Below are 108,568 nucleotides of genomic sequence, written 5' to 3' on the forward strand. Positions count from 1 at the left end.
ATTTTTTTAAATGATACAGCTAAACTGCACCAGGTTACCACTCTTAAATACATCAAGGAATTTTTTTTAATGGAAAAAAAAATAAACAGTTACATTCTAAAACGCTGACCGATTGCGCTGGGGCGTGGGAGATTTTACGCTTATGATTAAGCAAATAAGTTTAAGTGGAAACTTGAACCACCACTTCACTTTGGAAAACTAGCGAAATTTCGAGCACAATTTGACCCAGATTGCCGATTACGCCCAAAGCCGAAACTCTACCCCCACTATCTTGTACAGACAGACAAAACACACTAGTTTATTGGGTCATGTGTATTTCGGGCAGAAAAAGTAAAATATTACAACCACCAGAGATTAGAAAAAGGTGTCTATTTAATTTCGATTGACTAAACACGAATATTCAGGTTCATGTCTCGATTTTCACTTTCATTATAATAAAGCTTTGTGTGTACAAAAATTTTGTGGGCATCATCCACTTCCATCTGAAGACACCGACATAGCCCACGACAAGAAACACATTAGTAACAGTCTGCACAACTGTCGTCGGCGTTTTCGGCTGCTGCTAGTATGTCTTGTAGCAGAGATCGGAGACTGCTCTCAATGTGATCACTGCTACGGTCGAGCTGTTGGTGTTGGAGTTCCAAGTCTAGTGCTATCATAACCTCCATGGTGTCATTCACATTTTGCAAATTTAAGTTATTGTAGGAAAGCCAATGACTAAAACTTTCTCTGTTTGGTTTGTGTCCATCTGATTTGTTGTGGGCTTCTATGTTGTCAGCGCTTGAAGCACTCTCTTTTAGTTTCATTAGTATCTCGCATGCTTTCTGAGCCACTGGTCTATCACAGTCCCACAAAGCATGAAATAAGATATTAAAAACTCCTACATCACAGAGCTTCTGCAGAAAGACCTTCACTTGTGTAGAACGTGTGTTATTTGACAACACAACTGCATACGGACTTGTGGATAAGTTGGATGTTGACTGATCGATGAAAGCTTCTGCCAGTTCCAGGCTATGAACTTTGACCTCCCAATCCAAATCACAGCTTCCTATCTTTAAAATCACAGGGACCAAATTCTCCAATCCACATGAACTGAGCATGTGGCTATTTTTCAGCCAATCAGCAAACACTTTAACCACAGCCCTCCTGGGAAAGCCCTCCGTATCCTGGTTCAAAATGTCCATCAAATAGGAGAGAATATTTCCCTGGAAGGCAAAATATAGAATGTGGGATTATAATTTATTACATTTATTTGTTCTTAAAGTTCCCCGTGCCGAGCATCAACACAATATTTGGATTTGTATAAATGAGAAGTAAACTTCTTCATGCAAACATTTACTACTAACCTAAAAATATTCCAGGATGCAAATATCTAATACAATTGAATTATTATTCATAAGTGACTACAACTTTTTTTATACTTCATTATTCTTTTATGAATTACAACAGCAAATAATACTGCAAAGTAAAACGTATTAGCTCCAACTGTATTTTCTAGAGTATGGGGTAGATATCCCACCTAAAGTGATGGGGCATATTGAGATAGGTTGTACGAAATAAATGACTGAAATATGGAAATATGTCATGGAAAGTAATTCCCATCATTTCTCCTGTGGCATTGCTGGATGCCAGGGTTGCATGTTCATTCCTAGCATCCAGCATTGGTATGGATGGCACAAAAGCCATTTATACTTTAAATACCCCAAAAACCTATGCAACTGAACAAAGTGATCAACTGTATGGGCGCCAAAATTTTTTTTTGAAATTCAAAATCTTCCTCAGCTAATCTCTGGCCCCCAACAACCTGTGGACCCCCTGGTCAAGACCAGAAAGCCCACCAAAAAGTGTCCATGAAAACAGAAAATCAGCTGAGGTAAGGAGCGCATCTGTGTGTTGGGAAGACGTTCCGCCATGCCAAAGATATGCCCCAATTCGGCGAAAGCGGAATAGCTAGGCCCATATATTCAAGTCATAAGTGTGTACAGGTTGTTGGCTAGCAATGCACTCGATATTTCTCCAGTCTAGCACCTTTAAAGCTGTGCATAGTTCAAACAAGAAATTATTGAAGCTCTAAAGTAGCAGCTTTTAAAAGTTTTACAGAACACACACACGACCCAACAGTTACAAGGAGAGTACTGATTTTAAAGCAATTGGTTAAGTTTTTACAATAAAAATGTTGCATAAAACATCGTCATTACACTGAAGGTCAGAAAATAATATACTCAGCATTGATCACAGGAAGGGCAACCTCTTCCAACATAATGCAGCTACAATCTCTGCTGACTGATAATAACCTTTACTTGCTCTGTTTCTTTTATTTAGTTTCAATATGTATGAATGTGTGCTATCTAAAACCACTACTTTCATTTGACATTGCTTAATGTAGTCTGTGTGGCATCTTCACTGAGGAATACAATTCAATTTCTGGAAGACCATGTGGGGATGCATGTGGAATCCTATACAAATATCAATATTTTAATTTCAAAATGTTCAGGTAAGCAAAGCTTTTGATTATAGGTTTTAAAAACAAATAGATTTTAAAATGAGGTTCTGCAAAGGCCTTAACGTCAAGTATTCATTCCACTTAAAAATACAGCATCAATTTTTTTTTAAATCACCTCATGACTGGCCTTCCAAAGGAGCAGTTTGTGCTGTGTTTCTGCAGCTGGATGCCAAAACACATTTGTTTGATCAGCATCAGCTTCCATCAGCACTCCTACCTCAATGGCTCGTTGCTTTCAGGGGGAGAGAGGATGAAGATACCAAGCAAACAATTATAATGTTTCAGCTTCAGAAACAAAGTAAAGTTAGAAACCAGCCCCAAGTGGCAAGTAAAAAACTAATAAATATGGCATGCATTTGTAAGAGAATATTTTTTTAATGCGTCGCTGCAAAAGCAAATTCTAGGCTTCAAGTAATTGCATTTAATGAATAGAATACCCCCTAATATCTACTTCCCAACTTATGTGAACAGTTCTATCAACAGAATTTAAAACTGTTCTCAGAACTAATTTTCCTTAATTACTTGATGGTAGCGATTAACTGCTTTGGAGAGATTCACCATCTTTTATCAGTAGGTGGCGAGTGAACTATTGGAACTGACATCTTAGAACTATCTACTATATTGAAGTCTAGGTGAACTATGCTGTACGAGACTGTATATGATGCAGATCATTCCTGCATTGCCAACATTAAAATTCATTCTAAGGTGGCCTGGTGGTACAGCACATTATTCCACTATACCGTGGAATAAAGTGAAGCAGGTTCATCCCTTCAATTTCTCATGTAGCGAGCTCTCAGTCTCAGTGAGATCAGTAAGAAAAAGCAGAGGCAAATTTCCTTCAGAGCTAGGTTAAAATTGGATTGCAAGCCAATTTCAGTGCTTTGCATATATTCTGGTGGCTACACTAAGCCTGGAACAGTTTCAGCTGCCAGATCCTCTTGATATTGTGGGAGAGAAAGAGCAGCTGAAGTGGAATTGTAGATCTTACAAAAATGAAGGCAGGTATAAAATGCATTAAAAAAAAACTGACCCACCTTCACCCCTGTGACACTCTTCTCATCTGGTAACATTTGCCAGTTGAGAGAGAGGTAGTTCATCTTTCCCAGTGCAGTAACGGCACTTGCTCGAACGTAACTTTCAGGGTCTGAAAGCAGCTCCAAAAGAAGATGAGGAATTCCACAGGAACCAATTAACAGACAGAAACTCTCAATTTCTGAAAGAAATATAGCAAGCCAGCATTGAAATCCAATTACAGTAAATTTGATACAAATGAGCAAATCTTAGAACTGATAACGTAAGTGCTAGTACGAGCAATTATTTTGTTCATTCTGACTTACTACAACTCCTAGCATTTCAGTGTATTCCGTGTTACTTCAGTAACCACTTCAACTTGATAATCAAGAAAGTGGATGAACGAATTCTGTACTGCGCCAAGGTAGCTAATCTCAAATCATCCTTACAGGTTACCGTAAAATGTGAGAAGTCAGGTGACAGATTCCAATTCTGTAAGGATCTCGCCAAGGGGACCTTCTTGGTCATGCAAGTAGCAATCAGTGCATCAATCATCCCCTAGGGCTCGACTGCTATGCTAACTGGCTGCTCTACCATTTATTGGTTGAGCACTATTGTTAGGTTTATATTGCTCCTATCTGAAAATATGCCCCATCAGTGAAACTGCTCATACCTTTAAACTGGAAGCACAGTTGGCCAAGGAACTCAAGCGTGGAGTCCCGAATCTCCCAATGAACATCAAATAGTCGCTTCTTCATTACTGATATGAAGTCTGAGGATATAGTAATAGAGATCAGCATTAATTCCAGACCTATCCGGATATGTATCTAATACAAACCACACCAATTTCAATATAATCCAGCTGGACTTTCTGAAGACTGCAGCAACAGTTCTATACTAAATACGAGGCCATGTTCTCATACCTCCATAAAAAGACTGGGGGGGGTGGGGTGCGGGAAAGAATTAAACTGAAAATATAGGAAACTTTGTTATATCCGGCACCGACAGGACTGAGCTGTTGCCGATCTATCAATACTGCCGGACATACAAAGTTAATGTTGAAGCATACGGAGATTTTCATCTCCGTATCTGACAACAAACACTGTTGCTTAGCAACAGCTTCAAACAGTCGGCCCGTACCTTGGAAGCATCTCTGTAGCTTAGCAACAGCTTCAGAGAGACTTTCCAAAGCCTGACTGTTGGAAAAAAAAGCCACGAGAAGAAAAACAACCTAACAGAACGGCTCCTGATTTCTGCCGGTAGATCGAGGTTTCTGGACATACAACCTCCGGATAAACCAAAGTTTCCTGTACTCGGCTCTATATTAGTATTCACCTTTAATCTTTCAAAAAATATCAAATGTCATATGAACTCTCAATTTTAGATATATTTTATACACATAAAATCCATGTCTATTTTGAACTAACTATGACAATGCTAAGTAATTGAATATTTTTGGTATAAGGTGAACTTAGCACAATTTTTTAAGGGCTGAAGTTAGAATAAAACAATATAGTCTCACTATAAACATTTTTAAAAGTCTCTGATAAAGGGGTCACTTCTGTATTTGGCTAAAGTCTAATCATGCCAGGACAGGTTTGCAGGAGAAAATGCTTATTTGCAGAAAGTCAGAACTGCACTGCCCACGTACTATATACAAGACTGCAAATAGGAATATTTTTTAAGTCAGCACACAAAAATATTCTTATTAATATAAGCAGTTCTACAGTAATGAATTCTTTACATAACTAGTGTCACAAACCAATGCTTCAGGATGCATAAATATATGAAAGTATTGCACCCAACTAGCCCAATATCGAAAGGAACCAACAGCACAATTAAAGAAATCGGGGACGACATTCCTGACCTGTACCCCCAGGAAACACACATTTCTCCAGGCACAAAGGTCAGGAAAGGGGACGTAGAGGTAGACCTGTTTCACCAGGTCTCCACCTCCTTTTACGTTAACCCAGGATTTCTAGGGCTTCCGAATGAGGTGGGGTAGAGGTGGGCCTATGCTAGCAGTAGGTGTAGGCCCAATGCAGGAATGCAAACAAAGTGGTAGGCATTCTGGTCGGCCGCCTCATTTTCCTGGAACTCCGATTGCTGAAGAAACCTGATGCTACGGCCTGTCCACGGATCCTGACTAACTGGAGGATCTATGGAGTTCCAGGGGGCAGATAACAAAAAAAAAACTTAACTGCCTGTTTTCTATGGGACAACCCCCACTGAGCCACTTGGGACTTTCTGGCTGTTGGTCTCCATCAGCAGTCAGAAGGTCCCTTTGGGTGCATTGCGCCTATCCAGTACCGGGACGGTGGGGGGGGGGGGGAGGGGGAGCCCAAGAAAATCAGCCTCACTATCTTCAGTGAAAATTCAAGAACATTTTTTAAGTTATTGTGGTAACAAGTTAATGCTCAAGTCCAATCACAAGGCCCATTATACTGGCTGTACCTTGTATAACCAGAATTTCAAAGAATGATCGGAGTACACTACTCAGCACATTTTGGAAATCCAAAACACAACCTGGAGAGTTATTGAGGCAACGTATTTAAAACAGAACCAGGTGCTGAATAATAAGAAGGCAATTATGAAGTTTGATTAAAAGCTGGTAGTTCTATAGAGATAAATTAAGTCTTTACACAGTTCTGTATTTTAATTATGTTTCATATCAGATGAAATGACCTGAAACAGTGCAGGGTGGCCAAAAAAAAATGTACTTTTTAAAATGTGTAAAATTGGGATGGAAAACTATTTTCTTTGTAAAATGTCAATTCAACACTTGTATGCTGCTTTGAAGTGATGCACTGCAGAGATGCGGAGGCAGGTTCTGCATCCCAACACCCTCCAAAAAACAAATTGGTGATGCAGTTGTATCACACTGCAAATACAATCTGCCACTAATTAGGAGGGAGAGTGGCAGATTGTAAGAGGAATCTGATTTGCTATATGTTTTTCAAATTGTACTTGCATTTGAGAACACTGCACTAGAACTTAGCCCCTTGTGTGTATTATGAAAACTGCAAAGGAAATAAATCTAGTTCACCATACTAAAAGCATAGCCATGTACTCTCATAAGCTTGGTCCTAATGTGTAATGCTAAATATCAAGCTTAAACACCAGTCTCTCTTCTATCCTTAATTTTTTTTTAAACCAATTTTCTCCTCCCCGGTCCTGAAGCTGAATGTTGCTGGGATACCATTCCTCGGGTGGCAGGAGCCCTTCCACACCTTATTCAAGTAGCCATTCTGCACGTGTGTCACCGGTTATTTTGACATCTACAGTCAAGCCTTGTCCTGTCCTCACCCAATGTCCACACAAGCACTTTTTTTTGTAAAAAGGGATCACTGTATAGCTATCAGGAACAAGAACCCTAGTCCCTGGCTCACATCAGTTAATTCAACATAAACTGAGAATCAAATCTTGGACCTTCTGTCTGTACGGCTTAGTACTAAACCAGAATGCGCATTTACCCACTAAGCCACTGGGCGAACCCGTTAGTCCCATTTTACAAACTCAAGGCATTAAACCGGGTACAAAAAAAAATCACTAAGCATGCAGCTGAATAAAATTGAAAGAAATTATATTGTCTTTCTTTTGTATTTTTACTGTAAAAACATTGAAAGATGGGCAAGTATAGGTAATTGATAGGCATATTCAGTAGGCGGTAATGCCATGTGCACTTTGCTTTAATGTATAAATTGAAGTGTACAAATATAGTTAGTATTATAATCATGGTCTACAAATAAGACTCATAAGCTTAGTGTGTGGAAATATATGTTGTAGTTTGCTTTTGATTAAATTGAGAAATAAAGCTTAGGTAGGATTGACAAAAACATTAAATATATATTGTGTAGAATATAGACACACCAGACTCCTACCTCCATGTAAAAACTCTTGCAACTTGGGTTCAAGTACATGAGAGTCTGCTGGTGCAGTACAATGTGACATCCAATGAAGTAAAGCCTGGAGGGATTTCTTCAAAACCTAAATGTTACAAATTTGATTAATTGTCAGAGCCTTTACATATGATATAATCCAAGTGTAAGTGGTACAAATTATACTTTCAGCAGTGCAGTGAATGTGAAGATTTGAACTGAGTCCTGTTAAGTTGCCTTTGCGCTCACACAGCTGCATGCAACTACTGTGGTGCTTTTCCACCATGGAACAGGTGCATAAACAACAGAGAACTACACTGAAATATTACAAACAGGTATATTTTAATACAGAAAAATAGTACTCACAGTGCAGTCTGTATCTGGGTTTCTGATATAATCAAGGAGAATATTCAATGCATTGTCTACTTCCTTGGTCCCCCCTAAAATTAAAATATATATTAATTTCAACAACAATTAAACCAGTCTCAATATTATAGGTGTCAACATTTTTATAATTCAAAGCTATACAGAGGCAAAGTTCAAAAACCCCGAACAGAGGCTGCTATTACCCATGGAAGTTTATCAGGGCAATAGTTAGCGCCCGTGAGGACAGGAGGGAAAAAATTAAATATACTTTTTTAAAATATGAGTGCTACTCACCCCATATGAAACAATAACTTGAGAAAATTTGAGATTTGAATCCATTTAGCTTCCAAGGCAAAATTTTACTTAATCTGGCACTTTAGTTAATGAATCACATTAACTACTGTTAAATTGCACCAGTATAAAAGTCTGAATCACTGAAGGTGTTTACTTATTCAAGGATAAATATTACTGACCTAAACATAAATCCACTTCAATACTTTCATTAATTTTCCTGCGTACTAAGCTACCACTCTGCTATTAAGGCTTCAGTATACAGACATGTGGCAGTCCTTCGTCCCTCAGAGACAAGTGCATTTGTTTTGCTTGGTCGATAGAGCACAGCCCATAGTTTAAGTTCCAGAAGGTGTACTCTGGAAGAAGTATAAGCTACTATAGGTCTTGAACCAGTCAGATATAGTTACATCAGAGACAGAGAATACTTCAATGCTGTATTATTGCTTTGTTTTGTTTCATACCTGCCCACTGAGTGATTGCACCAAGAACATCTATTCCTGCTCTCTGAACTTTGATGCATCCAATCAGATGTCTGCTTATATTGACACCAGCTGAAGTGATGGGAATGGCAGTGCCAATGCACAGCTGTAGGACTGTAAGCACCGAGTTAGTCAAGGCTTGGTATGGCAACTCTATTGTCCGAGAGGGCTGAATAAGACAAAGAAAGTCAACAATTTTAGCTTTATTTTACAAGATGCATGATAAAATTAATTTATATTTGGTCTCAATGTCTTTCCTTTCTTGGAGTGGAACACATTAAATCGCCTCTAGAGGAAAAGGGACACTTTCTGTAGGTTAAGATAACCAATATCCATTGTTCATTAACTGCCCCTAGATATAAAACCAAGGATAGAGTAACATTTCCTTTGACACCCATAACATCTTTTATTTATTTTCCTGTTCACAATTCAGGTTCCAGAGCCGAGAGGACGGCAGTATAATTTCTAATACAGTGCAACTCTTGAGCCTTACCTACTCACCATTTGTAAGAATTCCCAGAGATGTGAAAGTGTCTGACAGAGCAAGTTGATACAAGCTGATTTTCTGGAAAGATGCTGCTCAATATCAGCTCTGTAGTTTGAAGATGCATCCAGCAAGACTGTAGTAAAACATAAGGTACTTTCAGTATTAAAGAGCACAGCTTTGTTTGTGTTAAAACACAGGCAATACTAAAATGCTGTTATCCAATACTGAGAGAATCAATATTGTTTTGAAGTATGCAATAGTGGTTTTACATTACAATCAGTAGGGGCTAACTCAATGTTACATTTGGAAAAGCACAATTTAACAGAGTAACTACAGCACTTAAAATTTAACAAACAGAAAATATCAACTTCCTGTTTGACTGCTTAATCAGGACTCTGACCAGTTCCCTTCTGGATGATGAGAAAATAGATAGAAAGAGAAAAAAAATTCTGCTCATCAAGTCTATCCTTTTCAACTGTCCAAATTCCAGTCATGGACTGTTCACTACTTGTCTAATCTCTTAAAGGAGATTTACAACCACAGGTACAACTTCCAAGAAGTTCACAAATTTTGCCCTGACCCTCAAAAGAAAAGGTAGGAAGAGATGCACACTTTCAATATAAGGTACTTTTCCCCATCAAAGTAAGGTTCAAAATAATCTCCGAGGAGATATTTGTGGTTTTAATATTCTTTACCCTCTTTGAGGATACACATTGGGGGTAATTTTAGCCCCCAGAAAGAAGTGGGTTTGGGTCGGGTGGGTTGTTAAAATTTTTAAAATTTCAAACCCGAACCCAACGGGCTTCAAACCTGCCCACTCCTGGTGATAACAGAGGAGGGATGGGGGCAGGTGACCAATCTGCTCCCAGGAGGCGGGTCAGTCAATGAAAGCATTTGAGGAGACTGCGTGCCTCCATTTTAACTAATTTTTAACTAATGTCGGCCGGGAAACCCTGTCGGGCGGGAAAGCTTGCAGCAGTTAAAAACTGTAGGACACTCGGAAAACCTGTACTTCCAGGTTTCCCATCCATAGCTCCTCCCCCCCACCCCCGCTCCGAGCACGCGACTCTGTAAACAACAGGACCACGGTATCAGGAGTTCCAATAAGCAGTTCTTCAGATGACATCGGTCAGAGATATTCTGTTGAAAATTTTGCAGATCAACCTTCTCTCCAATCTTGCATGTGGATCAGGTGGTGTTTGAGGCAAGAAATTGACATTGAGGATGCCATGATTCCTTTTCTAAACCATTTTTTTAAGCAAAATTGGCAATCAGTTTGCACGGAATATTTCTGCATTCGATATCTGGTAAATGCCAGTCAAGACTACAAAGGACACCAATCTGATTGCAATTGGAACAAGCCCAACGGAACCCAAAATGGTACACCTCTACAACGAGAGAAATGAATTATAGAACTACAAGTATCTTCTATAAGAAGTGTGTGTGTTGGGGGTGGGGGTGTTGGAGAAGAAAGAGGATTACAAATAGCTTCAGCTCATTCATCTCCCATAGTGCTCTATCCTGATCACAGAACTCCTCTTTATATTCACTTTATACATTTTATTACTTAAAAAAATTGGCTTATTTCACTCTATCTCCCAATTATAGATTTAGCTTCCTTATCATTCCCATGTTTCAGTGATCTAAAACTTGGAACCATTTTTCTGTCTTTTACTGGTCTATGTAGCTTACAAATGCTGCTACTAAGATTGTACTTAATAAATACTATTTTCCCCCAGAAAGGTACAATTACAACATTGTCACACTTATATAACTATTAATTAACATAACAGATCATTCTTCCTTCAAAGCATTTCTTTGCCCACATCCTGGTACTTCACAACTCCTGCATAAGTGAGCATGCCTTAAAAATGTTATCCCTTTAAAAAACCACATGGTGCTTCAAGCACCATCACATCTTTCCTCTTTAGGTATTCATTTTAAGATCTACAGAATGAAGGTAAAATTGAGCACAGGCAGTATTAGCTAGGTTACTAGGATTGTTGGATAATTAAATACATGATGTACCTGTATCCCCCTGGGGTTGCACAGATGTCACAGTAATGATGTAATTCAGCGGTTGGAACACTGCTGTTGCAGCCTGCATCCTCAGTGCCTGTGGACTACAAAAAAAGACATATATTCAAAGGAATTGCTGAAACCAACAGATAAAGGCTCCAAATAACTGTTGCCATCCAAGCATATAAAAAGAGACTCCAAATTGTCTAACAATGCCACAGATATACTCAAATTCCATGGAATCTTGAAAAGCTCTTGGTGTTTACTGAACAAACTTCATTCTTCTAAGTGGAATACATCTTTTTTTTATAGAACAACAATAGCCACAACATTGCAGCCCTTTAGGAGGCAATTTCTGTGATTCACACAGCGTCTCAATTTAATGTTGTGCTACTGACCCACGAAATTCCTCTAAAGAACCAATTAAAGGGGGTATTTTCCTGGTGGAATGTTTTTACAACGGGCCGTTGTTTTGGGGGCAGCTTGGGCACAAAAAGATACCCTGATGGTTGGTAGGAGAAAGAAATGTTGTTGTAATTTGGACAAGAATTTCTTCATTGGTGTTCAAATAAATCCTTATTTTTCATCATTACAAAATACAGACCACTTAAGACATTGTGACACCATTGTATGTAAAGTGTAACCTTTATTCAGGCAGGACTCTTTCAATAGCATTTACCCCTCAAACACCATTACTGTCCACATTAGACATACATTTATTAGAGCCATGATCCCTCAAGAGATACCCCAGCACTAGTGCAACAAGGGCAACTAGATGGGCAATAACGGCTGGCCTTGCCAGTGACGCCCACGTCCCATGAATAATAAAAAACACTGCCACAATCTCAATATGACCTTTTATCTTCCAGATACATATACATTTCTTGTGAAGTGATAGTAAATTTTGATTACACATGCTTTTGGAAGAGAGAATACCGTGGTACAGTGGATTTGTTGAGAGATTGCTGAAATAAAAAATCTGGTTTGGTATCTAAATAATAACATCCTCAGTGGAATAAATCCCCTGCAAGGAATGGAAGCAGCCGTCACTTGATAATGAAGCTGGTGTTATTTATTAAGCCTTCTAAAAAAGAATAATTTTATATATAAATAAGGGACTCAATAAATTAACTTAAATTGTTTGCCAGAGGTAATTCAGATTGGCGATATGCTTGAATAGCCTTCATAAAGAGAAAATATTCAATTTATTCTCCCAAGCTGAAATAAAATCCAGGTCCCTAAAGAACAATGTTCAAACATACTGCACCGCTCGTTAATCTTATAAACTCAAGATTATTTCCATAAATCTCTTGTTCAAAATAAATTTAGATTCTCTTTAAATATAGGTTCAGTGTGTGATTTCGGAAAAAACTATATTGATGCAAAGTGGTCTACAGGAACCAAATTTCACATCTATCTATATAATCAAGAGCTTTGCATATAGCATGCATCACAAATTCAATGTATAGTGTGGTATATTAAATATGCCCATACCATAAAAATAAAATCACGTCAGTTTCCTGACCAAATACACACACTGATTCACTCAAATATAGACATGCATGAAAAGCTACCCTTCAGGAAATGTATCAATCATGAATGAGGAACCTGCACAATTCACTCACTCAATTTTTTCCTGAAGGTCCCAATCTGGTTGCAGTAGAGACCGCACAATGAACCAACTACAATTTATTTATTCACACCGGCTTCAACCGCCATCTTGATTTCTGACCCACCTGAATAAATAAATTTAAATTAAATAATTCTGGGGTAAAGAATATTAAACTCACCCATTAGGTCACTGATTACTTATTCAAAATCCCTCCAAAAAGTTTTCCCCAAACATGTCTGCTCTTCTCAGGAAACTGAGACTTGAGCTCAGCTGCATTTCCCAACTTCCATTATGTACCTGGACCTTCACAGAATCCCCACAGTGCAGATAGAGGCCATTTCGGCCCATCGAGCCTGCACCGACACATATCCCACCCTATCCCCGTAACCCCACGTATTTAATCCCCCTAACACTAAGGGTCAATTTATCATAGCCAATCAACCTAACCCGCACATCTTTGGACTGTGGGAGGAAACCGGAGCACCCGGGGGAAACCCACGCAAACACGGGGAGAATGTGCAAACTCCACACAGACAGTCACCCGAGGCCGGATTCGAACCCGGGTCCCTGGCGCTGTGAGGCAACAGTGCTAACCACTATGCCACCGTGCTGCCCTTGCCTGCATAAAGATGCTCAACCGAGAACAGATTCTCAAAATGCACAAGCATCACTCTGTGCATGTCACGCTGATGGATTACAACTCCAAAAATTCAACAGTAGCACTGTGCACGTAACTCTGATGCACCCAAACTCCCAGATGCAGCTTGTATTTGGCATCTTCCACTGAATATTGTACAATACTGGACAGAAAGGATGGAGGCTTACGGACAGGAAGTCATGGCACACTCTACAAATTCTCGGACTCACTGTCGATCATGAAAAAAAATTCTGGTGCTTTTTAAAGAAACAACTCAATTTTCTCTCTCCACAGATGCTGCCTGACCTGCTGAGTATTTCCAGCATTTTTGTGTTTTTAACTCAATTTTCTTTTGGACATATTCCTCCCAGATATAGCCTTCTGATTGGATATCAGATCAAGGAAAAACTTCTCTCAGAACAGCTTCAATTGCATTTTGCCTTGTCTCTGATGTTACTAAATAGGTAAGCCCCTACTACCCTTGAGTACTGTGGCTGAACACCTGATTTTCAGTACTCTGTTCCTTGCCCGCCCCACCCACTTTCTACAACAATTCAGAATGAGACTACAGTGACATCAAGATCGTGCCTTGCACCAGCATCCCTTTTGTCATTTAATCTCTCCTGCCCTCCACCCAATCACAGACTTTCCCTTTTGTTCTTTCCTCTCCTCCCCCCCCTTTCTCCGCCTCTGCACTGGCTTAAAATCTGTTTCATCTCTAACTTTTTCCAGTTCTAATGAAAGGTCATCGACCTGAAATGTTAGCTTTGTTTCTCCATCCACAGATGCTGCCTGACCTGCTGAGCATTTCCAGCATTTTCGGTTTTTACTTCAGATTTCCAGCATCCGCAGTATTTTGCTCTTGTATACATTTCAATCATTTGCACTGAAATCAAAACCTCTGCCCAGAAGCAGTAGAGATTGTAGAAAAGTCCAACTGGTAACACTATATTTTTTCATGACATGCTTAGTGACATTTTACCTCCCTTCTACTGTCCTGGGGACAGTGTTCCTCAGTCAGTATTAATGGTTTTAAGATGAATCCATTATTTATAACCTAATCTTCTGAGTAAAAGAACCATATTAACTCATATATTGGCTGCAGTTTTTTTAAAGCATCAATTTAAGTTGACAATGAACCCCATAAGCAAGTAATTTTTCACCCTGGGTACAGGGCTCAAGATGTGGCCTATACCTGGCAGAAACCTATGCAAGTGTACACATGGTACTTTCACTAACCAAGTACATAACCTATTTCTTCTACAGTAATATATATTTGTAACAGAAATAAATGTTCAGACTTCCATACCAGTTCTGGAGCTTTAGGATCCCTGAAGCTAGTGTCAATGCTTCAGCCTGATTCAGTGAGCTCAATAAGAGACCGAGTAACTCCCAGATCTTAGGCTCCAGTACCTCACATGGAACTATTCTGCAGGATAAAATGAAAACAATCCTTTTTCAATCCGTACAGTTTTTTCAACAACAAAAAAAAAAATCACACATATCGCCAAAAAGTTCTTCCACCAATCATGGTTTCATAGATATTTGTCTCTTCTTCTACTTCCTCCCTTAGTATCTATGCTATTGTCCCTAATCAGGAATGTGGGACCATCCAGGCTGCAGATATTGGCCAGGACACCCAAAGAACTCTCCTGCTCTTCTTCAAAATAATGCCATAGGATCTTTTACATCCACCTGAGAGAGCAGACGGGGCCTCAGTTTAATGTCTCATCCGAAAGACGGCACCTCCGACAGTGCAGCACTCCCTCAGCACTGCACTGGGAGTGTCAGCCTAAATTTTGCGATCAAGTCTCTGGAGTGGGACTTGAATCCACATCCTTCTGACTCAGAGGCGAGAGTGCTACCCACGGAACCAATGCTGTTGATCAATCAAAGTGCCCATTCCAGCTCTATCAACAAGCAGAGAGACTATTACTTGCATTCTCAAACGTACCCACAGCGCATTCCTTTGGGTTAATTTATAAAATACCGTATTTAGAACAGTGGTTGAAGACACTTAACTCTGTGTTGAGTGCTTTTGGTCAACTCTCAACTATTTGGCGAGTGTTTTACTTCTCATGCTCTAGAATTGTAATCTCACACAGGAACACTCAATGTGATGCAAGTACCTCCAAGTGGTATCACAGCATGATATAAGTCACAATATTGCTTCATATTTTGCTGAGGAATACACTTAGAGGGCAAGAGAGTAGAGGGCAGTTTATCTCCTAGAATAAGACAGTCACTTCCACAGCTTTCCCATCTAAAAAATAACCAACTGGAAACATAATAAATTCATCACCCGTTAGTTCTGGTAGATTGCCAGAAAATGCAGGCACTTGAAACTGCCACAGTGGTGTGAAGCAAACCTCTTAATCACAATGTCACCAGATTGATTTTTGATGGCAAATAACATTAAATAGATCTTCCACTCTTACCTGGATACATTCACGAAAAGCTCCGCCAAGGATTGACCAATTCCAGTCAGATCGCCCTTTAAAAGTAACTCTACACTTCCTTCGATCTTAGGCCACAATGATACTATGGCAACTGGATGGCAGCTTCCAGAAACCTTGGATAGTAGTTTCAGAGCCTGTTGGACGTTGGAAGTGAGATCAGACCCCAGGAAATCTTCAATGTGTCCAGTAATTGCACAGACAGAATCTGACCAAGCAGCAGAATGCAAAGCGGTAACTGTACCAACTGTGTCAGTCCATCGGATTTTGCTGCCATTTCCCAAAGTAGCAAGTTCAGAGCGTCGTAAAGAGAAAGACAAAATGTTTGCTAAAAGTTGACTAGCTGTTGAGGCCACAAATATACTTGGATCCTTCTGAAGCCGTATAATCTCATCAATACAGTCTGTTGGCAAAAAAAATTTAACCTTTGGTTGAATTTAAAAACAGGGCATTGTAGCAATTTTTCTGACAAATTAGAAATACAAACAGGATGTTTGTATAAAAATGATCGTACCTTTTAAGACTAAGAACATTTATGAGTAACATCTCACTGGTATTGAAAACTTTTAGCATAAATGGAATGGGTCGGCAAATTTAGTGATGCATTTGCCTAACAGACATGATGGGCCGAATGGCCTCCTTCTGCGCCATAAATTTCTATGATTCTATAACAGTAATGCCATTGGTGGCATTCCCAAATTCAGAAACAGCAATAAAAGCCAACTGAGGTAACCTTACAGCCCTGGCAGGCACCAAGATCAACCTGAAGTGGTGGTTTTGCCCAGTACAGGAAACTTTGTGCTATCCGGCACCCACGGGACCGAGCTGCTGCCGTTGCCTCAAAACTGCCGTACTCTCCAGAGTTAATGTTGAGAGATACGGAGATTCTTATCTCCGTATTTGACAACAAACACTGTTGCTTAGCAACAGCTTCTAAACACTCGGGTGTGGCCTGCAAGCTCTGTAGCTGAAGCTGTTGCTATAGCTACAGACCTTGCATAGCTTGACTGTTCAAACAAAGCAAAAAAAACAAACAAAAAGAATAAAAAACGGCTGCTGATTTTTGCCGGTGGCTCCAGATTGCCGGATAGCTCACCTCCGGATAGCACAAAGTTTCCTGTAATTTGAAGCAGAGGTGCCAACGCCTAGTTGTAGTTAGCCAAGTGTGCTACACACTTGTATAGGGGAGGAATACAATTTCCTGTTGCCATGCTCGATGGACCTTCTCCAACCTTCAAGGAAAATCCTGCAGCCAGAAATAAAAGTTGTAATGTGGCACTTTCACTGTACCGCACATGCACAAGCTTTATTAATCTACTGCCACATGGAATCTGTTCTACAATTTAAATGGGACAAATTCAACAGAACTAAGGCTTTCCGGAAGTACTTTTTAAAAGCAGTTCTGTGAGATAAGCATGACACAGGTCTGATCCAAACTTAAAAAGCTACTGGCAAAAGGACAAATAATTAGCCTTTGCGAACACTTATAGACAACTAATGTAAATCCCCAATACAAGACAAGATAGTTAATAGTTTACAATCTAAGTGACAAACACAGAAGGCTGCAGGTCGGCAGAAATATGCAACGACAGCCTCCTCAATTCGCACATTTACAAAATGGTAGGAGAACACAAGGAATTACTACTCCAAGCATCTTTCCTGTAGTTTTAGAATTTCACTATCATCTATACATTCACCTGAAATTTTTCAGGTATCGCAATAGATACTTACAACAGAAAATGTGTGTATATTTTAACATACTCACTTTCACATAGCAGAAGGCATATTTGCCTACAAAACAGGTTTTTAAGAGAGATTAAGTGATTACCGTATTTACAGAGAAATGGAATCACAGCCTCGTGCTGCAGCATATTTTGGATCCCCAAGAGCCATCCACACCGTACCGTTGCTTCCTCCCATGCTTCTGTCCCAGGGTTTGCAGCATTCCCAAACAGACTGCTCATAATCCCATCATCCTGGAATAACAGCAGCACTGAAACTGTAACATTGCTTTTGACAAGTAAACTACAATCAAAAATCAGTTAATCCATAGACCGCCCAACTGCCCCATTTTCCTTCTGCAAATTAAAAAAAAATGGTTTCACCACATCCACACAACAAGAGAATGTAATTATAATTGAACACTGGTAACACCATGTCACCTTATGGACCCGACTAAATCACTTCCTAATACCTGTAGGCTTTCTGAAAACAAGATCCCTTCCTTCCCCACCACCACAAAAAAACAGCATAGTACAAGACGCTCAAGATGGAGAGAATACCATTCAAATGTGGCTTCCTTTAATTTTATTATGTTAATACAAAGGAGTAGAAAATCTGGTGAACGCAGCACAAAGTAGGTGCTACTTCAGTGAAAACTACCACAACTGTGGCTTTAGTCATGTTAAAAAAAAACGCACACAACAAGCCATTGATGCAAATTACTGCCCGGTTCATGGCATGCTGAATTACCAATCTGCTGTGCCATCATACAGCAACAACGCCAATTTGTATTTATATAGCACCCTTAACTTAGTAAAATGTCCCACGGTGCTTTACAGGAGCGTTATCAAACAAAATTGGACACCAAGCCACATAGGGAGAAATTAGGGCAGGTGACCAAAAGCTTGGTCAAAGAGGTAGGTTTTAAGGAGCGCCTAAAAAGGAGGAAAGAGAAGTAGAGAGGCGGAGAGGTTTAGGGAGGGAATTCCAGAGCTTAGGGCCTTGGCAGCTGAAGGCACGGCTGCCAATGGTGGAGCGATTAAAATCGGGGATGCGCAAGACACCAGAATTGGAGGAGCGCAGAGATCTCGGAGAGCTGTAGGAGATTACAGAGGCAGGGAGGGGCAAGGCCATGGAGGGGTTTGAAAACAAGAATGAGAATTTTAAAATCAAGCGTTTGCTTAACCGGGACAGGGGTGATGGGTGAATGGGACCTGGTGCGAGTTAGGACACGGGCAGTAGAGTTTTTGATGACCTCAAGGGTACACATAATGCACATCAATATAAAAGTTATGAGAGGGTTCATTACACTTCAAAATTTCCAAAGTATAAAAAAAGAAAAAGAAAATGCTGGAAATACACAGCGGGTCTGTCAGTATGTCAAAAGGGGGGGGGGGGGGGGAGTTTAACGTTTAAAATACACACCCTTTGCCAGAATAGGTCTACACCCATAATGTTATTCTGACTTGTCTCTTTTCAGATGCAGATAGATCTGCTGTATCTCTGGCATTTTTCATTTTTATTCTGGATATCCAATATTTTAATTATGGGAACTATGAATCACTACAGCTATAATTTAGCAGTCATATTTGATTATCACAAGTGAGCAATTCTTCACCAAAAAAAATTAAAAGCTTGAAAATTAATTCTTTTCCAATTACTTCTTACCTCCAGCTTATGGAAATACTCTTGTGAGGCGGCAAATAGTCCAGTCAGCCTCATAATGAAGGACAGGATGCTAGGATTCAGGTTCCTCTGCTTGGACACATTTACAATTATATTTGTCAGACATGGATTCTTCTGCAGAATATACAGTTCACTTTCTGAAGGGACCCCAGAAAAGAAAAGCAACAAAAGTGAGTAAAATCTTACACAGATTTAATGTCTCATTTTTAACACTACAGTTAACGGTCTCCCGCTGCTTTTTTTATTTACTGCTTGTGCCAATTTTTCCCCTCCCCTCCTGAAACATAATCAAAGTTACATGCTCTGTTGAAGATTTTGTTCATAGAATAAAACTTATTTTATTGTAGGACAGAGCAATTTCAGATAGTGTTTTTGTTTATGGCACTGACTCCTTGCAAAGGTTCAGTCTCAAGGAGACTGATTGCTCTCTGGCACAGTGCCTAGGTAGTCTTTCTTCATGTTCACAAGACAGTGTCAGCTTGCTATTTAATCACTGGGGCATCTTAGCCAAGACCAATTCTGTGCGCACTCAAGATCCACAATTGCATTTTCCAGCAGGGGATCATTGGATAACGATCAGGAGTCAGAACTCTCACCAGTTTGCTTCTTCCCAACCCATACATGCTGAGGCTAGTTTTAGCACTATCCTCGCTGTGATCAGATGACTCAGCACAGGCTGAGGATCGAGCTCAAGAGGTAGTCTTATGTCTTAGCTACTCTACCTTAAATCAGTTGTGCCAAAAGCGGAATCTGCCATCTGTTTGGTAGTGAGGTGACAGTTTATTATTCTTCTTCTTAGGCAGTCCCTCAGAACCGAGGATGACTTGCTTCCACATTAAAAATGAGTTCTTAGGTGACTGATGAGTCCAATGCGGGACCTACAGTCTCTGTCACAGGTGGGGCAGACGGTGGTTGAAGGGGCGGGTGGGTGGGGTGCTTGGGTTGACGTGCGCTCCTCGCGTTGCCTGCGCTTGGCTTCCGCTTGCTCCCGGCGAAGAGACTCGAGGTGTTCGGCGCCTTCCCGGATGCTTCTCCTCCACTTTGTGCGATCTTGGGCCAGCGATTCCCAGGTGTCGGTGGGGATGTTACACTTTTTCCAAGGAGGCTTTGAGGGTGTCCTTGAAGCGTTTCCTCTGCCCACCTGGGGCTCTCTTGCTGTGCCGGAGCTCAGAGTAGAGCGCTTGTTTTGGGAGTCTCGTATCGGGCATGCGGACAATGTGACCCGTCCATCGGAGCTGATCGAGCGTGGTCAGAGCTTCGATGCTGGGGATGTTGGCTTGAGTGAGAACACTGACGTTGGTGCGCCTATCCTGCCAATGGATTTGCAGGATCTTGCGGAGGCAGCGTTGGTGGTACCTCTCCAGTGCTTTGAGGTGCCTGCTGTACATGGTTCATGTCTCTGAGGCATACAGCCAGGCAGGTATCACTACTGCTCTGTAGACCATGAGCTTAGTGCTGGGTTTGAGGTCCTGGTCTTCAAACACTCTCTTCCTCAGGCACCCAAAGGCTGCACTGGCACACTGAAGGCGGTGTTGGACTTCGTCGTGTGGTGACACAATTTATTACATCATGGCTATTATAACATATTGGGTGCTTGAGGCACATATGTTCCATAGATAACCAAAAATAGTGCAGCCAGGCTCTTAGGGGCAGATGAATGGGAATGTCAGAGGAAACTGTAAATCAAACTTAGATCACATTGCCAGGAGAACAAATATGTTGGTTAGCAAGATTCTTGTTTGTGGCAATAATATCCTGATTACCATTTCAGAATCATATATGTGTTACTTAAAAGTGAACGGGATAAGCAGATCTTAGAAACCATCTTTCACTAAAAATAATCAGATTTTGCACTAATTTGCAATGTTAACCCAGTTCTTAGTAGGAGCATGTCTATCGAAGTGCACAATTTGGAAACCTCACTTTGGAAGATCACAAGGATGGCTGATGTGGGAAATTGGGGAAAAATAAATCACATTGGTGGAGTAGAATGTTAGTACTGAGAAATATTGTTGCAGCAGACTAGATGACAATGTGTTAAAAGTACAAACTGCAACATTCTCCAGTACTAATTCACCTCGATACGTACAAAAAATGCATAAAATTATACAAATCAAATTTATTTCATACCCTATGCACGTTGAGTTAATCAAGTTAAACAAAATGATTGTACAGTTACCGTTTCTTGTTATTGCCTGGAAACAATCAAGCAGCTTCTCCAAACAGGTATCATCAACAACTGACTGCCTGGTGTCTCCTAACACTGCACAAACACGGGGCAGCAGCCCCATATACTCGCTTTCCATTCTCCAACTGTGTGACAAATTCTCTGGGAAAGAAAAACAAAAATGTAAATCTTCGTGCTTTTTTTTTTGATGTTATACAAATATACTGCTGTGTGCCTACCCAGGAATGTTGCTAACAGGGTGTGCACCTTTGAATATGCCACGATTGTTAGCAAGTACCGACTTAGCATATCACACCACAGAAAATGAGTTAACATGCTCCAAAAAGTTCATATTCAAAAACAATTCGCTAAGTACAATTTATTGATATTTAGTTCCATCTTCAAGATAGTAAATTATTTACTTCTTTTGAATGGTACTCATAATTTCTTCATTCATTTTTGCTGAATATCAAAGTAAATACCTATTCCAGACATTCAGTAAGTTAGATTTCAACTTTTGGTACTTTTTAAGTGATACTGTCCAAGTTTTCTTTTCTACCCAGTATCAGTTCTGTAGTGTATGTACTTTGCAGAAGGAACTATATTCTGCAGCCCCTGTATACTGCAGTACCAGCAGTGACCACCCCTGTATATAAGCCTGTGTAGTAACTTTTGCATAGTAGTTCCAGGTTGTCTCCACTCAGTAAAGACCTGTTATAACCAACTCCTGCAGTCCGTGTCTCAATTACACACGGACATAATACTGGCGACGAGCAGATCCGAACTTACCTACAGTCTGCACCACCTCATGGGGATCCATCCCTGAAGCGAAGTTATCAGAGGTCGAGGCCAGAAGGAAGAAAGAAGAAAAAAAAACGAACAGAAGAAACGGGCGTCGACCGTGGGCATCCACCTCTGATTCATCGGAGTTGAAGATTTGCAGGAGAGGCTGTCGAGAGCGGGGCTTGGTTATCCTGTCGATGGTGTTTCAGCTAATCGGGCTGGTGGCAGGTAGTACACTGATCCTTCCTGGGCTGCGGCGGTCTAGAGCTCGATCGGGTGGCTTTTCAACGGGGCCGAGCAGCGTTGTCGGGAAGAGGAGAGAGAGGGTGGAGCACACAGGGCACGGCCGGTGCTACGAAGCCGGGCAGCGTACAGACCCGAGAAGAGGGAGGCAAGTGTCCCGCAGGGTTGCTCCGACGACGGGGAAATAATTTTTTTAAATTAGAAGCACAGAAAGCCGCGAGGAGCTGCAGTTTGCTACGGGAACCGCGGCGTTAGCAGCAGCGCGGGGGGAAGTGCGCGAAGACCATAGGGCGTCACCATCAAGGCATAAAACGCCAGCAACAGCGCTAGCAGCAGCGGAGGAGACAGAAAGCACGGGAGGCGCCATCTTAATCCAGCGGGGAAGGCGGCAAAGCGCGGGAGGCGCCATCTTAGATTTCCAAGATGCCGAAGACTGCCAATATCACTGCCTTCGATAATGCAATAGAAGACTGGACCACGTATGTGGAAAGAGTCGAGGTATATTGCGAGGCAAACGAAGTAGCCGATGAGAAAAAGGCATCGGTACTACGAAACTTAATGGGCGCAAGAACGTAAGGCCTATTGCGGAACCTGATTACTCCAGCCAAACCAAAGGCGAAGAGTTTTAACGAAATTGTTGATATCCTACAGGAACACCTAAATCCTACACTGCTGCTGATAGCAGAGAGATTTAAATTCCACAGGAGAAATCAGCATAAAGATGAGAGCAATGCTGATTACCTTACGGAACTACGCAAGCTATCAAAGCACTGCCAGTTCGGAGCAGGACTGGCAGATACCCTACGGGACAAATTTGTCTGTGGACTCCTGAGTGAAGGAACCCAGAAGAGGTTACTCTCAGAGAAAGAGCTGACGCTAGATAAGGCTTTCGGCGTGGCAGTATCGTACGAAGCAGCAGCAAGGGGAGCTGCGGAAATACAGCAAAAGCCACAGGAATACGGCACCCACAAAATGACACGGGGATTTGAAAAATGTTATCGCTGTGGCAGAACAACCCATGACCAGAAGGACTGCTGGTCCAAGGACAAAATATGCAGGCAATGCGGAAAGATGGGACACACTGCACGAGTTTGCAGGTCTGGGAAGAAGACTAACGACAACAAAAAGGCTACTAAGGAACAGTACAGGAAAGTACAAAAGATGACGGACAGTAGTTCCGAAGACCAGATGAGCGATAGTGAATCCGGGAACAAGAGACTAAGCTGTCTCAAACTTCACAACGTAATCGCAAAAGAGGATCACCGAACCATTTGGGTCACCCTCACGATAGCAGGGTCCCAAGTCAAAATGGCATTGGATACAGGATCAGCTCTGACCGTCATGAATCGACGAGACTACAAGCGGCTATTCTCACACATACCCTTGAAAGAGACATCCATTGTCTTGAAGTCGTATACGGGGCAAAAAGTATACCCCAGAGGAAAAATTAGGGTGCCTGTCGAATACAACGGTAAGGAAATACAGAAATTGTATCTGTACATACTGCAAGATGGTGGACCACCGTTATTGGGACGTGAATGGATCAGAAAGATAAGTTTAGACTGGCACTCCATTCAGGCACTGACGGTGGCTGGTAAAAAGGATGACGACGTCAGTCCTGGACGATTGTCAACAATCTTAGCTAGCGCCAAAGAGGTATTTCAACAAGAACTGGGAACTCTTAAAGGCGTAACCGCCTCAATAAAAATAGAAGAGAATGCAGTTCCCAAGTTTTTCAAAGCAAGACCGGTACCATATGTAATTCGCCCAGCCGTCGAGGCAGAGCTGGAGAATCTGGAGAATGCAGGCGTGTTATCTAAGGTAGACTGGAGCGAGTGGGCGACACCCATCGTTCCTTTCATGAAGAAAACGTTAAACAATAAGTCTGAGGAGCCAAGGAAGGTTCGCATCTGTGGGGACTTCAAGGTGACGGTGAAACCTGTCCTTCACACAGTACAATATCCTCTTCCACGGATAGAAGATATCTTCGCCTCACTATCTGGAGGGAAGCGTTTTACAAAAATTGACCTAGCACAAGCATATTTGCAGATGGAAGTTGAAGAATCCTCTAGGAAGTATCTCACGATAAACACTCACAAAGGTCTTTACCAGTATAATCGGCTGGTATTCGGAGTAGCATCAGCTCCGGCGATATGGCAAAGAGCGATGGAACAAGTCCTGCAAGGGATTCCGGGGACTCCGTTACTTGGACGACATCCTAGTGACAGGTGAAGATGACAATGAACACCTTGCCAACCTAGAGCAGGTGCTCACTAGACTAAGAGAACATGGGCTATGAGCCAATCGCCCCAAGTGCGAGTTTTTAAAGAAACAGATATCGTATTGTGGCCATGTGATTGATGAAGAGGGGTTACATAAGTCCCCTGACAAAATTGAAGTGGTAGTTAAGGCTCCAGCGCCTGAAAATGTGTCGCAACGGAGGTCATTCCTCGGATTGGTGAATTACTACCATAAGTTTTAGCCGAACTTGTCCACAATTCTGCACCCACTGAACGCCCTACTACAAACTGGAGTAGCATGGAAATGGAGCGATGAATGTAAGCGGGCCTTTCAGAAGAGTAAGGACCTAATCACTTCAAGAGAAGTATTGGCTCACTACAACCCATCACTACCGATAAGACTGGCGTGTGATGCGTCCCCCTACGGCATTGGAGCTTTACTGTCACATAAATTCCTTGATGGTTCAGAGAGGCCGATAGCTTTTGCGTCACGCTCGTTAACTTCAGCCGAGCGTAACTATGCCTAGATTGACAGAGAGGCCCTCAGCCTGGTGTGGGGGGTGAAGAAGTTCAATCACTACCTGCACGGTCAGAAATTTACTCTACTAACTGATCATCAACCTCTTGTCTCCATTTTCAACCCTCAGAAGGGCGTACCGATAATGACAGCACAACGGCTACAGAGGTGGTCCCTTTTCCTAGGGGCACACCAATATGACATCGAGTACAAAGGAACTAAACAGCATGGGAATGCTGATGGATTGTCGTGCCTACCGTTGCCGACGGTGGAAGAAGCACCTGCAGTGGATCCAGTGGAGATATTCCACTCGACCATAGTCGAATGTCTCCCTGTGACGAATGCAAACATAAAAAAGGAAACACGAAATGACCCGACACTCTCCTGGGTCTATGATTTAACGGTGAAGGGATGGCCAGCACACGGCGAACCACTGCTGCCAGCATTCTTGCCGAGAAGAGAACAGCTGTCAGTGTGCAAAGGAACCTTGATGTGTGGATCCAGAGTAGTAATTCCACCCAAATTGAAGGATAGAGTGCTCAATGAGCTTCATGAGGGTCATCTGGGAGGGGTAAAAATGAAGAACTTAGCCAGAGCGTTTGTGTGGTGGCCGGGAATCGATAGAGAAATCGAAGAGATGACCAAGAGCTGTACAGGATGCCAGAAGGTCCAAAACGCCCCACCACAAGCCCCTCTACATCCATGGGAGTGGCCCTCATCTCCATGGCAAAGGGTGCACATTGATTTTGCTGGTCCATTTATGGACTCGATGTTTTTAATTGCGGTGGATGCACATTCAAAGTGGCCAGAGGTAATAAAGATGTCCTCAGCCACCACAGAAAAAACTATCACAGCCTTACGAACCATATTCGCCAGAAATGGGCTGCCTGAACAGATTTGCTCCGACAATGGACCACAGTTTGTGTCTGAAGAGTTCCGGAGGTTCTTAAAGAACAATGGTGTTAAGCATTACACATCCGCCCCATATCATCCAGCCACCAATGGATTGGCTGAGAGGTTCGTTCAAACATTCAAGAAGGCTATCAAGGCAATGTGTAATGAAGACCTACCCCTACAACACAAGGTGGATAACTTCTTGTTTGCCTACCGGAATGCGACACATGCGGTTACCAACCAAACTCCAGCCATGATGTTCTTCAATCGAAGACTATGATGCCGCCTGGATTTGGTTAAGCCAAACATCAGAAGAGATGTGGAGAACAGGCAGTTTCAGAATATGAATGAAAGGCCGACCAGGAGTTTTAAGATAGGTCAACCAATTTTGGCCCGGGACTACCGCACAGAGAAATGGCAGCCAGGAACGATCTGCACACGGCAAGGACCTCTAATGTATACCGTGGACGCTGGAGAGAGCATTGTAAGACACCATGCTGACCAGATTCTAGAGTCACTGGAAAACGTCAATTCCACACCACGATCCGATACACCTGGCGATGAAACCGAAGTACCAATTGCATCTACCTCAGAATCGGTGATATTGGAAGCAGACGAACCAAACGACGTTGATCCCGAATCAACTTTGCCAGAAGAACCTGATACCCCAAAGAGGCGTTATCCAGACAGAATCAGGAAGCCTCCTCAAAGACTGAACTTATAATTGCTTAACTTCAACTAATGTATCTAGCAACTGTAATTGTAAATATGTTATTTAATTATTAATCGAATGTTATGTACTGTTTAGCTAAAAGGGGAGGAATTGCAGTGTATGTACTTTGCAGAAGGAACTATATTCTGCAGCCCCTGTATACTGCAGTACCAGTAGTGACCACCCCTGTATATCAGCCTGTGTAGTAACTTTTGCATAGTAGTTCCAGGTTGTCTCCACTCAGTAAAGACCTGTTATAACCAACTCCTGCAGTCCGTGTCTCAATTACACACGGACATAATAAGTTCAACAACTTGTATTCATTGTCATTTACACCTCATCTAGAGTCATCTTTTGTTTCTTAACTTGTCCCATTACCATCTCCTTTTGCCTTGCACCATCATCCCTTTTGTCTTTTAATCTCTCCTGCCTTCCACCCTATCACAGACCTTCCGCTTTGTTTTTTCCTCTCCTCCCTTCCCCTGCCCCACACTTGTTTAAATATCTGTTACTTCTCCAACTTTTTCCAGTTCTGACAAAGGGTCATCTGTTCCTCTCTCCACGATGCTGCCTGACCGGCTGAGTGTTTCCAGTATTTTTTGTTGTGGACTTGTATTCATTATTCAGTTGCAAATAAAATGGATAATATATGCTGAGTACTATTTGTGGAGAACATTTAAGAATCAAATATATCTACAGCCAAATGTAAAACATCTATAAACATTTTGTTTCAATGCAAGACCAAGGCTACTCGTGCCAATTAAATGTGATAAATGCAAGCATTCACTCAGAATTTTCTAGCTGCGTATCAGTTTGGCAGGTAAGATAGGTCTTTTATTTTCATTTCAGGGCATTCAAAATGTGTACAACGTATATAGCACAGACATAATGAAAACACACAGCAATGCATTAAATTAATTTTCCTCGTGTAAACAAAGCATCTCCGTGTACTTTTTTGAGCAACCCATAAACAAATAGACTGTAACTAAACTTAAAACATTAAATGAAACATAACAAATTAAATTAAATAACAACAGAAAATGCTGGAAACACTCAGCAGGCCAGGCAGCATCCATGGAGAGAGAAACAGAGTTCACGTTTCAGGTCGAAGACCTTTCGTCAGAACTATCAAATTTTGCTATCAAATTAAATTAAAATTTGGTTGCTGGGGGTGATGATGCACTCCAGTCCCTGCGGTGCCCACTGTTCGCGGAAGGCCTCGAGCGTGCCGGCGAACACTGCGTGCTCCATCTCCAGGGCCACCCGGGCGCGAACATGGCCGCGGAAGAGAGGCAGGCAGTCGGGCCGAACGACCCCCTTGACCGCCCACTGCCTGGACCAGCTGATGGCCACTTTGGCCAGGCCCAGGAGCAGTCCCACGAGGAGGTCCCCCAACCTGCCCGCTCCCCTCCGCACCAGGTGACCAAAGATCAGGAGCGTGGGACTGAAATGCAGCCAAAAATCAAGGAGCAACCCCTTCAAATAGTGGAAGAGGGGCTGCAACCTCTCGCCTTCGATATATACATAGAACACGGACTCCTGCAGGCCGCAGAAAAGTCCCCAATACATAAAGGGAGGACTCCCGTGTTGAGAAGCATCTCCGTGTACTTCCCAAGTTGAACAGGCAGACAATGAGAAGCAAGAGGGAGGAGACTTTGGAGGAGGGAATGAAGAGACCAAAATCCCGATGAAAGAGATGGGTTTTATGGAGGATCTTGAAGGCAGTGAGGGAGATAGCAAGGTGAATTGCTTTTAGCAGAGAATTCTAGAGGACAGAAATATGAACTTCAAGCCAAAGACAGAGGAACAGACCCCAGCATATCTCTGGAAGATAGGGTAGAATGAGGCCATGCAAAAATTTGAAGAGGATAAACAATACGCTGAGGGTCAGAGAGTTACTGAAGCTTGGCAAGGACGGGGTGATGAATGCATGGAAGAGGACACAGGCCGTAGAGTTCTTCATTAATTCTGACTTAGAAAGGCGAAGGCAGCAAGGTTAGCAAAAAGAACAATGGAGAAGTCAAACCTGTAGGAGATGAAGGCATGGAATAAGGTTTCAGCAGGGATGTGGGTGAGGTGGGGGTGCAAGTTGCCAATATTTTAGAGGTGGTGAATTTAGTTTTGCAATGGGTCAGATGTGGGTTGAGGCTCAGCTAAGGGTCAAATAGAATGTCAAAGTTTTGCAGCACCAGATTTAGCCCAATTGCACAGATGGGGTAAGGTAACTGCAAGACTTCCATTGTTTCAGCGTATCTTTGTTCCAAGTGTGTAAAAATGTTTTTGTTACATATTTAAATGAAACATTATTAAATCATAGAATGAATCATAGAAATTTACAGCACAGAAGGAGGCCATTCGGCCCATCTTGTCCGCGCCGGCTAACAAAGAGCTATCCGCCCTAATCCCACTTTCCAGCACTTGGTCCGTAGCCTTGTAGGTTATGGCACTTCAAGTGCATATCCAAGTGATGAGGGTCTCTGCCTCTACCACCCTTTCAGGCGGTGAGTTCCAGACCTCCATCACCCTCTGGGTGAAAACATTTTTCCTCAAATCCCCTCTAAACTTCCGACCAATTACTTTAAATCTATGCCCCCTGGTTATTGACCCTTCTGCTCAGGGAAATAGATCCTTCCTATCCACTCTATCTGGGCCCCTCATAAATAAGCCAGAATCTGTAAGACAAGTATTATTCAGTTACCATTTTGCAAAATACAAAAAATCAGCTGCAATCAGTTACAGATAAGATCTAACCAAAAATGTACTATTTTGATGACTGAGGAGTCTGTCCCAATGGGAGAACAACAAGCATGTTAAGGAAAGGCAAGGGCAAAATACTATGGATACTGGAAATCTGAAATAAAAACAGAAAAAGCTGGAAATACTCAGCGGGTCAGGCAGCATCTGTGCAGGGAGAAACAGAGTTAACGTTTCAGGTCGATGACCTTTCATCAGAAGGCTCCAAGAGCTGCCCCAACTTAAAAGCAGGTTTAACGTAGAGAAGATGTTTACACTTGGGGTGGGGGAAAGAGACCATAAATACAAGATAGTCACTAATAAATCCAATAGGGAATTCAGGAGCAAGTTCTTTACCCAGAGAGCAGTTAGAATGTGGAACTCGCTACCACAAGTAGTCGAGGCGAATAACAGATGCATTTAAGGGGAAGCTAGATAAATGCTTGAGGGAGAAAGGAGGATATGCCGATAGGGTGAGATGAAGGAGGCTCCTGTGGAGCAGAAAGACTGACATGGAGCAGCTGGGCCGAATGGCCTACTTCTGTGCTGTACATTCTATCTAACCAAATCAGGCAAAATTAAGCTATATACAGACTTTGTCATGCGGTGCCCAGCAGTCCCACACAAACGCAGAGATCAGAACCGCTGTAATCTGTCAGCAGGCGAGGGAACTTCGAATTGTAAAACCTCCGGCCTTCAACTTTCACCCAGTGTCGCCAAATGACTGGTGCGGCGGCGGCGGGGGGAGGAGGAGGAGGTGGATTTTTTTTAAATTAAAAAACTTTCTCTTTAATTTGGCTGAATTTGTTACTGGTGGCTCAGTAACCGAACACAGTCCACCCCCCCCATGATTCCTTCACTCGCTCTCAGCCCGCGCGGGCTGCGCGCGCCGCCAGTCTTCAGGCCGACAGCCGGGCCTTCCTTCGGACTATACTAAAGATGGCCTCAAGAGATGGGGGGTAGCCAGACAGTTCCAAAACAAACACTTTACCAACGACGTTCATTTTCAGCCACGAATTAGAGTCTGGAGTTTATTTCACAGATTCTGCAACTATAAACGTCCCATAAATCAACAATTGTGATCTCTTTCCCTGGGGACGACTTCAGCCCTCCAAACCCCCCCTCCCTCTCTGCATGTTTGGAAGAGACGAGCCGGCGTGACTGCGAGGAGGGGAGGCGGGTGGTGACGCGCACGTCCTTCCCTCGGCGAGGCCGCTGGTGCGCGCACGTCCTTCCCTCGGCGAGGCTGCTGCGCGCCGTGCCCGCTCCGCTCCACTCGCTCTTTCTTTTTCCGGCCGCCGAGAGAGTGAGAGAATGAAGGAGACGAGCGACGGCGAGGCCCGGGAGGCCGAGGATGAGGTGGCAGAGTTGGAAGAGCCGGAGGAAGGCTTCAGCGACCCTGAAGGCTTCGTGGACGATATCTCCGACGAGGGTAAAAAAAAGGTTTTATTGTTTTGACGCAGAGGAGCAAGAGACGGCGACGACTGAGCACGGAGTCCATGTGCGTTTGGAAGTGCTTGGAGCCTGAGGCCTACCCTGGGCCTGGAGCCGGCTTTAGGACAGGAGGACCACCCTTGATTTTTGCACCACGTTAACTTTGGAGACTAGGCGGCTCCCCCGGGTTATTTGAATCTAGGCCGCGCTTTAGAGCGGCACTTATTAGCTAATACCGAAAATTAGATTTTATTACATATATATATTGTATTGATCCAGAATCAAACATGTTACAGATTAAAATATCTGCGCAGGGCACTGTAAGCTAATGGTGTACGATGCAGTATTGAAGTGCTCAGTGAAGGTAACAATTAGAATTTTTCACTTAACCGAGGGAAGACACTTTTTTTTAATTACTTTTTTAAATATATATAAGCAGTATTTCTCACGAATTTTGTTTCAAATGTGATTTGATTGCATCACACAATGCAAAATTTCAACTCGGTAACATCCACCTAACTTGTTCTAGTAGAAGTGTGTATTCAAGTAACTTTTTGAAGGCAGTGAAGTATACCATCAGTTGTCATTGCAAGCACTACAATGCAGTGTACGTAAATTGCTACGGCACAAGCCATGTTTTAATTAATTTCACTTTAAATGTAATATACTCTTCTATAACCCGTTTTGGGGGGGGAATGGAGCAATGGTATACAGGACCCTTTATAACTGGGATGAATGCGCCGCATCTCCAATGAGGTAAAGGAAAAGGTTGATTTGGTTTTATTGTGGAAAAATTCTGCCATGAAACATTGAAAATGTGATTGTCACGGGCAGCTGTAAGCTGTAGTCTGATTGCAGATGTTACTTTAAAAGTGTAGAAAATCTGAAATCAAACAAAATACTTATCTACAGTAAGTCTGTGATCATGCAAAAAAGATGCATTCATGTTTCAGGTGGTACTAAAAATATTTATATATAGTAAATTGATTAATGATTCTGGATGATGAATGATCTCACCAGAAACATTAATTGGAGGTGAATAGCTGACGTGTATGCTATGGGACAGTGCACAAGTACAAATATTTGTGTAACAAACACATGATACATTTCATTGGTGTTTTTGTACTGTCCCTAGAAAATCTAGCAACTTCTCCAGTTAGCAAGGCATGCTAGAATTCCAAAATTCTATAGATTCTGGAACGGTTCCTGCAGATTGGAGGCTAGCAAATGTAACCCCGCTGTTTAAGAAAGGAGGGAGAGAGAAAACGGGGAACTACAGACCTGTTAGCCTCACATCAATAGTTGGGAAAATGCTGGAATCTATTATAAAGGATGCAATAACTGGGCACTTAGAAACTAATAGTAAGATTGGGCAGAGTCAACATGGATTTATGAAAGGGAAATCCTGTTTGACAAACCTATTGGAGTTCTTTGAGGATAAGAACATAAGAAATAGGAGCAGGAGTAGGCCAATCGGCCCCTCGAGCCTGCTCCGCCATTCAATAAGATCATGGCTGATCTGATCCTAACCGCCAATCCACTATCACAGAACCATCTCCTGAATCTAACAGAATTAGACACACGAAATAGGAGCAGGATCAGGCTACACGGCCCCTGGGCCCGCTCCGCTACCCACAGGGCCATGACCGATCCGAACCTAGACTCATGTCCAAATTCCTGCCCGCTCCCCGTAACCCTTAATTCCCTTTACTTCTAGGAAACTGTCTATTTCTGTTTTAAATTTATGTAATGTAGCTTCTACAGCTTTATGGGGCAGCATATTCCATGGACCTACCACCCTCTGAGTGAAGTAGTTCCTCCTCATCTCAGTTTTGAAAGAGCAGCTCCTTATTCTAAGACTATGCCCCCTAGTTCTAGTCTCACCCATCATCGGGAACATCCTCCCCGCATCCACCCGATCCAACCCCTTCACAATCTTATATGTTTCAATAAGATCGCCTCTCATTCTTCTGAACTCCAATGAGTAGAGTCCCAATCTACTCAACCTCTCCTCATATGTCCATCCCCTCATCCCTGGGATTAACCGAGTGAGCCTTCTTTGTACTGACTCGAGAGCAAGTATGTCCTTTCTTAAGTATGGACACCAAAACTGTATGCAGTATTCCAGGTGCGGTCTCACCAATACCTTGTACAACTGAAGCAATACCTCCCTATTTTTATATTCTATCCCCCTAGCAATGAAAGCCAACATTCCATTGGCCTTCTTAATCACTTGCTGCACCTGCATACTAACCTTTTGAGTTTCGTGCACCAGGACCCCCAGACCCCTTTGTACTTCAGTACTTTCCAGTTTCTTGCCATTAAGATAATAACTTGCTCTACGATTTTTCCTGCCAAAGTGCATAACCTCACACTTTCCAGTATTGTATTCCATCTGCCAAATCTCTGCCCATTTACTTAGCCTGTCTATGTCCCCTTGCAGGTTTTTTATGTCCTCCTCACACTACTTTCCCTCCCATCTTAGTATCATCTGCAAACTTTGATATGTTACACTCGGTCTCCTCCTCCAAATCGTTAATATAGATTGTAAAGAGTTGGGGACCCAGCAATGGAGTAAACAAAGGGGTACCAGTAGATGTGGTGTATTTGGATTTTCAGAAGGCCTTCGATAAGGTCCCACACAAGAGGTTGGTGAACAAAATTAGGGCACATGGAATTGTGGGTAATATACTAGCATGGATTGTGAATTGGTTAACAGACAGAAAACAAAGAGTGGGGATAAACGGGTCTTTTTCAGGATGGCAGGCTGTGAGTAGTAGGGTACCGCAAGGATCGGTGCTTGGGCCCCAGCTATTCACAATCTATATCGATGATTTGGATGAGGTGACTAAATGTAACATTTCCAAATTTGCTGATGATACAAAGCTAGGTGGCAGTGTCAGTTGTGAAGAGGATGTGAAGAGGCTTCAAGGGGATCTCGACAGGCTCAGTGAGTGGGTGAGAACATGGCAGATGGAATATAATGTGGATAAATGTGAAGTTATCCACTTTGGTAGAAAAAACAGAAAGGCAGAGTATTTCCTAAATGGTGAAAGATTGGGGAATGCAGATGCTCAAAGGGACCTGGGTGTCCTTGTACATGAGTCACTGAAAGTGAATGTGCAGGTGCAGCAAGCCATTAGGAAGGCAAATAATATGCTGGCCTTCATTACAAGAAGATTTGAGTACAGGAGTAAAGACGTCTTAATCCAATTATATAGGGCCTTGGTGAGACCACACCTGGCGTACTGTGTACAATTTTGGTCTCCTTACCTAAGGAAGGATATTCTTGCCATAGAGGGAGTGCAACAAAGGTTCACGAGATTGATTCCTGGGGTGGCGGGACTGTCGTATGAGAAGAGATTGAGTAAACTAGGCCTGTATTCTCTTGAATTCAGAAGAATGAGAGGGGATCTCATTGAAGCATACAAAATTATTACAGAGCTTGATAGGGTGGATGCTGGGAGACTGTTTCCCTTGGCTGGGGAGACTAGAACCAGGGGCCACAGCCTCAGGATAAAGGGTAGGCCATTCAGGACTGAGATGAGAAATTTCTTCACACAGAAGGCGGTGAATCTTTGGAATTCTCTACCCCAGAGGGCTGTGGAGGCTCAGTCATTGGGTATATTCAAAACAGAAGTCGATAGATTTCTGACTAGTAAGGGCATCAAGAGATATGGCGATAGGGCCGGTGAATGGAGTTGAGGCAGATGATCAGCCATGATCTCATTGAATGGCGGAGCAGGCTCGAGGGGCCGAATGGCCGACTCCTGCTCCTATTTCTTATGTTCTTAATGTGATGTTGCTGAGGATGGAATATATTCTCACTCGCTGTTTGTTTCCCTTCAGCCACTTTCTGTTTCCTTTCAGTCTGACTTACCAAAGCAGTCTCAGTGCTATAGGCAAAGTCACTAGTGGCATACTTTATGATTGTAACTCTGATGTGTTATCCCTCCTTGTTCTCCTTTACCCCTCTGGTTCACCTCTGTAGGATTGCCGTAGCTTAGTTCCATACCTCCCTGTCGCCATGTAGCAAGCACACCTGCAGCAATGGTTTCTGCTCAACCTCACAGTCACTTTGGGCGTACCCACTTTAGGTCCTGTTTTTTCCTCATTAACATATTGTGCCCTGGTGACATTACCATGGGCGTGGTCAACTTTCACATGTACACGGGCAACATTCAGTACCCTCGACTCCATGGCCACATCTGTATTGTCACATGGCATGTCCAAGATCAATTCATAGGTGACATTTTCCAAATTAATGTTGGGAAGATCCATGCCATTCTGCTTGTCCTCCACTTAGCAAGAACACCCTTTTCCCTGCCGCCACTCCTCTCCCAGCTGCTCGCTTCAGGTGTGTGTCCTTGGTGTCTTGGTTAATCCGGAACTGTGCTTCAAGCCTTTGTCTTGTACATCACAAAGACCACTTCCACATCACCTGCCTTTCCCCTTACCTTGTACCCACCACTGGTGATGCTTATATCCACAATTTCAATTTCTCCACGCTCAACTTCTCCAATATCTCCTCACTGGCTTCCTGAGCTCCATCCACGGAGACTACCCGAGCAGTCTGAACTGGACCCCACCAAGGAGTTAAAGTCTTTTGTAGGGGGCGGAGAAGATTGTCATTTGGGATGGGGGGGGATTCTATTGCTGCTCACGTTTATGTAAAAGAAAGACTTGCATTTCGATAGCACCTTTCACAACCTCAGGTTGTCCCAAAAGCACTTCACAGCCAATGAAGTACCTTTGAAGTGTAGTCACTGTTGTAATGTAGGAAACGCGGCAGTCAGTTTGTGCACAGCAAGCTCCCACAAACAGCAATGTGATAATGACCAGATCATCTGTTTTTTAGTAATGTTGATTGAAGGATAAATATTGGCTCACTCACCAGGGATAACTCCCCTGCTCCTCTTCGAAATAGTGCTGTGGGATCTTTTATGTCCACCTGAGAGGGCAGACGGGGCCTTGGTTTAACGTCTCATCTGAAAGACGGCACCTCCAACAGTGCAGCACTCCCTCAGCACTGCACTGGGGGTGTCAGCTGAGATTTTTGTGCCAGGGACTTGAACCCACAACCTTCAGACTCGGAGGCGCGAGTGTTACCAACTGAGCCACGGCTGGCACGCATACTTTTAAGATTGTTTAATATAACATAAGAACATAAGAAATAGGAGCAGGAGTAGGCCAATCGGCCCCTCGAGCCTGCTCCGCCATTCAATAAGATCATGGCTGATCTGATCCTAACCGCCAATCTACTATCACAGAACCATCTCCTGAATCTAACAGAATTAGACACACGAAATAGCAGCAGGATCAGGCTACACGGCCCCTGGGCCCGCTCCGCTACCCACAGGGCCATGTCCGATCCGAACCTAGACTCATGTCCAAATTCCTGCCCGCTCCCCGTAACCCTTAATTCCCTTTACTTCTAGGAAACTGTCTATTTCTGTTTTAAATTTATGTAATGATGTAGCTTCTACAGCTTTTTGGGGCAGCATATTCCATGGACCTACCACCCTCTGAGTGAAGTAGTTCCTCCTCTTCTCAGTTTTGAAAGAGCAGCCCCTTATTCTAAGACTATGCCCCCTAGTTCTAGTTTCACCCATCATCGGGAACATCCTCCCCGCATCCACCCGATCCAACCCCTTCACAATCTTATATGTTTCAATAAGATCGCCTCTCATTCTTCTGAACTCCAATGAGTAGAGTCCCAATCTACTCAACCTCTCCTCATATGTCCACCCCCTCATCCCCGGGATTAACCGAGTGAACCTTTATACTGACTCGCGAGCAAGTATGTCTTTTAAGTATGGACACCAAAACTGTATGCAGTATTCCAGGTACGGTCTCACCAATACCTTGTACAACTGAAGCAATACCTCCCTATTTTTATATTCTATCCCCCTAGCAATGAAAGCCAACATTCCATTGGCCTTCTTAATCACTTGCTGCACCTGCATACTAACCTTTCGAGTTTCGTGCACCAGGACCCCCAGATCCCTTTGTACTTCAGTACTTTCCAGTTTCTTGCCATTAAGATAATAACTTGATCTACGATTTTCCTACCAAAGTGCATAACCTCACACTTTCCAGTATTGTATTCCATCTGCCAAATCTCTGCCCACTTACTTAGCCTGTCGATGTCGCCTTGCAGGTTTTTTATGTCCTCCTCACTCACTACTTTCCCTCCCATCTTAGTATCATCTGCAAACTTTGATATGTTACACTCAGTCCCCTCCTCCAAATCGTTAATATAGATTGTAAAGAGTTGGGGACCCAGCACTGACCCCTGCGGAACACCACTAGTTACTGATTGCCAGTCTGAGAATGAACCATTTATCCCAACTCTCTGCCTTCTGTTAGATAGCCAATCCTCTATCCATGCCAGAATATTACCCCCAATCCCGTGATTTTTTATCTTAAGCAATAATCTTTTGTGTGGCACCTTGTCAAATGCCTTTTGGAAGTCTAAATACACTACGTCCACTGGTTCCCCTTTATCCACCCTATATGTTACTTCCTCAAAGAACTCCAGCAAATTTGTCAAACATGACTTCCCCTTCATAAAACCATGCTGACTTTGTCCTATTAAATTATGATTATCCAAATGTCCTGTTACTGTCTCCTTAATAATGGACTCCAAAATTTTACCTACCACAGATGTTAGGCTAACCGGTCTATAGTTTCCAGCCTTCTGTCTACTGCCCTTTTTAAATAAGGGTGTTACATTAGCAGTTTTCCAGTCTGCTGGGACCTTTGCTAAGTCCAGGGAGTTTTGGAAAATTATTACCAATGCATCCACAAGCCCTACCGCCGCTTCCCTCAAGACCCTAGGATGTAAGCCATCAGGTCCAGGTGATTTATCCGCCTCGAGTCCCATTATTTTACCGAGCACCACTTCCTTAGTGATTTTGATCATGTTTAGCTCCTCCCCCCCCCATAGCCCCCTGTTTGTCCAGTGTTGGGATATTCTTAGTGTCCTCTACTGTAAAGACTGATGCAAAATATTCATTCAGTGTTGTTGCCATCTCCATATTTCCCACCATTAATTTCCCGGTCCCATCCTCTAAGGGACCAACATTAACTTTAGCCACCCTTTTTCTTTTTATATAACTATAAAAACTCTTACTATCTGTTTTTATATTTTTTGCTAATTTCATAATCGTATCTTCCCTTCCTTAATCAATCTTTTTGTTATTTTTTGCTGTCTTTTAAAGTTTTCCCAATCCTCTATCCTCCCACTAGATTTGGCTACCTTATATGCCCTTGTTTTTAGTCTAATACTATCCTTAATTTCTTTACTTAGCCACGGATGGCTGTCTTTTCTTTTACACCCTTTTCTTCTCAGTGGAATATATATTTTTTGGAAGTTGTAAAATAACTCCTTAAATGTACACCACTGATCATGTATCGTCTTACCCTTTATTCTATTTTCCCAATCCACTCTACTCAATTCCGCTCTCATACCTTCATAGTCTCCTTTATTCAAGCTTAGCACGCTCGTTTGAGATCCAACCTTCTCGCCCTCTAATTGAATATGGAATTCAACCATGTTATGGTCACTCATTCCAAGGGGATCCTTTACTAGGACATTTTTAATTAATCCTGTCTCGTTACACAGGACCAGATCTAAGGTTGTTTGCCCCCTGGTCGGTTCAGTTACATACTGCTCAAGAAACCCATCCCTAATACACTCAATGAACTCATCCTCAAGGCAGCCCTGCCCAATTTGATTTGTCCAATTAATATGATAGTTAAAATCCCCCATAATTATAGATGTTCCCTTATTACAAGCCTCAACTATTTCCTGATTGATACTCCGTCCAACAGAGTTGCCACTGTCTATAGACTACGACCACTAGTGGTTTTTTCCCCTTATTATTCCTTACCTCCACCCAAACATTATCCTGATCTTTTGACCCAATATCATTTCTCTGTATTAAAGTGATTCCTTCCTTTATTAACATAGCCACCCCACCTCCCCTTCCTTCCTGCCTGCCCTTCCTGATCGTTAAATAACCTGGTATGTTTAATTCCCAGGCATTGTCACCCTGCAGCCATGTTTCTGTAATGGCCACAAGATCATACCCATATGTAGTTATTTGTGCCATTAACTCGTCTATTTTGTTACGAATGCTACGTGCATTCAGATAGAGAACTTTCAAATATGTTTTGTGACACTTAGTTCCTGCTTTTGCCCTTTTTATTACTTTACCTTTTACTCCATACCTTCTGCCCCTTCCTGACACGCTCTGGTTTTTAATTTCCCCACTGCTACCTAAGTCTATGACCTTCTCTGTTGTCATTTTTATTATTTGCTCTCTAGGAACCTCCCCCCCACTAATTAGTTTAAAGCCCTCTCTACAGCCCTAGTTATATGATCTGCCAGGACTCTAGTCCCAGCACTGGCCAAGTGAAGCCCGTCCCAACGGAACAGCTCCCTCCTGCCCCAGTACTGGTGCCAGTGTCCCAGGAAGCAAAACCCATTTCTCCCACACCAGTCTTTGAGCCACGCATTTAACTCTCTAATTTTATTTGTCCTAGCCAAATTCGCTCGTGGCTCAGGTAATAATCCAGAGATTATTACCCTTGAGGTTCTGTTTTTTAATTTGACCCCTAGCTGCTCATACTCCTTTAACAGAACCGGCTTCCTAGTCCTATCTACGTTGTTTGTACCAACATGGACCACGACAACTGGATCCACCCCCTCCCACTGCAAGTTTCTTTCCAGCCCAGAGGAGATGTCCTTAACCCTGGCACCGGGTAGGCAACACAGCCTTCGGGACTCTCGCTCTCGGCTGCAGAGAAATCTATCTATCCCCCTAATAATACTATCCCCTACCACTACAACATTTCTATTTACTCCCCCCTCTTGAATGGCCCCCCGTTCCACGGTGCTGTGGCCAGGTTGCTCATCCTCCCTGCAGTCCCTGCTCCTGTCCCCACAGGGAGCAAGAACCTCGAACCTGTTGGACAAGAGCAAGGGCTGCAGCTCCTCCAGCTCTACCTCCTGGATCCCCGTACCTGCCTCACTCGTAGTCACACCGTCCTGTCCCTGACCATGGGCTACATCTGAATTAATTAACTTCATAGGTGTGACCACCTCCTGATACACAGAGTCGAGGTACTTCTCCCCCTCCCTGATGTGTCGCAGTGTCTGAAGCTCAGACTCCAGCTCATCAACACGGAGCTGGAGTTCCTGTAGCAGCAGACACTTGTCACAGACGTAATCACCGTGAGCCTCAATGGGGTTCACCGGCTCCCACATCTCGCAACAGTAACACATCACCTGCTCCATTCTATGTAATTAATTAAATTTTTTATTGTTAGTTATGGACACCCTCTGCCCGATTTTAGATGCTAGTATCCCCTTTAATTAATTGGATTTAAATTAAATCAATCCCTCTAGTTACACCAGTTAAATGGCTTACCAACAGTCACTCTGCACCAGAAAGGCCTTATTAACTGCAACCCACAGAGTTAAAGTTTGAAAAGAGCACCTAACACCCCACTTACCCTAACTCACACTTACCCAAACTCACAGCACGCTTTGATGACTTGCACTCAGTGCTTGCTCAATGCGGGCAGTTGTGCGGTAGTAATGTTCCATAGTCCCTACCATGAGCCATTTTTATTTCCCTCTTACTCAAGGTCACTCACTTTGATGTGTGTATGTTCTGAACACTAGTATGTTCCTATCTAGCTTCCAGTTTATATGGTGCAATGTACAGTGACAGTTTGCTTACTATTGCACCTGTGTCTATTGGATTGGCTAAATTGGCATACATTTCACACTTTGATCTTGACTTTACAACAACTTGTATTTATATAACGCCTTTAACGTAATAACACGTCCCAAGGTGCTGCACAGGAGTATTATAAGACGAAAAACTTGACACCGAGCCACATAAGGAGAAATTAGGGGTGGGGGGGGGGTGTTGTTGTGAGGCTGGAGGAAATTAGAGATGGGAAGGAGCAAGGCCATGGAGGGATTTGAAAACAAGGATGAGAATTTTGAAATCGAGGCGTTGCTTAACCAGGAGCCAATGTAGGTCAGCGAGCACAGGAGTGATGGGTGAAAGGGACTTGGTGCGAGTTAGGACATGGGCAGACAAGTTTTGGATGGCCTCAAGTTTGCGTAGGGTGGAATGTGGGAGGGCAGCCAAGCGTACGTTGGAATAGTCAAGTCTGGAAGTAACAAAAGCATGGAGGAGGGTTTCAGCAGCAGATGAGCTAAGGCAAGGGCGGAGACGGGCGATGTTATGGAGGTGGAAATAGGCGATCATTGTTATTGGAAGCTCATTTCGGGGTCAAATATGACATCAAGGTTGAGAACAGTGTGGTTCAGCCTCAGACAGGTGTTAGGGAGAGAGATGGAGTCAGTGGCTAGGGAACGGAATTTGTGGTAGGGACCAAAAACAGTGGCTTCAGTCTTCCCAATATTTAATTGGAGAAAATTTCTGCTCATCCAGAACTGTATGTCGGACAAGCACAATTTAGAGACTGAAGAGGTAGTGAGGTAGAGCTGGGTGTCGTCAGCGTACATGTGAAAACTGACGCACTATTTTCGGATGATGTCGCCAAGGGGCAACATGTAGCTGAGAAATAGGAGGGGGCCAAGGATAGATCCTTGGGGGACACCAGAGGTAACGATGCAGGAGCGGGAAGAGAAGCCGTTGCAGGTGATTCTCTGCCTATGATGAGACGACGGTAGAGAGGCGTTGAAGGATGGAGTGGTCATCAGGATGAAGGTTGCAGTGTAGTACAGGAAACTTTGGTCTGTCCGGAATGCTTGAGCCACCGGCAAAATTCAGGAGTCGGTTCAGTAAAGTTTTTTTTCTTTTCGTTGCTTTTTTTTCACCAGTCAGGCTCTGCAAGGTCTCGCTGAAGCTGTTGCTTAGCTACAGAGACGTTTGCAAGCTACGGCCAACTGTTTAGAAGCTGTTGCTAAGCAACAGGGTTTGTTGCTAGATACGGAGCTCAAAAGCTCCGTATGTTTTAACATTCGCGCTGGTTTGTCCGGCAGTTTTGATGGGACGGCAACAGCTCGGTCCCGTCGGTGCCGGATATCACAAAGTTTCCTGTAAATTGTAAGGAATAACCAGTTTTGTACTACAACTTGCATTTATATAGTGCTTTTTATATAGTGAAACATCTGACGGTGCTTCACAGGAGACACAACAAATTGACTACTGTATTGCAGAGTGCATTGGAGCACACTGCATTCTGCCAGCATTTTGTCTAGCAGGAAAAAGAAATCAAATGCTGCCACTGGTGACAATAATTGAAGTTTTGTTTTTTTTCCCCTCCTAGAACTGCTGGGTGATATTATAAAGGACCAACCTCTCGAAGCTGATGGCATAGACTCTGTTGTTGTTGTGGACAATGTACCACAAGTTGGACCGGATCGACTGGAGAAACTCCGAAATGTCATCCAGAAGATCTTTTCCAAGTTTGGGAAAATCGCAAATGAGTTTTATCCAGAAGCAGATGGAAAGACAAAAGGGTATGTTTACAGTAAAGATTTGAGGATTTTTTTTTGTTCCTGAGATGTGGGCGTCGCTGGCAAGGCCCGTGTTTATTACCATATTTGGTGTTGAGCTGCCTTCTTGAACTGCTGCAGCCCGTATGGTGAAGGTCTTATTATTGTTTTTCGTAGTGGTTTGGTACAACTGAGTTGCTTACTAGGCCATTTCAGAGTTAAGAGTCAACCACATTGCTGTGGATCTGGAATCACATATAGGCCAGACCAGGTAAGGACAGCAGATTTCCTTCTCGGTTTTTCCGAAAATCCGGTAGTTTCATGATCGCCATTACTAATACAGGAAACTTTCTGGTATCTGGCACTGACGGAACCGAGCTGGCGCCGTTGGATCAAAACTGCCGTATAAACCAGCGCTAATGTTAAAACATAGAGCTTTTCAGCTCCGTTTGAATCAACAAACCCAACAGCTTCAAAACAGTCAGCTGCAGCTGCAAGCGTCTCTAGCTGAAGCTGTTGCTTAGCTACAGACCTTGCAGAGCCTGACTGGGGGGGGGGGGGGGAAAGCAACGAGAAGTAAAAAAAACTTATAGAAAATGGCTCCTGAGTTTTGCCGGTAGATAGAGCTTTCCGGACTAACGAAAGTTTCCTGTACTAGCTTTTTATTCCAGATTTAGTTAGTTAACTAAATTTAAATTCCCCAGCTGTGTGGTGCGTGGGATTTGAATGTCTCCAGATCAGTAGTCCAGGCCTCTGGATTACTAGTCCAGTAACATAACCACTATGCTACCGTACCCCCAGTGTAAATGTAAACTTCTCCATTGTGTCGCAAACCACATTAGCTGCACTTCTGTTCGAGTATGATTGTGTTGAACCAGACCACACTGAATAATAGTAACCAATCTATCTAGAGATTGCATGTAATGGAGCATGTTTTCTCCAAGTAAACTAGATTTGGTAACCTTGTAGAATTTCTTGTTTAACAGTGTCGCAGTGAACCATTACAAAGCCAACCTTTTCTATTGTAACAGTATGATCACACTACAACAACAACTTGCATTTATATAACGCCTTCACAGGAGTGTTGTCAAACAAAATTTGAAACAGGAGTTATTGGGGCAGAAAGAGGTAGGCTTTAAGGAGCATCTTAAAGGAGGAAAGAGAGGTTGAGAGGGAATTGCAGAGCTTGGGGCCTCCATGGTGAAGTGATTAAAATCGGGGGTGCTCAAGAGGCCAGAATTGGAGGAGTGCATATATCTCGGAGGGTTGTTAGGCTGGAGGAGGTTAGAGGTGGGGAGGAGCGAGGCCATGAAGGGATTTGTAAACGAGGATGAAAATTTTAAAATCGAATTAAAATCATCATCGTGCACAGTCACAGAACTGTAGAAGAGTCTTTATAAAGTACTGAGATTATTTGAAATGCAAGCATTCTGTAGCATCTAGCGTCCTTCCTGCAAATATGCCAACACAATGGCTCAGACTAAAAAGGATTTGATGTGCTGTGCAGTGGACCATTATACCATCCTTTTCCATGGGAATTTTGAATGCTTGCCACTGCTCACTGTGCGTTCTTCAATGACGACTGCTTTAGGAACAGAATTCTAAACAAAAATTGAATGGTGTATGAAGAAGGTTTTGAGTCTGACCAGAGTTTTTGGCCTTCAATTTTTTTTAAATTTGCTGACTTGACATTGCAGGCTGTTATCTAACCAAGAAGCAGACATTAAAAGATTTTATACGGAACTGTAATAAATAAAGTTTGTGGCAACACCTTAATATTCACAATTTTGTTTTTAGGTACATTTTCTTGGAATACAGTTCACCAGCTTGTGCTGTCAATGCTGTAAAAAATGCAGATGGATACAAGTTGGACAAACAGCATACATTTCGTGTCAACCTCTTCACTGATTTTGATAAGTAAGTGTCAAATTATGGTGTTTAAGTCAACTTCATTATGTCTGTTGGGAGTAAAAGCACACAAACTTTAAGGTAATATAGATCCCAGGTTGTGATATTTCACATACCAAGGGCTGCCGAGACACACAACCATGTCCTTGCAAGAGGTTGAGGCGAGGGTGGAATAAGTGATAATTACACTGAAGTAAATTTCCCAATATTGCTTAATTGATTTAAAAACAAAGATTGATCCTGCTAGTTGCTAAAACATTGCTTAGCAGTATTAAATATTGTACAAAGTTTCCTTACAACTTGATTCAATTTACTTTGTACTTTTTTGCCAGATACATGAACATCAGTGAGGATTGGGAAATTCCAGCGAAACAGCCATTCAAAGATTTTGTAAGTAATGGTAATATGCTAAATAAACCTCGTATGAACACTGCTTTCCATATTGCTTACTTCAATTTCACAGTCGTCGTAGCATTGACCCAGAAATTCGGGTCGGGGGCTTCCCGTGGGTGCAAGCCCCCGACCTGCACTTGCCTACCGCGCCAGCCGTTGAGCCGTGGGATTCCGATCCTGGGCCTGCTCCAACTGCTGGCGCGCAGTGCTTGCGTATCCCAGGGGCGCAGTTAGTTCGATGGCGTCCCCTGGGATCACGTGGGCCATGGAGAGCCAATGGTAGCAGGGAATGCTTCATTCATAAGTTTGACAGGAAGAGCTGTCAAACCTATAAATACTATAAGCCCCAAAACATCACTAAAACTTCAAATACATTTTTTAAAAACATCACATTTTTAAAATAACTATAAATTACATGAAATAACTATTTTAAACAATAATTTAAATTTTTGAAAAAATTAATTACATTTTCTAACGGGGCTAAAAATAAACTTACCTTTCTTTAAAGTATTTAAAAATAATAAACCTGTGGAAAAAATGTTTTAATTTTAATTAATTCACCATTTACCTTGTTAAAAGTAGGCCTTGCGCCTGCTTTTTAAAACTAACTGCTGGAGACTTGCCCTCCCGGAGAAACCTGCAAAAAAAACGTAAGTTCGATGCGCACGCGCTGCCTCTCTGGCGCACGCGTTCCACCTGTCAACCCCTTCTTTCAGGGGAACGGAAGTGCCGGTTTCCCACGCATGCACGAAACCGGCGCTTTCGTTGGACCTATGCGTGAGTACCCCATACATATTCACTCGTTGGGACCCGAATTTCTGGGCCATTATGTTTGTCTGAAGTTAAGTTTTTCTATCCCAACGTTCAACTTGTTGGCCCTTTCATATCAGGCAATGTAATGTGTCTGGGACTTAATATATAAATTCAGCTACAACCAGACGGATGCAAGTCCCTACTGAAAATTTTACATAATTGGTTTTATGTATATCTTTATGTATTAGAAGCAGGTATACAATCCCCACCACTTACCCGGACAGCCGCCTATATTTGGGCAATTGGTGCTGAGCGTAGGCGTCAATTACAAAGGCGCCGCTTAAACCATATTAAGTGCATCAACTATTTTGGGCAGTTAAAGCAACTGTTCGCACTTCTACAAGTGCCAATACGTACTTCAACCCCGTTCAACTCGCCCAACGGTACAGGCAAAACTGACTCTCTCGCTTTCCCTTTCCCTTCAGTTTGGATCATTACTGGGGCATTTAGAACGGGAAGTACAGAGATGGGGAATGACGATTCCTTCTGTGCTATTTAAGTTTCTTGTTTACACCAGCCACCGCATATAGCGGGCAAATTGTGTTGACGCCAATGTGCCCGCTGTAAGCGGTTGGGACTGTAATAATGGAAATGTTCCCTTTTCAGGTATCCCATTTCAAAATTGACAACCTCTTTACATCTGATCAATCAAGAAAAGGTTCATAACACTTGTGTATGTGATATAGGGGAATCTTCAATACTGGATAGAGGATCCAGATTGTAGAGATCAGTGCAGCGTTATCTACGAGTCTGGAGATAGAACGGCTATTTTGTGGAATGATGTAAAGGAACCTGTCATCATTGAAGAACGTGCAGTGAGTATCCTCTACATTTAACACTTGACTGGAATCTAATGACTGAGATGTCTTGGAGGGATGAACATGTAAAAACCAATTCACTGAGGCATCTAGTTTGTGGTACATTTTTGCTTTAGTACCAATCTCGGTAAAATGGATTGGTTGCTAAGAAGGATGTGAAAACAAATTCCTCGTTGGTTCTTGGTCAAAGCAGCATATAGAGTCATGGAGACTAGAAGGTCCCAGGTTTGTGCTGAGTTGGCTAATCTTGGTCATGGTGACAGTTGGGTTTAGGAAAGGGTAATCTAGCTACAGTCACACCTCAGATCACTATCATTTGGCCCCTCCTAGAGTGTATGCGTGGAAGTTGGGCAAAGACCAGATTGGGCTCAACGGTAATATTGTGAAGTAACCTGCCAGCATTCAACACCTCGGCTCGTACTTGAAGAATAGCCACCTGGGCAAGATAGCTGAAAGTGATGAGGAAGGGGTCAATGTGAGGATGAAGGGAGGAATTTAACCCCAAAAAAGTTAAAAGATGGACGATATTTTCCTTTTGCTGTGCTGTGTTTGTAGTAGAGTAATTTTGAATGGGCCACTCTTGTACTGGATGAACAGGCTCCCTAGGTGGAAGCAGTTAGGATTGATTCATTCAACTGCAAATTGGATAGATTTCTTTCAGAAAGTAACATTTTGGGATACAGCATATGAGTAACTTGAGACATGACATGGTAAGTTGGGAGAACAGGTGACTCTCGACCTATGATTCCCAAAGCGCTCAACCACTGGTTTTCCTCGCCTCATGTCTGGGTCTGTTGTTGACGGATTGATTATCATGATTAGTCAACAACTCCATTATATATTATGTCGTTTGACTACCAGGATGGTAGAAGGCAAATTAGATGTACCTTGGTCTTTTTGTCGAGCAATTCCTGTGTCGCCTTGTATGGGAAATGTTAAATGTTAAAAGTTTATTAATATCCTGTATTATGTCTTTTGCTGTTGCGTGATTGAATAAGTTCTAATATCATGGTTGGTTTGTTGGGAATTATTAACTCTTGTCAAAGCTATTTGGATTTAAAATTGCCTAAAAGAGCAAAACCAAAAAGTGTTGATTTAAGGCTTAACAGAAATAAATGTACAAATGATTCATTGTGGTCCATGTATAATTGGCTCATTGTTAACGACTATAGTAAATGATCCCACAGGTCTTATGTTGATTAAGGGGCCTTTAATCACAGTATTCAGCTCTTGTAGCTATAAATTGTTCTCTGAACCATGTTTTTAGAAAATACCTCCAATTATTTGTTGTAAGTCTTAATCAGAACTTCAACATAGTCCAACAGCAGATCTGAGGGTGCTGGTGCATATCTCCGTACAGTTGATATTTGCTGAGATGATTCAGTCTTGTGGCAGCCATGTTTAATCTTGTTTTTTAACGGGGGGGGGGGGAGAATGGGAGTATTTAGTAGCACTCCTGGGTTGGCAACTCGCTGAGCTGGGGCCAACTAGCCTGAAACTGTTTAGGATTGTAAACATGTTTTGTTCTTTTGACAGCGTTGGACGGAGACATATGTCCGTTGGTCTCCCAAAGGCACTTTCTTAGCGACGTTCCATCAGCGTGGTATTGCTCTTTGGGGTGGGGAGAAGTTCAAGCAGATTCAGCGTTTTAGCCACCAAGGTGTCCAGTTAATCGATTTCTCTCCATGTGAAAGGTATCTACTTTAATTAGATGCTGGGCTAAAAGTCCCCACAATATATTTTCCTTAATCTTGGGACTGCATTTGTACCAAAGTCAAAGTATTCTAGTTTTACCGTATTCTGACGTGTGAAATATTTTACGATAGTCTGTCCAAACAATTTAGATCAGATTACCCATGCTATTTTCCCCCAAGTATAAATATTATATCTGGTTATTTTACTGATGCCTAACGTCTTCACTTTACATGCACAATATGTTGAAATGGTAATTTGTTAAATTTCCATATAAATATTATTAAAGTGTAATCCTAGTTTATGGGGAAGTGGTGGGGACCCATGGAGTAGAATTTAATGCCAGCAACTGGTCATGTAGTCTTTGCGTATGACTGCTGTATATGATACAAGATTCTGGAAGATAATCTCTGTTCTTTTTCTTCGGTCATCAGCGGCGATTCATTCTTTATCAGCAAAAGTTGCAAGCAAAAGCTTTACAACTCTTTGTAGTCTCTCTGAAGTTTTTTTCTGCGGGGAGGGGTGGAGTATGTGCTCTGAGAAATGGTACTGATGCTTCTGGTACCCATTGTCCATCTCAAGCATGTGCAGGTACAGTGTAAGCTCTAGCTCCTCTGCCCAGAAAAATGCTTTTTCAGGAGCACCCCATATGGTCCTAGTTTGTTTGCCGTACCGGGCATCTCTCTGAGCGAGATCTCCAATTTAGTGGCAAATTAGGGCTGGTTTTCATGCTCGTGCTCAATAAGAGCTGGATTGAGGATGCCTAAACCCAGTTCATGTAGGGCCAGTGGACAGCAAACTTCAACCCCACCGTGGGCTGGATGTGAACCCGAGGTTCCATTGGTGAAAGTTCCGTATCAAATTGGCTGCTCTAATCTAGTTACCCTCTTCATTTTCTCCCCTCCCCACCCCCCAAATCTCCTTTCACTAGTTCTATTTTAAAATTTTTGACTTCACTGTCATTGCAGCTTGCTTCTGGCCGTGTGTAATTGTTCCAGTGCTGCTGGTGTTAGCACCAGCAACTTCACAAATTGTGAAAGCAGTTCTCTGTAGTATAGATATGCTGAGGAATGTATATGTCACACTGGCAATTTGTATTTTTTTTTATTACTCCTGCAGATACATGGTGTCATTTAGCCCTTTAATGGACACAAAGGACGATCCTCAAGCCATCATCATTTGGGATGTATTAACGGGCCAGAAGAAGCGAGGGTTTCATTGTGAGAGCTCAGCCCATTGGCCAATATTCAAGTGAGTGTGATCTGAAGAGTTCAGACTAAGAGTTTGCCGCCTTATGCCAAAAGCTGTTTAATGGATATTGAGGAAAGTAAGCTTGTGTATTAGTTTGCTGTTTATACATTAAAAGTCGTGTGTATGTACACCATTCCTGTTTCGTCACCCTTGCATAACTTCTTCCTGTCATGCTATTTCTGCCACACATGCTTGCCACATTTTTGTAACTATACCTATCTATAGGTACTCCTATCTCCTGTCTCCTCTGTTTCATGTGGAGGTAAACTTCCCTAGTTAGCTAGCTGGGTTACCCCGCCCTCCCCCTCGCACCACCTCTCGTTTAAAAGTGTTGTTTGCCATTTTAAATAATTAGAGGCTTTTCCAGTTCACTGCTGGAGAAGCCACTTACATTTTTTAAAAAACCTTTGGGGAGGAAAGAGAAGAATTCTCCTTCGGTGCTTTCCCCCCCCCACCTGCCCTTTGGGCCTGTGCTTTCTGCCACCTTCCCACGCACATTGAGTGCCTATGCAGTTCCTCCACACTTGCCACTGCTGGCCTGCCCCCAACAGAATTCCATCATTATTTTTCTCAATTGCAGCCCACAGCCCTCTTCCCAATACATATACATCCAACAACCCCATTTTCTCATCTTTCCCTCTTCCCAAACCTGGCAGTGACATTCCAGTGCTCCCACACATTAAGACCATCCTCCTAACATTGCCCAACTACATAGTCTTCCTTTCTCTCCATTACCGCTACACAGTACCAACAACCTACTTGCAAACTCAGCACTGTCCTTTGCATCTTGACTCGCTGACCAATGCCATTATACAATATTTCCAATGTAATGCTGATATTTTTTTGCACAAATTTGATGTGGGGAATTTTGTGTTGCTCAGCCCTAGTAGTAGATTTACTATCGAAGACTGTATAGTTTATGGCAACTTGGACTGTAAATATCACTTTAAATGGTTCTTCTTCAATAGATGGAGCCATGATGGGAAGTTTTTTGCACGAATGACACAAGACACACTTAGTATTTATGAAACACCTGTGAGTATTTCTGTTAACTGCTAGACTCTTTAACAGTTTTCTTTAAGTTTTCTGGGAAATAACTCCATAACAAATAAAATGATTCAATATAAAGTGAACAGATTGTCCTAACATTTAACCAAAAAAAATGTTTCTCGACAGTAGAAATGAGGGATTTGAATATAAGCAATCTTGGAAGCATGACCTAGAGTTGGTGTCAAGAAGGTTGTTGTGGAGACCATGGGGAGATATGGGGAAATGGGAGAGATTATGTCCAGACCTGGAATTTCAGCATAAACACGAGAAAACTGACTACCAACATACAGGCAACAACAAAATGTGAAAATATAGTTCATTTTTGGTGGTGTTTGGAAAGGAGAGATGAGAGATCCACGGGACAAATTTTGTAAATTCCCCCAAATATATTAATAGTTTTTTAGAGGAAGGAGATTAATACTTACTTTAAAATCCAGTTGGTGGTTTGGGTAAAAGCTGAAAACAACCATAGTATTGGGTTGTTCTGAATATATATGATGGGAAATTTTTGGCAAACTATTTGGAGAAAAAGTCGGCAGGACCCACAAATTTGTATATAACTCATTTATGGCTGAGGTAAAAGTGACGGCGGGTGGCTTTACTCGGTAAAACCCATGTCCCCACGAGGCTGAGCTGGGCTTTAACAATGTGGTGAATTCGGATCTGATTGTTGGTCTTCGTCAAGCCTGATGGGAGCCACTGTCATTTTCCAAAATAAATTCTACAACGGTTCCCGCGGATTGAAAGGTAGCAAATGTTAACCCCACTATTTAAGAAAGGAGGGAGAGAGAAAATGGGGAACTACAGACCAGTTAGCCTGACATCAGTAGTAGGGAAAATGCTAGAATCTATTATTAAGGACGTGTAAACGGGGCACTTAGAAAATAATAATAGGATTGGGCAGAGTCAACACGGATTTATGAAAGGGAAATCGTAGAGTTTTTTGAGGTTGTAACCAGCAGAATAGATAAGGGGGAACCATTGGATCTGATGTATTTGGATTTTCAGAAGGCATTCGATAAGGTGCCACACAAGAGGTTATTAAACAAAATTAGGGCTCATGGGATTGGGGGTAATATACTAGTGTTTAGAGGGACTTAGGTGTCCTTGTACACGAATCACTGAAAGTTAACATGCAGGTACAGCAAGCAATTAGGAAAGCAAATGGTATGTTGGCCTTTATTACAAGACGATTTGAGTATAAGAGTAAAGACGTCTTACTGCAATTATATAGGGCCCTGGTGAGACCACACCTGGAATATTGTGTACAGTTTTGCTCTCCTTACCTAAGGAAGGATATACTTGCCATAGAGGGAGTGCAACAAAGGTTCACCAGACTGGTTCCTGGGATGGGGGGATTGTCCTAGGAGGAGAGATTGAGTAGACTAGGCCTATATTCTCTAGGGTTTAGAAGAATGAGAGGTGATCTCATTGAAACATACAAACTTCTTACAGGACTTGACAGGGTAGATGCAGGGGAGTATGTTTCCCCTTGCTGGGGAGTCTAGAACCAGGGGTCACAGTCTCAGAATAAGGAGTCGGACATTTAGGACTGAGATGAGGAGAAATGTCTTCACTCAGAGGGTGGTGAATCTTTGGAATTCTCTACCCCAGAGGGCTGTGGAGGCTCAGTTGTTCAGTATATTCAAGACAGAGATCGGTAGATTTTTGAATATTGTGGAGATGAGGTAGATGATCAGCCATGATCTTATTGAATGGTGGAGCAGGCTCGAAGGGCCAAATGGCCTACTCCTGCTCCTATTTCTTATGTCTAAACTCATGAAAATTGGCTATTTGCATGAGGGACTATAGATTACCTGGCATCCATGGAGCTTGAGCAAGAAGGGGAGAAAGTTGGTGGTGGGGTGGGGGGAATGGGGAAACCAAAATAAACACAACCCTGAAAGGGAATGGGTTTAAAAACTGGGAACAATAGATGAGAAGGTGACTGTTTTAATTCACCTGGAGTTTGGGAATTGTGTTTTTTTTTAACTGGGCACTATTGCTTGTATTACACAATGGAGATAACACTACCAAATTATTTTTCATTTCCAGTCCATGGGACTGTTGGATAAGAAGAGTCTGAAGATCTGTGGAATAAAGTGAGTACATGTACTGTAAGTAGGTCAATTGCCAGATTTTATTGATCTAGTAGATACACTTAAAAAGCGACAGTTTTGAACATTCTGTTTCACACGTATTACATTTTTAAATTTCTATCTGTGTTGTGCCACAACTTTCTTGTGTTAAACAGCAAGCATTTCTGCTTCCAGGCCTGCACTAATACCTCTTCCACACTATCTGTTAGTGCAAGCTGGAAAAATCTTATTCTCTTTCTCTCTCTCTCTCTCTCTCGCCTTGCCCCCTCGCCACCCCCCTCTCCTTCCCTGCCTCTTTCTGAACTTGGACCTTTATTGCCCTCCCACCACGATATATCAATTGTTCTGCATACCATACTTTTCAAGTTCACAAAAATGCAAATGTGGCCATTTTTAATTAGATTATCTGTTTTTCACCAGAGATTTCTCGTGGTCTCCGGGTGATAATGTTATTGCATTCTGGGTACCAGAGGATAAAGATATTCCAGCCAGAGTCACACTAATGCAGTTTCCAACGCGGCAAGAAATGAGAGTGCGCAATCTTTTCAATGTGGTGGACTGTAAATTGCACTGGCAGAAAAATGGAGATTATCTGTGTGTGAAAGTGGATAGAACTCTGAAGGGTATACAGGTATGTGCTTGAGTCATGAATAATGGCTGACAAAACAACTGCAAATGCCCAAGAAAGGAAGTGTATGTTAAAGTACTTGTTACAAGGAGTGCAAAAGTTGCACTAGATGAAAGAACATCTAGAGCAAGCTCTGTCTCTAGTTTTTTTTTAATTTATGAAGGATTTTGATGAGTAAATTGGGAAAGACTGTTTCCTGGAGAGTCGGTGACGAGGGGTGATCTATTTTAAATTGTCTTCGCGAGTGAAGTGAGAGGTTAGGAGAAATGACTTTGCGCAGAAGGTTGCTGGAGCTTGGAATGCTTTGCCAGAGGGAATGTTTGAGGCAGAGATCACATTTAAGGGAAAATTGGATAAATATTTGAAGTAGAGGAAGACGCGGAGAGAGTAGCAGAGTGGGATTTTAGTGTCGCATTGCTCTTTCAAAGAGCCAACCATGACCAGATGGGAGGAATAGCCTCCAGTGATGTAAAGTTTCTGCGGTCGAAGTGGGAAAGGATAGCACATAGTATAAATGAAGAGCACTTGTCAAACTGGAATACAGAATGTAATCTTTGAAAGACTAATTTCTGAGTTGTCCCTTTCCTGTTGAAGTACATTCTGCATTCCACAGTTCATAAGTGAGTGTTTTATTTTTACAATATAGTCGATGTTTCCAGTTGATGGTAAACTTGTACCAAATCATTTAGCAGCAACTTCTGCTGATGTGTGGTGTGCCTCTATAGCATCCGAATGTTCTCCGATAGTTCCATTGTAACAGACTAGCCTCAGCTGGTTGGAACTTGCTTTCTAGTTCAAAAATTATTCATTCTGAAACTCATTGTTCACCCATAAAAGTTTACATATAATTGTGGTAGTTTCCCATTCAAAGGGCAGCAGACATGAAGTTTAATTATGTAGGCTTACATTTCCTATGCAGTGATTGATCTTGCCTTGACGCATATACATTTTAAATGTCGAGCTCAAATTTGTATAAACCAGATGCTATTTATGATTTCAACTCTTCGACCCCAGAGATGGTCAGTAATTGCTGTTAACTGTTCTGACCTGAAGTTAATTGCCTGTATAATGTTTAGTAAGCTCTCCCTCTGCAGGGTCTTGTGACCAACTTTGAAATCTTCAGAATGAGGGAAAAACAGGTGCCTGTGGATGTTGTGGAAATGAAAGGTGGGTTGTTGCAAATTGAATATTTGCCTTGTTTATATTCTCAAAGGGGGAGCAAAAGCCCCAAATACGACATTTCTGTGGAATTTCATGTGATATATAGTGAGTTTCTAATTGGGTGTTCTCTCTTACTCAAATTTTACTTGATGGTTTCCAAGGGGAATTGAAATTGTTGCATTTTGATCCGCTATTTGAGAATGAGTTCATGGAATGATACAGCACAGGAGGCCCACCGTGCCTGTGCCGGCTCTTTGAAAGAGCTCTCCAATTAGTTCCACTCTCCTGTTCTTTCCCCAGAGCCCTGCAAATTTTCACCTTTCAAGTACTTATCCAATTCCCTTTGAAAGTTATTGAATCTGCTTCCACCGCCCTTTCAGGCAAAGATGTTGCCTCTGGTTCCTTTGCCAATTACGTTAAATCTTCTGCCACTGGAAACAGTTTCTCCTTATTTACTCTTATCAGAACCCTTATCGATTTTAAACATCTCAATCAAATCTCTTAACCTTCTGTGCTCTATGGAGAACGACCCCAGTTTCTCCTAGTCTCTCCACATTACTGAAGTCTTTCATCCCTGGTGCCATTGTAGTAAATCTTCTCTGCACCCTCTCTAAGGTCTTGACATCCTTCATAAAGTGTGCTGCCCAGACTTGGGCAAAATACTCCAGTTGGGGCCGAACCAGTGTTTTATAGAAGTTTAGTATAACTTCCTTCCTTTTGTACTCTATAAAACCAAGAATCCCAAATGCCTTTTTAACAGCCTTCTCAAATTGTCCTACACCCCCAGGTCTCTCTGTTCCAGCAACCCTTTTAACATTGTACCATTTACTTTATATTGCCTCTACTCAGTCTTCCTACCAAAATGCATCACTTCACAGTTTCCGTGTTAAATTTCATCTGCCGTATGTTTACCCATTTGACCAGTCTGTCTGTGTCCTCCTGGAGGTTGTTACTATCCTCCTCACAGTTAACTGCATTTCCAAGTTTTGTGTCATCTGCAAACTTCGGAATTACGCCCTGTATACCCAAGTCCAGGTCATTGAAGTATATCAAAAAGAGCAGTGGTCCTAATACTGACCCCTGGGAAACACACTGCACACTTCCCTCCAGTCTGAAAAACAACTGCTCACCACTACTCTCCGCTTTCTGTCCCTTAGCCAATTGGGTATCCACGTAGCCACTTCCCCTTTTAATCCCATGAGTTTCAATTTTGCGAACAAGTCTATTATGTGGTACTTTATCACCTGCCTTTTTGAAAGTCCATAATACACATCAACTGCACTACACTCATCAACCTTCTCTGTTACTTCATCAAAGAACTCAATCAAGTTAGTCAAACATGATTTACCTTTAACAAATCTGTGCTGGCTTTCATTTATTAACCCAATATTTTTCCAAGTGCCGATTCATTTTTTTCCCGGATTATTGTCTCAATGTTTCAGCACCCCCGAAGTTAGGCCGACTGGCCTGCAGTTGCTGGGTTTATCCCGCCCTGGTTTTTTTGAACAGTTTTAACTGAATACACTAGTCTCCAGAATGCTTATATTGCACTGCTTCTGAAAGTGTCAATATTGAAAAGTCCTCCTGTTCTCCTTGATTTAACCATTGATGAACTGGATGAGGCAGTGGATCAGAAAGTTGCCCTCTCTTTAATTTCTTGAACCTGGGTTCCAGTATAGCAAAGTCAATTATAGTAAGTCTCTGCCATTTTGATATGTAAAGTGTAAATGCCATTTTAATGTAGGTCTAATGCATATTGTCATGGCATTGTTGGGGATCTCTGCATTTACATATGACTTCACCTACACACTTCATCAGTCGCTGTAACTGGTTGCATTCCCCATGTAGCATGTAGAAGGATTAACGCATCCTTTTCAGATAGTTGTGTAGTTGGAAAAGCCATCGGCACGGAATTTAAAGTTGCACAGTTTTTTTCAGGATAGGGAATTTTTTATTTGTTACAGGTTCGAGATATTGTCTACAATTCAAAGTGAAACTTTGGAAACCAGTAAATAATTAGAAAATGAATATAGTCTACTCTTAATTCAAAGTTGCTTAATTAGTTGTGCAAAAATACCCTGTGCTGTTTCATTAAAATGGCTTATTTCGAACAATTGGATAATTTGAATTTGGGTGGGTGGGTGGAGCAGAAATGTCTATGAATTAACAGAAGTAGGTTGTATACTAATCAAACCCTTGACAAAATCTATTTCAAATTTGTGGGGGGGTGGGGTGGGTGTTTGCTTAGCTTTTGTAAGTGGATGCAAAAATTACATCCTTAGTTATGTTATAAGAATTAAGCAATCTTCAGTGGATCTTATGAGTAAATATTTTGTTTACCAATATGTATTTTTCTTCTGCACTTCCATTAGAGGGTATTATTGCTTTTGCTTGGGAGCCAAATGGAAGTAAATTTGCTGTGTTACACGGAGAAACACCCAGAATATCAGTGTCCTTCTACCATGTGAAGAATAATGGCAAGATTGAGCTCATCAGTAAGTAATTCCCTATTGGATTTATTGATGACTATCTTATATTAATGGCCCCTTGGTCTCCCACAGGTGGAAACATCTTCTCTCCATCTAGCCTATCAAACCCTTTCGTAATCTTAAAAACCTCCATCAGGTCACCGCTCCGCCTTCTCTTTTCCAGAGAAAACCGCACCAACCTGATCAGCCTTCCCTGGTAACTATATCCTCTCAGTTCTGGTGGTATCCTTGTGAATCTTTTTTGCACTTTCTCCACTGCCTCTATATCCTTTTTGTATTATGGAGACCGTAACACTGCACAGTCCTCCCAAGTGTGGCCTAACCACGGTTCGATACAAGTTTAACCTAACTTCTCTGCTTTTGAATTCTATCCCTCTAGAAATTAACCCACCATAGTTCATTGTGAAGTATTTGAGATGTGATAAGGTGCTATGTAAGTGCTGCAAGTCTTTTCAACCAGATATACTCTGGTGCTTATCGAAAATATAAGAGGGTGGGGAAGGGAGTTGCATTCCAACTCTCTCTGGATTACACAAATGGAACTAGAGACAAGTATGCAACTTTTTTTTAACTTTGAAAAAGATTTGCCATTTTAAAGAAACTCCCAACATGTTCTAAATGTCGTATTTAACTTACTGCACTGAAACATCTCCTGGGGAGAGAGAGGGTCATGGGAAGAGATGACCCAAAGTAAATGATAAACATTATAAATTGTATTACATGTTGTCAGATATGATGCAAACCTACTTTCCTGAATCACCTATGCGGGTAAAAATACTGATTTAATGAGGCTGATCTGACGATATGGAATACACAAAAATTAAGATTACTTTAAAAAAACACGTCAGTAACTGGTGGCTGTTTTGGGGGGTTTACCTAGTAGTTACCCTTGCAGAATGGTACAATTCTAAATTTGTTTTACATCCACTCATTAGGTGTAATAAGAACATAAAATTGAGATGTTAAAACAATGTGATCTTAATTTCAGTCTATTCGAACAGTGGAATCTGTTCATGTTTTCTGTTTGTGTAACTAATCATAACTACAGTTCACCTATTAATCCGTATAAATACATTCACCTCTCGGAAACATTGCCGAAGATTGAAATTTGGCCAGTCTTTTTTCTTTGTGTCTGCACACGTGTTGCTTTTCCCGGGGGGGGGGGGGGGGGAAGATAACGTGACTAGTCATAGGGAAAAGAGAAATATGTTGTTTATTTATGCATATAAGATCACTCTCTAGTGGGCTGGTAGCCTGCATATATTGATGTATGGCATCATTTATGTGATCGATTGCTGTTTAATAGCTAATAATCAGTATTCTACCACCTCTGTTAATCTGCTGTGCTAATGCTGGCAGTACAATAAAACTGTTGGAATTTGTTCTTCACTATTACACAATGCTGCCAGTTATGTGTTACCTATCGGTAGGTAGGTAGGTGTTTTAATCATCGCTTATGGAAGAATGAAAGTATGACTTGTCGGGATAATAAACTAATCGTTGCTTCAGTCTGAAAATTAACTAATTTGTTTCCCCATCATCTCTCTTCGCAGAAATGTTCGATAAGCAGCAAGCTAACAGTATCTTTTGGAGTCCACAAGGACAATTTTTGGCACTGGCTGGTCTAAGGAGGTGAGTGATGGTGTAGTAATTAATACAGGGTGTGAGGCATTCAGGTCAGTCTGACGTGCTGTTTTTGGTAATTAGACCTTTCTGGGTGGGTCTTGTCATGGCATTGAAACATCTCCAGGGGAGAGAAGGGGTTATGGGAAGAGATGACCCAAAGTAAATGATAAACATTATAAATTGTATTACATTTTGTCAGATATGATGCAAACCTACTTTCCTGAATCACTATGAGGGTAAAAATACTGATTTAATGAGGCTGATCTGACGATATGGAATACACACAAATTAAGATTACTTTAATTCAGAATTGTTTATTACCTAAAGGATCTTCTGCCATTTTAGCTTTTGTGCACATGAGAAAAACACGTGTCAGTAACTGGTGGCTGTTTTGTGGGGTTTACCTAGTAGTTACCCTCTCAGAATGGTACAATCAGTGGAGAAAACTGCTGGAAGAAGTTTTCCTTTTTTGTTTTGCTACCCCAACAGCCATTGTACAGCAATTCACTTCGTTGTGTACTCCTGTAAAGTGCTCATTTCTGATTTGTACTGTTCACTTACAAAGCATGACGAGATTCACATCCGCAAATTTAAAAAGGTTATGTTTATGAGTACTAATCAACCCAAGTTGACATCTCCTACTTCCTAAAGAAAGAACTTGCATTTATATAGCACCTTTCGCGACCTCAGGATGTCTCAAAACACTTTATAGCCAATGAAGTACTTTTGAAGTGTAGTCACTATTGTAATGTAGGAGAACACTATATATGTAGTTTAAATGTATAATAATGAATAGGGAACACTTGAAAATTCAGTAATGCTGTTTATACTGTTCATAAGCAAACATTTATTATTGTTTTAATGTAATATTCCTCATTTGTAGCATGAATGGTGCTTTGGCATTCTACGACACATCAGATTGCACGCTGATGAATGTAGCTGAGCATTACATGGCTTCTGATGTTGAATGGGACCCAACAGGACGATATGTAGTGACTTCGGTATCATGGTGGAGTCACAAGGTATGGTTAATATACTTGTCTCATAAATGTCAGGATTCTGAATTTCACTTGTGGGCGAGGCTGAACAGAACAGCAAGCCCAGCCTCTTTGAATTTGTATTGGGGCGGGAGTACGCCATCCGCATCCAAATAGACCACGAACTTACCTGATGGTAACCCTCCTTTGCGAACATGCTCTTTGGTCCTGCATACTCAAGGGCAGCTTAATGGCCTATGGATCCCAGGGACGCAGCGTGTGCAGAAGCGTAGCTGGGATCACGTGGGCCTGGTGCTCCAATCACTGGAAGCGCCGAGATTTCTCTCGACAGATATGTGGGAACCAGCATTAGGCCTTTACAGTTAATTGTTCAATGGGATATGATAACTATTACACGGGAATAAAGCTAGTGTGTTAAGTTGGACATGATAACTAATACAAGAAGGAATAAGGCAACAGAGGAAAAAGGAGGGTGCAGACTGGCACCTGACCCGCTGAATCCACTCAGAACGGCATGGTCAATGACAACAGCATCGTACCGTGACTTTAAAAGCTTTATTGTCAGGAAATAAGATATGAATATATAGTTAGGTTTAGCATTTCGTTCTTCATTTGGGAATTGGATTTGTACCGGTTGAATTCAGATTGCCCCACACGAAAAAATCTGGCAAAATGACAGCACCAAGCTTCAACATCAGGATTTCAATAAAATGTGTAGACAAAACAAACTGACAATTTCACTTTTATGTGAGCTAAATACATAGAAACATAGAAGATAGGAGCAGGAGTAGGCCATTCGGCCCCTTGAGCCTGCTCCGCCATTCAGTGCGATCATGGCTGATCATCCAAATTCAGTACCCGGTCCCTGCTTTCTCCCCATACCCCTTGATCCCTTTAGCCTTAAGAAATATATCCAACTCCTTCTTGAATATATTTAATGAACTGGCCTCCACCGCCTTCTGTGGTAGAGAGTTCCACAGGTTCACCACTCTCTGGGTGAAGAAATTCCTCCTCATTTCTGTCCTAAATGGCCTACCCTTTATCCTTAGACTGTGTCCCCTGGTTCTGGACTCCCCGACCATCGGGAACACCCTTCCTGCATCTAGTCTGTCCAGTCCTGTCAGAATTTTATAAGTTTCAATGAGATCACCTCTCATTTTTCTAAACTCCAGCGAGTACAAGTCCAATCGACCCAATCTCTGCTCATACATCATTCCTGCCATCCCAGGTATCAGCCTGGTGAATCTTCGCTGAACTCCTTCCATGGCAAGAACATCCTTCCTCAAATAAGGCGACCAAAACTGCACACAATACTCAAGATGTGGTCTCACCAAGGCCCTGTACAACTGCAGCAAGACATCCTTGTTCCTGTACTCAAATCCTCTCACTATGAAGGCCAACATACCATTTGCCTTCTTAACCGCCTGCTGCACCTGCATGCTTACCTTCAGCGACTGGTGTACAAGGACACCCAGGTCTCGTTGCACTTCCCCCTTCTCCCAATCTATTGCCATTTAGATAATAATCTGCCTTCCTGTTTTTGCCACCAAAGTGGATAACCTCACATTTATCCACGTTATATTGCATCTGCCATGTTTCTGCCCAATCACCCAACATGTCCAAATCATCCTGGAGTTTCTCGACATCCTCCCCACAGCACACACGCCCACCCAGCTTTGTGTCGCCTGCAAATCTGGAGATATTACATCTAGTTCCCTTGTCCAGATCATTTATATATATTATGAATAGCTGGGGTCCAAGGACCGATCCCTGCGGTACCCCACTAGTCACTGCCTGCCGTTTGGAAAAAGACCCATTTATTCCAACTCTTTGCTTTCTGTCTGCCAACCAGTTCTCTATCCAAGTCAATACCTTGCCCCCAATCCCATGTGCCTTAACTTTACACGCTAATCTCTTATGCGGGACCTTATCGAAGGCCTTCTGAAAGTCCAGATACACCACATACACTGGTTCTCCCTTATCTACTTTACCAGTTACATCCTCAAAAAATTCCAGTAGATTAGTCAAGCACGATTTACCTTTTGTGAATCCATGTTGACTTTGCCCGATCCTGTCACTGTTTTCCAAGTGCTCTGCTATTACATCTTTTATAATGGACTCTAGCATTTTCCCCACTACTGCTGTCAGGCTTACCGGTCTGTAATTCCCCGTTTTCTCTCTACCACCTTTTTTGAATAGTGGGGTAACATTAGCTACCCTCCAATCCATGGGTACTGTTCCAGATTCCATCAAATGCTGGCAGATGATCAGCAATGCATCTACTATTTCTAGGGCCACTTCCTTAAGTACCCTAGGATGTAGATTATCAGGCCCTGGGGATTTATCGGCCTTCAATCCCATCAATTTCCCTAACACCATTTCCCTACAAATACTGATTTCTTTCAGTTCCTCCCTTTCATCAGACCCTATGTTCCCCGGCATCTCTGGGAGGTTATTTGTGTCCTCCTTTGTGAAGACAGAACCAAAATATGTATTTAATTGGTCTGCCATTTCTTTGTTCCCCATTATAAATTCCCCTGATTCTGACTGCAAGGGACCTATGCTTGACTTCACCAATCTTTTTCTCTTCACATATCTATAAAAGCTTTTACAGTCAGTTTTTATGTTACCTGCAAGCTTGCTCTCATATTCTATTTTCCCCTTCTTAATTAATCCCTTTGTCCTCCTTTGTTGAATCCTAAACTGCTCCCAATCCTCAGGATTATTGCTTTTTCTGGCCAATTTAAATGTCCTCTCCTTGGATCTTATGCTATCCCTAATTTCCCTTGTTAGCCACAGTTGAGTCACCTTTTTTGTTTTATTTTTATGCCAAACTGGGATAAACAAATTCTGTAGTTCATCCTTACGGTCTTTGAATGTTTGACATTGCCTATCCACCGTCAACCCTTTGAGTGACATTCCCCAATCAATCCTACCCAACTCGCGCCTCAGACCATCGTAGTTTCCTTTATTTAAATTTAGGACCCTAGTCTCTGAGTCAACTACTTCATTCTCCATCTTAATGGAAGAATTCGATCATATTATGTTCGCTCCGAATCAAGGGGCCTCGTACAACAAGATTGCTAATTAATCCTTTCTCGTTATATAATACCAAGTCTAAGATGGCCTGATCTCTGGTTGGTTCCTTGACATACTGGTCCAGGAAACCATCCCGTAAACACTCCAGGAATTCCTCTTCCACAGTATTGTTACTAATTTGGTTAGCCCAATCTATATGTAGAGTAAAGTCACCCGTGATGACTGCTGTGCCCTTATTGCACGCTTCTTTAATTTCCCTTTTAATGCCATCCCCAACCTTCGCCTTACTGTTTGGAGGTCTATATACCACTCCCACTAATGTTTTCTGCCCCTTGGTATTTCTCAATTCTACCCATACAGATTCCACATCATCAGAGCTAATATCCTTCCTTACGATTGTGTTAATCCCTTCTTTAACCAGTAATGCTACCCCACCTCCCTTTCCTTTTTGCCTATCTTCCCTGAATATCGAATACCCCTGGATGTTGAGTGGCCATCCTTGAGCCACGTTTCCGTAATCCCAACCAAATCATATTCGTTTACCTCTATTTGCGCAGCCAATTCATCCACCTTATTACGAATGCTCTTCGCATTAAGACACAAAGCCTTCAGGCTTGTTTTTTTAACGCTCTTAGACCTATTAGAATTATTATTTACTGTGGCCACGTTTGATTTAAACCGTTGATTTCTCTGACTGCCACTTTTGTTTTTCTCCTTCCTATCTTTTGCTTTTATCCTTGTTTCCCTTTCCTCTGTCTCCCTGCTCAGGTTCCCAACCCCCTGCCATTTTAGTTTAAACCCTCCCCCAGAGCACTAGTAAACACTCCCCCTAGGACATCGGTTCCAGCCCTGCCCAGGTGCAAACCGTCCGGTTTGAACTGGTCCCACCTCCCCCAGAACCGGTTCCAATGTCCCAGGAACTTGAATCCCTCCCCGTTGCACCATTCCTCTAGCCATGTATTCATCTGAAATATCCTTCTATTTCTACTCTGGCTAGTACGTGGCACTGGTAGCAATCCTGAGATTACTACCTTTTGAGGTTCTATTTTTTAATTTGCCTCCTTACTCCCTATATTCAGCTTTTAGGACCTCATCCCGGTTTTTACCTATATCATTGGTACCTATATGCACCACGACAACTGGCTGTTCACCCTCCCCTTCCAAGATGTTCTGCAGCCGTTCTGAGACATCCTTGACCCTTGCACCAGGGAGGCAACACACCATCCTGGAGTCTCGTTTGCAGCCGCAGAAACGCCCATCTATTCCCCTTACAATAGAATCCCCTATTACTATAGCTCTACCCCTCTTTTCCTCCCATCCTGTGTAGCAGAGCCACCCCTGGTGCCAGGAAGCTGGCTGCTGCTGCTGTCCTCTGATAAGCCATCCCCCCCCCCCCCCCCCAACAGTACTCAAAGTGGTGTATCTGTTTGAGAGGGGGGTGTCCACAGGGGACCCCTGCACTACCTGCCTGCGCCTAGTACTCTGCCTGTTGGTCACCCCTTCCCTTTCTGCCTGTCCAACCTCTACCTGCGGTGTGTCCAACTCCTTAAACATACTATTCACGACGTCCTGAGCATCGCGAACGCTCCAGTATGCATCCAATCGCAGCTCCAGCGCTGCAATGCGGTCTGTCAGTAGCTGCAGCTGGATGCACTTCCTGCACACGTAGTTGTCGGGGACACAGGAAGTGTCCCTGAGTTCCCACATATCGCAGGAGGAGCATACCACGTGGCCGGGCTGTCCTGCCATGACTTACCCTTTGATTTAATTTCAATTAATTAATCAATCCCACCAATTACACTACAGTTAAATGGTTTACCAACAGTCCCCGCTACACCAGAGAGACCTTAGTAACTATAAACCACAGAGTTAAAGTTTAAAAAGAGAGAAATACTCACCAACCAATCACCTACATGCCTTCTGGTGACGTCACACATCGATTACTTTTTACTTCTCTCCCTCCGAGCTCGGAGACTGTAGATTAGTAAACCTCACCTGAACTCTGGCGCCCTTTTTAAACTGCCGCTTCGCCGAGTCTCCCGCAGGGCCGCCTCTCTCGCCGCTTCTTGTGCTCTGCGACCATGCCGAGCAATGCTTTGGATCTTTTGAGGTGTCCCTTACGCTGACACAAACAGGCCCTGGGCCTGTTTGCATCAGCTGTAAAGTTTTCATTCATACATTGCTGGGCAGTTAGCCCAACTCCGCACCAGCAATTAGGATTTCCAAGGTGTAACTTGACACATTGCCCAAGTTCGGGATTTAGCACTTGCGGCTCATTTCAAAGGTGGCATGATGCCGAGTATGCTGTCATACCCACTGCAAATTCTGGCCCAATAATTTATAACTAGAAGTGTAATAATGTGATTGATACTTGGCATCTGTATTCAAGGATCGCGGTCTGAAGTGGTCGACACTTGTCATTTTCAACAAGGCATCCTGTCTTCTGGGAGGTGATGTAAAAAATACATATTCAAACTGGCACTGGAGTCTCGCTGTACCCACTCCACAAAATAATGGGATACGGGATCCAGAAAGTGAGGAAGTGCAGATGCTTCCCTGTAGAACAGGAGGGAAAGCTGATCTCCCTTGACTATTCTTTCACTTCTTAAAGTGTGCAGCTTGAAAGTTGCAATGGCCGGGGAGCAATTCGCCCACCTGCCCTCACGTAGGGTGCTGCAGGGAGACTGGAGATAATATGTTTGGAACAGTCGGTGTCGAGAAGAGTGTATATTCTACAGCACCTGGGACAAGTGGTGTTTTGGATAAGTTGCCATATGTTTTGCATTGTTAGGTGGATAATGCATACTGGATGTGGACGTTCCAAGGACGTCTCTTACAGAAGAACACCAAGGATCGTTTCTGCCAACTGCTGTGGAGACCCAGACCTGCAACCCTGCTCTCTCAGGACCAGCTGAAGGTGTGTAACCAGCATTCATTTATATAAAAAGAAAATACTGCAGATGCTGGAAATCTGAAATAAAAACAGAAAATGCTGGCGATACTCAGCAGGTCAGGCAGCATCTGTGAAGAGAGAAACAGAGTTAACGTTTCAGGTCGATGACCTTTCGTCCGAACTCATTTATATAAAATCAGTCAAATCTGACCATAGTTGATAAATTTCCTATTTTGCAAACTGAAATGCCTTGAAGTAGTCATGTTTCAGCAGAACCAATGGGGGGGAAGAGAAGAATTAATTTGGACAAACTGATAAAAGGTGCTTCGCACCTAAGAAAATTTGGCTATAAGTCCAGCGAATTTATATAGCTGCTTAATACCTGTAGCACTGTACTAGTCAGGCTCAAACCTGAATACTATAGCAAAAAAAGATAAACTGCAAAGAACACTTCAGATGTCCTATAAGTCCACTAGTTGTCTTTGTGTATTAACTGAGGCACTGACTTAACTCTACATTTGAAGATAATTGTACCTGAACACTTACTTGAACTAGGGTTGCAGCATGCACGTACAACTTGCCCCATTAATATTTCAGTAACACTTTCAAAGCCTTTGTGCTCTCAGCCATCACCAGGGTAAATTCTTGAGACGTCTGTCCCTGTTAGTTACGAGTATATTGGGGGGGGTGGGGGGGGAGATGAGAAAATATTAGATAGGGTGAGCATTGATGATGCAGGGGAAGAAGGCGAAAACAAGATCGGATTGATTCTTAGGAATGTTCATACGGCAACCAAGCAAAACCATGGTTAGCCATGATTCATCAATAGATATACTTAACTTAGCTCCCTCCAACTGTAGCCTGTGTTAATATATTGTATATTTATATACAGCTAGCTTGAAATTTAGATTTTATTGAAGGCCCAAGGATAGTATTTTAATACTCCAAAGATTTTCTACTTTGAAGAATGTTAATACCATGGAAATGCATATGCTCAGGATGGAATTTGGTATACTTGCTGTATATTGTAACATACAATTTGCAGACTGTTAAGCTACATTTTGCATACATGCAGATTTTACTTAGAACCAGGCCATCACCTTTTCTGTGCCATTAGCTTGCTGTTTATAGTAAATTATCAACATAATTATTTCGTCAAACTTTCTCTCCCACTCCTTTCCTGAAGACAACCCATTCTTTCTAACGTGGGATTCCACCACTGTCGGCCACCCTCTGGAATGCCAACTAAGTGGTCATTCTTCATGCATAAGCCTATTGAGTGCTGGCAGGTTACTTAACTAGGGCACCACAACTGGGCTTCTGCCCCCATTCAATTTTTGTTAAATGGTCACAGGCTGGAGATCAGGCATGGGAGCTCAAGCCCAGAACATTGAGGCACTCTGGCTGTGATCTCATTAATTTAACATAGGCCAGGAATTGAGGTTGTGCCCATCTAAATGGCTACGTCCATGTGGTTCAGCTACATGCTGCCTTCGCCAAGTGGGTGCTTAATAAAATATGTTTGTAGTTAAGAATTCCAAGTGTATTACTACTTTTACAATATAGTGTTCAGGTAAGGGTGGATGTTTCGGTGCCTAACAGATGATTTTGTATAGCTGTTAGCAAACTCACCAAATTAAGATTTACACTTTGCATAATTTTCATCTCTCTAATGTATATACATTCTTTTTTCCAGCAAATCAAAAAAGATTATAAGAAATACTCCAAAATCTTTGAACAGAAAGATCGTTTGAGTCAGTCCAAGGCCTCCAAGGTAAGTAGTTAATGTTTTGTAGTAAAACTAAAAAAAATCACTGAAATCTGAAAGTGAAAATGTGGTACCAGCAGGAGACATAAGTTCCAAAGAACTAAATTAATTTCCTAAAAAGGAACTTGTTTCCTAATCATTATTATGGGCAGAATGCCAGTTCAATGTGATATATAGTAGTCTCTTGCCTGGAGCTTTGAAGTGCTGCTTTTGATTTCGATTTAAAGGTTACTGTTGCAATTGCCCTTCCCTCGTACTTTTAATTAGATGTTTACAGCTAGTCTGCATGTGTGTTGTAGCATTAGGTAAATAGGAGTTTTCCATAGACTTCACTTCACTGGTCTGTTTTAACCTCATCCTCTTTCCCCTTGGACAACTTTGGGATTTGCATCCTGGGGGAGCCATGTACAACTAATGCTGCAGTGTCAGTGCACCATTGGTATAGCCTTGACCATAATATCTTGAGTTTTTCATTAAACACAAGCTGTTCTCAGCAACTTTCTACCAAAAAGGGAATTAAGTATTTTGATTAAGAATTGCTTAATTGATTCTCTGCATAATTTTTTTTTTTTTTTTTTTTTTTTTAAGTCTGTGTCTTCTGTTTAGGGATGAATAAAACATCAAAATAGTCAATTGTCTTTAAATGGGGTATTTGACTTTGGGTACTGGTGTAAAACAGACGCTATCGATTCAGCCGCCCGTTACACATCTTCAAATGAACACTGGGCGTGATGTATAATGGGTGGTTGAATCGATGTCGTCCGTTTTACACTCAACCAAAGTCAAAATTACCCCCAATGTATTTTGTTCAAGTGCAAATCCCTGAATATCTGACTGAAAGGTGATAACTGAAAATTTGAAACTTCTGTTCATCCCCATCTGTTTTGTTTTGTCTTTCTTTCAATAAATGTCCCCTTTCATTTACTTCTTCAGATAAATTTCTTGTGTTAAAATAGCACATATGTGTAATAGTACTTTTATTAATTTTTTAAGGAATTGGTAGATAAACGACGCAAGATGATGGAAGAATTCCATAAATATCGTGCGAAGACCGCCCAGATTTACGCAGAGCAGAAGGCCCAGCGCCTGGAGCTCCGAGGAGGTAATAAATGAGTGTTTAGTAGTGAACAGTTTAACCATGCAGGCTCAAGAACTACTTTCATGGGCGTAATGAAATCAAGGTTTCTAAATATTGAAATATTTGGAACCTGGGTCAAACAACCTGTACAGATCTCCTCAGTAGTCTACTTTTCTACTGTGTACACCGAATAAGCCTGGTTAAAAAAGATCCTCTATGTAGTGACAAAACTAGCTCGTGTGACGTGCAGTGTAATTTAGTTTTCCATTGGTCTGTTCTTTCTTAAAACGAGAGCAGTACCCTTTTTAAAATGAGTTTCTTGAAAATCATCCATCCTTTTATTGTAGAATAAAATGAATTGTGTAAATTTCTAATAGAAATTCGTCCTTACTGTATGTAGAAAAACGTTACTTGTGTCTTTAATTCACTCTGTTGGTCTAGCAAGATTACTGGGGTTCAAATTTGGGGTTTTATACTTCATTATAAAAAGACATTTCTCAATGGAAATAAGATAATTACAAATTGGGGGGGAGGGGGCAGGAATGAATCAGGGTCTTGGTTGTGCTGTGGCCGAGGACAACTTGTATCTCTTGGAACAGAGTCCCAGCCCATATTTTATTGATGAGATGAAGGTTACTCCGTTCTGGCTAAGAGTCCTAGATAGCGTGAGCAGCCTTAACCTAGGTCCCCACAGCTGTCTGTAATATGACCACCTCATTTGGGATTGAATAGAAATGCCTCTGGTTCAGTAGGAAATGCTCTTGGGTTATAGCAAAGGTGTATAGGTTGAGCAAAATAGAAGGAGCTTTACAGCAAGTGGCTGTGCCATATTTGACTAGGTAATGCTGAATACGTCATGCAGTGTGTCTAAATGGGGAAATGTTCCATTTCCCAGCAATAGCACATAGATGGAGACAAAACTTTGAATAAAATCTGCTCCTGTATACTAGTGTTCATATATTCCTTTGGGAAAGTGCATGTCCTTGCAATTGAAAATTCCTGCTCATCACCTCACAGGTGTGGACACAGACGAGCTGGACAGTAATGTTGATGATTGGGAGGAAGAGACCGTTGAATTTTTCGTCACAGAAGAAATTTTCCCTGTTGGAGATCAGGAGTAGTCTTATAACATACAGGTAAGCTACTGTATTGTCACAGCAGAGACACTACACTTGCAAAATAAATAAATTACCACAACCAATTAGACCTCGTTAAGCACAGAGTTTGGAGCACCGTTTATTTCGTTTGGGGGAAAATGTGCACTTCAAAGCCTGAAAAATGTTTTGGTTGTAACTTCAAACACTTCTGCTGTACTATATATTCAAATAAAGTTTTATAATTTGCAAAATTTGAACCTGTACATTTCAATAACTTATTGAAAGCAATTGTACTTCGTAACATATTTTCAACATAAATTACAATTAAGAGTGATTTGGTTTTTTTGGTAACGTAAACTAGCTTCTGTGAATTTTCAGCAAGAAAGACTCATTTATATACAGGAAACTTTCGTTTATCCGGAGGTTAAATGTCCGGAAAGCTGTATCTACCGGCAAAATTCAGGAGTCGGTTCAGATCATTTTTCTTTTCTCCAGTCCTGGCTCTGCAAGCGTCTCTGTAGCTAAGCAACAGCTTCAGCTAGACGCTTGCAAGCTGCGCCGACTGTTTTGAAGCTGTTGCTAAGCAACAGGGTTTGTTGCTTCACACGGAGCTCTGAACTCCGTATGTTTTAACATTAGCGCTGGTTTCTACGGCAGTTTTGATCTAACGGCACCAGCTCGGTCCCGTCGGTGCCAGATACCAGAAAGTTTCCTGTAGTGCCTTTCACAACCGTAGAACGTCCCAAAGTGCTTTACAGCCTATGAAATACTTTTAAAGCGGTGACTGTTGTAATGTAGGAAATGCGGCAGCCAATTTGCAAGTACCAGAAACAGCAATGAAATAATGACCAGGTCATCTGTTTTTAGTGATGTTGGTTGAGGGATACATATTAACCAGGGCAACAGGGAGAATCCCCCTGTTCTTCGAAATAGTGCCTCGGGATCTTTTATGTCCACCTGAGGGGGCAGACGGGACCTCTTTAACGTCTTATCCGAAAGACGGCACTTCACTCAGCACTGCATTGGAGTGTCAGTCTGGATTATGTGCTTAAGTCCCTGGAGTGGGACTTGAACCCACAACCTTCTGACTGAGGCGAGAGTGCTACTAACTGAGCCGTGGCTCATTCAAGGTTGGGAGTTTAATCTTGCAGCAATTTACAAACACAAATCCATATTTTGCCACATTGACAGGACTTTAGCATGCCTATACATAGATACAAAACACATTTTTGAACAGAAACAACTTCAGTTTGTCAAAGTTCTATTGCAGATTATTGTAGAAACAATCCATATTTAAATAGGTTTAGTTTATATTTTAAGACTTTTACTGGTGAATTTTAGCAATGTTGCAGTTCTCTCTTTCCCCATGTCATTCTTGGTATGTTGTAATGCTATAATGTAACTTGTAAGTAATTTATCAAACTTCAGTTTCCCCCTGTTTTAAACCATGTAAAGGAATTGGATCGTGGGCATTGGAACCAGAAAGAATTGACCTATAGCCTCTCCTACAGTACATATGGTTTCTGTAGGGTGGCCACAAGTACCAGCCCCTCCTCAAATTTGATCTCTGGATTTAGAATATTTAAAATAGATGTGCAGATTATAACGGTTAGCAAGTAGATGGATTTATTAACTCATAGATTTTTTTATATATGCTTTTGCAAACAGTATTTTTTCTTTCTTCCCAGTGCCATCATATCTTCAGTTGAAGCTGATTTCTCTTGCATCACCTGGAACTTGTCCTCTACATTTTGGAAGTTGAATGCGCTCCACTCTTGCAAAGATCATCACAGTGCCTTTTACTATATCAGTTTCCACAGTGGTGATAAAGACACTGCCTTCACTTTTAATAATTGTGAATACGTTTCACTAATTAGCAGCAGCTCTACAGTTTACTTTGTGCTACTGTCACTAGTCACTGTGGATGCTGTCTGTGGTTTGTGCAAGTATATTATTACTGAGGCACTCGAAGTTTCCTGTAGCCATGGGCTATTTTTCCATCCATGGTAAATTAACACAGCATTTTGTATGGAGGAATATTGAGAGTACAATAAGGGTTAATACATATTTTAGTGTGCAATTACGGCACTACAGTGGACTGTATCCTCCTCCATTCAGGTTATATTTGACGTCTAATGGGATAAAATAAAGCTTAGTAACATTGATTATGTCGTGCCTGTGTATTGATTATTGTTTTAAATACTTCTCTAATCCAAAGAAAACGGGTTGAATACATTGTTGACTTCCATGCATTATCAGCACCATCTCTGGTTTATTACGGTGGTGCGACAAGCCAATTGCAGCAGGACCTGTGACTTTCGGCAGAGTTGTTCTGCATTCTACCAGTCTGCTCAATCTCATCAGGCACAATATTTTCTTTGCATTACACTAAACCTTGGTTTTCATAAATGAAGATGTGTCCATCCATATAAAGAGAGCTGGCAGCCTATCCTATTTATCATTCGGCTGCTAGGAAACTGCTGCTGTGTTTCTAAAATTAGGGGTGTCATAGATGAACATTAAAACCTCACTAGAACAGTGCACTCCTGACTGGGCGGCTTTAACCCAGTTATTAACTGGCATTCAGACTCTTCATTTGTAAATCAGCTAATAAATCCCTTTGGAACAACACTTTTAAATGTGCGGTGAGATTTTATTATATTTTGTAAAAATGGGTCCTGTAGAAATCAGAGGTGACTTTTGAAATCGGAATTTAGTCCGCAACAATGATTTTTAGTTTAATTTATTAAATTGTTCAAACCTTAACTTTGCACCATGTGGTATATTAAGTCACTCTGTTTTGCTTAATTTTTTTTTGTGTAACAGTCTAGTGCTAGTCTTGTCACACAAATCTAATCCGAATGATAAATCACTTTCTATGTAGCCTATATACAAACCAAGCATGCTGTGAATAATGCATACCTTGCGTCGATGCTCCCTTTCAGGCAATCCGGTTCTCAAACTATGTCTGCAAAGGCGTTCATGAAGGAAGGGGGGGGGCAATATATTTGTGTTTCTAGGAGAACACTGGCTGAAGTGACACTTTTAGGATGTTTCGATATTTTCTTTTCCATTCTAAAGATTGACAGTTTTAGTTTTTCACTGTCAACTTTTATCCTTCAAACGAACACGAGTTTTAAGTTTTTTTTTAAAAACTTAGTTGAAAATGGGTGTTTGGTGGGGGTGAGGGGGGAGGAGTTAACATTTTTGTTGGTGTACTGGAGATGGTTAAAAAAAATAAACTAGAGACCGCATTAGACACTGCCAAGCACAAATGAAACCGTTATAGAGATCCAATTCTCGTAAAACCTGCAACAACAAAAAAGTTGGGATAACTGCAGGCATATGAAAGTGTCTCTTGTTTAGAGATTTAAAAACTGATTCGAACTAATGCCAAATTCTCAGAATTTATCAATACAATCAGTAAAAATGAAGATCCCTGTTAAGTGCAATACTGCATGTAGCATAAATAATCATGCTATAGGTCCTGTAAGCTTTCCATGAAGTGGAAGTGTTCCAAAAAGGCTCTGTTCTACTTATTCGCTGTGGTATTAAAGAGGCAACAGCTGCTTATCTTAACCCTACTCCGTGTGGGTTTTTTTTTTTCGGTACCCTATGACAGCAGGATATTTAGTTGGCCAAGCATGTTTCATATGTGTTTAACATCTTACTGTTAAATTGTAGTATGTGTTTCATAACCGTGAGAAATAGCTAACTACATTTGTATTTTGGATTAAAGCTAAATATTTATTTTTCACAAAAAAAACTTGCTGAGATTGTAATGGAAATTATATGGACTGTGTTGCTTGAGATCATTTATGTTCAAATATGGTGTGGTTTAAAGGTGTTATTTTGGGAATCCTAAAATCTTTGAGGATAGCGGTGTAAAGAAAAAAGAAAGATTTGCATTTATATAGCGCCTTTCATGACCTCAGGATGTCTCAAAGCGCTTTACAGCCAATGAAGTACTATTTTGTTGTAACATAGGAAATGCGTCCGCCAATTTGCGCACATCAAGGTCCCACAAACAGCAATGTGATAATGACCAGATAATCTGTTTTGGGTGTTGAGGGATAAATATTGGCCAGGACACTGGGGAGAACTCAATAATGGCTCATTGATTTATTTACCTTCTAGGCTTGAATATGAATCCAGCCTGGACTAATGGGGTGAAAGTCTCTTTTCTACGCTGATTGTAAGGGTTCTACATAAAATGAATTTGGGAGTGCCAACCCAGTTCCTGGTGGGCATGAGTCTACATACAAAACTGCCAATAATTCAGTGCAGATTGGTCTTGCTTAGAGAAGCTGCTCTGAGAAATGGGAACATTGGCACTGGGTACTGCTTTCAGATTTGCAGGAGTTAATGAACATTATTGGGGAAAAGCAATCTCCCATTACTTGGCAGCTAGCAATGTTATGTTTCATCGTGACTGGTTAATACACTGGATGAAAAATGAGTGTCCCCAGCATTGACATCCGTCACCTGGATGAGCACAAAATTCATCTTTTTTTAAAAAGGGCGGCGAGGGAATGAAATGTCACCAGGTTAGATTTTCTATGAATTACATTTCAATGCATTGTATAAAAAAAAAACTTAACCTCCAAAATGGAAAATTTAGAACCACTGCAGTGGAAAACTAAACTCAATGTACAAAATCCTATTTGCTATCCTTCTAATCAAATTTGGTCATTAATACAGTAATGCCCTTTGACCTGCATCATTCTGACATGGTACATTAAAAAAACCATTTTCTTAAACATTGTGTACATATTCCCAAATATGTTAAATGTAAGTCCCCACTAGCAAATTCTATATTTTGAGTATCTAATGGGAAGTGTGCAAATCAGCTTTATCCACTTGAAGCATTAGATTTTTGTCTATGGAGCTGCGATCAGTGTCTCCACTACTGTATTTACTTTTTCTGTATTTGTTGACTTACCAGCACATTATTCCTGTTGCTGTGTATGTGTATTTACCAATAAAAACATTTTCTGCTATAATAGCACTGTTTTTCTTTTGGGTAGGTAGCTGGCGGTTTTCTGAATTAGGACAGGAAGTCCCTGGGAGTCCATCAATATTCGCACTGGGTCCCTTTTAAGGCTTTCGCATTCTTGAAATGTATGCTCGGGCAGGGTACAGATCAGAACCCCAACGTTGTGAAGTAAAGAAGCTGCAGACTTTCTGGCTTTGGTATTCGGTATCTTACAGAAATTTGCAGTGTGCTGCATCTGAAAAGTTGATGTGTGTTAACAAATTTATGAGGTAACTGACTTGGGAAAATCCCTGAAACTTGATATAATTGAGCTGAATTAATATTTGTAATACAGCTATTGACTTGAGCAGTTGCCCTGATTTTATCATGTCAAGTAGATGAATTCAGCTGTCTCTTAGTTTTATATATGTTATAGAAATGTTAAGCATGTGTGAGCCACAACCTTGCCTGTTCTCTGTAGAGCAGAGTGCCAAGAATGCACAAGATTTTTGTGAGAACCTAATCTGGAGTGATCCATCTTGCCTCAACTATTTACAATCTATATTAATGACTTGGATGAAGGGACTAAGTGTACTGTGGCCAAATTTGCTGATACAAAGATAGGTGGGAAAGCAAGTTGTGAAGAGGAGACAAAGAATCTGCAAAGGGATAGAGACAGAATCAGTGAGTGGGCAAACATTTGGCAGATGGAGTATAATGTGGGAAAGTGAGGTTATTCACTGGTAAAAATAAAGCAAATTATTATTTAAATGGAGAGATTTTACAAAATGCTGCCGTACAGAGGGACCTGGGGGTCCTTGTGCATGAAACACAAGAAGTTAGCATGCAGGTACAGCAAGTAATCAGGAAGGCAAATGGAATGTTGGTCTTTATTGCAAGAGGGCTGGAGTATAAAAGCAGGGAAGTCCTGCTACAACTGTTCAGGGTATTGGTGAGACCACACCTGGAGTACTGTGCACTGTTTTGGTCTCCTTATCTGAGAAAGGACATACATGCCTTAGAGGCATGTATTGGTGAGACCACACCTGGAGTACTGCGTACAGTTTTGGCCTCCTTATTTAAGGAGGGATAGACTTGCATTGGAGGCAGTTCAGAGAAGGTTCACGAGGTTGATTCCTGAGATGAAAGGGTTGACTTAAGAAAGGTTGAGATGGTTGGGCCTATACTCATTGGAGTTTAGAAGAACAAGAGGTGATCTTACTGAAACATAAGATACTGAGGGGGCTCGACAAGGTAGATGCAGAGATGATGTTTCCCCTCATGGGGGAATCTAGAACTAGGGGGCATAGTTTCAGAGTAAGGGGTCGCCCATTTAAAACTGATGAGGAATTTCTTCTCAGAGGGTCGTAAATCTGGAATTCTCTGCCCCAGAGAGCTGTGGAGGCTGGGTCATTGAATATATTTAAGGTGGAGATAGACAGATTTTTGAACAATAAGGGAGTGATGGGTTATGGGGAGCGGACAGGGAAATGGAGCTGAGCCCAAGATCAGATCAGCCATGATCTCATTAAATGGCGGAGCAGGCTCGAGGCGCCAAATGGCCTACTCCTTTTTCTTATGTTCTGAGACACAATTGTCATTAGCATCAATTATCGTCCCTCTCCACGGATGCTGCCTAACCTGCCGAGTGTTTCCAGCATTTTCTGTAATTATCATTAGCACATCATCCAGAATAGCCTGGTGCCACTGGTTTGTTTGTCATCATTAAAATAATACAGTATCAGCAAATATATTCAACTAGTCTCAACTCCAGAATCATGTACGGAGGGTAAATTACAGAATTGCCAGTTTTGCATCTAGTCTTTTAGGTTTTCAAATGAAAGCAATATTTGTTTTTCACAGCTATATAAGGGTTTGATCTGATCTGCCTTGTTCTTTTCTAGCTCTCTCCAGCTTTTGACTTGATTGTTCCGTTCTCCCCCACAATTTATCTCTTTGGAAACACAATCTCATAGTTCCACTCAGCTGTCCCAATATGGTGATGGCAATTTCTCCTCTCTTTGCACAGTCACATCTGTCTGGTGTGCTCCATATTTGGTCCTTGCCGTTTTATTATTTACGCGCTACCTTTGACATTGTTAAGAATGAGATCTAGATGTATACTGATGACACTAGATAAATCGATAAACACATGAGTTGAGAGAGTGGGGGAAAATAGATGCCTCAAATGAATGCTAAAGTCTTGGAATTAAATTGGGAGACCTGGGTGTCCTGGCTAGAGGGGGAGGCTATGATATAGGTAGCCCAGGCACCTTGTTCAACTATGACACTGGTTGGATAAATCTACAGGGATGGGGATTATTTTGTAGAGAGAAAAAAGTAACAGGGAAAGGGTTTTAAACATTTACATAAAAAACCTTAATTGGCCTTATCTGGTCTGGATGTGGATAATGTAGAAACTGGATAGGGATGAAAAACATGAAGGAAAGGAAACTACATACGGGATTTTGACGAAGTGTTATACACCTGAAACATTAGCCCTACCTTCCTCTCTCCACAGATGTTGCCTGACCAGCTGAGTGTTTCCAGCATTTTCTGTTTGATTTCCAGCATCTGCTGTATTTTGTTTGCAGTTTGAGTTACCTATGGGTGTCTGCTATTGATCATCAGGCTGGAAGGGAATGGACCAAGAACTCAATAGTCAAAGAGTGAGAATATGTTGCTCTGGGTAAATTTAATTAACCAGGGATAGATTGGAAAACCCATTAAGGGGGCAACAGAAGTGCAAATGTGATTGTTACATGGAACAATTGGCCAAGGAACCCAGGTGAGCATGGGTACTATTGAAATAACAACAGAAAATGCTGGAAAAACTCAGCAGGTCAGGCAACATCCGTGGAGAGAAATTTGAGTTGACGTTTCGGGTTTGACCCTTCAAAACTGGAGAGAAAAGGAACTAGATCGAAGGCAGGGCTGCGATCGGACAAAAGAATAAAAGAACCAAAAGAAGTAAAAGAGATTAGAAGCTAGACGAGATGGTAATAGGCTGGGATTAGGTGTAAAGTGTACTGGCAGGGCAAAAGATAGCTGCCAGGTGTGAGAGAGAAACAAAAGGAAAGGGGGGGGGAGGAAAGGAGTGGAAAAATATAAGTAAAAATGAAATAGGGGCCGAGGTTATGATCTGAAATTGTTGAACTTGATATTGAGACCGGAAGGCTGCAGAGTGCCTAATCGGAAGATGAGGTGCTGTTCCTCGAGTTTACGTTGAGCTTCCGTGGAACAGTACAAGAGGCCAAGGACGGTGAGGTCCGAGTGGGAATGGAGCGGTGAATTGAAATGACAGGTCGATAACCTTTCGTCAGGTCATCGACCTGAAACGTTAACTCTGTTTCTCTCTTCACATGTTGCCTGACCTGCTGAGTATCTCCAGCATTTTCTGTTTTTATTTCAGATTTCCAGCATCTGCAGTATTTTCTTCTTGTAAGGTGATAGTGGGACGGCCTTCATGAATTGCTGCCGTCTGTGTGTGCTGAAGGTGCTCCCAAAATGCAATAGGTAGAACATTCCAGGATTTAGACCACCAGCGATGAAGAAATGGCAATATCTGTCCAAGTCAGGATGGTGTTCTCATGCACCTGTTGCTCTTGTCCTTCTAGGTGGTGGAGGTTGAGAGTTTGGGAGGTCCTACCGAAGAAGGCTTCACCATTGCAACAGTATGTGCTGCAGCCACGGTGGTAGAGGGGGTGCCGATCATGCAGACTGCTTTGTTCTGGATGGTACTTTTGAGTGCTATTGCAGCTGCATCCATCCAGGCAAATGGAGAGTATTCCATCACACTCCTACCTTGTGCCTTGTAGGTGATATAGAGGCTTTGAGGAGTCCGGAGGTGAGCCACTCGGCACAGCGCATCACAGACTGGTCTAGACCTAGAAGCTACAATATGTGGCTGGTTCAGTTGAGTTTCTAGTCAATTATGACCCTCAGGATGTTGGTGATGTGGGGTTTGGCAATGGTAATGCCATTGAAAGTCATGGGGAGGTGATTAAGCTCTCTCTTCATGGAGATGGTCATTACCTGGCATATGCGTAGTGCAAATATTACTTGTCACTTATCGGCCCAAGCCTAGATGTTGTCCAGTATGTATTGCTGCATGTGATGTGGGCTGCTTCATTATATGATGAATTGTGAATGGAGCTGAACACTGCAATCATCAGCAAACAGCCCCTCTTCTGACCTTATGATGGAAGGAAGGTCATTGATGAAGCAGCTGAAGATAGTTAGGCCTAGGGTGCAGACCTGAGGAACTCCTGCAGTGATGTCCTGGGGCTGAAATGATTGGCCTCCAACAACCATATTACTGTGTGACAGGCCTGACTCCAGCCAGTGGAGAGTTTTTCCCCTAATCCCCATTGATTTCAGTTTTACTGGAACTCCTTGGTGCCACACTCTGTTGACTGCTGCCTTAATGTCAAGGGCAGTCACTCTTGCCTCACCTCTGGAGTTAAGCTCTTGTGTCCGAGTTTGGCCGAGGCTGTAATGAAGTCTGGAGTTGAGTGGTCCTAATGGAACCTGAACTGAGCACCGGTGAACAGGTTAATGGTAAGTGCCGCTTGATATCACTGTTGATGATTCCTTCCATAACTTTGCTTACGATTGGGAGTAGGCTGATAGGGTGTTAAGTGGCCAAATTGGATTTGTCCTGCTTTTTTGTGGAGAAGATATACCTGAGCAATTTTCCACAATGTCAGGCAGATGTCCGTGTAGCTGTACTGGAACAGCTTGGTTAGGGGCTAGTTATGGAGCACAGGTCTTCAGCACTACATGATAGCAAAATACTGCGGATGCTGGAAATCCAAAATAACAACAGAAAATGCTGGAAAAACTCAGCAGGCCAGGCAACATCCATGGAGAGAGAAATAGAGTCAACAGGGTAGATTTTCCCGAACCTGTCGGGAAGAAGGCGGGACTTCCCCTTTCGGGTTTTTGACCCGCCTACTTCGACGTCCGGCCAATCCGCGTGATTTGACCTTGTTGAGCCCGCCCAGCGGGCTCAGCAGGCCAATTAAGGGCCACCTGGCAACAGGTGACGTCACAGACTGCAATTTCATCTGTCAAGAGTTCTTGACAGATGAAATATCAGTGTTTCACAGCTGTTTGAAGCTGTGAAACACTGACACTCTGAGTTCTAACATGAGTCCTTCTGCACAGACTCAGTTAGAACTCTCACCGGCACTCAAAGCTGAAGGCTGTCACTTTTGACAGATCGCAGCCGTTCAGCTTTCAGTTCCGGCTGAGTGATGCGCTCCTGATGGCTACAGGAAGAAAGGCTGTTAAGGTAAGTACAGGTAAGTAAAAGTTCTTTACACACTTTAGACACACCAAACACACTTACCTTTGCACTCATGCACCCATCACTCACCTGAGCACCGACATCGCGACCCCTCCAACTCCTTCAACCCGACGGCCCGCCTGCTCTAACCTGGCGTGGTTTGGAGCCGTCAGGAAACCCACACGAAACCCCTCAAAATAGGGATTAGGCTAAAAACTGCCTGTTAACTACCTGTTAACAGGCAGTTAATTGGCACTAATCCCTTCCTGCCTGGTTTCGGTGGGTCCCAGTGCGGGGTGGGTGCCCACCGTCCCTGAAACTTACGTGGGGCGGGGTTTTGGGCAGGATGGTGTCGGGACCCCCAAATTCGGGATTTCCCCCCCCCCCCCCCCCCAACATGCCTGAAACCCCGCCTGACGGCTCCACGAAAATCTAGCCCAACGTTTTAGGTCGAAATCCTTCGTCAGGACTGAAAAAACACAGGAAATGAAACCGATTAAAAGGCCAGTTTGGGGCTGGGAAATGGGGATGAAAGGACAAAAGAGAAGTGAAGAGGCATTAAGAGGTATTCAAAAGAAACGAGATGGTGATAGGACTAGTAAAGAGACAAAAGCTGGCTCTAGATTAGGTGTGAAATGTGCTGGCAGAATGAGAGACAGCTGCCATGTGGGAGAGAAAAAAAGGGGGAAGGGCACAAAACAAAGGTGTGGATAAAAAATATATATAAAAATGTGATAGGGGCCGAGGTTATGATCTGAAATTGTTGAACTCGATATTGAGTCCGGAAGGCTGTAAAGTGCCTAATCGGAAGATGAGGTGCTGTTCCTCGAGCTTACGCTGGGTTTCCATGGAACAATGCGAGAGCCCGAGGACAGTGAGGTCTGAGTGGGAATGGGGCGGTGAATTAAAATGACAGGCGACCGGAAGCTTGGGGTCACCCTTACGGACTGAACGGAGGTGTTCCGCTTCAGCACTACAGCTGGGATGTTGTGATGGCCTGTCGTCTTTGCTGTGTTCAGTGCACTCAACCATTTTTTGATGTTACGTGGAGTGAATTGAATTCATTGAAGACTGGCATCTGTGATGGTGGGGATGTCAGGACGTGTCGAGAAGGATCATCCACTCCGCACTTCTGGCTGAAGATGGTTGCAAATGCCTCAGCCTTGTATTTTTCACTCGTGTTGGGCTCCACCATCATTGAGCATGGGGATGTTCATGGAACCTCCTCCTCCTGATAGTAGATTAATTGACCATCACCATTCATGACTAGATATGGTAGGGCTGCTGGGCGTTGACCTTATCCGTTGGTTGTGGGATCGCTAAATTCTGACTACAACATGCTGCTTCTGCTGTTTTGCATAAGAACATAATGTAAGAATTTGGAGCAGGAGTAGGCCATACGGCCCCTCGAGCCTGCCCCGCCATTCAATAATATCATGGCTGATCTTCAATCTCAACTCCACTTTCCTGCCCAATCTCCATATTCCTTGATTCCCCTAGAGTCCAAGCATGCATGTAGTCCTGTATTATAATTTGATAAAGTTGGCACCTCAGTTTCAGGTACACCCGATGCTGCTCCCGGCCTGCTCTTCTACATTCCTCATTGGACCAAGGTTCATCATCTGGCTTGATGGTAATAGCGGAGTCAGGGTTATGTTAGGCCATGAGGTTAGATTGTGGTGATGTACAATTCTGCTGTCCATGATGGCCCACAGCACCTCATAGATAGCCAGTTTTCAGGTGCTAGATCTGTTCTTAATCTATTACACTTAGCGCGATGATAGTGCCATATGACATGATAGAGTGTGTCCTCAGTGTGAGGATGGAGGTTGGTCTCCACAAGGACTGCAGCAGTCATTCCTACAAATGCTGTCATGGACAGACGCATCTGCAGCAGGCAGATTGGTGAGGATGAGGTAAAGTAGGTTTTTCCCTCCTGTGGTTCTCTCACCAACTCCTGCAAGCCGATTCTGGCAGCTATTCCCTTCAGGTCTTGGCCAGCTCAATCAGTGGTGGTATTACCGAGCCACTCTTGGTGATATAATTTCAGGTCCCCCACCAAGAGTTCATTCTGTGCCCTTGGTATCCCCAGTGCTTCCTTCAAGTGGTGTTCAACATAGAGAAGTATTGATTTGTCTGGATGATAGGTATGATTCTGTCAGTATGACTATGTCAGGCTGTTGCCTGACTAGTCATTGGTACAGCTCGCCCACCTTTGGCACCTGTCCTGAGATGTTAGTGTGGAGGAATTTGCAGAGTCGACACGGCTGAGTGTGCCTTCGTCTTGTACTGATTCAATGCCTAGGCCACAGCTGAGCGGTCAGTTTGGCTTTATTCTCATTATTCTCGGTAATGGTTTGATACAGCAGAGTGGCTTGCTATGACTCTTCAGAGGGCAATTAGGAATCAAGCCCATTATCTTGAGGGAATCATTCATAGATACATAGAGATAGGAACAGGAGTAGGCCATTCGGCCCTTCGAGCCTGCTCCGCCATTCAATGAGATCATGGCTGATCTTCGTCTGAGATCATAGCTGATCTTACCAGTTCAGTACCCCGTCCCCGCCTTTTCTCCGTAACCCTTAATCCCCTTAGCCTTCAGAAATATATCCAATTCTCTCTTGAAAATATTTATTGAATTAGCCTTCACAGCCCTCTGTGGCAGGGAATTCCACAGGCTCACCACTCTTTGAGTGAAGAAATTCTTCCTCATCTCTGTTTTAAATGATTTGCCCGCTATTTTTAGACTGTGGCCCCTGGTTCTGTGCTCCCCGGCCATTGGAAACATTCTCTCTGAATTCAGCCTGTCCAGGCCTGCCATAATTTTATATGTTTCGATGAGATCCCCTCTCAATCTTCTAAACTCCAGTGAGTACAAGCCCAAACTATTTAATCTCTCTTCGTAGGTCATTCCCGCCATTCCAGGTATCAGCCTGGTGAATCGCCGTTGCACTCTTTCCATGGCAAGAACATCCTTCCGCAGATGGGGCGACCAAAACTGTACACAATACTCCAGATGCGGTCTCACCAGCACCTTGTACAGCTGTAGTAAGGTATCCCTATTCCTATACTCGAACCCCCTTGATATGAAGGCCAACATACCATTTGCCTTCTTAATCGCCTGTTGCACCTGCATGCTCTCCTTCAGTGACTGGTGCACAAGAACACCCAGGTCCCTCTGCACTTCCCCATCTCCCAATCTATTGCCATTTAGATAATAATCTACCCTCCTGTTTTTACCCCCAAAGTGGATAACCTCGCATTTATCCACATTATAGTGCATCTGCCACGTATCCGCCCATTCCCCCAACCTGTCCAAATCACACTGTAGCCTCCTGACATCCTCATCAGAGCCCACCCCTCCTCCTAGTTTAGTGTCGTCAGCGAATTTGGAAATATTGCATCCAATTCCCTGATCCAGATCATTTATATATATTGTGAACAGCTGGGGTCCCAGGACAGATCCTTGCGGCACCCCGCTGGTCACTGCCTGCCACTCCGAAAACGAGCCGTTTATTCCAACTCTCTGTTTTCTATCCGCCAGCCAGTTCTCTATCCACGTTAATACTTTGCCCCCAATCCCATGAGCCTTAATTTTGCATGATAATCTTTTGTGTGGAACCTTATCGAAGGCTTTCTGGAAGTCAAGGTACACCACATCCACTGGCTCTCCCCCATCTATTCTACCAGTTACCTCCTCAAAAAATTCCAGCAGATTAGTCAAACACGATTTACCCTTTGTAAATCCATGTTGACTCTGTCCGATCCTTTCCCCATTTGTCAAGTGCTCCGCTATTTTATCCTTAATAATGGACTCTAGCATTTTGCCCACAACCGATGTAAGGCTTACTGGTCTATAATTCCCTGCTTTCTCTCTACCCCCCTTTTTAAATATTGGGGTAACATTAGCTACCCTCCAATCCACGGGTACTGTTCCCGAGTCAATGGAGTTCCGGAAGATGATCCTTAGAGCATCTGCTATCTCCAGGGCCACCTCCTTAAGTACCCTAGGATGTAGTTTATCAGGCCCTGGGGATTTGTCGGCCTTCAGTCCCCTCAACTTACCCAACACCATATCCCTAGAGATACTAATTTCTGTCAGCTCCTCCCTCTCATTAGTCCCTATGTTTGCCGATATTCCTGGGAGGTTATTTGTGTCCTCCTTTGTGAATACAGAACCAAAGTATGAGTTTAATTGGTCTGCCATTTCCTTATTCTCCATTATATATTCTCCCAAATAGGAGTCGTGCCTGAGGATTAGAAAGTAGCTCCCCAACACTAATCTTTAAAAGGGGTCAGAGCAATGTCTCAGGAAAGTACAGGCCAGTGAAGCAAACATCTGTTTTGGTTAAAAGTATTTATAAAGCATCTTAGCAGAGAAGATAATGAAACAGCCAAATTGATATGTTAATAGGGAATAAACATCGATTCATGGGAAGGAAGTCTTGGTTAGCAATTTAAGTCGAGTTCTTTGAGGAAATCATGGACCTTTTGGCAATAGAAATTGTGTGGATGTGTTTAGATTTCAACAGAGTCTTTGGAATTGTGGAATAAAACAAACTTGTGACAATAAGTTGAACCAGACAAAGCAAAGGGTGGCTGTTAATGAGACACCACCATAGGATTACATAGGATATACAGCACAGAAACAGGCCATTCGGCCCAACCAGTCCATGCCAGCGTTTATGCTCCACTCGAGCCTCCTCCCGTCTTTCCTCATCTAAATCTATCAGCATAACCCTCTATTCCCTTCTCCCTCATATGCTTGTCTAGCCTCCCCTTAAATGCATCTATACTATTCGCTTCAACCACTCCCTGTGGTAGCGAGTTCCTCATTCTCACCACCCTCTGGGTAAAGAAGTTTCTTCTGAATTCCCTATTGGATTTCTTGGTGACTATCTTATATTGATGGCCTCTAGTTACGCTCTTCCCCACAAGTGGAAACATTCTCTCTGTATCCACTCTATCAAAACCTTTCATAATTTTAAAGACCTCTATTAGGTCACCCCTCAGCCTGCTTTTTTCAAGAGAAAAGAGACCCAGCCTGTTCATCCCTTACTGATATTTATACCCTTGCATTTCTGGTATCATCCTTCTAAAGCTTCTCTGCACCCTCTCCAGTGCCTCTATATCATTTTTACCAGAACTGTACACAGTACTCTAAGTGTGGTCTAACCAAGGTTCGATATAGGTTTAGCATAACTTCCCTACTTTTCAATTCCTTCTCTCTAGAAATAAACCCTAGTGCTTGGTTTGCTTTTTTTATGGCCTTGCTAACGTGTGTCGCAACCTTTAGTGATTTGTGTATTTGTACTCCGAGATCCCTTTGTTCCTCTACTCCATCTAGACTCGCACCCTCCAAGTAATAAGTGACCTCCCTGTTCTTCCTACCAAAATGTAATACCTCACATTTATCTGTGTTGAACTTCATTTGCCAATTATATGCCCATTCTGCAAGTTTATTAAATGTCCTCCTGTAATTTGTTGCAGTCCTCCTCAGTATTAACTATCCCCCCAATTTGGTGTCATCGGCAAATTTGGAAATTGTGTTTTTGATTCCAAAGTCTAAATCATTAACATAAATTGTGAACAATAGTGGTCCCAGCACTGATCCTTGTGGAACACCACTACCCACCTTCTGCCACTGTGAATAACTACCCTTTACCCCTACTCTCTGCTTTCTGTCTTGAAGCCAGCTAGCAATCCATTCTGCTACTTGTCCCCTGACTCCGCATTCTCTGACCTTGTTCATCAATCTATTATGGGGTACCTTATCGAAAGCCTTTTGCAAATCTAGATAAAGTACATCTACTGCATTACCCTTGTCTAATCTCTCTGTAACCTCTTCAAAAAATTCAATGAGGTTGGTCAAGCAAGACTTTCCCTTTTACAATCCATGCTGACTATTCATTACTATGTTTTGGGTTTCTAGGTGTTCTTCTAGTTTCTCCTTTAGTGGGGATTCCATTATTTTTCCTACCACCAATGTTAAGCTGGCTGGTCTATAATTCCCTGGACATGTTCTATCCCCCTTCTTAAATATCGGTATTACGTTTGTTTCTATTCCATGGTCTTTGGAACTGTGGAATAGAAACAAACTTGTGACAATCAGTTCAACGAGACAAAGCAAAGGGTGGCTGTTAATGAGACTGCACCAATGTGCCAAAGGGTCACTGCTGTGGCCATAACTGTTTTAGTGATATATAAATGATTTGGAACTGGGGACGGGAAACTAAGTTTACAGATGACACTAAATTGGAGGTAGGGTATTCAAATGATATGGGGCAGGCAAACCAATAAGAGGGGCATCTGTATAGGTTGGGAAGTGGGCTGATTAAGGAGAGGGATTTGGAATATTGATGGACAGCCAACTGAAACCTAAAGCACTGTGTGCAGCAGCAGCAGCAGCAGCATGGAGAGCTAACACAGTCTTGAGATGTGTAGCCAAGGAGATGGAGCACATATCCCAGGTGATGACAATGAGTTTGTACAAAGCACTGGTATGGCCACATCTGGTCCATCTACAGTATTGTGTGCATTTCTGGTTGTTGTACTACAGCCTAGATATTCAGACATTTGAAGCAGTTCAGAAAAAAACAAACTAAACTGATGTCTAGTTTAAAGCACCTGAGCCGTGAGGAGAGGTTGAAGGGCCTGGGGTTGTTCACTCTGAAGAAGAGAAAGCTCCAGGCAGATATTATGCAATTATTCAAGAACTTTAAGGAACTAAGTAAGTTGAACCCTGATAATATTTTCAAGGTTTCCACAAACTCTAGAACTCGGGGACACAGGCTCAAACTGAGCAGAGAGTTTAGATTTTATGCAGAGGGTAGTGAATGAAATTGGACTACCCAAGGATACCATGGAGGCAAATTGTGGAAAAATTAAAGGGGAACTTGGCTGGGTCTCTGTTCTCTTGAAAAAAGAAGGCTGGGGGGTGATCTAATAGAGGTCTTTAAAATTATGAAAGGTTTTGCTAGAGTGGATACAGAGAGAATGTTTCCACTTGTGGGGAAGAGCATAACTAGAGGCCATCAATATAAGATAGTCACCAAGAAATCCAATAGGGAATTCAGAAGAAACTTCTTTACCCAGAGTGGTGAGAATATGGAACTCGCTACCACAGGGACTGGTTGAAGCGAATCGTATAGATGCATTTAAGGGGTGGCTAGACAAGCATATGAGGGAGAAGGGAATAGAGGGTTATGCTGATAGATTTAGATGAGGAAAGACGGGAGGAGGCTCGAGTAGAGCATAAACACCGGCATGGACTGGTTGGACCAAATGGCCTGTTTCTGTGCTGTATATCCTATGTAACCCTATGGTGGTGTTTCATTAACAGCCACCCTTTGCTTTGTCTGGTTCAACTTATTGTCACAAGTTTGTTTCTATTCCACAATTCCAAAGACACTGTTGAAATCTAAACACATCCACAAAATTTCTGTTGCCAAAAGGTCCATGATTTCCTCAAAGAACTCGACTTAAATTGCTAACCAAGACTTCCTTCCTATGTTTATTCCCTATTAACATATCAATTTGGGTGATTCATTATCTTCTCTGCTAAGATGCCTTATAATACTTTTAATCAAAACAGATGTTTGCTTCACTGGCCTGTACTTTCCTGAGACATTGCTCTGACCCCTTTTAAAGATTAGTGTTGGGGAGCTACTTTCTAATCCTCAGGCACGACTCCTATTTCGAATGATTCCCTCAAGATATTTGGCAATTGTGAGGTATTAGATTTTGGGCTGCAGTCTTTTCCAGTCCTGTACTTTTACTTTATTGCTACGACACTCAACTCCAAAACTGCTGCTACACTTTCAAAGTGCCAGTCCGACATCTTAGATGAATGATAACTTCCGTAAACCCAATGTTGGCAAATCAGTAATTATTTTAGAATACTGTCAGCACCTTCATGCTCCTGAGCCTTCACTCCATCCACCTACCTAGTCGCTCCCTCAGGCAAAAGCAAGTCGTGCACAACATTAGTGTCCTATTTGACCCCAAGCTGAGCTACTTACCCACATTTGGCCTTTAACCTGTACTACTTTTTTCAGCCTCAGAACATTGCCTATTTATATTCCTATCTCTTCCCCCCCACAGCTGCCAAAACCCTAATCCACTCCTTCATCACTTCAAGGATTAAACTTCTCCAATGCCTTTCCTCCACCCTTCATAAACTTCAGCCAATTCAGAATTCTAACTTCTGACCAAAGTCTCACATACCAATTAGTCATGCTTTTGCCAAGTAAATTGACTTCCAAGTTTTCAAATCCCTCCAGGGTCTTTCTCTCCATCTATGTGAGCAATCTTCTCCAACCATATAACCCTCCACTCCTATAAAAATTGTCTACTGCTTCTGCCACGAGACTATTGGAGATCATTTACAGAGAATTACATATAGAATTACACAGCATTTACAGCACGGAAACAGGCCATTCGGCCCAACTGGTCCATGCTGGTGTTTATGCTCCACATGAGCCTTCTCCCACCCTACTTCATCTCACCCTGCCAGCATATCCTTCTATTCCTTTCTCCCTCATCTACTTATCTAGCTTCCCCTCAAATGCATCTATGCTATTCACCTTAACTACTCCTTGTGGTAGCGAGTTCCACATTTTAACCAGTCTCTGGGTGAAGAAGTTTCTTCTGAATTCCTTATTGGATTTATTAGTAACTATTTTATATTTATGACCCCTAGTTTTGGATTCCCCCCAAAAGTGGAAGCATTTTCTCTACGCCTACCTTATTCATTCACTCACTGCATCCTGTCCTCTGGAATTTTGTCCCAAAACCACTTTGCCCTCCTAGTTCTCTCCCATCCTTCAGAAGCTACCCAAAATCTCATCTCATTGATAGTCCTTTTATCAATCTTGCTCTATTCCACCTTGCTAAACACTCTGAGCGAACTTCAAGGGTTAAGTTACAAGGAGAGATTACACAAATTAGGGTTGTATTCCCTAGAATTTAGAAGGTTAAGGGGTGATCTGATCGCAGTTTTCAGGATATTAAGGGGAACAGATAGGGTAGATAGAGAGAAACTATTTCCGCTGGTTGGGGATTCTAGGACTAGGAGCTATCGTCTAAAAATTAGAGCCAGACCTTTCAGGAGTGAAATTAGGAAACACTTCTACACACAAAGGGTGGTAGAAGTTTGGAACTCTCTTCCACAAACGGCAATTGATGCTAGATCAATTGTTAATTTTAAATCTGAGATTGATAGCTTTTTGTTAACCAAAGGTATTAAGGGATGTGGACCAAAGGCGGGTATAACGAGTTAGGTCGCAGATCAGCCATGATCTCATTGAATGACGGAACAGGCTCGAGGGGCTGAATGGCCTCCTCCTGTTCCTATGAGCATTCTTTTAACTGAAGATTCTTTATAAGTGTAAGTTGTGGCCCCTCCTTCATTGTAAACATTGATTGATGGATATTTGTACCCTGGGTTGCTATTGCTACGGCTGTTACTACCTTTCAGTAATTATTTCCCGGGCTTTAATGTCGCTTTAAATCGATTGATGCTGCTGATTCTATTTTTTTTTAAATAGGTTTTTGCATTGGTGTTTGAAGAGTTGCAGCTCGGGTTATTGTGCTGACGCCGCCGTGCTGTTTGGGGACGTATCAGCGTCGCTCGAAGGATCCCTGGTAACACGAATCCTGCCGCCCGCAGCAGGAACATCAAACAAATGATATGTAACTGGGGCAAAGCATTTCCGCCTTCACTGTAAAAACCCACAGCCAGAAGCGGACAGTCCGAGAATTCAAGTCCTGGGCGTAAGGAATGGAAGCTATCAGCTGGATGTAGTGGGGGGGGAAACCAATCTCCACAGTCATGAAGGAGCTGGGAGGAGAGTCCAGGATTTATCATCAGCTCACGGTGAGCACTATCTTGTGGGACTAAAGTTACACATTCGTGCTTGTTAATAAGTTTTTTCTCGCTACATATAGTCAGGACAAACTGCCTCAATTGCAAGTGGGAAGCTCGCCTGAGTGAGATTGCATTGAGCTACCTGGGTCCAACATGTTGGGACATTCCTGCCAAACTAAATAAGCCTGAAGCAAAACTTGGGATTAGAGTCAGAGCCAAGGTTAAATTGAACTGCTTCGTGTTAAGAAGGGAATGGAAGGTTAGTAGAATCAGTAGAACAGGTAGAGATCATGTGTGAAACATGATCTCCAAACTGCTGGGACCATGGCAATGACATGCCAACAAAGGCAGCTGAGCTGGCATAAATAATATAGGATGTAAGGTTAGACAGGTGCCCTGCAGTTTTACTTGATTTTCCTTTGCAGGACCCTTTCTTATGAGATTTAACTGGTGTTGCTGGCATCTGTGATAAAGTGGATTGGATGCAGCTCAGCCATGCAGACTGTGAAGGTCACAGGTTCAAACCCTCAACTGCAGAGGTAGCTGAGCTCAACTGGGACAGAGTGGAGGTGCTGTGGTTTGCCACAGAGTCTTTGGGTGAGGCTGGGGGAAGGGGGCATCAAGCCAGAGTCCCTGCTCCTACAATCCAGCAGCCTCTGCTGGAAGTGTACATGTAAACATCAGGCAAAGAGCAGGTTGGGACTCTGCTGTGAGGGACCCTCTTGTCAAATAGCCAACTGACACCATTGAGGCTCTCTCGCATGAATAATGGTATCGATGAGTGATTGGTGCACCTGAAAGAGTCTCTGCCTTTTAGGAGGGGAGAGAATTGTTGAAGAAAACAAAGGCAAAAGAACGGATTGTACATGGAAAGAACAGTCTTGACAGCCTGATTGGCTTTTACTTTTTCTTGTTCATTCTGTTGTGTGCTTCCAGAGTTGCTGTGGGAAATATGACTTGTATCTTTTTGTATATCAGTAATTGTTCTTGAAATATTTTTCTGCTCACAGCAGCCACCAGGGTAGGTTACCAATCAGGAGTGAGAATAAGGCACAGGTATCAATTGTACGGTGCCCACAGCTGCCTTGGCTGAGGTCATCTAACTCAGGATAGACCAGAATATTAGATAAGGTCTTCCTGGTCTGTGTCAACTGGCACTGCCTCGGGCAGTGCACTAACTCACTGAGCCTTTGGGGAGCCTTGATCATTTTTATTATGATCAGGTATTTCTATTTCCACTAGTAATTGAAAACCTTTTCGACAGCTTTGTTGGACCATTTGCTTTTAAGAAAAGTAACCTGTGGAACTATTGGGTGTAAGTAAGAGATGACTTCTGTTTCTTAGACATAGCTTCCACCAACCCACTACCCAGGTTGCTAAGATGACTTAGTTTAAACCCAGACTCTGGATATTTTATAATAATTGTTTTGGGAAATATCAATGGGAATAAAACTATATTCTCAATGACCTGCCAAAATGCCGATTTCTTTAGCTAGAAAAGTATTCCAGTAAATTAATTTTGTTTCCTGCTACAAGTGTTCTCAGTGTAAGTTTTGCAGCGACCAGCCCTGACTATTCCTGTATTCAACAAGGTGCTACCAGGGCCTTCAAAAATGGGATCCTTTGATACTAAATTTGACAAACTAACTGCTGAATAGTTCATCTACTGTTTGTGATTAATTTGTGAAAAGCTTTAGGCTACTTGAGTAGTGTCAGAACAATTTCAGATTTTCATACAAATATTAACATTGCCAGTATTCACTCTGTTGCTGCTGCCTGTTAAAATGTATTTTTGCGTAAACTTTTATTTCATTTTGAGTTAAATTAGAGACATTAAGTCAATGTTTACATTAGATAAGTGTGGTAAAGTCCCTGATTGGATAGCTTGCACACAATTTTCCATTCTTATTTTCACAAAATGCAATGTGTACGTACCATATTATCAGGAGCTCTGTCAAGAACATATGAGGCACTAAATGGCTATTGTGTTACATTAAATGGAGTGACTTCAAGCTTAGCTGTTTAAACCAATACAAGAACAGTTTACTGCTCAAAAGATAGTTAAGGATTAGGAAGGCCATTGGACTCATGCTAGCTCATCTACCCAGAAATACTTCCCTTCAGAGCATCGAACTTATATTTCATTTGATATCATTGGGGTGCATTTTAGCCACTTTGCATTTGTCAACAGTCCTATTTTTCTCAGGGCCGTCCCACTTTGGTTCAATTTGTTCAGTGTCGTAATGTCTTTGAGAAATGTTAGCAATGTTTCGAATTTTTTAAAAGGTTAATTCTGCATATACCCTCCTCCAATCCTCAAACATTAGAAGAACTAAAGGGTTAAACTTGACAACATTGCTAAAACATTTTTTTTTTATATGAGTTGGCCTGTTTGGTCTTGCGGAATGTAATACCATGGAAATGAATGGGGAAAGATTCATAGGTGGAATAAACTTGTTTTTTTAAGTGAAACGTGCTTCTATCTGAAACGTTAACTCTGTTTCTCTCTCCACGGATGCTGCCTGGCCTGCTGAGTTTTTCCAGCATTTTCTGTTGTTATTTCAGATTTCCAGCATCCGCAGTATTTTGCTATTGTATTAGTGCTTCTATCGAGCCTGATTCTTAAAAGAAACTATGTGTGTGCAGTGCTTTTAAAAAAAGTAAAGAAAGACTTGTATTTATATAGCACCTTTCATGACCTCAGGATGTCTCAAAGTGCTTTACAGCCAGTGAAGTACTTTTTTGGAGTGTAGTCCCTGTTATAATGTGGGAAACGCAGCAACCAACTTGCGCACAGCAAGCTGCCACAGACAGCAATGTGATAAATAACCAGATAATCTGTTTCAGCGATGTTGATTGAGGGACAAATATTGGCCAGGACACCGGGGATAACTCCCCGGCTCTTCTTCGATATAATGCCATGGGATGTTTTTACGTCCACCTGAGCGAGAGGATGGGGCCTCGGTTTAACGTCTCATCTGAAAGACAGCACCTCTGACAGTGCAGCACTCCACTCGAGTGTCAGCCTAGATTTTTGAGCTCAAGTCTCTGGGGTGGGACTTGAACCCACAGCCTTCTGACTCAGGAGACGAGAGTGCTACCAACTGAGCCAAGGCTAACCACATCCCTGGATTGCTAGCAGTGAAAGACAAACTATAGTAGTACATTAAAAAAAACATGTGGGAAGAGCACATTTTCTGTAAGTATTCTACTTACCGGCTGAACACATTCACTGTCACACTTTGTTGATAACACCTCTGTCGTTATAAAAGCCCTATATGCTCTGACTCATCATTACGTTAGTAGTGATGTATTCAGCCACAGTTAGCCAGTGGCCCTGGTTATCACACATGTGTGACAGTAATGAACCTGCTATCACAGCCACAAGAGATCTGTTGTAGTAAAACTGTAACTGCAAAGCCCAAGTAGCAACACAGTCTGCACATTTTGTAGGGACTGTGGAATATTTTAGTGTTTAAAAATCCACTGTCTCTGATTTGTCACACTGCTTGTCCGACATCCAGTACTGGATGTGCAGAAATTGCCTCCAACTAAACATTGGAAAGACTGAAGCCATTGTCTTTGGTCTCCGCCACTAACTCCGTTCCCTAGTCACTGACTCATCCCTCTCCCTGGCAACTGTCTGAGGCTGAGCCAGACCATTCGCATCCTCGGTTGTATTTGACACTCAGATGAGCTTCCGACCACATATTCGCTTCATCAGCAAGACTGCCTACTTCCACATCCATAACATCACCCAGCTCCACCCCTGCCTCAGCTCACCTGCTGCTGAAACCCTCATCCATGCCTGTTACCTGTAGACATGACTATTCCAATGCTCTCCTGCCCAGCCTCCCATTTTGCACCCTCCATATACTTGAGCTTATCTACAACACCCTGTGTCCTAATTCGCACCAAGTCCCGTTCACCCAGCACCCGTGCTCGCTGACCTACATTGGCTCCTGGTTCGGCAATGCCTCAATTTTAAAATTCTCATCCTTGTTTTCAAATCCCTCCATGCTCGCCCCTCCTTATCTCTGTAATCTCCTCCAGCCCTACAACTCTCTACGCTCCTCCAATTCTGGCCACTTACGCATCCCCGATTTTAATCGCTCCAACTTTGTCAGCCGTGCTGTCAGCTGCCTGGGCCCTAAGCTCTGGAATTCCCTCCCTAAACCTCTCTACCTCTCCTTCCTCCTTTAAGAAGCTCCTTAAAACCTACTTCTTTGATCGAGCTTTTGGCCATCTGTCCTTATGTGGCTCAGTGTCAAATTTTGTTTGATAATGCTCGTGTGAAGTGCTTTGGAAAGTTTTACTACATTAAAGGCACTATATAAATGTAAGATGTTGCTGTTGTGCATTATCTCACATTCAACAATATAGCATTTTTCTCTTTTGCAGGATAAAACAATATACTTTTGTGTGATGTTTTGTAAAACTCTGCCTAATGTAAATCAAACATTAAAATACTAAATGTGCAGGGGCACAACACCTCTCTCAACACAAGTTTGAATATTTGGCTAATGGTCCCCACTTTGAACATTGAATTTCATTTGTAACTTGCAGTGCACGTGATAGGTATTCTACACCCACAATGGTTCCAAGATTTATACTTCCTCGCCGAGGCGTAGTATTTAATAAAAAGGGTTTGTGTTTTCAGCATAAAGTGTTGTTGGGTTTAAAGTTCGCATTTATTATACTTAAAAAAAAAAATGATATTTGACATTCTCAAATTGAGAGTGAGTCTCAAAGCTGTAATCTAATTGAAGTGTCCATATTATGTTTTAAATGAGAGGTCTCAAGTCTGAATTTAGATTACAGTCTTGAACTCACTCTGCAGAATCTGTTTAATTGTTATACACACGCACGTCTTTGTTTGATGCATTCTTTACTTCAGCTCGCAGTGCTTGGGCACTGAGTGCCACAGTGGATTGGAACACTAAGGGGTGATGTCAGACTGTGGGGGGGACAGGGATCAATTTTCCAGGCCATTGATTAGCTAAACCCAGCTGCACTGCTCGGGGGAGGTGCTAAAGAGAGGCAAGGTGCCTCTCCACAGGGGGTATTGAAAATTGAAGGGTGCTTTGTCCTAGGATGTTCTCCGAACCTCCCAGCAGATGGCTCAGTGTGGCGTTGGCAAAAACAATGGGAGCAGTTTGGCTGCTTGCCTGCACAAAGTGCAAAGCCTAGGAACCAGGACTAGTGGCAGAAGATCCAGCAGAGGTGGCTGTTACAGCAGGCTTGTTACTGTTGCACACACGTGTGATAACCAGGGCCACTGGTGAACTGTGACTGAATACATCACCACTAACATAATGACCGGGCCCTTAACAGGAAACAGCCGCACACTTTTCACTGCTCTGAAAACTGACTCCATTGTACAAAATTTGATCCTTCACTTCTCAACAAGCAAAGCCTAACTAGTTCTACACCAGCAACAAATACATTTTTGTGAAATTAAAATGTCTTATTTGTACAATTCTAAGAGATTTTCTCTGTATCTACGCTATCTGTGGCTATTTCTCCCCCCGACCTGGACAACTGCTTTGTTGTACTCTTGCCAGGTTGCAAGACTGGAACTGCTCCCACCTGGCAGTGCTCCATGGCAGTGTATCATTTCATTTCAAAAATATTTGCTTTGATACTGGTAACATTTTTGAGGGCACAGTAATGTATCTCCAGCCCAAGAAGCCTTTTTGTCCTCTGCTTCGCTGAATCGACCAGCAGCCCAGTCTGAACAAGAAGAAAAAACACAAGTTATAAATAGTGTAAGGGGTGGTGTTTGGGGTCAGCTTCGCCTCTGACTTATGAGCAGGTCAAATCGCTCCCACTCCTTTGGTTCTAGACCTTGGACTTATTTGGGGGCTGTAATGAAATTGCAGCAGACAACTGAATTTTGGTGAAAGAATTTTGATCTTTATTTTGAGAAAGAAAATACACAACACAATAATCTTAACACTCTAAATTGGGGGAACACTTTGGAATATACGAGGGAAAATAACAATAGACAGACTACTTCACCCCTCCCAACCCCACTTCACTAGCTAAGTTGGGCTCCAGAGGACCAGGGATAATGCTCACCAAAATGACTTCTTTTGACAGTTGTAGAGGTTCGCGATTTCGGGGTTCTCTAGATGTGTCGGTTGGGGCCTGCCATACCCCGGACGCGGTAGAGGACTTCACCTGCGTGTCTGGTCAGTCTTCGCGAGTCCACTGATGCGGTAGGGTGCGTATTGGATCTATCAGGCGAGTACCCAATTTCTTTTGGTTAGAAGTAGGGTTTAGAGTCTTTTTCGATAAAATCTTACCCAGGGGTAAGTCAGGTTAGATTATAGAGTGGAAAACTTGCGGATCTTCGGTTTTCTTCCGAGCTGGGTTTTGTTGGTCGCGGTGGCCCAATATTACCTGGTTGCTAGTAATATTTGGTTGTTTGTTTTGTGGGGCCCTGGTCTGCCGCGAGATCTCCGGCGGTGTGTTATTTCTTTGAGAGGGAGCTTCTTCTTGGACTGAACTTGATGACTTGATTTGACATGAACGATGAAGCAAACTCTTTTCTTTAACTCATCTCCACTCCTTCAACCCTCCTCTCACTCAACTGCTTGAACCGCTCGACCCGAACTGGACCCGCACTCCTTGAACCGAACTCTGAAACCGCACTGCACCTTTGCTGAACTTGTAGCACACAACTCCTATTGTAAAAAAAACAGGCCCTCAATTATACTGTTCGAGGCCTGCTAATCTGCGCGCCAAATCAGTTCTGTCTCTTTGTTAGTTTTGGCAGGCTCATTAACATTGATGGGTTAAAAATGGTTTAATATGTTTCGGGATGGTCCCTTCGATCTTAATTGGTTTTAAGATTGCGTGAAGTGGTTTTGGGGTGGTCTCATCGATTAACCTCTTGTTTAATTGCAGTAACATTTGTCTTTTCCTGTGGGACCCAAGGTTCTTTTGTTGGTTGGTGGCATGTTCTGCATTATGTATGCTTTGGATTTTGGGCGGGAACTGCTCTTCCGTAGGCCTATTGTCATTATGTAAAATGACTGAGACAATCCAGATAGTCCCCAGACAGCTTGGCTAATGCCAATACTCAAAACTGTCCATTTACAGAGGCCAAAGATTCCTTTGTTGCAGCACCCTTTTCTTCCACAGGCTCGAACATGCTTTTAAAATAAAACCAAAATCCTGGGGTCCTAGATTTTTAAATCTCCCTATAGGCCCAATATTCTTATACCATTCTGACATGGTTTAGTAACAGTCCAAAAATCCCTCCTTTAGGGTAATCATCTTGGTTTTGGGGAATCTGTTGAATTTTGCGAAATCTTACAATAGTATAACTTACTGCATGATAAGCTATCAGGATATGATATTAATTTTACGTTTAATGCTGATTGCCTAACTCATAGTTATCAAAGATTCTACTGCCTGTATGCTATCTCGCACCAAGTCCTGCTTACCCATCACCTCTGTCCTCGCTGACCTACATTGGTTCCTGGTTCCCCAATAACTGAAATGTAAAATTTTCATCCTTTTTAAACCTCTTCATGGCCTCACCCCTCCCTATCTCTGCAACCCCCTCCAGCCCAACAACACTTCCGGCCAAACTTTTCAGTATTCTGACTGGCCCCTTGTGAATCCCCCTCCGTTCATTTTGCCATTGGTGACTGCCTTGGCCCTATACTCTGGTATTCGCTCCCTAAACCCCTCGACCTCTGCATTCCCTCTCCTCCTTTAAGACCGCCCCTTAAAAAAAACCTCTTTGATGCAGCTTTTAGTCACCTGTCCTCATATCGCCTTCTTTGGCTCGGCATCCATTTTTTTTTGATTAGACCTCTGTGATGCACCTTGGGATCTTTTTCTACACTGAAGCACTTCTAGAAATGCAAAATACAAAACATAGAAAAACATAGAAGATAGGAGCAGGAGTAGGCCATTCGGCCCCTCGAGCCTGCTCCGCCATTCAATGAGATCATGGCTGATCATCCAAATTCAGGACACTGTCCCTGCTTTCTCCCCATATCCCTTGATCCCTTTAGCCTTAAGAAATATATTCAATTCCTTCTTGAATATATTTAATGAATTGGCCTCTACTGCCTTCTGTGGTAGAGAATTCCACAGGTTCACCACTCTCTGGTGAAGAAATTCCTCCTCATCTCTGTCCTAAATGGCTTACCCCATATCCTTAGACTGTGACCCCTGGTTCTGGACTCCCCGTCCATCGGGAACATCCTTCCTGCATCGAGTCTGTCTTGTCCTGTTAGAATTTTATAAGTTTCAATGAGATCCCCTCTCATTCTTCTAAACTCCAGCGAGTATAAGCCCAATCGACCCAATCTCTCCTCATACATCATTCCTGCCATCCCAGGTATCAGCCTGGTGAATCTTCACTGCACTCCCTCCATGGCAAGAACATCCTTCCTCAGATAAGGCGACCAAAACTGCACACAATACTCAAGATGTGGTCTCACCAAGGCCCTGTACAACTGCAGCAAGACATCCTTGCTCCTGTTCTCGAATCCTCTCGCTATGAAGGCCAGCATACCATTTGCCTTCTTAACCGCCTGCTGCACCTGCATGCTTACCTTCAGCGACTGGTGCACAAGGACACCCAGGTCTCGTTGCACTTCCCCTTCTCCCAATCTATTACCAGTCAGATAATAATCTGCCTTCCTGTTTTTGACACCAAAGTGGATAACCTCGCATTTATCCACATTATACTGCATTTGCCATGTTTCTGCCCAATCACCCAACATGTCCAAATCATACTGGAGTTTCTCAGCATTCTCCTCACAGCTCACACGCCCACCCAGCTTTGTGTCGTCTGCAAACTTGGAGATATTACATCTAGTTCCCTCATCTAGATCATTAATATATATTGTGAATAGCTGGGGTCCAAGGACCGATCCCTGCGGTACCCCACTAGTCACTGCCTGCCACTCGGAAAAAGACCCGTTTATTCCAACTCTTTGCTTTTTGTCTGCCAACCAGTTCTCTATCCAAGTCAATACCTTGCCCCCAATCCCATGTGCCTTAACTTTACACGCTAATCTCTTATGTGGGACCTTATCGAAGGCCTTTTGAAAGTCCAAATACACCACATCCACTGGTTCTCCCTTATCTATTTTACCAGTTACATCCTCAAAAAATTCCAGTAGATTAGTCAAGCATGATTTACCTTTTGTAAATCCATGGTGACTTTGTCCGATCCTGTCACTGTTTTCCAAGTGCTCTGCTATTACATCTTTTATAATGGACTCTAGCATTTTCTCCACTACTGATGTCAGGCTTACCGGTCTGTAATTCCCCGTTTTCTCTCTACAAGGGGCGATTTTCTGCGTACATGGGGAACCTCATCCGCTGTTAGTACATAGCAGAAAAGCACGGGCAGAGTGCCTGCGATTTACCGGTATTCTCCCCAGTGCATACTCAGAAAATCAGCGCTGTACTCTCCAGATCTTCCAATACATGAGAGTCACACACATTTCTAAACAACTGTTCACATTTTCTGTCCCTGCACCTATTTCGTTATTTAGGCATTTAATGCCGTCCTTGCATCAGCCTTTACTAAAGAGAAGGATATCGGAGAGAAGGTGAATCCTGAAATAGTTAAGAGTGAGACGAGTGATAGTATAATGACTAAAAGGGAAAAAAAATAGATTAAAAGGAAAAAAATGTAGATATTAGTTAGGCTAAAGGAATTCAAAACAGCTGACGGGATACATCCTAGAATCCTGAGGGAGATGAAGGAGGAAATTGCCACGGCCTTAGAAATTATATTTCAGGGGCCTATTTAGTAGGGATGTGCGCTGGAGAACTGATGAGTGGCCATTTATAAAGAGAGAGTTATAGCTAATCCGGGTAATTAGAGACCAATTCCCTTAACATCTGTGGTGGGGATAATTTTAGAGCCTTTAAGGATGAAATTGCCACATATCTAGATATGGAGAAAGAAGCACTGAATTCAAAAGGGACGATTATGGTTGACAAACCTCACTGAATTCTTTGAGGAGATAACAGACTTGGTAAAAGGGGGAAATGTATTGCAGATGGACTTTAGGAAAGCCTTTAACAACGTACCACATGGGAAATTATTAGAGAATATTAAGGGGTGTGGGATTAGGGGGAGGATAGTAAACTCGATTAAAATTGGTTAGAAGGGAGAAAACAGAGAGTAGGAGTTAAAAGACCGTTTTTCCAGAGTGGATAATGGTGTCCCACCGAGTTCAGTTCTGGGGCTACTTGTTCACGGTATACATCAATGATTTGGAGATAGGCCTCGAGGGAGTGGTGTCGCAGTTTGCAGATGATACTAAAATATGAGGTATAGTTAATTCTTTAGAATACTAAAGAAAGCTGCAAAGGTATATTGGTAAGATGGGAAATGGGCTAAAAAGTGGCAGATGGAATTCAACATCAGTAAGTGTGGGGTGATATATTTTGATTAAAAAATGAACAGCAGTAATTATAGTGTAAATTGAAGTAGGGTCAGTGATGTGAAAGAACATACGGATTTGTGGGTACAGGTTCACAGGACACTAAAAGCAGCACCTCAGGTACCAAAGAAAAGCTAATAAGACCTCAGTTAGAGTACTGTGTGCAGTATTGGGCTCCACACTATAGGAAGGATATTGAGGCTTTGGCACAGAAACAATGTAGAGTTACTAGGCTGCTGCCTGGTATAAGGAAATACAAATCTGAAGACTTGAAAACTTGGAGCTTTTTTTATTAGAACAGTACATAAGAACATAAGAAATAGGATCAGGAATAGGCCACTTGGCCCCTCAAGCCTGCTCCGCCATTCAATAAGATCATGGCTGATCTTGGGCTCAAAGCCACTTCCCCGCTCGCTCCCCATACCCTTCACTCCCTTATCGTGCAAAAATCTGCCTAACTCCACCTTAAATGTATTTAATGACCCAGCCTCCACAGCTCTCTGGGGCAGAGAATTCCACAGATCCATGATCCCCTGAGAGAAGAAATTCCTCCTCATCTCAGTTCTAAAAGGGCGACCCTTTATTCTAAAACTGTGCCCCCGCGTTCTAGATTTCCCCACGAGGGGAAACATCCTCTCTGCATCCACCCTGTCGTGTCCCCTCAGTACCTTATATGTTTCAATAAGATCACCTCTCATTCTTAAACCTCTGATTTACAAGGATGATACCAGAACTGAGAGGTTATACCTATCCGGAAAGATTGAACAGGCTGGGGTTCTTTCCACTAGAAAAGTGAAGGCTAGAGGCCTTTAAAATTACAGTACAGATACGGGACAACATGATAGAAGTGTTTCAAATTATTAAAGGGTGAAACATGGTAGATCTAGGAGTAGTCTGGTTCCAATATTGAAGTCTAGAATGAGAGGGCATAGATAGAAGATTAAATGCAAGAGATTTAGAACAGAGAGCAAGAGAAACGTTTTTACAGAGTTGTGATGCTGTGGAATTAAGTTCCAGGGTTAGTGGTTGAAGTAGAAACTATCAATAAAAAGAAAAAAAGAGAGAATTGCATTTATATAGTGCCTTTCACGACATCCCAAAACGCTTTACAGCCAATGAAGTACTTTGGCAGTGTCATCACTGTTATAATGTAGGAAACGCAGCAGCCAATTTGCGCACAGCAAGGTCCCACAAACAGCAATGTGATAATGACCAGATGAGCTGTTTTAGTGTTGTTAGTTGAAGGATAAATATTAGCCAGCACACCAGGGAGAACTCCCCTGCTCTTTGAGAGGACAGGCAGGGCCTCGGTTTAACATCTTATCCAAAGGATGGCACCTCCAACAGTGCAGCACTCCACTGGAGTGTCAGTCTGGATTTTGTGCTCAAGTCTTTGGAGTGGGATTTGAGCACGCAACCTTCTGACTTGGAGGCAGGAGTGCTACCCACTGAGTGACGGCTGACACCTAGATTCAAGATTCGATTGGATAGGTGGGTGAGAAAAGGGGATAAAGGAATATGAGAACAGGGCAGGTAAATGTGATTAGGACTATTCTTTCGCATCAAGGATAAATGCTAACATGGACTGGTTGGGCCGAATGGGCGGTTTTTGCGTTTAACTTGTATGTATTTCTATGACTGGTATATTTTATATCAAACAGAACAAATAAAAGGTTTGTGATAGCTCAGAGTTTCTTGGGGATTTAAGGAGCCCCTGAATCCCCTGCATAATAGACCATGTCTGCAGTATTTGCTTGGGTCGTAATGTAGGAGTCTACGTACTCCTAGCAAAAAATACTGAACTCGGAGAGGTTCAACAGAAAAGGTTTAATTGTTGAGGCTGCATGCTGAACACAAAATGGAGTCAGAGCTACACAAAGTACAACTGTCTTTCATCAGTGCCCAGCTTCGACTGCTCCTCCCCCGCTCTGGGCTTAACTATGTTGCAGATCGAGTTTCTTAAAGGTGTGATCCTTCTTAAAGGCATGACGCCTGATTTATAGTCTACGGACCGGAAAGCGGATTGTGTCCGTTCTGTGATCGGTACGCCACAGTAACCTCATAAAATTGTTTCAGGTTGGAAATATCCCCTATTTATCCAATAATGTTTGAATAGGAACTGGCAATATATTGTCTTGATTATCTAGAGAAAGGGAAAGTCTCGAGGTTTTAGAATTGAAATTACACTAGCATTTATGATGACTTAAATTTCCTTCATCTACTGAATAAATCGAGAGATAGGAACAGGAGGAGGCCATTCAGCCCCTCGAGCCTGTTCTGCCATTCAATGAGATCATGGCTGATCTGTATCTTGACTCCATCCACCTGCCTTGGCTCCATATCCTTTTATAGCTTTGTTTAGCAAAAATCTATCGATTTCAGATTGAAAATTCTTGAGCTACCATCTACTGCTTTTTGTGAGAGAGAGTTCCACACTTCTAATACCCTGTGCATGAAGAAGTGTTTCCTAACTTCTCTCTCAAATGGTCTGGCTCTGATTTTAAAGTTATGTCCCCTTGGCCAAGACTCTCCCACCAGCAGAAAAAGATTATCTCTATCTACCCTATCAATTCCTTTCAAAATCCTAAAAACCTCACTCAAAGCACCCCTTAAGCTTCTATATTCCAGGGAATACAAGCCTAGTTTATGTAATCTCTCCTCATAATCTAACCCTTGAAGCCCTGGCGATATTCTGGTCAATCTGCACTGCACTCTTTCCAAGGCCAATATATCCTTTCTAAGGTGCGCTGCCCAGGACTGTGCACAGTGCCCCAGATGTGGTCTAGCCAGGGCTTTGTATAGCTGTAGCAAAACTTCCTCCCCTTTATATTCTAATCCTCTAGTTATAAAAGCTAACATTCCATTAGCCTTTTTGATTACTTTCTTGTGCCTGATTACTACATTTTAGTGATCTGTGTACATGGACCCCTAAACCCCTTTGGACCTCCACTGTTCCTAGCTTTTCACCATTTAATGGTTGTCATTGCACGTTAAACATCTGATGCCAGAACATTGCAGCGCTATTTATTTTAAGGGAACAAGTATTGCTGTCTAGTGTCATAAAAGATGTTTACTACATCATTTATTTGACTGTGTTCCGGTTACAGGTCATGCAGTTCTCAGCAAATACACTGGGTTTGATTTTAAGCTTCACACCGCTGTTAAATTTTGAAATCTCAAGGTTTTTAGACTATAATTTGAGAATTAAATGGTTCATAACCAACGATGGAGAACCAATGGTTTATGAATCTTCTAAATGTATTTTCTATTCTAAATGTTTGCATTGATCGAAGGACTTGTTAGGTAAAGGATAAAAATAAAAGCTCCTTTTGTATTTCTGGCGTTGGATTCACCTCAGTTCCTTTCATTAAAAAATAAATGTGAACAAGATTTCCAGACGCAGAGTCTGAATTATTTGCATTGATTGAAAACATTGATATTTGAATGATCATTAAAAGACCGGGGTGAACGAACTGAACTGTGCAGCAGAAGTGCTGCTTAGTACTTTATTCGTGTTTATGAACGTGATCCAACACACACCGTTTCTGTAGCACATTGCTGAGTCTGATTGTGGCTCTGTGAGATGTGCTGAGTGACAGTGGCAGCTGTGGCTCAGTGCGTAGCACTCCTGCCTCTGAGTCAGTAGGTCGTGGATTCAAGTCCCACTCCAGAGACTTGAGCACATAGCGCAGCGCTGGGGTGTCAGCCTGGATTGTCAGTGGTGCTGTCGTTTCGGATGAGACGTTTAAAATCGAGGCTCCGTCTGCCCTCTCGGGTGGATGTAAAAGATCCCACGGCAGTATTAGAAGAGCAGGGAAGTTCTCCATGGTGTCCTGGACAATATTTATTCCTCAACCAAGATCACAAAGGAAAACAGATTATCTGGTCATTATCTCATTGCAGTTTGTGAGACCTCGGTGTGCGCAAATTGGCTGCTGCATTTCGTACATTGCAACAGTGACTACACTTCAAAAATACTTCATTGGCTGTAAAGCGATCTGGGATGGCCTGAGGCTGTGAAAGGTGCTATATAAATGCAAGTCTTCCTTCGTTCACACTCAATGTGGGCCTCAATTGTATAATAATTTTTATAATGTAGGTCGTTGCATCATGGAGTGTTATTGCATTGCTATGGATACATGTATTATGTAAACATATCAGTGAGAAGCTGGTTAAAATAAAATGAAGTGAAAAGAACAAATTGTCACAATAGGTAGGCAGCAAGAGAACTGTGATGCAACCGAATGTCAAGCTGAATTGGAAGTTCCAGACTCTTCATGTGGGAATGGAAATGTTTCCCGCTGTACTGGTTAAAGCTCAGAATTGATGGGCATAATGTCAGTGCGCTGGTGCAGTGCTCTAGAACACTGACACATTGTGCCATGGACAGGAGGGTGGGGGTAAGCACGTTCGGTCTCCACACACCACACCACCCCCACCCCCGCCCAAACCTGCACTCGACTCAGTTCTTGATCTCAATTACAAAAGCAAAATACTGCGGATGCTGGAAATCTGAAATAAAAACAGAAAATGCTGGAAATACTCCGCAGGTCGGTTAGCATCTGTGGAGGGAGAAACAGAGTTAACGTTTCAGGGCGATGACCCACTGACCCTCTGTTTCTCTCTCCACAGATGCTGCCTGACCTGCTGAGTGTTTCCAGCATTTTCTGTTTTTATTTCTTGATCTCAATTGCTCTGCTGTGGCGGATCATATAACTAGGGCTGTAGAGAGGGCTTTAAACTAACTAGTGGGGGGGAGATTCCTAGAGAGCAAATAATAAAAATGACAACAGAGAAGGTCATAGACTTAGGTAGCAGTGGGGAAATTAAAAACCAGAGCGTGTCAGGAAGGGGCAGAAGGTATGGAGTAAAAGGTAAAGTAATAAAAAGGGCAAAAGCAGGAACTAAGTGTCACAAAACATATTTGAAAGTTCTCTATCTGCACGTAGCATTCGTAACAAAATGGACGAGTTAATGGCACAAATAACTACATATGGGTATGATCTTGTGGCCATTACAGAAACATGGCTGCAGGGTGACAATGCCTGGGAATTAAACATACCAGGTTATTTAATGATCAGGAAGGACAGGCAGGAAGGAAGGGGAGGTGGGGTGGCTATGTTAATAAAGGAAGGAATCACTGTAATACAGAGAAATGATATTGGGTCAAAAGATCAGGATAATGAAACGGTTTGGGTGGAGGTAAGGAATAATAAGGGGGAAAAAACACTGGTGGGCGTAGTCTATAGGCCTCCGAACAGTGGCAACTCTGTTGGACGGAGTATCAATCAGGAAATAGTTGAGGCTTGTAATAAGGGAACATCTATAATTATGGGGGATTTTAACTATCATATTAATTGGACAAATCAAATTGGGCAGGGCAGCCTTGAGGATGAGTTCATTGAGTGTATTAAGGATGGGTTTCTTGAGCAGTATGTAACTGAACCGACCAGGGGGCAAGCAACCTTAGATCTATTCCTGTGTAACGAGACAGGATTAATTAAAAATGTCCTAGTAAAGGATCCCCTTGGAATGAGTGACCATAACATGGTTGAATTCCATATTCAATTAGAGGGTGAGAAGGTTGGATCTCAAACAAGCGTGCTAAGCTTGAATAAAGGAGACTATGAAGGTATGAGAGCGGAATTGAGTAGAGTGGATTGGGAAAATAGATTAAAGGGTAAGACGATACATGATCAGTGGTGTACATTTAAGGAGTTATTTTACAACTTCCAAAAAATATATATTCCACTGAGAAGAAAAGGGTGTAAAAGAAAAGACAGCCATCCGTGGCTAAGTAAAGAAATTAAGGATAGTATTCGACTAAAAACAAGGGCATATAAGGTCGCCAAATCTAGTGGGAGGATAGAGGATTGAGAAAACTTTAAAAGACAGCAAAAAATAACAAAAAGATTGATTAAGAAAGGGAAGATAGATTATGAAAGTAAATTAGCAAAAAATATAAAAACAGATAGTAAGAGTTTTTATAGTTATATAAAAAGAAAAAGGGTGGCTAAAGTAAATGTTGGTCCCTTAGAGGATGAGACCGGGAAATTAATGGTGGGAAATATGGAGATGGCAAAAACACTGAATGAATATTTTATATCAGTCTTTACAGTAGAAGACACTAAGAATATCCCAACACTGGACAAACAGGGGGCTAAAGGGGGGGAGGAGCTAAACACGATCAAAATCACTAAGGAAGTGGTACTCGGTAAAATAATGGGACTCAAGGCGGATAAATCACCTGGACCTGATGGCTTACATCCTAGGGTCTTGAGGGAAGTGGCGGTAGGGATTGTGGATGCATTGGTAATAATTTTCCAAAACTCCCTGGACTCGGCAAAGGTCCCGGCAGACTGGAAAACTGCTAATGTAACACCCTTATTTAAAAAGGGCAGTAGACCGAAGGCTGGAAACTATAGACCGGTTAGCCTAACATCTGTGGTAGGTCAAATTTTGGAGTCCATTATTAAGGAGACAGTAACAGGACATTTGGATAATCATAATTTAATAGGACAAAGTCAGCATGGTTTTATGAAGGGGAAGTCATGTTTGACAAATTTGCTGGAGTTCTTTGAGGAAGTAACATATAGGGTGGATAAAGGGGAACCAGTGGACGTAGTGTATTTAGACTTTCAAAAGGCATTTGACAAGGTGCCACACAAAAGATTGTTGCTTAAGATAAAAAATCACGGGATTGGGGGTAATATTCTGGCATGGATAGAGGATTGGCTATCTAACAGAAGGCAGAGAGTTGGGATAAATGGTTCATTCTCAGACTGGCAATCAGTAACTAGTGGTGTTCCGCAGGGGTCAGTGCTGGGTCCCCAACTCTTTACAATCTATATTAACGATTTGGAGGAGGGGACCGAGTGTAACATATCAAAGTTTGCAGATGATACTAAGATGGGAGGGAAAGTAGTGAGTGAGGAGGACATAAAAAACCTGCAAGGGGACATCGACAGGCTAAGTAAGTGGGCAGAGATTTGGCAGATGGAATACAATACTGGAAAGTGTGAGGTTATGCACTTTGGCAGGAAAAATCGTAGAGCAAGTTATTATCTTAATGGCAAGAAACTGGAAAGTACTGAAGTACAAAGTGATCTGGGGGTCCTGGTGCACGAAACTCAAAAGGTTAGTATGCAGATGCAGCAAGTGATTAAGAAGGCCAATGGAATGTTGGCTTTCATTGCTAGGGGGATAGAATATAAAAATAGGGAGGTATTGCTTCAGTTGTACAAGATATTGGTGAGACCGCACCTGGAATACTGCGTACAGTTTTGGTGTCCATACTTAAGAAAGGACATACTTGCTCTCGAGTCAGTACAAAGAAGGTTCATTCGGTTAATCCCGGGGATGAGGGGATGGACATATGAGGAGAGGTTGAGTAGATTGGGACTCTACTCATTGGAGTTCAGAAGAATGAGAGGCGATCTTATTGAAACATATAAGATTGTGAAGGGGTTGGATCGGGTGGATGCGGGGAGGATGTTCCCGATGATGGGTGAAACTAGAACTAGGGGGCATAGTCTTAGAATAAGGGGCTGCTCTTTCAAAACTGAGATGAGGAGGAACTACTTCACTCAGAGGGTGGTAGGTCCATGGAATATGCTGCCCCAAAAAGCTGTAGAAGCTACATCATTACATAAATTTAAAACAGAAATAGACAGTTTCCTAGAAGTAAAGGGAATTAAGGGTTACGGGGAGCGGGCAGGAATTTGGACATGAGTCTAGGTTCGTATCGGTCATGGCCCTGTGGGTAGCGGAGCGGGCCCATGGGCCGTGTAGCCTGATCCTGCTCCTATTTCATGTGTCTAATTCTGTTAGATTCAGGAGATGGTTCTGTGATAGTGGATTGGCGGTTAGGATCAGATCAGCCATGATCTCATTGAATGGCGGAGCAGGCTCGAGGGGACGATTGGCCTACTCCTGCTCCTATTTCTTATGTTCTTATGGAGAGCAGGTCACATTGGGCCGCACTTTGTTGTTCACTTATTACAGATTGCACAAGAGTGCCGTAGCTCTCGTAGCCTGGCAGCAGGCTTTCTGTACACCTTCTTTGTTGGGGAGTTACATGGACCCTAAAACGAGATACCCTACAAAAAAATTTTGAACATATTAAAAGGCATCACAATCAAGATTGTGTCACAGTGAGAGAACCAGAGCTCTGAAGCTCTACAATTCTAAATTTTTTTAACTATATATTTTTTAATTCTTTACGGATACAAGAAATATAGAACCCAAATATGCAGTATGAATCTTTATGAAAAAGTAAAGGTAGGATTTTACTGAACATAGAACCGGTTCAAATAAATGATTCATGTTCTCAAATGTGCACAAAATGAGCTATATAGTATGTGGACAGCACCTTTTAGGGAAAGCTTAAATATGCTCTATGTCAAATAAGGTGCCTCAGTTCAAAACCGCAATCCTGTCCATTGTGTGCTGGAATATGTGAGATTAATGAGAGCAATATTGTATAATATCTATAATGTAGGGAAAGGAAACACTCCAAACTGTTTGTAGGTTGTCTTGAAAGAGGAATGTGGTGCCACTAATTTGTCCTCATTCTGAATGCTCCGCATCCTATCTGACGCTGAACTGTGCTTTCAAACCCATATTCTCTCCATCACCAAGACTGACATCTTCCATCACTGTAATAGCACCCATCTCTGCCCCGCCTCAGCCCATCTGCTGCTGAAACCCTCAGCTGTGCTTTTGTTAGCTCTGGACTTGATTATTCCAATGCTCTCCTGGCCAGCTTCCTGCCTTGCACGCTCTGTAAACTCCAGCTCATCCAAAACTCTGCTGTCTGTATCCCGACTCGCACTGTCCCATTC

General features: G+C 42.4%; 3 protein-coding genes across 7 annotated transcripts in view; 2 read left to right on the forward strand and 1 right to left on the reverse strand.

The window, feature by feature from the left end:
* Window positions 1–297: 297 nt before the first annotated feature.
* Window positions 298–30,550, reverse strand: brat1 (BRCA1-associated ATM activator 1). 2 transcript variants are annotated; one of them, XM_086000402.1, is made up of 14 exons: window positions 30,035–30,550; window positions 21,330–21,479; window positions 19,133–19,287; window positions 17,571–17,718; window positions 15,725–16,145; window positions 14,596–14,715; window positions 11,047–11,141; window positions 9,033–9,151; window positions 8,514–8,700; window positions 7,759–7,832; window positions 7,396–7,501; window positions 4,188–4,286; window positions 3,538–3,716; window positions 298–1,205 (listed from the first exon to the last, which is right to left on the reverse strand). In XM_086000402.1, exons 2-14 carry the CDS (start codon window positions 21,454–21,456, stop codon window positions 519–521), a joined length of 2,517 nt encoding a protein of 838 aa, XP_085856528.1. In that variant the 5' UTR covers window positions 21,457–21,479; window positions 30,035–30,550; the 3' UTR covers window positions 298–518. The 2 variants fall into 2 exon arrangements, with proteins under 2 accessions (XP_085856528.1, XP_085856529.1); XM_086000403.1 differs by lacking the exon at window positions 30,035–30,550 and having other exon boundaries at window positions 19,133–19,219; window positions 21,330–21,419.
* Window positions 30,551–30,663: 113 nt separating this feature from the next.
* eif3ba (eukaryotic translation initiation factor 3, subunit Ba) lies at window positions 30,664–74,165 on the forward strand. The gene is made up of 19 exons (XM_086000404.1): window positions 30,664–30,871; window positions 42,193–42,385; window positions 44,159–44,278; window positions 44,602–44,659; window positions 46,162–46,290; window positions 47,830–47,987; window positions 49,105–49,236; window positions 50,205–50,271; window positions 52,342–52,388; window positions 52,806–53,016; window positions 54,108–54,180; window positions 56,547–56,669; window positions 58,217–58,295; window positions 59,173–59,311; window positions 65,118–65,243; window positions 66,916–66,993; window positions 67,981–68,089; window positions 69,083–69,201; window positions 70,851–74,165. Exons 1-18 carry the CDS (start codon window positions 30,754–30,756, stop codon window positions 69,184–69,186), a joined length of 2,064 nt encoding a protein of 687 aa, XP_085856530.1. The 5' UTR covers window positions 30,664–30,753; the 3' UTR covers window positions 69,187–69,201; window positions 70,851–74,165.
* Window positions 74,166–88,912: 14,747 nt separating this feature from the next.
* Window positions 88,913–108,568, forward strand: part of LOC147110430 (kinesin-like protein KIF19) — a 196,371-nt gene continuing 176,715 nt past the window's right edge. For 2 of the 4 annotated variants that reach the window (XM_086000405.1, XM_086000406.1), the window contains exon 1: window positions 88,915–89,304. In XM_086000405.1, the coding sequence (XP_085856531.1) occupies window positions 89,260–89,304 (45 nt within the window). In that variant the 5' untranslated portion in view covers window positions 88,915–89,259. Of the gene's footprint in view, window positions 89,305–108,568 lie in introns of all 4 variants that reach the window. The other 2 variants (XM_086000408.1, XM_086000407.1) reach the window with 2 other exon arrangements.

The sequence above is a fragment of the Somniosus microcephalus genome, chromosome 11 (genome assembly GCF_052327205.1).
Source record: "Somniosus microcephalus isolate GS21.2 chromosome 11, FLI_Smic_1.0, whole genome shotgun sequence".
Classification (NCBI taxonomy): domain Eukaryota; kingdom Metazoa; phylum Chordata; class Chondrichthyes; order Squaliformes; family Somniosidae; genus Somniosus; species Somniosus microcephalus.

Excerpts from the sequence above, each read along its gene's own strand:
- brat1 (XM_086000402.1), bottom strand. The coding sequence starts at position 21,456 with ATGGAAAGCGAGTATATGGGGCTGCTGCCCCGTGTTTGTGCAGTGTTA. Across the intron at positions 16,146-17,570 it reads TCCATTTCTCTGTAAATACG|ACTGTATTGATGAGATTATA; the intron begins GTAATCACTTAA and ends TTTTGCCAACAG. Across the intron at positions 3,717-4,187 it reads ACTGTGCTTCCAGTTTAAAG|AAATTGAGAGTTTCTGTCTG; the intron begins GTATGAGCAGTT and ends TATTTCTTTCAG.
- eif3ba (XM_086000404.1), top strand. The coding sequence starts at position 30,754 with ATGAAGGAGACGAGCGACGGCGAGGCCCGGGAGGCCGAGGATGAGGTG. Across the intron at positions 44,660-46,161 it reads AACAGCCATTCAAAGATTTT|GGGAATCTTCAATACTGGAT; the intron begins GTAAGTAATGGT and ends TATGTGATATAG. Across the intron at positions 47,988-49,104 it reads GATTTCTCTCCATGTGAAAG|ATACATGGTGTCATTTAGCC; the intron begins GTATCTACTTTA and ends TTACTCCTGCAG.